The 144179-nt window shown below is 50.8% G+C and overlaps 2 protein-coding genes and 1 non-coding gene across 3 annotated transcripts; all 3 read right to left on the bottom strand.

The window, feature by feature from the left end:
• Positions 1-5871: 5871 nt before the first annotated feature.
• On the bottom strand, positions 5872-55156 carry lrp3 (low density lipoprotein receptor-related protein 3). The gene is made up of 7 exons (XM_072517755.1): positions 54897-55156; positions 44383-44424; positions 38094-38232; positions 15748-15956; positions 13160-14243; positions 7798-7930; positions 5872-7071 (listed from the first exon to the last, which is right to left on the bottom strand). Exons 1-7 carry the CDS (start codon positions 54958-54960, stop codon positions 6211-6213), a joined length of 2532 nt encoding a protein of 843 aa, XP_072373856.1. The 5' UTR covers positions 54961-55156; the 3' UTR covers positions 5872-6210.
• A 4074-nt stretch (positions 55157-59230) lies between these two features.
• On the bottom strand, positions 59231-59304 carry trnat-agu (transfer RNA threonine (anticodon AGU)). Its single transcript has one exon. It is a non-coding gene; the product is annotated as a tRNA-Thr (tRNA).
• Positions 59305-75251: 15947 nt separating this feature from the next.
• LOC140430315 (WD repeat-containing protein 88-like) lies at positions 75252-142110 on the bottom strand. The gene is made up of 11 exons (XM_072517754.1): positions 141920-142110; positions 139861-139971; positions 126839-126924; positions 123015-123078; positions 113986-114124; positions 109024-109153; positions 98701-98882; positions 98165-98247; positions 86496-86564; positions 78322-78414; positions 75252-76110 (listed from the first exon to the last, which is right to left on the bottom strand). The coding sequence occupies exons 1-11, from the start codon at positions 142070-142072 to the stop codon at positions 75898-75900; spliced, it is 1323 nt and encodes a 440-aa protein (XP_072373855.1). The 5' UTR covers positions 142073-142110; the 3' UTR covers positions 75252-75897.
• Between the last annotated feature and the right edge of the window lie 2069 nt (positions 142111-144179).

Raw genomic sequence — 144179 nt, 5'->3', positions numbered from 1 at the left:
CTGTCAGAGGGTCAGTACTGAGGGAGTGCCGCACTGTCAGAGGGTCAGTACTGAGGGAGTGCCGCACTGTCAGAGGGTCAGTACTGAGGGAGTGCAGCACTGTCAGAGGGTCAGTACTGAGGGAGTGCCGCACTGTCAGGGGGTCAGTACTGAGGGAGTGCTGCACTGTCAGAGGGTCAGTACTGAGGGAGTGCCACACTGTCAGAGGGTCAGTGCTGAGGGAGTGCGGCACTGTCAGAGGGTCAGTACTGAGGGAGTGCTGCACTGTCAGAGGGTCAGTACTGAGGGAGTGCCACACTGTCAGAGGGTCTGTACTGAGGGAGAGCCGCACTGTCAGAGGGTCAGTACTGAGGGAGTGCCGCACTGTCAGAGGGTCTGTACTGAGGGAGAGCCGCACTGTCAGAGGGTCAGTACTGAGGGAGTGCCGCACTGTCAGAGGGTCTGTACTGAGGGAGAGCCGCACTGTCAGAGGGTCAGTACTGAGGGAGTGCCGCACTGTCAGAGGGTCAGTGCTGAGGGAGTGCGGCACTGTCAGAGGGTCAGTACTGAGGGAGTGCTGCACTGTCAGAGGGTCAGTACTGAGGGAGTGCCACACTGTCAGAGGGTCTGTACTGAGGGAGAGCCGCACTGTCAGAGGGTCAGTACTGAGGGAGTGCCGCACTGTCAGAGGGTCAGTACTGAGGGAGTGTCGCACTGTCAGAGGGTCAGTACTGAGGGAGTGCCGCACTGTCAGAGGGTCAGTACTGAGGGAGTGTCGCACTGTCAGAGGGTCAGTACTGAGGGAGTGCCGCACTGTCAGAGGGTCAGTACTGAGGGAGTGCCGCACTGTCAGAGGGTCAGTACTGAGGCAGTGCTGAACTGTCAGAGGGTCAGTACTGAGGGAGTGCCACACTGTCAGAGGGTCAGTACTGAGGGAGTGCTGCACTGTCAGAGGGTCAGTACTGAGGGAGTGCCGCACTGTCAGAGGGTCAGTACTGAGGGAGTGCCACACTGTCAGAGGGTCTGTACTGAGGGAGAGCCGCACTGTCAGAGGGTCAGTACTGAGGGAGTGCCGCACTGTCAGAGGGTCAGTACTGAGGGAGTGTCGCACTGTCAGAGGGTCAGTACTGAGGGAGTGCCGCACTGTCAGAAGGTCAGTACTGAGGGAGTGCCGCACTGTCAGAGGGTCAGTACTGAGGCAGTGCTGAACTGTCAGAGGGTCAGTACTGAGGGAGTGCCACACTGTCAGAGGGTCAGTACTGAGGGAGTGCTGCACTGTCAGAGGGTCAGTACTGAGGGAGTGCCGCACTGTCAGAGGGTCAGTACTGAGGGAGTGCCGCACTGTCAGAGGGTCAGTACTGAGGGAGTGCAGCACTGTCAGAGGGTCAGTACTGAGGGAGTGCTGCACTGTCAGGGGGTCAGTACTGAGGGAGTGCTGCACTGTCAGAGGGTCAGTACTGAGGGAGTGCTGAACTGTCAGAGGGTCAGTACTGAGGGAGTGCCGCTCTGTCAGAGGGTCAGTACTGAGGGAGTGCCGCACTGTCAGACGGGTCAGTACTGATAGTGTAGCACAGTACCACTGTTCTCACTAGGGATGTTTGTTGCACCGATTGCAATAGATATGGAGATATACACCGAAACCAATTAAACATATTCAGCTGGGACATTTTATTTTGCTTCCTCATGTTGGTTCCACCCCACAGCAAGAGACCAGTCCCTACCAGTACTGTACCCCAGTGTTATACAGTGACAGACCCGTCCCCACCAGTACTGTACCCCAGTGTTATACAGTGACAGACCCGTCCCCACCAGTACTGTATCCCAGTGTTATACAGTGACAGACCCGTCCCCATCAGTACTGTATCCCAGTGTTATACAATGACAGACCCGTCACCACCAGTACTGTACCCCAGTGTTATACAGTGACAGACCCGTCCCCACCAGTACTGCACCCCAGTGTTATACAGTGACAGACCCGTCCCCATCAGTACTGTACCCCAGTGTTATACAGTGACAGACCCGGCACACCAGTACTGTACCCCAGTGTTATACAGTGACAGACCCGTCCCCACCAGTACTGTATCCCAGTGTTATACAGTGACAGACCCGTCCCCACCAGTACTGAAAGGTTATACAGTGACAGACCCGTCCCCACCAGTACTGTACCCCAGTGTTATACAGTGACAGACCCGTCCCCACCAGTACTGCACCCCAGTCTTATAGTGACAGACCCATCCCCACCAGTCCAATACCCCAGTGTTATACAGCGACAGACCCGTCCCCACCAGTACTGTACCCCAGTGTTATACAGTGACAGACCCGTCCCCACCAGTACTGTATCCCAGTGTTATACAGTGAGAGACCCATCCCCACCAGTACTATACCCCAGTGTTATAGTGACAGACCCATCCCCACCAGTACTGTACCCCAGTGTTATACAGTGAGACCCGTCCCCACCAGTACTGTATCCCAGTGTCATACAGTGACAGACCCATCCCCACCAGTACTGTACCCCAGTGTTATAGTGACAGACCTGTCCCCACCTGTACTGTACCCCAGTGTTATACAGTGACAGGCCCATCCCCGCCAGTACTGCACCCCAGTGTTATACAGTGACAGACCAGTCCCCACCAGTACTGTACCCCAGTGTTATACAGTGACAGGCCCATCCCCGCCAGTACTGCACCCCAGTGTTATACAGTGACAGACCCATCCCCACCAGTACTGTACCCCAGTGTTATACAGGGAGACCCGTCCCCACCAGTACTGTATCCCAGTGTTATACAGTGACAGACCCATCCCCACCAGTACTGTACCCCAGTGTTATAGTGACAGACCTGTCCCCACCTGTACTGTACCCCAGTGTTATACAGTGACAGGCCCATCCCCGCCAGTACTGCACCCCAGTGTTATACAGTGACAGACCCATCCCCACCAGTACTGTACCCCAGTGTTATACAGTGACAGACCCGTCCCCACCAGTACTGTATCCCAGTGTTATACAGTGAGAGACCCATCCCCACCAGTACTGTACCCCAGTGTTATAGTGACAGACCCGTCCCCACCAGTACTGTACCCCAGTGTTATACAGTGACAGGCCCATCCCCGCCAGTACTGCACCCCAGTGTTATACAGTGACAGACCCATCCCCACCAGTACTGTACCCCAGTGTTATAGTGACAGACCCATCCCCATCAGTACTGTACCCCAGTGTTATAGTGACAGACCTGAATTTTCACTTTATGTGTTGCACTTAATTGAAATCACAGTGACAAGAATTACCACAGGGTACACTTCTAATGGAAGCTCAGATGCAGCTTTGAATGACTAGAGAATATTTAATGTGAAGTTATGTGCCTGCACGGTACTCTGTCTTCTTGGTAGAAATGTACATTGGACAATTATGTCAATTTTACCATCAAAAAGGAAAAAAACTTGAATCACAGCACGACACATTGGGAACCCAATAACAGGACAGAGTTTCAGTACATACCCCACCCACACCACCAATTCCACAGACAACACAATCCTGAATTCACATCAGCAACACTGTGAGGGAGAAGGGTTTCCTGAAAGGTGTTTTGTTTCCTGGTATCGTAATAACACATTTCAATCTGTGTATCAGTCTGATACTAACCTCCACAAAATGGCATCTCAATTTTGAAACGTTGCTAGAGGTATCGATTTATCAGCTGTACTCCCAAAGATTCTATCGAGGCAGAGGACAAGGAGAGGGAAAAGAGACAGCCCAGAGAGTCCAAACACTGGGCAGGCAGAGAGAGACAAAATGAGAGACAAGAGACAGAGAGAGACACAGAGAAAGAGAGAGAGACACAGAGAAAGAGAGAGAGAGACAGTGAGAGAGACAGAGAGAGAAACAAAGGGAGAGCGACAGAGGGAGAGAGACAGAGGGAGAGAGAGACACACACACACACAGAGGGAGAGAGACAGACAGAGAGAAAGACAGAGAGGGAGAAAAACAGGGAAAGAAAGATAGAGAGACACAGACAGAGAGAGAGAGAAAGAGGGAGAAAAACACAAAGAAAGACAGAGACAGAGAAAGAGAGAGAAAGACAGAGAGAGAGAAAGACAGAGGGGGGAGAAAGACAGAGAGAGATAAAGACAGAGACAGAGAGGGATGAGAGAGAGGGGGAGAGAGAGGGGAAAAGAGAGGAAGAGAGGCAGAGAGAGAAAGAGGCAGTGAGAGAGAGAAAGAATGAGAATCAATCATTAATGTATATTGTGAACAGCTGGGGTCCCAGCACTGAATCCTGCAGTACCCCACTAGTCACTGCCTGCCACTCTGAAAAGGACCCCTTTATTCCTGCTCTCTCTCCTTCCTGTCTGCCAACCAGTTCTCTATCCACGTCAATACATTACCCCAATACCACTAATCTCTTGTGTGGAACCTTGTCAAAAGCCTTTTGGGCAGCACGGTAGCACTGTGGTTAGTACTGTGGCTCACAGCGCCAGGGACCCAGGTTCGATTACCGGCTAGGTCACTGTCTGTGCGGAGTCTGCACATCCTCCCCGTGTGTGCGTGGGTTTCCTCCGGGTGCTCCGGTTTCCTCCCACATTCCAAAGACATGCAGGTTAGGTGGATTGGCCGTGATAAATTGCCCTTAGTGACCAAAAAGGTTAGGAGGGGTCACTGGGTTACGGGGATAGGGTGGAAGTGAGGGCTCAAGTGGGTTGGTGCAGACTCGATGGGCCGAATGGCCTCCTTCTGCACTGTATGTTCTATGTTCTAAAGTCCAGATCCACAACATCCACTGGTTCACCCTTGTCCACTCTACTTGTCACATTCTCAAAAAAGTCCTAAAGATTTGTCAAGCATGATTTCCCTTTCATGAATCCATGCTGACTTGGACCGATCCTGTCCCCACTTTACAAATGCTCAGTTATTTCATCTTTAATAATTGACACCAGCATTTTCCCCACCACCGATGTCAGACTAACCGGTCTACAATTCCCCATCTTCTCTCCCTCCTTTTTTAAAAAGTGGGGTTACATTAGCTACCCTCCTATCCATTGGAACTCTTCCAGAGTCTATAGAATGCTGGAAAATCATCACCAATGTGTCCACTATTTCTGGGGCCACGTCCTTAAGTACTCTGGGATGCAGAGCATCAGGCCCTGGCCACTTTGGGTTTTAATCCCATCAATTTCCCAACACAACTTCGTGACTAATAAAGATTTCCTTCAGTTTCTCCTTCATGCTAGACCCTCTGTTCCCTAGTATTTCCAGAAGGTTATCTGTGTCTTCCTCAGTGAAGACAGATAGACAGAAAGAGAGACAGAGAGAGACAGACATACAAAGAGAAACAGACAAAGAGAGACAGACAACACAGAGAGACAGAGATAGAGAGAGAGAGACCGACAGTGACAGTGAGAGGTCAAGAGAAAATTGGAGCAGAAACACCAGACAAAGAAAAAGGGAGGCAGGAGAGAAAGAGGTAGCTGCACAGTGAGGGAAACTGCAGAGCCAGAAAGGAAGGATAGAGAGGCACAAAGCAACAGATAGGTGGATAGGGGGGGGAAATATACACCAAAGACAGAGGAGAACAGAAAATGAAGAACAGATAGAATACTCTGTCCCACTGCAGACAGAATCTGGCTCCAAACCTAACTGTTCAAAGAGACAAAAATATCTTGTTTCAGTGGGAAGTCACCTGGACATTTGCAATCCTAGAATAACCGCCCAGATATTTTGTTAAAATCCTCCAAATATTTTTGAGGGGGTCAGGAATGAGAGAGCTGGAACCAAAATGCCATCTGCAGTGGTGAGCAAGTTAAGATTCATCCTGCTGTGTTTCCGCACCAACTCCCAGGGTTCCGTGACACTCTTCAGGAATAACATGTTAGGCTGCATAAATAGAACATCTCAAAGTCTACATTTGGTGCCATGTATTAAGCCAGACAATGGCTAAATGTCTTAAATAACAATGTGGACACAACAAAAGTCAGGTGATTGTAAATGCAACTGGTCTTCGATTAGGGACCCTGCTGAATCCAGCACACGCCTCAGATAATGCCCGACATTCACAAGCAGCTTCAATGATATGTGCTTTCCACCTTTTTTGGTTGTTTGGTGAAAGAAACAACAGTTTTTAAAAATACTGTAGCAATAAAAATACGGTGGAGGGTTCACCATTTAAAATGTCTGTGTGGAGATGAAGGAATTTCTCAGCAGGTGAGCAGAGGATGGTCATCACTCCTGTAGTCTGGCTGTCAGAAGGGAGTCTGGAAGGAAGGATCTGGCGATGGGGTCTCTGCACAGAAGTGTTTGTGAGGAGGCACCGGCAAGGAGCATGGTCTTTCACTCACAGATTCTGGGCAACTGGAGCATTGACTCCTGCACGCAGGAGCAGCTGAGGTCGAACTCTGCTGTCTTGGATCTCGGTGGTGATCGGGATCTCGGTGGTGATCGGGCTCTGATGTGAAGTTTGAATTGAGCACGGTTATACGCACTGTCACAGACCCCTGGCCCCTGGTGCCACGAGCCCTTATGGGCAGGAGACGAGAGCCGAGGCGAAGACGCTGTCGACGGCGTCTGAAACTCCACTCTGGGCTGCCAGACAGTGGGTCATGGTTGGTACAGTTGTCTCCCGATGGCTGTCTGAAAGGGAAGTCAAAGTCAGTGTTGCAGGTCTCCTCAGAGCTTGAAGAGTGCAGAAAGGACGGCATCTGAAGCTCTGTCTGACTGTCTGTGCTGGGGGATGAGGACGCTTTTGGCATCGTGTTTTGAAAGGTCACCACTGACCAGCCAACTGTGGTTGCCCGCGGAGTGTCGCCAACCTGCCGATCGGTCTCTGTGTCAGTGTCTGAGTCAGGGTCCTCTTGAGGCTGCACGTATCTCCGACCGTTCTCTTCCTGCTCGCAATTCCGCACTATCTCGCTCCGGCCCAGATGGGTGGATGAAGCGGTCGAGGCAGAGGTCGGGGTGAGCAAGGGGATAAGCCCCCAGCCCCGGGGTCTCTGGAAGAACCTGCTCCAAATCCTACTGAGGCGTCCACGGGAAGAAATCCTGCGAGTGGCATGGCGACGAATTTGGCGTCTCATAGCTGTGCGAATGTTCTGCAGGACGGAGGCCTGGGAACAGAGAACAAGTATTTACAATCTTTTCAAAGACATCATTAACAGGCGCTGAAAGCCTGCAGATTCCAGAATGCAGAACAGGATAGGCCCCGGTCTGCCCTCAAACAGTGAGCCGCAGGGGAGACAGACACACAGGTCGCAAAATTACACCCCAACCTCAACTGAGCAACCAGGCTCCACACACAAACTCAAGTCTTGTGGTTGAAATGTTAAATTTCTTGAGTCCCACTGCACTATTTAATCAAGGAGGGAGAGGTGGGAGATAGTTTTACAGGCACCTTTGCCAATATTTGTCCCTCAACCAACTTCACTAAATTAGATTTGCTGTCACGATGTGTGTGATCTGAAAGGACACGGCGGGGAACCGGTTTATCCATCCACTGCTGGGCCACTTCTAACACTCCCATCTGCTAAAAAATGCTCACTATTCCAAGGTCCTCCTGGGATGCAAAGACCCCGAGCTTCTTTTCTCAACTGCAGACCGAGTTTTTAAATCCCTCCCCCTCCAACGATAAGTGCACTACTTTAGAAATCAGGGATTTAATTCTTGCAAAAACCAAGAGTGAAAAGAGTAATGAAAGTCCCCAAAGAGCCATCCATTACAGGGGGCAGCCACCTGGCCCACCATGTCTGCACCAGCCCCTCATCACTATCAGTCAAATTAGATCTGACCGGAAAGGACACTGGACAGAAGGTCTGACAACATTTGAGCAGGACTACCTGAGCGGGGCTGTAGACAGGGAAGTCATCGACAGGTGGGATGAGGCCCTGGGCAATCAACTGACCGTAAGATGGGGGAGCCTCACGTTGCACAAAATCCGCCTCCAGCCGTGTCATTGGGGTGTCAAAAGCTCTAAAACAAAAAAGGAAAGCTGAACTGTAAAAGAAGTGGTGGCCAGGACAATACCAGTTTTATAAAAAATCTGTCTCAGATCCATATAATCCAGACTGACTCTCCAGCAGAGTACTGAGGGAGTGCTGCACTGTCAGAAGGTCAGTACTGAGGGTGAGCTGCACTGTCAGAGGGTCAGTACTGAGGGTGTGCTGCACTGTCAGAGGGCCAGTACTGAGGGAGTGCTGCACTGTCAGAGGGTCAGTACTGAGGGAGTGCTGCACTGCCAGAGGGTCAGTGCTGAGGGAGTGCCGCACTGTCAGAGGGTCAGTACTGAGGGAGTGCTGCACTGTCAAAGGGTCAGTACTGAGGGAGTGCTGCACTGTCAGTGGGTAAGTACTGAGGGAGTGCTGCACTGTCAGAGGGTCAATACAGCGGGAGTGCTGCACTGTCAGAGGGTCAATACAGAGGGAGTGCTGCACTGTCAGAGGGTAAGTACTGAGGGAATGCTGCACTGTCAGAGGGTCAGTACTGAGGGAGTGCTGCACTGTCAGATGGTCAGTACTGAGGGAGTGCTGCACTGTCAGAGGGTCAGTACTGAGGGAGTGCTGCACTGTCAGAGGGTCAGTGCTGAGGGAATGCTGCACTGTCAGAGGGTCAGTGCTGAGGGAGTGCCGCACTGTCAGAGGGTCAGTACTGAGGGAGTGCTGCACTGTCAAAGGGTCAGTACTGAGGGAGTGCTGCACTGTCAGTGGGTAAGTACTGAGGGAGTGCTGCACTGTCAGAGGGTAAGTACTGAGGGAATGCTGCACTGTCAGAGGGTCAGTACTGAGGGAGTGCTGCACTGTCAGATGGTCAGTACTGAGGGAGTGCTGCACTGTCAGAGGGTCAGTACTGAGGGTGTGCCGCACTGTCAGAGGGTCAGTACTGAGTGAGTGCTGCACTGTCAGAGGGTCAGTACTGTGGGAGTTCTGCACTGTCAGGGGGTCAGTATTGAGAGGGTGCTGCACTGTCAGAGGGACAGTACTGAGGGAGTGCCGCACTGTCAGAGGGTCAGTACTGAGGGAGTGCTGCACTGTCAGAGGGTCAGGACTGAGGGAGTGCTGCACTGTCAGAGGGTCAGTACTGAGGGACTGCCGCACTGTCAGAGGCTCAGTACTGACGAAGTGCTGCACTGTCAGAGGGTCAGTACTGAGGGAGTGCTGCACTATCAGAGGGTCAGTACTGAGGGAGTGCTGCCCTGTCAGAGGGTCAGTACTGAGGGAGTGCCGCACTGTCAGAGGGTCAGTACTGAGAGGGTGCTGCACTGTCAGAGGGTCAATACAGAGAGAGTGCTGAACTGTCAGAGGGTCAGTATAGAGGGAGTGCTGCACTGTCAGAGGGTCAGTACTGAGGGAGTGCTGCACTGTCAGAGGGTCAGTACTGAGGGAGTGCTGCACTGTCAGAGGGTCAGTACTGAGGGAGTGCTGCACTGTCAAAGGGTCAGTACTGAGGGAGTGCTGCACTGTCAGTGGGTAAGTACTGAGGGAGTGCTGCACTGTCAGAGGGTCAATACAGAGAGAGTGCTGAACTGTCAGAGGGTCAGTACTGAGGGAGTGCTGAACTGCCAGAGGGTCAGTATAGAGGGAGTGCTGCACTGTCGGATGATCAGTACTGAGGGAGTGCTGCACTGTCAGAGGGTCAGTACTGATGGAGTGCTGCACTGTCAGAGGGTCGGTACTGAGGGAACGACCCACTTAGGGAGGCACTGCACTGAGGGAGTGGCGCACTGAGGCAGCGGCGCACTGAGGGAGCGGCGCACTGAGGGAGCGGCGCACTGAGGGAGCGGCGCACTGAGGGAGCGGCACACTGAGGGAGCTACTGTACCGTGGGAGCTGGGCACAGACGGAGGCACTGTATTGTGGGAGCTGGGCACTGACAGAGGCACTGTACCGTGGGAGCTGGGCACAGACGGAGGCACTGTACTGTGGGAGCTGGGCACTGACGGAGGCACTGTATTGTGGGAGCTGAGCTCTGACGGAGGCACTGTATTGTGGGAGCTGGGCACTGACAGAGGCACTGTATTGTGGGAGCTGGGCACTGACGGAGGCACTGTATTGTGGGAGCTGGGCACTGACGGAGGCACTGTATTGTGGGAGCTGGGCACTGACGGAGGCACTGTATTGTGGGAGCTGGGCACTGACGGAGGCACTGTATTCAGGGAGCTGGGCACTGACGGAGGCACTGTATTGTGGGAGCTGGGCACTGACAGAGGCACTGTATTGTGGGAGCTGGGAACAGAGGGAGCTACTGTACTGTGGGAGCTGGGCACTGACAGAGGCACTGTATTGTGGGAGCTGGGAACAGAGGGAGCTACTGTACTGTGGGAGCTGGGCACTGACGGAGGCACTGTATTGTGGGAGCTGGGCACTGACGGAGGCACTGTATTGTGGGAGCTGGGCACTGACGGAGGCACTGTATTGTGGGAGCTGGGCACTGGCCGAGGCACTGTATTGTGGGAGCTGGGCACTGACGGAGGCACTGTATTGTGGGAGCTGGGCTCTGACGGAGGCACTGTATTGTGGGAGCTGGGCACTGACAGAGGCACTGTATTGTGGGAGCTGGGAACAGAGGGAGCTACTGTACTGTGGGAGTTGGGCACTGACGGAGGCACTGTATTGTGGGAGCTGGGAACAGAGGGAGCTACTGTACTGTGGGAGTTGGGCACTGACGGAGGCACTGTATTGTGGGAGCTGGGCACTGACGGAGGCACTGTATTGTGGGAGCTGGGCACTGACGGAGGCACTGTATTGTGGGAGCTGGGCACTGGCGGAGGCACTGTATTGTGGGAGCTGGGCACTGACGGAGGCACTGTATTGTGGGAGCTGGGCTCTGACGGAGGCACTGTATTGTGGGAGCTGGGCACTGACAGAGGCACTGTATTGTGGGAGCTGGGAACAGAGGGAGCTACTGTACTGTGGGAGCTGGGCACTGACGGAGGCACTGTATTGTGGGAGCTGGGCACAGACAGAGGCACTGTATTGTGGGAGCTGGGCACTGACGGAGGCACTGTATTGTGGGAGCTGGGCACTGACGGAGGCACTGTACTGTGGGAGCTGGGCACTGACAGAGGCACTGTATTGTGGGAGCTGGGCACTGACGGAGGCACTGTATTGTGGGAGCTGGGCACTGACGGAGGCACTGTACTGTGGGAGCTGGGCACTGACAGAGGCACTGTATTGTGGGAGCTGGGCACTGACGGAGGCACTGTACTGTGGGAGCTGGGCACTGACGGAGGCACTGTACTGTGGGAGCTGGGCACTGACGGAGGCACTGTATTGTGGGAGCTGGGCACTGACGGAGGCACTGTATTGTGGGAGCTGGGCACTGACAGAGGCACTGTATTGTGGGAGCTGGGCACTGACGGAGGCACTGTATTGTGGGAGCTGGGCACTGAGGGAGGCACTGTATTGTGGGAGCTGGGCACTGACGGAGGCACTGCACTGTGGGAGCTGGGCACTGAGGGAGGCACTGTATTGTGGGAGCTGGGCACTGACGGAGACACTGTATTGTGGGAGCTGGGCACTGACGGAGGCACTGTATTGTGGGAGCTGGGCACTGACGGAGGCACTGTATTGTGGGAGCTGGGCACTGACGGAGGCACTGCACTGTGGGAGCTGGGCACTGAGGGAGGCACTGTATTGTGGGAGCTGGGCACTGACGGAGACACTGTATTGTGGGAGCTGGGCACTGACGGAGGCACTGTATTGTGGGAGCTGGGCACTGACGGAGGCACTGTATTGTGGGAGCTGGGCACTGACGGAGGCACAGTATTGTGGGAGCTGGGCACTGACGGAGGCACTGTATTGTGGGAGCTGGGCACTGACGGAGGCACTGTATTGTGGGAGCTGGGCACTGACGGAGGCACAGTATTGTGGGAGCTGGACACTGACGGAGGCACTGTATTGTGGGAGCTGGGCACTGACGGAGGCACTGTATTGTGGGAGCTGGGCACTGACGGAGGCACTGTATTGTGGGAGCTGGGCACTGACGGAGGCACTGTATTGTGGGAGCTGGGCACTGACGGAGACACTGTATTGTGGGAGCTGGGCACTGACGGAGGCACTGTATTGTGGGAGCTGGGCACTGACGGAGGCACAGTATTGTGGGAGCTGGGCACTGACGGAGGCACAGTATTGTGGGAGCTGGACACTGACTGAGGCACTGTATTGTGGGAGCTGGGCACTGACGGAGGCACAGTATTGTGGGAGCTGGACACTGACAGAGGCACTGTATTGTGGGAGCTGGGCACTGACGGAGGCACTGCACTGTGGGAGCTGGGCACTGACGGAGGCACTGTATTGTGGGAGCTGGGCACTGACGGAGGCACTGCACTGTGGGAGCTGGGCACTGAGGGAGGCACTGTATTGTGGGAGCTGGGCACTGACAGAGGCACTGTATTGTGGGAGCTGGGCACTGACGGAGACACTGTATTGTGGGAGCTGGGCACTGACGGAGACACTGTACTGTGGGAGCTGGGCACTGACAGAGGCACAGTATTGTGGGAGCTGGACACTGACTGAGGCACTGTATTGTGGGAGCTGGGCACTGACGGAGGCACTGTATTGTGGGAGCTGGGCACTGACGGAGGCACTGTATTGTGGGAGCTGGACACTGACGGAGGCACTGTATTGTGGGAGCTGGGCACTGACAGAGGCACAGTATTGTGGGAGCTGGACACTGACTGAGGCACTGTATTGTGGGAGCTGGGCACTGACGGAGGCACTGTATTGTGGGAGCTGGGCACTGACGGAGGCACAGTATTGTGGGAGCTGGGCACTGACAGAGGCACTGTATTGTGGGAGCTGGGCACTGACAGAGGCACTGTATTGTGGGAGCTGGGCACTGACGGAGGCACTGTATTGTGGGAGCTGGGCACTGACGGAGGCACAGTATTGTGGGAGCTGGGCACTGACGGAGGCACAGTATTGTGGGAGCTGGGCACCGAGCGGGCAGCGCACTAGCGGAGTGTCAGTAGCCAGCAAGCTCTGCACTGTTGGAGGGTCAGTTGAGAGGGAGTGTCTCACGGACTGAGTGTCAGTACATTGAATGAGACGATACACTGCGGTCCCTCAGTCACCCCATTGAAAGCCCCCTTGTTCTGAGCTGCGTTCTCTCCTGTAGATTGATATCTTGAATATTCTTCTTACAAAACCTTACGATTTTGATGTTTAATTAAACCCAACAGCAAAGCCGCTCGGGTTACGGTACCTGTATTCGCGGGTTCGGAGGGAGTACAGTTTGAACGCACAGCCCAAGGCAATGACAAGCAGAAGGCCACAAATCAGGCTGCCAATGAGGGCGGCTGTGATCACCTTCCTCGGCACCACCACCAGGCAGTTCTGCTCGTCACTGCCATCCTGACAATCCTCCTGGCCATCACAACGCCACTGCTCGAAGATGCAGATCTTGGTGCCGCAGTGGAAGTTCCCCGGCTGGCAGGAGAAGCAGTTTTTTTCATCCGAGCCGTCGGGGCAGTTCTTCTGGTTGTTGCAGCGGTCGCCCAGTGGGTAGCACATGCCACTTGTGCCCCCGCATGGGTACTCGTCCTTTTGGCAGGCAGCGCAGTTCTCCTCATCCTTCCCACTCGGGCAGTGCCACCAGCCATCGCAGCGCTCAGTGTCGGCAAAGCAGCCGCCGTCGTGCCCACACGGGCGCTCCTGTGGAAGGCAGTAACCTTTTACTTGGTAGGTGGCGTTGAACCCGTGACCCAAGCTGCCGAGGTCAGTGTGGTAAGTGACGGTGATCTGACCTCGGGAGGATTCGATGGTGACGGTGTGCCGGTTGTTCCGGAAGGAGAGTGTCTGCAGCAGCCTGATCCCCCCACTTCCCCCATCGTACACGCGCACCTCATCGTTGTAACCCAGCTGCAGGCTGAGCTGCAGCACAATGTGCCTACTGTCCTCGGTGTCCACCACCCACATACAGTTCAGCTCAGCCCGGTCTTGCTCAGAGCGGAAGTAGTCAGGAGAAGCAAAGGAGCCGTAGAAGTTGTCCAGTCTCTTTCCGCAGCTTATATCAGGACAGTTTTCCTCGTCAGTCCCCTTGTCACAGTCCATGCTGCCGTCGCACTGAACTTCCATCGGGAGGCACTGGGGGGCATCCTCCACCAGGCAATGGAATGTTCTAGCTGGACAAAGGCTTGTAGGGGGCATGGTCGGAGGGGCGTGGCACTCCTGCTCATCAGAGTTATCCCCACATTCATCCATCTTGTTACACTTCCAGGCACGCATGATGCATTTCCCATTGCCGCACAGGAACTCATCCGACTTACAGCTGCTCTGGGCCAGCTTCCCTGTGTGAATAGAATAAAGAATCAGAACTTCAGGCTCTGTGGGCAGACTCAGGGCATTCAGTATGAGCTGTTTACCTCGTGCATTTACTGAGCTTCCACCAAAATACACCAACATCATTCACCTCAATCTGCCCTTCCATACTCTAACCACCCTCTCTGGGGAACGGGCTTTCTGTTATTATTAATGAACATCTATTTGTGGGTCCCGGTTTTGGTCTTGTCCACGAGCAGGAACTTCTTTGCTTCATCTACCCCATCTAGCTTAGGGGTGTGAGACGGGGAAGGGGTCTGAGAGGGGAGGGGATGTGAGAGGGGAGGGGGTGGGAGGGGGGAGGGGGTGTGAGAGGGGAGGGAGTGCGAGGGGGGAGGGGTTGCGAGAGGGGAGGGGGTGTGAGAGGGGAGGGGGTGCGAGAGGGGAGGGGGTGTGAGAGGGGAGGGGGTGTGAGGGGGGAGGGGGTGTGAGGGGGAGGGGATGTACGGGGGGGGGTGTTAGGGTTCGAACGTTATTAAGGAAAGGGACGTCAGTTATATGTGAGAGAATGTAGGAACTGAGATTGATCTTACAGCTAAATGGGTTAACGGGAAATTTCATAGAGATTTTCAAAATAATAAACGTCTTTGCTGGAGTAAACAGGATAAACTGTGGCAGAAGGATCAATGTCCAGAGGATCAACGTCCAGAGGATCAACGTCCAGAGGATCAATATCCAGAGGGTCAATAACCAGAGGGTCAATGTCCAGAGGATCAATGTCCAGAGGATCAATGTCCAGAGGATCAATGTCCAGAGGATCAATAACCAGAGGATCAATAACCAGAGGATCAATGTCCAGAGGGTCAATGTCCAGAGGGTCAATGTCCAGAGGGTCACTATCCAGAGGATCAATGTCCGGAGGATCAATAACCGGAGGATCAATAACCAGAGGATCAATGTCCAGAGGGTCAATAACCAGAGGGTCAATATCCAGAGGATCAATAACCAGAGGGTCAATAACCAGAGGGTCAATAACCAGAGGATCAACGTCCAGAGGATCAACAACCAGAGGATCAATATCCAGAGGATGCAGATTTAAGATAAAAGAAGCCGAGGCAAGATGAGGAAATGGGTTTTTACGCTGATTTTTGGGGATCTGCGATGCTCTGCCTGAAAGTCTGGTAGATTCAATAGTAACTTTCAAAAGGAACGTGCATAAATATTTGAAGGGAAAGATCAGCTGGGTTGTGCGGAAAGGGCAGTGAACAGTGAATGAACTGACAGCTCTTTCTGAGCTGCATTGCTGTATGATTGTGAAATCTTCAACAGGCAACCTGAGGTCACTAGGATAAGGACTTGGATGAGGTTTCTACGGCAGGTTCATACCCGTGAAGCAAGGCAAAGGAGGGGAAGCTGTTCTTCAGGAAAGGGAGAATACTAGGAGGGGGATAAAATGCTACGTATTTCTGCAGTCACCCTCCCTACCACCCTCCACCTACAGGGTACAAACAACAGTGGGGTAATTAGATACACCTCGGATATAGGACAATCGGAATCCACGAGAGCGCCCGGAGCTGGAGCGGTCGGAATGGAAGAAGATCCAGGCATGATCCCGGGTGGAGATGAAGGATTGGGGGATGGACGAGCCACACATTCTGTACTCCTCTCGCTTTGGGGCTGGTCCAATCATCAGCCAGTCCACCGTACACTTGTGGGAATTCTCCAGGTCAAAATTCTGAAAGCTGGAAAATAAGAGAGGAAAGTCACCCTCATTTGGATAAACACTTGATCGAAGAGCTCTCACTCTTCACCAGACATTCCCCACTGCTGATAATTTATTCCCAAAATGTGGACATCACTGGCAAGGCTTGAGCGTGCTTCCCATCCATACTGTTGCCCCAGCAGTGATGTGCCCTCTCCAGAATCACTGCAGTCTGTCTGGTCATTCTTGCTATGCTTTGTTGCTGTTTTGCTACAACTGAGTTTCACTGGATCCTTTCAGAGCGCAGCTATGAGTCACCACATTTCTGCACATCAGGGGCGGGATTCTCCGACCCCTCCCGCTGGGTCGGAGAATCGCCGGGGGGCAGCGTGAATCCCGCCCCTGCCGGCTGCAGAATTCTCCGGCGCCGGGGGCGGGAATCGCGCCGCGCAGGTCGGTGGCAACGCCCCCCCCCCCCCCCGGCGATTCTCCGGCCCGCAATGGGCCGAGTGGCCGCCCGCTTTTTGCCGGTCCCGCCGGCATAAATTAGAGTAGGTCCTTACCGGTGGGGCCTGGCGGCGCGGGCGGCCCCCGGGGTCCTCGGGGGGGAGGGGGGGGGGGGGGGGAACTGGCCCTGGGAGGTGCCCCCCGGTGGCCTAGCCCACGATCGGGGCCCACCGATCCACGGGCGGGCCTGTGCCGTGGGGGCACCCTATTCCTCCGCATCAGCTGCTGTGGTTCTTCACGATGGCCGACACGGAGAAGATCCCCCCCTGCGCATGCGCTGGGATGACGCCAGCACACGCTGGCGCTCCCGCGCATCCGCCAACTCGCGCCGGCCGGCGGAGGCCCTTCGGCTCCGGTTGGCGTGGCGCCAAGCCCCTTCCCCGCCAGCCGACGAAGCGCAAACCACTCCGGCGCCAGCCGAGCTCCTGAAGGTGCGGAGGATTCCGCTCCTTTGGGGCGGCCCGACGCCGGAGTGGTTCACGCCACTCCGTTCCACCGGGACCGCCCGACCCGCCGGGTAGGGGAGAATCCCGCTCCTAGTGTCACACATTGGCCAGCTGGGGAAAGTCAGCACATTCGGTTTCCTAAAAGATGTGAGGGCCCCAGTTGGGTTTTTACAACAATCTCACAGCTTTACTGTCAGTTCTGAAGTCCCAAATGAAATGAAAATCGCTTATTGTCGCAAGTGGGCTTCAAATGAAGTTACTGTGAAAAGTCCCTAATCGCCACATTCCGGCGCCTGTTCGGGGAGGCTGTTACGGGAATCGAACCGTGCTGCTGGCCTGCCTTGGTCTGCTTTCAAAGCCAGCGATTTAGCCCTGTGCTAAACATCATTCATTGTCTCCCCTTCCTGCACCCTCCGAGACAGCGAGTTTCAGGTCTTTACCACTCACTGTGTAAAAAGGTTCTTCCTTCAACCAGCCCCCCAGCCAATGGAAACGGCATTTCTTTATCTACCTTATCTAAACCTGTCATGTCCACCTCCATCAAATATCCATATAATCTCCTTTACTCCGCGGACAACTCCAGCTTCTCCAAACTAAAATCCCTCATCCCTCTCCATCCCCTCAATGTCCCTCACACCCTTCCTGAAGTGTGATGACCAGAACTGGACACAATACTCTAGAGCTGTGGCCTGACCAGAGTTTTATAAAGGTTCAGCATAACGTTCCTGCTTTTGTGTTCAATGTCTCTATTTATAAACCCAAGACCCCATTTGCTTTGTTAATCATTCAAAATGTGCTGCCACTGTCAATGATCGATGCACATGTACCTCCAGGTCTTGCTGCCTCCAAACTTCCTTTAGAATGGTTCCATTAAGTCTATTTTGCCTCCTCCTGTCCTTCCTGACAAAATTCACCACCTCACACTTCTCTTAAATAAATTCCACCCACCAATTGTCTGCCCATTCTGGTAATCATCTGTCTTGTTGCAGACAATTGGTATCATCCTAACTGTTTGCCACACTCTGTTTGTATTGTAGCCACGCAAAATGGCTGCGTCCCGATTAATCTGGCCAAAACCCAATTTGAAATGGCTAACCAGAAAGGCTGCTGGGAAAAGCAGGTAACAAGATGCAAACGGACAGCTGCAGGCAGAATAGCATATTCGGCTGTGGGGAAGTTGGCCCAGATCGATACTCAGGGCTATTAACAGCCCATCAACCCAGACATCTGCAGTTTAATCGGCTATCCCCGGGAACAATTGCAACATATTAGCAATTGAATACCGGGCCAGACCTGTCGGCGCCTGCAGTGGCCGAGACAAAGACAGGTGAACGACCACCCCCCGATCGGGGAATCGCCTCGCAATTGGACGTATCGAACCCAGTGATTGGGAACAGGTCCAATCACTTGGGACTCAGGGTCAAGGGCCGCCCCGGGAGGCGGGAAGCTCCTGGGCCCTATAAAGTGAGGAGCCAAGTTCAGATCGCTCTCTCTCTCTCTTCTTCGCCTGCTCGAGACCTTCGCAAGAACAGCAACCGGCAACTGTAAGTGTGAATCCAGCGATCGCTATCCGATAGAGACTCCTAGCCATCGACCTGTAGCAGCCTTTTGAATCCCGCGGGCCAGATCTGATTGGACAAGCCATTCTTTTCCCTGACCTGGTGGGCTCTTCCTAAGTTAAGTATTGGCCAGTAGTGATAGGTTTATTATATAGATAGTAGGATTATTATGTAAACATTACTTGTTGTATATAATAAATGACCGTTGATTTCAATCTTACTAAGTGGTGTGCTGCCTTATTAATCATAACTTGAACTTGAACCACGTGGCGGTATCAGAAAGATACCTGGTGACTCGTGAACAAAGGTGACATAATCAGAGCTAATAAACTAAGGCTAAAAAGAGCAACATAATTGGCGACTCCGCCGGGACCCGGCAGAGAAGTGGAAAACCACTCCGGGAGAACCCCAACAATTTGAATTAGAATCCAATCGGAAACAAAAAAAAAAAAACACAAGTGTTCAAGCGGTTCTGGTTAATAATTCACAATTCGGATGTGTGTGTATGCATGCGTAACTAACAGGGTTATAAGGCAAAACTGATAGATTTTGTTGCGTCAAAACTGTCGGCAGTCAGTATTTTCGGACACCACCTTAGCCCCCTGTTCCAAATTTGAACGTAACGAGCAGATAAGAGAGATAGCCATGCAGGCAATGCTGGCAATGCTGCGCCTCATGAACCCCGAAGAATTTGCGGTCGCACCGATCAGTAGCGTTAGAGTGGGAGAGTGTCCCATTTGGGAAGTGGAAATTCGCAAATTTCTGCAGGGCAAAGGATGGCCCATGTGGAAGGATTTCTGCAATAACGATGATTCAGGTCCCGGAAGCATAGGGCATACTTGGTGGGAGAACCTGAGTGAGATCCATAAAAAGAGTTTAGCAAAAGCGCGCAAGCCGATGGCAATTGTGTCCTGTCTGGCACAACTGCGAGGCACATAGGAGGTCGTCAGGACGCTCCGCAAAGAAATAGAAGGCATACATCGGATGAGTAAAATCGATGTATGCGAGGTTGAGAAAGAGAACTTGGAATTAAAAAGGAAATTAGCAGCAAAGGACGAAGAGGTGGCTGATGCCAAACGAGGTCACCAGTCTTGTCTGGCGCACTTGAGTAGTTTCCAGTCCCAGTATGAAAAGGCTTATCAGGACATGCAGCGTGCAGTCCTGGTAAAGAAAGAAACAGAAAAGCAGGTAGGGACGCTCCAGAAACAATGCAGTGATCTCAAGGCAGCCTTGAGAGCGTTCCACGCTGCAACTATGGAACAAAGGCAGAGTACCTTGGACCATGCAAAGTGCAGAAAGCAGATTGCAGACCTGCAAAAGGGATTCCAAGACACCTTTGGGGAAGGTTTAGACCAGGAAGACGGCCCTGATTGGGAAGAACTGCAAGAGACAGCGCAGAGATATGTTCAGGGAGCATGTGCGCAGGGAAAACCCCAAAGGAGGAGAGCACCCCCACCCCCCACACAGCAGATAATACAGGCTCCCATGAACCCTGTAACAACCCACCGCACCGCCACATCAGACGAGGCGGAAGTCTTATATTCCACCCCCCTCACAGTGACCCAATTACGGGACGCGTGTGCTAAAATCACACCGTTCCTCCCCGCTTCAGACCCACACCATTTCTTTGCCACCGTCAAACATCAGGCGGCCATGTACGGCCTGGATGAGAAAGAGCAGGTAAAGCTCATGGTCCTAAGCTTAGACCCATCGGTCGCAGCAGCCCTTCCCGACCCACAGAATGTAGGAGGAGGCACCCTTGCAGAAATGCATACCGCGATCCTGGATGCGATCGGGTATAACCGGGGCGACCCCGTAGACGGTCTGAGTAAATGCAGGCAGAAAAAGTCTGAACACCCACAGCGTTCGCAGGACGCTTGTGGATTCACTTTGAAGCCGTTTTCGGCAACGTAGATCATGCCCATTTGTCCGCAGACAATATGGCCAAATGGACCCGCACCCTTATCTCCCATGCCACAGAGGCAGGACAAAAAGCCTGTACGAATTATGACCCCTCAGAGGAAGCCCACAATGAGAAATGGGTTTTTAAAAGATTGTCCCGCGCCTGGGAGCAGTCTGTACAAAACAAACCCGCAGTTACAAATCCCGAAGAACAGCAGGTAGAGACAACTAGCCACCGACTTGTAGCAGCTTTTTGAATCCCGCGGGCCAGATCTGATTGGATAAGCCATTCGTTTCCCTGACCTGGTGGGCTCTTCCTAAAGTTAAGTATTGGCCAGTAGTGATAGGTTTATTATATAGATAGTAGGATTATTGTGTAAACATTACTTGTATATAATAAATGACCGTTGATTTCGATCTTACTAAGCGGTGTGCTGCCTTATTAATCATAACTTGAACTTGAACCACGTGGCGGTATCAGAAAGATACCTGGTGACTCGTGAGCAAAGGTGACGTAATCAGAGCTAATAAACTAAGGCTAAAAGGAGCAACAGTATCATCAGCAAATATTGGCATTTACTCTGTATTCCAAACTCTTTGGCAGCTGCCTGCCTTGTGAGACGTTGGTTTGTGCTGTGATGGTCAACTCTGCATTAAGCCTCCCCCAGTGAGACTCAACAGCACCACTCGGACATGGGCCCCCGCTCGGACATGGCCCCGGTGCGGACATGGGCCCCCGCTCGGACATGGCCCCGGTGCGGACATGGGCCCCCGCTCGGACATGGGCCCCCGCTCGGACATGGGCCCCCGCTCGGACATGGGCCCCCGCTCGGACATGGGCCCCCGCTCGGACATGGGCCCCCGCTCGGACATGGACCCCCGCTCTGACATGGACCCCCGCTCTGACATGGACCCCCGCTCTGACATGGACCCCCGCTCTGACACGGACCCCCGCTCTGACACGGACCCCCGCTCTGACACGGACCCCACTCTGACATGGACCCCCACTCTGACACGGACCCCACTCTGACACGGACCCCACTCTGACATGGACCCCACTCTGACACGGACCCCACTCTGACATGGACCCCTCTCTGACATGGACCCCACTCTGACATGGACCCCTCTCTGACATGGACCCCTCTCTGACACGGACCCCACTCTGACACGGACCCCACTCTGACATGGAACCCACTCTGACATGGAACCCACTCTGACACGGACCCCACTCTGACATGGAACCCACTCTGACATGGACCCCTCTCTGACATGCCCGTCTCTGACATGCCACTCTTGGCGGCATTTTCCGCGGAGGAACCCAGTGGACTGAGAAGCTGCACGATTCGCTGGCCTCTTGTTTGCTCTGTACCCTCTACTCAGCCAGCTGAGCTTTCGGTTACTCTCACCTCTCCCAATGCCCTTCCAAACAGTCAGCCTGAAGAGCTCCTGGCCAGGTGTCAGTGTCCATGCCCGCTATCTTTTATAATAATAATATTCATTATTATTATCATTTATAATTATCATTATAATATAGTTAAGGGCTGATTTAGCTCAGTGGGCTAGACAGCTGGTTTGCGATGCAGAACAAGGTCAGCAGCGCGGGTTCAATTCCCGTACCAGCTGAGATTTCTGAATTCTCCCTCAGTGTACCCAAACAGGTGCCGGAAAGTGGCGACGACTAGGGGGCTTTTCACAGTAACTTCATACTTGTGACTATAAATGGTTATTATTATTATTTATAATCTTTATTAGTGTCACAAGTAGGCTTACATTAACGCTGCGATGAAGTTACTGTGAAAATCCCCTAATCGCCACACTCCGGCGCCTGTTCGGGTACACAGAGGGAGAATTCAGAATGTCCAATTCACCCAACAGGAATCGAACCTGGGACCCTGGCGCTGTGAAGCAACAGTGATAACCACTGTGGTACCATGCTGCCCAGTTTCAGAAAGCAGTTTTATCAGAAAAGACAGTTTATCAGCAATGGCAGATGTTTATGAAGATAGTTCATGACTCACAACAAATATCTATCCCAGTGAGGAAGGAGGATTCTAGGAAGCGGATTAATCAACCATGGGGTTAACCAAGTTAGAAGTCTTACAACACCAGGTTAAAGTCCAACAGGTTTGTTTTGAATCTCCAGCTTGTGGAGCACTGCTCCTTCCTCAGGTGAGTGAAGAGGTAGGTTCCAGAAATATCTTGGTATATATGTAAACATATATATGTTTCTGGAACCTACCTCTTCATTCACCTGAGGAAGGAGCAGCGCTCCGAAAGCTAGTGACATTGAAACAAACCTGTTGGACTTTAACCTGTTGTTGTAAGACTTCTTACTGTGCTCACCCCAGTCCAACGCCGGCATCTCCACATCTTGGTTAACCAAAGAGGTGAAGGATAGTATTAAACACAGAAAAAACAGACAATGTGGCAAAGATTAGTGGTATGTCAGAGGATTGGGAAAGTTTTTAAAAAACAAGAAAAAATGACCAAAAAAATGAAGAGGGAGAAGATAAACTATGAGGATAAACTAGAAGTAATATAAACACGGACAATAAGAGTTGATTGGCCTCTCTCATTCTTTTTATATATTTTCAAAGTGAACATAGGCCCCTCAGAGAACAAGAAATCTGCATCCCAGGAAACGAAAAGAAATAACTGCAGAGATAGTGGATGTGCTGGGAATAATCTTCCAAGAATCCTCATAAAAAGTTCCAGGGGATTTGAAAACTGCCAATGTAACACCTTTATTCAAATAGGGAGGGAGACAAAAAACAGGTAACTATCGGCCAGTTAGTTTAACCTCTGCCATTGGGAAAATTATAGAGTCCATTATAAAGAAAGGCATTTAGAAATACATAATATATAGGGGGAGAGATAGAGGCGGGTCTGTGGGTGGATGCTTTGAGCAGAGTTAACACATCCTCATCATGTGCCAGGCTCAGCCTGATATAATTCAAGGTGGTTCACCGGGCACACACGACAGTGGCCCGGATGCGCAGGTTTTTTGGGGTAGAGGACAGGTGTGCGTGGTGTGCGGGGGGGCCAGCAAATCATGTCCATGTGTTTTGGGCATGCCCGAAGCTTAGGGGATTCTGGCAGGATTTTGCAGATGTCATGTCCATGGTACTAAAAACACAGGTGGTGCTGAAATCAGAGGTGGCGATTTTTGAAGTGTCGGAAGATCCAGGAGTCCAGGGGGCGAGAGAGGCTGGCGTCTTGGCCTTTGCCTCCCTGGAAGCCCGGAGACGGATATTGTTAGCGTGGAGGGACTTGAAGCCCCCGAAGTCAAGAGACCTCGGTTAGCGACATGGCTGGGTTTCTCAGACTGGAGAAAATCAAGTTCACCCTGAGAGGGTCAATGCTAGGGTTCATCCAGAGGTGACAGCTGTTTGTCGACTTCTTCGGGGAAAATTAACTGTCAGCAGAGGCAAGGGGGCCCGGGGGGGGGGGGGGGGGGGGGGGGGGGGGGGGGGGGGGGGGGGGGGGGGGGGGGGGGGGGAGGCTATTTCCTGTTAAGGGTAGGAGGGATTTGTTAGGGATGGAAATGCTGTATGTACTACATTTATATTTGAATTCACTTTCTTTTCTGTTGTTGTTATTGTTATTATTATAAAATTACAAATACCTTAATAAAATGTTTTTTTTTTTTAAAGTAATACATAATATAATCCAGCAGTCAGCATGGCTTCATGAAGGGGAAATCATGCCTGACAAATTTATTAGAATTCTTTGAGGTGGTAACGAGCAGGGTAGATAAAGGGGAACCAATAAATGTAACATACTTGGACTTCCAAAAATCATTTCATAAGGTACCACACAATAGGATAATTTTTTTTTTTTTTTTAATATATTTTATTAAAGTTTTCAAACACAATTTTTTCCCTTACAAATCAAAAAAAAGGTAACATGATAACTGCAATATAAAATTGTTTAACTAACATGGTAAACTAACCAAATAACATGAAGTAATACTCCCCCCCGCCCCCTCTCCCCCTCCAAAAACCCAAACAATTTACCCCCCCCCCTGGGTTGCTGCTGCTGGCGATCTATCTTCCCTCTAACGTTCCGCTAGGTAGTCGAGAACGGTTGCCATCGTCTGGTGAACCCTTGAGCCGATCCTCTCAGCGCAAACTTGATCCGCTCCAGTTTTAAGAACCCCGCCATATCGTTTATCCAGGCCTCCAGTCCGGGGGGTTTCGCTACCTTCCACATGAGTAAAATCCTACGCCGGGCTACTAGGGACGCAAAGGCCACGACATCGGCCTCTTTCGCCTCCTGCACTCCCGGCTCATCCGCTACTCCAAATATAGCTAACCCCCAGCCTGGCTTGACCCGGACCTTCACCGCCTTCGAGATCACTCCCGTCACTCCCCTCCAGCGCCGGACACGACCAAAACATATGTGTGTGGTTCGCCGGGCTTCCCCCGCACCTCCCACACTTGTCCTCCACTCCGAAGAACCCGCTCAACCTTGCTCCCATTATGTGTGCTCTATGCAACACCTTAAATTGGATCAGGCTAAGCCTGGCACACGAGGAAGAGGAATTTACCCTACTTAGGGTATCAGCCCACAAATCCTCCTCAATCTCCTCCCCGAGCTCTTCTTCCCATTTTCCCTTCAGTTCGCCCACCAGCTCCTCCCCCTCTTCTCTCATCTCCCGGTATATCTCGGACACTTTGCCCTCCCGACCCACACCCCCGAAAGTACCCTGTCCTGGATCCCTTGTGTCGGGAGCAGCGGAAATTCCCTCACCAGTTGTTTTGTGAACGCTCTCACCTGCATATATCTAAAGGAATTTCCCCGGGGCAGCTCATACTTTTCGTCAAGCGCTCCCAAGCTCGCAAACGTCCCATCTATAAATAAGTCTCCCACTCTCCTGATTCCTGCCCGGTGCCAGCTCTGGAATCCTCCGTCTAGCCTCCCTGGGGCAAACCTATGGTTGTTCCTGATCGGGGACCACACCTGATCGGGGACCACACCGATCCCAGCACACCCCTCTGTCGCCTCCATTGCCCCCAGATACTTAATGTTGCCGCCACCACTGGGTTTGTGGTAAAAATTTTTGGGGAGAGCGGTAGTGGCGCCGTCACCAGCGCTTTTAAACTCGTCCCTTTGCAGGACTTCATCTCCAACCTTTTCCACTCCGCTCCCTCTCCCTCTATCATCCATTTACGAATCATCGCCACGTTGGCGGCCCAGTAGTAGTCGCCCAAATTCGGCAACGCCAGTCCCCCTCTGTCTCTAATAAGTTGTAGGAACCCCCTCCTTACCCTCGGGGCCTTCCCTGCCCACACGAAGCTCGTGATGCTCCTATCTATTTTTTTAAAGAAGGCCTTAGTGATCAGTATAGGGAGACATTGGAACACAAATAGGAACCTCGGGAGGACCATCATCTTAATTGCCTGCACTCTGCCCGCCAGTGACAGCGGCTGCATGTCCCACCTTTTGAAATCCTCTTCCATTTGTTCCACCAGCCGTGTCAGATTGAGCCTGTGTAAGGTTCCCCAGCTCCTGGCTATCTGAATCCCCAGGTATCGGAAGTTTCTTTCCACTCTCCTTAGAGGTAGGCCATCTATCCCTCTACTCTGGTCCCCAGGGTGTATCACAAAAAGCTCACTCTTTCCCATGTTAAGCCTATATCCCGAGAAATCTCCAAACTCCCTCAATATCTGCATGACCTCTGTCATCCCCCCCACTGGATCCGTCACATACAGCAGTAGGTCATCCGCGTAGAGTGACACTCGGTGTTCCTATCCCCCTCTAATCACCCCTCTCCATTTTCTGGAGTCTCTAAGCGCTATGGCCAGTGGTTCAATTGCCAACGCGAACAGTAATGGGGACAACGGGCATCCCCGTCTTGTTCCCCTGTGTAGTCGAAAATACTCCGACCTTTGCCGACCTATGACCACACTTGCCGTTGGGGCCCCATAGAGGAGTTTAACCCAGCTGACAAACCCGTCCCCGAACCCAAACCTCCTCAGCACCTCCCATAGATACTCCCACTCCACCCTATCAAATGCCTTCTCTGCATCCATTGCCGCCACTATCTCTGCCTCCCCCTCTGCTGGGGGCATCATTATCACCCCTAATAGCCGTCGCACGTTGACATTTAGTTGTCTCCCCTTTACGAACCCTGTCTGGTCTTCGTGCGCCACCCCCGGGACACAATCCTCTATCCTCGTTGCCAGCACCTTTGCTAGCAACTTGGCGTCCACATTTAGCAGTGAGATAGGCCTATAGGACCCGCACTGCAGCGGATCTTTATCCCGCTTCAAGATTAGCGATATCGTCGCCTCCAACATTGTCGGGGGTAGGGTCCCCCCTTCTCTGGCCTCGTTAAAGGTCCTTACCAGCAGCGGGGCCAACAAGTCCACATATTTTCTATAGAATTCCACCGGGAACCCATCTGGTCCCGGGGCCTTCCCTGCCTGCATGTTCCCCAGCCCCTTGGTAACCTCGTCCACCCCAATCGGCGACCCCAGGCCTTCCACCTCCTGCTCCTCCACCCTCGGGAACCTTAATTGGTCCAAAAACTGCCGCATCTCCTCTTTTCCCTCCGGGGGGTTGGGACCTATATAGTCTCTCGTAAAAGGTCTTAAACACCTCATTTATCATCCCTGCTCTCCGCACCGTAGCTCCCATTTCATCCCTCATTTCCCCTATCTCCCTCGCCGCTGTCCTCTTTCGCAACTGATGAGCCAACAGGCGACTTGCCTTTCCCCCATATTCATATCTCATCCCCTGTGCCTTCCTCCACTGTGCCTCCGCCCTCCCTGTGGTCAACAGGTCGAACTCCGCCTGGAGTCGTCGCCTCTCCCTGTATAGTCCTTCATCCGGGGCCTCCGCATATACTTTATCTACCCTCAAAATCTCCCCCAGTAGTCTTTCCCTTTCCTTGGCCTCTATTTTCCCCTTGTGGGCCCTGATGGAGATCAACTCTCCTCTGACCACCTCCTTTAGTGCTTCCCATACTACTCCCACTCGGACCTCCCCGTCGTCATTGGCCTCCAGGTACCTTTCGATACATCCCCGCACCCTTCCGCAGACTCCCTCATCCGCCAGTAATCCCACATCTAGTCGCCAGAGTGAACGCTGCTCCCTCTCCTCTCCTAGTTCCAGGTCCACCCAGTGTGGGGCATGGTCTGAAACAGCTATGGCTGAGTACTCAGTTCCTTCCACCCTCGAGATCAGTGACCTTCCCAAAACAAAGAAATCTATCCGGGAGTACACCTTGTGAACATGGGAGAAGAAGGAGAACTCTTTGGCCATCGGCCTAACAAATCTCCACGGATCCACTCCCCCCATTTGGTCCATAAACCCCCTAAGCACCTTGGCCGCTGCCGGCCTTCTTCCGGTCCTAGATCTAGATCTATCTAACCCTGGGTCCAACACGGTGTTGAAGTCCCCCCCCCCCCCATTATCAGGTTTCCTACCTCCAGGTCCGGGATACGTCCCAGCATCCGCTTCATAAATCCCGCACCGTCCTAATTCGGGGCATATACATTAACCAACACAACCTCCATTCCCTGCAGTCTGCCACTCACCATCACATATCTGCCTCCGCTGTCTGCTACAATGTTCCTAGCTTCGAATGACACCCGTTTCCCCACCAGTATGGCCACCCCTCTGTTCTTTGCATCCAGCCCTGAGTGGAACACCTGTCCCACCCATCCTTTCCTTAACCTAACTTGGTCCGCCACCTTCAGGTGCGCCTCCTGAAGCACGGCCACGTCTGCCCTCAGTCCTTTCAAGTGCGCAAACACTCGGGCCCTTTTAATCGGCCCATTTAGGCCTCTCACGTTCCACATGATCAGCCGAACTGGGGGGCTGCCTGCCCCCCTCCCCTGTCGACTAGCCATCACCCTCTCTAGGCCAGTCCCACGTCCCGGTTCCGCGCACCCACCCGTTCCCCAGGCGGTGCATTCCCGCCCCGACCACCTTTTCTTTTACCAGTTCCTCTTCGATCCCCCCCCCCCGCTAGATCCCCATCTAGCATGATTACTCCCCCCACATTGCTTCCGAAAGTCAGCTGACTTCAACCACAATAGGATAATTAATATGATGAAAACCCATTGCTTTGGGGGTAATATATCAGCATGGATAGAGGATTGCTTTGGGGGTAATATATCAGCATGGATAGAGGATTGCTTTGGGGGTAATATATCAGCATGGATAGAGGATTGCTTTGGGGGTAATATATCAGCATGGATAGAGGATTGGCTAACTGAGAGAGGACAGAGTTGTGATAAGAGGGGCAATTTCAGGATGGCGACCTGTAACTAGTGGAGTGCCACAGGGATCAGTCCTGGGGCCACAATTATTCACAATATATATTAATCATCGAATCCTTGCAGTGTAGAAGGAGGCCATTCGATCCTATGAAAGAGTACCCTACATAGGCCCACACCTCCACCCTATCCCTGTAACCCAACCTAATCTTTTGGTTAGGTTTAGCGTCGCAATTTAGCAGGGCCAATCCACCTAACCTGCACATCTTTTGACTGTGGGAGCAAACCGGAGCACCCGGAAGAAACCCACGGAGACACGGGAGAAAGTGCAGACTCCGCACAGTCACCCAAAGCCAGAATTGAACCAGGGTCCCTGGCGCTATGAGGCATTGTGCCATTGTGCCACATGTGTGTGCAGGCCCCCTCGTGCAGCACCTATCCCCCACTACCTCAAAAAATTACTCATCCTAGCCCTAGTGAGGTGCGCTTGAAACACCACCTTTAGCTGGATCTGGCTCAGTCTCATACACAACGACGTGGTGTTCACCCTCCGCAGCGCATCACTCCATACCTCCTCTTCCTCCAGTATTGGCCCCAACTCCTCCACCCATTTAGCCTTCACCCTTCCACCAAACTCAACTCTTCCCCTGCGATCCGTTCACAAATGCCGGACGTGCTGCCCTCCTACGGTCCCGAACAGGAGAGGACCTTCGCCAATTGGGGTGGTGACGCCAGCGGGAAATCTGAAAACTCGGAACAAAGCTCCGCATCTGGAGGTCCCTCAACATGTCCGAACCTAACAGCCCAAAGTCCTCCTGCAGCTGCTCCAGGCCGGCAAACCACTCCTCCAGGAATAAATCACCCACTCTCTCCAGTCCTGTCTCTCTCCATGCACCAAATGTGGTATCTAACCTTGCCGTCCCAAACCAAACAGGTGGTTAGCAAAAATGGGAAGCAACCTTGAAGCTGCCCCCAACTCAAAACGCTGGTGGGGCTGCCAGGGAAGGAAAAACTACAAGAAGTATAATGGTTAATGGGGACCAAAACAGGTCAGCATGGGAGGTAGAGGTTAATAGGATGAACAGGCAGGGCCAGTCTAACCACTACGGAGGGGAAAGGAAACCTAAAAAAATCAAAATGTAAGGTGACTGGGAGTGAAAGTTGGGGATAAGGCTGAATGTTATCAGAGATTAATAAAGGAGGTCAGAATGTGTGAAAAGCAATAAAATCCTGCAAGGCAAAGACAAATCTGTCGGATGTATTTAAAAACCTTGCACCTAAATGCACACGGTATCCAGAATAAGGTCAATGAGCTGACAGCACAAATAGAGACAAGTGAAATGAAAATCGCTTATTGTCATGAGTAGGCTTCAATGAAGTTACTGTGAAAAGCCCCTAGTCACCACATTCCGGCACCTGTTCGGGGAGGCTGGTACAGGAATTGAACCGTGCTGCTGGCCTGCCTTGGTCTGCTTTCAAAGCCAGCGATTTAGCCCAGTGTGCTAAACCAGCCCCTGGGTATGATTTGGTGGGGATTACTGAAACATGGGTGCAGGAGGACTGGGACTGGGAGTTGAATGTCCAAGGGTACTCGGTATTCCAAAAGGATAGACCGAATGGAACAGGAGGGGGAGTTGCTCTATTGGTTAAAGATGACATCAAGGCTGTATTAAGAAATTATATTGGCACCAAGGGCCGAATGTTTAAAAAACAAGAGGAAAAAAATCCTTGGTAGGAGTAATTTACAGGCTCCCGAGCAATATTTCCAAAGTGGGGCATGGTATAAACCAAGAAATAAACACTAAAATTGGCCCTTAATTGTAAAAAAAAAAACATTTTTTTAAATAAAAAATAAAATTAAAATAAAGTTATTGCAGTCACACCCTCCTGTCCCTGACCATTACTGTTCTGCCTAACCTGGGAGTGACTGCCTCCTGGGACAAAGTGTCCGGGTAACTCTCCTCCACCCTGATGCCCCACAATGTCCACAACCCAGACCCCAGCTCAGTAACTCTGAGCCCAAGTTGTCTAAGTTGCAGACAGTTTCTGCAGACATGGTTGTCCAGGATTGCAGTGCATTCCACCAATTTCCACACCCTGCAGGCAGGGCATACAATCAGCCCTGCCATTTCTGACCAATCTGATTTATTTGAGTAGCCAACTAGTTAATAATTTGCACAGCTAAAGTACCAGAAAGTTGCCCCTCCTATGTTGGAGACGAAGGAATAAAACTCACCAGTAGAGGCAATTGGAGACTGGGAAAGAAACACCTCTTCTCTTCAACCACACTCAGTCTATGACTCGTCCAGGCGTAATCTCCTTTCCATTCATCCCCTTATCCCACACAGTTTGAAAAGCCAGTTTGCTGATGTACAGCCTCTGATGAACAGCCTCTGATGAATCACTATCTAGTTTAGCTTCCTGCTACAATAATTGATACCTATTGAACCAACTACTTTGAGCTGAATGACAAGTAACTGCCCCTGCCAGGCAGCACCCTGCCTAATAGACTTTTTAACTCACTTGAAAGTTCTATGTCAGGGCCTGACTCTTAATCTAAATTTACCACCAAAACTTTCCACCTGAAACAAATTCCCAAATATTCACTAATGTAAAAGCAAAATATTGCAGGTGCTGGAAATCTGAAATAAAAACAGACAATGCTGGATAAACTGAGCCGGTGAGGCTGCAGCTGAATAGAGAAACAGAGTTAACGTTCTTCGGAACCAACGACACTCTGCCTACATACCACTCCGGCGTAATCTCCTTTCCATGCATCCTCTTACTCCATTGGTTTAGTAATGAGTGTATGCTGATGAAATGTGCACGCTCCAGGACCTCGAAGTTGGTGACCTTTTCATGCCACGGATAGATAGGCCCGCAACAGCAAAGGTGGAAACTGTTCAGATTTTGTTCCTGCCTGACATATGTTGCCCAGGTCTCGGCCCTGCAGAGGAGTGCACTGAGGGCACGGTCCTGGCAGACTCAGAATTTGGTGTTATAAGTCAGCTTGCTGTTCCACACTCGCTGACCCACCTTGATAGAACTGCCATAGCTTTTATTTTATTTTTAAAAAATATTTTATTGAAAATTTTTGGCCAACCATCACAGTACATTGTGTATCCTTTACACAGTAATATAACAATATAAATAACAATGGCCAGTTTTATAAACAAGAAATAAATAATATATAAACAAAAACAAAACTAAATGGCAACTGCCTTGTCCCAGATAAATATTCTCCAAAAATATGTTTTAACAGTCCAATATACAATTATCTATAACAACAATCTATACATATTATACTTATATATTAACATCCCTGAGAATCCCTCTGGTGCCCCCCCCCCCCCCCCACCGCCCCGGGCTGCTGCTGCTGTCTTCTTCTTTTCCATTCCCTCTATCTTTCTGTGAGGTATTCGACGAACGGTTGCCACCGCCTGGTGAACCCTTGAGCCGATCCCCTTAGGACGAATTTAATCCGTTCCAGCTTTATAAACCCTGCCATGTCATTTATCCAGGTCTCCACACCCGGGGGCTTGGCGTCCTTCCACATCAACAGTATCCTGCGCCGGGCTACTAGGGACGCCAAAACATCAGCCTCTCTCGCCTCCTGCACTCCCGGCTCTTCTGCAACCCCAAATATAGCCAACCCCCAGCTTGGTTCGACCTGGACCCCCACTACCTTCGAAAGCACCTTTGCCACCCCCACCCAAAACCCCTGTAGTGCCGGACATGACCAGAACATGTGGGTGTGATTCGCTGGGCTTTTCGAGCACACCTATCCTCTACTCCAAAAAAATTTGCTAAGCCGTGTTCCAGTCATATGCGCCCTGTGTAACACCTTAAATTGTATCAGGCTTAGTCTGGCACACGAGGACGATGAGTTTACCCTACTTAGGGCATCAGCCCACAGCCCCTCCTCAATCTCCTCCCCCAGCTCTTCTTCCCATTTCCCTTTCAGCTCGTCTACCATAATCTCCCCCTCGTCCCTCATCTCCCTATACATGTCTGACACCTTACCGTCCCCCAACCATGTCTTTGAGATCACTCTGTCCTGCACCTCCTGCGTCGGGAGCTGCGGGAATTCCCTCACCTGTTGCCTCGTAAAAGCCCTCAGTTGCATATACCGGAATGCATTCCCTTGGGGCAACCCATATTTTTCGGTCAGCGCTCCCAGACTCGCAAACGTCCCATCTACAAACAGATCTCTCAATTGTGTTACTCCTGCTCTTTGCCATGTTCCAAATCCCCCATCCATTCTCCCCGGAGCAAACCTATGATTATTTCTTATCGGGGACCACACCGAGGCTCCCGTCTTTCCCCTATGCCGTCTCCATTGCCCCCAAATTTTCAGAGTAGCCACCACCACCGGGCTTGTGGTGTATTTCTTCGGTGAGAACGGCAACGGTGCCGTCACCATGGCTTGTAGGCAAGTCCCCCTACAGGACGCCTTCTCCAATCTCTTCCACGCCGCTCCCTCCTCTTCTCCCATCCACTTACATACCATTGAGATGTTGGCGGCCCAGTAGTACTCACTCAGGCTCGGTAGCGCCAGCCCCCCCCTATCCCTACTACGCTGCAAAAATCCCTTCCTCACTCTCGGGGTCTTCCTGGCCCACTCAAAACTCATGATACTCTTCTCAATCCTTTTGAAAAAAGCCTTCGTGATCACCACCGGGAGGCACTGAAACACAAAGAGGAATCTCGGGAGGACCACCATTTTAACCGCCTGCACCCTCCCTGCCAGTGACAGGGATACCATGTCCCATCTCTTGAAGTCCTCCTCCATCTGTTCCACCAACCGCGTTAAATTTAACCTATGCAATGTGCCCCAATTCTTGGCTATCTGGATCCCCAAGTAGCGAAAGTCCCTTGTTACCTTCCTCAGCGGTAAGTCCTCTATTTCTCTGCTCTGCTCCCCTGGATGCACCACAAACAACTCACTTTTCCCCATGTTCAGTTTTATCCTGAAAATTCTCCAAACTCCCCAAGTATCCGCATTATCTCTGGCATCCCCTCCGCCGGGTCCGCCACATACACCAATAAATCGTCCGCGTAAAGAGATACCCGGTGTTCCTCTCCTCCCCTGAGTACTCCCCTCCACTTCCTGGAACCCCTCAATGCTATTTCCAGGGGCTCAATCGCCAGTGCAAACAATAATGGGGACAGAGGACATCCCTGCCTCGTCCCTCTATGGAGCCGAAAATACGCAGACCATTCGTGACCACGCTCGCCATCGGGGCCCTATACAGCAGCTGTACCCATCTAATATACTCATCTCCAAAGCCAAATCTCCTCAACACCTCCCACAGATAATCCCACTCCACTCTATCAAATGCTTTCTCGGCATCCATCGCCACCACTATCTCCGCTTCCCCCTCTGGTGGGGGCATCATCATTACCCCTAGCAGCCTCCGTATATTCGTATTCAGCTGTCTCCCCTTCACAAACCCAGTTTGGTCCTCATGGACTACCCCCGGGACACAATCCTCTATCCTCATTGCTATTACCTTGGCCAGAATCTTAGCGTCTACATTTAGGAGGGAAATAGGTCTATAGGACCCGCATTGCAGCGGGTCTTTTTCCTTCTTTAGGAGAAGCGATATCGTTGCCTCCGACATAGTCGGGGGCAGCTGTCTCCTTTCCTTCGCCTCATTAAAGGTTCTCATCAGTATCGGGGCAAGCAAGTCCACATATTTCCTATAAAATTCGACTGGAAATCCATCCGGTCCCGGAGCCTTCCCCGCCTGCATACTCCTAATTCCTTTCACTACTTCCTCTATCTCGATCTGTGCTCCCAGTCCCACCCTCTCCTGCTCCTCCACCTTAGGAAATTCCAGCCGGTCCAGGAAGCACATCATTCTCTCCTTCCCATCCGGGGGCCGAGCTTCGTATAATCTTTTATAGAATGCCTTGAACACTCCATTCACTCTCTCCGCTCCCCGCTCTATCTCTCCTTCCTCATCCCTCACTCCCCCTATTTCCCTCGCTGCTCCCCTTTTCCTCAATTGATGGGCCAGCAACCTGCTCGCCTTCTCCCCATACTCATACTGTACACCCTGTGCCTTCCTCCACTGTGCTTCTGCAGTACCCGTTGTCAGCAAGTCAAATTCTACGTGTAACCTTTGCCTTTCCCTGTACAGTCCCTCCTCCGGTGCCTCCGCATATTGCCTGTCCACCCTCAGAAGTTCTTGCAGCAACCGCTCCCGTTCCCTACTATCCTGCTTTCCTTTATGTGCCCTTATTGATATCAGCTCCCCTCTAACCACTGCCTTCAGCGCCTCCCAGACCACTCCCACCTGGACCTCCCCGTTATCATTGAGTTCCAAGTATTTTTCAATGCACCCCCTCACCCTTAGACACACCCCTTCATCTGCCATTAGTCCCATGTCCATTCTCCAGGGTGGACGCCCTTCTGTTTCCTCCCCTATCTCCAAGTCTACCCAATGTGGAGCGTGATCCGAAATGGCTATAGCCGTATACTCCGTCCCCCTCACCTTCGGGATCAACGCCCTTCCCAAAACAAAAAAGTCTATTCGCGAATAAACTTTGTGGACATAGGAGAAAAACGAAAACTCCTTACTCCTAGGTCTGCTAAATCTCCACGGGTCTACTCCTCCCATCTGCTCCATAAAATCTTTAAGCACCTTGGCTGCAGCCGGCCTCCTTCCAGTCCTGGATCTCGACCTGTCCAGCCCTGGCTCCAGCACCGTATTAAAATCTCTCCCCATTACCAACTTTCCCACCTCTAGGTCCGGGATGCGTCCTAGCATGCGCCTCATAAAATTGGCATCATCCCAGTTTGGGGCATATACGTTTACCAAGACCACCGCCTCCCCCTGTAGTTTGCCACTCACCATCACGTATCTGCCCCCGCTATCCGCCACTATGGTCTTTGCTTCAAACATAACCCGCTTCCCCACTAGTATAGCCACCCTCCTGTTTTTCGCATCTAGCCCCGAATGAAACACCTGCCCCACCCATCCTTTGCGTAGTCTAACCTGGTCTATAAGTTTCAAGTGCGTCTCTTGTAACATAGCCACGTCTGCCTTAAGTTTCTTAAGGTGTGCGAGTACCCGTGCCCTCTTTATCGGCCCGTTCAGCCCTCTCACATTCCACGTGATCAACCGGGTTGGGGGGCTTTTTACCCCCCCCCCCCTTGTCGATTAGCCATCCCCTTTTTCCAGATCCTCACCCGGTTCCCACGCAGCTGTGTCCCCCCCAGGCGGTGCCCTCCCGCCCACCCCACCCCATTCCGGCTCCCCCCTCTCCCCAGCAGCAGCAACCCAGTAACTCCCCCCTCCCACCCCCCCCGCTAGATCCCCCACTAGCGTAGTTACACCCCCCATGTTGCTCCCAGAAGTCAGCAAACTCTGGCCGACCTCGGCTTCCCCCTTTGACCTCGGCTCGCACCGTGCGACGCCCCCTCCTTCCTGCTTCCCTATTCCCGCCATGATTATCATAGCGCGGGAACAAAGCCCGCGCTTCCCTTTTGGCCCCGCCCCCATGGCCAACGCCCCATCTCCTCCACCTACCTTCCTCCCTCCACCACCACCTGTGGAAGAGAGAAAAGTTACCGCATCGCAGGATTAATAACATAAAACTCATCCTTCCCCCCCTTTTTCCCCCCTCTTCGCCCACCATACTCGCCCCACCACTTTGTTCAAACGTTCTTTTTTAATAACCCGCTTATTCCAGTTTTTCTTCCACAATAAAAGTCCACGCCTCATCCGCCGTCTCAAAGTAGTGGTGCCTCCCTTGATATGTGACCCACAGTCTTGCCGGTTGCAGCATTCCAAATTTTATCTTCTTTTTGTGAAGCACCGCCTTGGCCCGATTAAAGCTCGCCCTCCTTCTCGCCACCTCCGCACTCCAGTCTTGATATACGCGGATCACCGCGTTCTCCCATTTACTGCTCCGAGTTTTCTTTGCCCATCTAAGGACCATCTCTTTGTCCTTAAAACGGAGGAATCTCACCACTATGGCTCTGGGAATTTCTCCTGCTCTCGGTCCTCGCGCCATCACTCGGTATGCTCCCTCCACCTCCAACGGACCCGCCGGGGCCTCCGCTCCCATTAACGAGTGCAGCATCGTGCTCACATATGCCCCGACGTCTGCTCCTTCTGCACCTTCAGGAAGACCAAGAATCCTTAAATTATTCCTCCTCGCGTTATTCTCCAGCACCTCCAGTCTTTCCACACATCGTTTATGTTGTGCCTCGTGCATCTCCGTCTTCACCACCAGGCCCTGTATATCGTCCTCGTTCTCGGCAGCCTTTGCCTTCACGACCCGAAGCTCCCGCTCCTGGGTCTTTTGCTCCTCCTTTAGCCCTTCGGTCGCCTGTAATATCGGGGCCAACAGCTCCTTCTTCATCTCCTTTTTAAGTTCTTCCACGCAACATTTCAAAAACTCTTGTTGTTCAGGGCCCCATGTTAAACTGCCACCTTCTGACGCCATCTTGGTTCTTGCTTGCCTTCCTTGCCGCTGCTCCAAAGGATCCACTGCAATCTGGCCACTTCCCTCTCCTTTTTCCATCCGTTTCCAGGGGGGATTCCCTTCTGGTTTACCGCACAGTGCTTCTAGCCGTTAAAATTGCCGTTGGGGCTCTTATGAAGAGCCCAAAAGTCCGTTCCACCGGGAGCTGCCGAAACGTGCGACTTAGCTGGTCATCGCCGCACCCGGAAGTTCTGCCATAGCTTTTATGATGCATGCATCCATTTCCAATATTCAAGTTACTTATATATCAAAAAGTGGTTCCCTTAGGAAGCAAAACCGACTAGTCTATGAAAAATAATCATTTATCACAACCCACTGTTTCCTGCTTTAAGCCATATTTTAATCAAATTTGACACTATTTTATTAACTTGCCACTTATGTAGTATGTTGCCAAACAATTCTTTAAAAATAGACAATGCCCATTGCATTCACTTCGACCTTCTTTGTTCATCAAAACGTTCAACTAGATTAATGAAGGACAATTTGTCTTTTGTAAATCCTCTTTTTCCCGGAAATAAAAGCAAAATACTGCAGAAGCTGGAAATCTGGAGAGTCACAGAGACTTGAAATATTAATGATGGTTCTCTCTCCACAGGTCTTCCCAGGCCAAGGCATTTACAGTATTTTCTGTTTCCCCTGAATATTGTTTCTAAAACCATACCCACCGTGAATACTGCACACAATACTCGGCAGTGTTGATGAACACTGCACTGAAGGGCAACCAGGGATGGGCAATAAATGCTGCCCTAACCGGCGACGTCCGCATCCCAGCAATGAATTTTTAAAAAACAAAGCACATTCCATCAGTTAGTCGCTGCATGGAGGTCATGAGCAGCAAAAAGTAGCTTCCTTAGAGCTGCACTCTGACCAACCACAGCATGGCCCGCGATAGGTCCTCACTCCGTGCCAGACTAGGAGGTGCATCCACCAAGTAAGTGGAGAGAACACAATGCCCTGATCACAAACCCGTGTACAGTACAGGAAAACATGTCACTATGAAACATTCTGACAACTTGAAAGGTCACAAAGTCAGCACCTTATGGTTATGAGGTCGTTATAGTCCCCCTGGATGTACCAGCTGCAGTTCATGGATGGGGGGTAGTTTATGGGCCAGGAGGGGCTGTAGATGATGCCACGTTGCGCTTTGTGAGGTTCCAACCTCCCATGACAAGCAGCTGAAAAAACAGGAAAAGAAAATGCACACTTTGAGATTAAATATTGCAAAGTGTAGGAATTTAATTATTTTCAGTTGCCTCCCCACTCACCATACCTGACAGTAACTGGCCTCAGTCAAACCTCCGCCATTATTGGATCCAACCTGCACAGCGCAACACCCACGTCATTGCTCACCAGGGCAACCAACACACCTCATTTTGCTTACAAACCAATTGCCAACAGTGGGTGGGTTGGGAGACACAATGTTCTTGAGATCCACAGACTGTGGCTGAATGGGGCAGGAAGTAAAAACTGGACAGGGTTTCTTCTTTTTATTGTTCAGACTCAGGATCTGTGTCCCACCAGCAAGGATTTACTGACCGTTTGCACTAAATCCTGGTAGACCTTCTTTTTGGCCATGTTTTGGCACTCCAGCCATTCCATGATTCATATCATTCTGCTACAAAGAATGACAAGGCAGAGTTTCACTGGGCCAGTAAAAAGTCAAGCATGTTAGTGAGGACTGCAGCATTTTATAGGTCAATCTGGGTAAGGAGGGCAGGTTTCCTTCACTGAAGGACATTCATGAAGGGATTTTGCAAGTCAACAGCTCCCTGGTCACTTTTGCTGACACATGTATATATTTCCAGAGTAACCGCTTCACAACAGACTTTAAATCAGAAATCCGACTTGGGCAATGCCACCAGCTTCAGAGAAATGGGCAAAGCAGATTTCTTTGTGAAGTGTGATGCCTGTGTAAAGCACTCACAACGGTCATTGCCAGCCATCCTCTATGAATCCAGAACTTTATCACATGTAGCTGCTCACTAAGTCGGTGCTACTGCAGGTTTTTGATTTTTGCATTGGGGATAAAGTTCTGTATTTAACTAACTTCTCCCCACCTACCCTGTCAGCTGCCTCGGAATCTTGTATGTTTCAACGAGACAACCTCTCTTTCTTCTAAACTCTCGCGAATGTACACCCAGATTTTCTTATTTTTTGCTGAAGTTGTTTTTCTCCCTCAAGGCAGTTCAGTGAGTTGGGCAGAATGGGTTTATACTGACAGTTAATCCAGGGAGCAGCCAGATATAACCTGGCTCAGCCCAGCCTGAACGGGCAGAGCTCCCTTCACGTGTGCTTGGCACAGCGTGAAGTCTGCACAATTCCCAGATCCCAACGGGAGCAGCTTTTCTTTGCCTATCTTGTCGAAATCTGTCATAACCTTGTGAACTATAAATGTACACCATACACGATAAATTCTCCAACGCTCAAGAAGATCGGCACCATCCAGGACAAAGCAGCCCGCTTGATTGGCACCCCGACCACAACAATCACTCCCTCCACCACCAACGAACAGTTTCCCTCCCGAACAGCACAGTGGGTGTACCAACACCACATGGACTCCAGCAGTTCAATAAGGCAGCTCACCACCACCTTCTCAAGGGCAATTAGGGATAGAACATAGAACATAGAAAAATACAGCACAGAAGAGGCCTTTGGGCCCACGATGTTGTGCCGAACCTTTGTCCTAGATTAATCATAGATTATCATTGAATTTACAGTGCAGAAGGAGGCCATTCGGCCCATCAAGTCTGCACCGGCTCTTGGAAAGAGCACCCTACCCAAGCCCACACCTCCACCCTATCCCCATAGCCCAGTAACCCCACCCAACACTAAGGGCAATTTTGGACACGAAGGGCAATTTATCATGGCCAATCCACCTAACCTGCACATCTTTGGACTGTGGGAGGAAACCGGAGCACCCGGAGGAAACCCACGCACACACGGGGAGAATGTGCAGCCTCCGCACAGACAGTGACCCAAGCCGGAATCAGACCTGGGACCCTGGAACTGTGAAGCAATTGTGCTATCCACAATGCTACCGTGCTGCCCTTAAGAATAAATTAATCTACACTATGTCATTCTACCATAATCCATGTGCCTATCCAATAGCCGCTTGAAGGTCCCTAATATTTCCGACTCAAATACTTCCACAGGCAGTGCATTCCATGCTCCCACTACTCTCTGGGTAAAGAACCTACCTCTTTCATCCCCCCTATATCTTCCACCATTCACCTTAAATTTATGTCCCCTTGTAATGCTTTGTTCCACCGGGGAAAAAGTCTCTGACTGTCTAATCTATCTATTCCCCTGATCATCTTATAAACCTCTATCAAGTCGCCCCTCACCCTTCTCCGTTCTAATGAGAAAAGGCCTAGCACCCTCAACCTTTCCTCGTAAGACCTACTCTCCATTCCAGGCAACATCCTGGTAAATTACCTTTGCACCTTTTCCAAAGCTTCCACATCCTTCCTAAAATGAGGCGACCAGAACTGCATACAGTACTCCAAATGTGGCCTTACCAAGGTTTTGTACAGCTGCATCATCACCTCACGGCTCTTAAATTCAATCCCTCTGTTAATGAACGCTAGCACACCATAGGCCTTCTTCACAGCTCTATCCACACGAGTGACAACTTTCAAAGATCTATGAACATAGACCCCAAGATCTCTCTGCTCCTCCACATTGCCAAGAACTCTACCGTTCTAATAAATGCTGGCCTAGCCAGCGACACCCACAAATTTGGGTTGGCAGGATGTTACGAGCGGAGTACCAAAGGTCCTCAACTAGTCACAAACTACGACTTAGATGAAGAGACCAAGTGTATGGGTGTGAAATTTGCTGATGGCTATGATAGCTGGGAGAGTAAGTTGTGAAGAGGACATAAGGGGTTTGCAAAGGGATATAGTTAGGTTAACTGAGTGGACAAAAATATGACAATGGCAGAGCAGACCCGAAAGGTCAATGGCCACCTCCACCTCTCACGTTCCTACTTTCCCACTTTAGGAAGGAACATGCAAACTTGTCCACTTTGGCAGAAATAATAGAAAGGAAGTATTTTAATTAAATGGAGAGAGGTTGTAGTGCTCTGAGATACAGAGAGATCTGGATGTCCTGGGACATCAATCACAGAATGTTAGTCTGCAGGCACAGCAAGTGATTAGGAAGGCAAATGGAATGTTGTTGTTTATTGCAAGAGGAATGGAATCTAAAAATAGGGAGGTTTTGTTACAGTTGTACAGGGTGTTTGTGAGACCACATCTGGAATACCGTGTACAGTTTTGGTCCCCTTAAGAAATTACATTATTGCATTTGAGGCATTTCAGCGAACATTCATTCAACTGATTCACTGGATGAAGAAGTCATCTTACGAAGAAAGCTGGGTTCCTCTGAGTTTAGAAGATTGAGAGGTGATCTTGTTGAAACATGTAAGATTTTGAGGGGATTAGACAGCGTGGATGCTGAAATCTTGCCGATGTGAGAATAGAACCAGGAGACAAGGTTAAAAATAAGGGGTCTCCCATTTAAGACAGAGATGAGGATAATTTTTTCTTTCAGAGGGCGATGAGTCTGTGGAATTCTCTTCCTCAGAGTAGTGGAGACAGGGTCATTTCATTTTTTTCAGAAGAGTTAGATAGATTCTTGACTGACAAGGGAGTCAAAGGGTGTATGTGTGGTGGTGGTCGGCAGGAAGGTGGAGTTAAGGCCACAGTCGGATGAGCCATGATTTATTAGATGTTGCAGTAGTCTCAAGAGGCTTTATCCTGTTCCTTGTATATTTGCACCTCTATCAAATCCTCCCTTAGCCTCCACTGTTCCCAGCTTCTCCAACCTAAAATCCATCATCGCTGGAACAATTCTGGCAAATCTCCTCTACATCCTCTCATATCCTTCCTAAAGCATGGTGATCACAACTGGACACAATGCTGTAGTTGTGGCCTAACCAGTGCTTTATAAATATTGAAACTTCTCTGCTTTTGTGTTCAACGACTCTATGAAGCCCAAGATCACAGATGCCTTGCTAACCACTCTCTCAATATGTCCTACCACCAGTTATGAAATGCAAACTTACCTGTCTCTGGGGTATTTTCCAGGTGAAAGCAGAGGATGACGAATCCCGGCATGCTCTGGGGATTTCATTGCATGCATGGACAGGACAGGCCGCGCGTGTTCAGCCGAGTACTTCAGGGTGCCTGTATGGCACACAAATAGCAATCACGGGTCCCAATATGGCATCATTAACAGGAGGAGACCCAGAGGGAGAGACCACTGTATACAGAAACCAGTGAGAGGAGAGCATAAAAAGGAGCTCCGGGCATCAAAAGAGATGCGATGTGCTGGCTTCGTACAGGTAGGGCTCAGAGAAGCCCTGAGAAGCTGCGAAAGCAGAGGAAAGTTATTGACTCTATGTTGCAGGTTGTTGGGACAAAGGTAACTGTTATAACCTGCCTACTTACCATTGGCTGGGGACTAATGAAAATCCCACAATCCTGTGGGAGTATGAGCTTCCCCAATGAGGGGGGCAAACCATTAGTGAACTCCAAGTATAAATAAAGCTGGCCAGTTTGGAAACATCAGGAAGGAGTGTGCAGCAAGGGAAGCTGCTGCTGTATATATACGTTCTTGTAAATAAATGTTATTACTTTGTATCCTTAAAACTCGTGCTGGATTCTTCGTGGCCCTCACAAAAGTAACCCATTGGAACAGTGATGCCCTGCTCGGCATGGCTGAAGAGCCAATTGTGCCCGTTAATCAGTGTTGGAGGGCAGCCTCGCAAAGCCAGTGGAATGCAGTCTCAGGAGAGATGGGTAAAGTTAAGAAACACCAAGGGGGAAAAAAAAACATTCATGGTGGTGGTATAATAATAATAATAATCTTTATTAGTGTCACAAATAGGTAAAGATTAACACTGCAACTGCAGTGGTAATGTTGGGAATAGCATTAGACAGGAAATCAGAGATGCACGTGTCAAAGGAACTTTCTCCCCATGTCTGCGTGGGTTTCCTCCGGGTGCTCCAGTTTCCTCCCACAAGTCCCAAAAGACGTGCTTGTTGGGTGAATTGGACATTCTGAATTCTCCCTCTGTGCACCCGAACAGGTGCCGGAATGTGGTGACTAGGGGATTTTCACACTAACTTCACTGCAGTGTTAATGTAAGCCTACTTGTGACACTAATAAAGATTATTATTATTACTCTTTAGAACCATGCCATTAAGTTGATATTGCCTCATCCTGTCCCTTCTGCAAAGATGTATCACCCCATAATTCTCTGCATTAAATTCCACCTGCAACTTGTCCACCCATTTTGTTAGTGTCTGGTCTGATATCATCTTCACCGCCTGCCATACCAAATTTGGTATCACAGGCAAATTTTGAAATGTTACTCTGTATTCTAACATCCAAGTTATTTATATGTATCAAAGAAGCGGTTGCCTTAGCACAGAAGCTTGGGAAACACTACTGTAATATGTAAAGTCCAGTTAGCTTAATCAGGGGCTCGAGTCTGCAAGTTTAATTGAAGAAATTCCTCTTGCTCCACCCTTGGTTCCAGGGCCCTAAGCTCTTGAATATCTTCCCCAAACGTCTGCATCTCTCTGCTCCTTGAAGATACACATGAAAACCTTCCTCTTCGACAAGCCTTTGATCACCTGTCTCAATATCACCTCACGTGGCACGATGTCAAACTTTGTTTGATAACGCTTTGGAATGTTTTAGTAAATTAAAGGCACTATATAAATGCACATTGTTGCTGCTGTCTGATCAGAAAACAGAAGATTGGAAGAAACTTGGATTTTTGACCGTCAGTGGCTGCCATTTGTTTTACTTTTTAAAAGATGGCTTTGCATCTGTAACAAAGTGCAACAGGTTTGAGTCTGACAAACACACGATGGACAAATTTGTGTTATGGCTGAAATCGTTCTTCTTTGATTTACAAAAGTCTGAGAACACGCACTAACAGATTCAGAGTCAGCTTCGTCCCCACTGTTACCAGACTCCTGAATGACCCTCTTATGGACTGAACTGATCTCCCCACACATCTTCTCTACTGAGTAGCTCTACACTCTGTATGCTTCACCCGATGCCTGTGAATATGTATTTACATTGTGTATCTTGTTTTTTCATGTAGGGAATGATCTGTCTGGACTGTACACAGAACAACACTTTTCACTGTACCTCGGTACACGGGACAATAAATCTAAGTCCAGTTTGAGATTGAGGAGGCCTCATATTTTCCCCCTTATGTTCTTCATGATCAGGATCCAAGAAAGGTTATAAAAATTCACACTTAGAAAGTGAATACTTTTAACAAGGAAGATAATTAGTCTCACCCATTCCGGAACATTCTGCTCCTCCGAGAAAGAATGAACAAGCTGCAGAGAAAGAAAGAAAACCGTCAGCAAATTTCACCCCGTTTCTTTAAAAGAAGCTCATTTATTTTTATGGTTAGAGGATGAGATAGAAAGTCCCTCCCTGGGCAGAGGTGGTCTCTTTTGCAGGAAACACCAACAATTTGAGATACAAAAAGGAATGTGGACAAAGACAGAAATCATCGATCAAATCCCAGACCCTCCAGTCACTGGGAATGCCCAGACCCCGTAACAAGCCTCCCCGTCAAACTGCATAACCAGGACGGAGACACTGGAAATGAGAAAATAAAACCCACACAGAAATAAACAACAACTGGTCTTTGTTTATTTACTAAGAATAAGTCAGTGCAAATCTACCGTTTTAGTCATGTTATGAGGGATAAATATTGACTAGGACACAGGCGAGAATTCACCGATTCGTCTAAAGAAGTGTTGTTGGGATTGTTTCTGTTCAGGGTGTCGGTTCAATGGGTTGTCAATGAAACAGATTTCATTTCTTCATCTCGAGGTTGCACTGTCACAGGTTAGCTGAGGCAGAGGCAATACTGGAATTCACAACAGGTAATCGATTAAAAACACATTCTGCTCTTCACTTTGTCCTCACTCTTCTCCTTGAAGATTCTGCTCAGGAATTTCAAACCTACACCAATGACAAGGTTTTGGATCGTCTGTCCGAACACCTCCACTTTCACTCGCTCCACATTGTGAAGGACCTTGCTGGAGAAACAGTATCAAAAACAAGCAGCCAATCTGAGCCTGACTACAGGCAGGGCAATAGGAACCAATCAAAGTATTTTTGATTCATGAAACGACCTCCAGGAGCACAAAGACGAGTGTTTTGACGTTACAGTTTTATAAACTTCTAGAACCCTGGAGAGAACAAAAGAACAGAGTGTTGCTGAAATGGAGAAACCGCAGAAAGCTGCAACACAAAGCACAGAAAGCTAGCACACGGGGAGGCGGTGGATAGTGGTATTGTCACTGGACTGGCAATCTAGATACTCAGGGCAAGATATAGGGACCTGGGTTCAAATCCCCCCACTGCAGATGGTGAAATTTGAATTCAATAAAAATCTGGAATTAAAAGACGGATTATGACCATGAAACCATTTAACAATTGTCATAAAAACCCATCTGGTTCACTGTCACTTGAGGGAAAGAGATTTGTCATCCTTACCTGGTAGGGCCTACATGTGACTCCAGACCGACAGCAATGTGGCTGAATTTTAACTGTCCTCTCAAGGGCAATTAGGGATGACAATAAATGCTGGCACAGCCTGCAAAGCCCACATCCCATGAACACATTTTTAAAAAGATGCAGCAGGTAATCAGGAAGGCTAATGGAATGTGGACCCTCGTTTCAAGGGGGTTGCAGTAGGAGAGTGGGGAAGTCTTGCTGCAGCTGTACAAGGTACTGGTGAGACCACATCTAGAGCACTGGAAGCAGTTTTGCTCCCCTTATTTAAGGAAAGATATTATTTTATTGGAGGTGATTCAGAGACGGTTCACTGGGATGATCCCCGAATGGAGGGATTGTCTTATGAGCAAAGGTTAAACAGGCTGAGACTCGACCCAATGGAATTTAGAAGAATGAGAGGTGATCTCATTGAAACATGTCGGATTCTGAAGGGGCTGACAGGGTAAATGCTGAGAGGATGTTTCCCCTCGTGGGAGAGTCTCAGAATAAAGAGGTGCCCATTTAAAACTTAAATGAGGAGGAATTTCTTCTCTCAAAAGGAGTGCGAGTCTTTGGAACTCGTTTCCACAGAGAGCTGAGGGAGCAGAGTCCTTGTGTATATTTAAGGCTGAGGTACATTCTTGATCAGTCAGGGAATCCAGGGTTACAGGGAAAGGGCAGGAAAGTAGACACGAGGAATGTGGGATCAGCCATGATCCAATTGAATGGCGGAGCAGGCTCAAGGGGCCAAACGGCTGAGTGAAACAGCTGGTTTGTGATGCAGAATAAGGTTCAATTCCCGGACCAGCTGAGAATTCTGAATTCTCTCTCAGTGTACCCGAACAGGCGCCGGAATGTGGTGACCAGGGGCCTTTCACAGTAACTTCATTGCAGTGTTAATGTCAGTCTTCAGCCAATTCGATACACAACAGGGGATATCAAACAGCTGCAGGCAGTGGATACTCCAGAGGTTCTGGGCACTGACAATCGGGCAGCACGGTAGCACAGTGGTTAGAACTGTTGCTTCACAGCTCCAGGGGTTCGATTCCCGGCTTGGGACACTGTCTGTGCGGAGTCTGCACGTTCTCCCCATGTCTGCGTGAGTTTCCTCCGGGTGCTCCGGTTTCCTCCCACAAGTCCCGAAAGACGTGCTGTTAGGTGAATTGGACATTCTGAATTCTCCCTCTGTGTACCCGAACAGGCGCCGGAGTTTGGCGACTAGGGGGCTTTTCACAGTAACTTCATTGCAGTGTTAATGTAAGCCTACTTGTGACACTAATAAAGATTAATATTCCAGCAATACTACTGAAGTCTTGTGCTCCAGAACTTGCCGCACCCCGAGCCAAGCTGTTCCAGTACAGCTACCCGGCAATGTGGAAAATTGAACAAATCCAACCCAGCCAATCGCCATCCTATCAGTCTACTCTCCAACATCAGCAAAGTGATGGAAGGAATCATCAACAGAGCTATCAAACTGCACTTACTCGGCAATAACCTGCTCACGGACGCTCAGTTTGGGTTCTGCCAGAGTCACTCAGCTCCTGACCTCATTACAGCCTTGGTTCAAACATGGACAAAAGAGCTGAATGCCAGAGGTGAGGTGAGGTGAGAGTGACTGCCCTCGACATCAAGGCAGCATTTGATCGAGTGTGGCATCAAGGAGCTCGAGCTAAACTGGAGTCAATGGGAATCAGGGGGAAACTCTCCGCTGTTAAGAGTAATATCTGGCACAAAGGAAGATGGTTGTGATTGTTGGAGGTCAATCATCTCAGTCCCGGGGCATCATGGTTGCTCAGGGTAGTGTTTTAGGTCCAACTTATTTCATCAATGACCATCCTTCTGCACTGTAAATTCAATGATAATCTATGATTAATCTAGGACAAAGGTTCGGCACAACATCGTGGGCTGAAGGGCCTGTTCTGTGCTGTATTTTGCTATGTTCTATGAGGTCAGATGTGGGATGGTCGCAGATGACTGTCAGAATGAAGTCGGGCGATTCTGGGATACACTGCTTCCCACAGAGGATTGTGGAAATCTGGAAGTGTCTTACCCCTGTTGAGGCTGGGAATCAATTAAAAAATGTCAAGATTCAGAAAAACTTGTTTTCGGGAAGAGTACTCAAACCAAGCTAACAGAGGTTTAGATAGAGACGAGGAAGGATCTAACTGAATGGAAGGATAGATTTGAAGGGTTTCTTACATCCCTGTTATGTGACAGTGCAATACAGAATAATATTTCAATGGTGATAAAGTTGAGGCATCTGCTGTTGTGAAAATGCTCCAATAGGAGAATGGGAGATTAGACATGTATTTAAAACATAGTGAATTCTGATGGTTACAGCGTGCCTCCTTCAAGGGGCTGGAAGCAGATCGAATAACAACTTTCAAAAAGGAATAGGGAGGGGAGGGGAGTCATGTGATGTGAGCGCGGGAGCAGCTGTGTTTTCCCGAGCTCTGGCGATGCTCATCTTTTAATCCTTATCCGAATGCACAACCCATAATTATTTGTTCCTGGAAGATCCTGGCTAGATTTCTGGGGTGAGGAGCAGAGTGGAAAATCCCTGGTTTGATTGGGGGGGGGGGGCTCGGAGGTTGCCGAGGTGGGGTCCAGCTTGCAGCGGTGGTTTTACTGGCGAGCGGGCCTACGCTTCAGAAATGCGCTTGATGTCGAGATGATGGCCGTCATTGTGAATGAAAAACGTTCTGGATGACGATCCCAGCTCCTTGCACGAGTTGTTGGTGCTCACATTGATGAACTGCGAGATATGCTTAATAGAATGGATGAAGAGAAGAAAAGAATCCCATGAGTCGATAGGGCCGTCTGCTTGGTGGGGCCCACCTTCATCCTTCAAAATCCTGTTATATGGTATGTCGAACGTCCAGGTTGGCTCGGGGAGATGGGGCCAGACCGAGAGTGTTTGTGTGGTCGGTCTTCTGAGGGTTGCTGGGGGCTTTTCCAACCCAATTTGAGAACTGGCTGCTATGCTTTAACGATCTCAACCTGAAGATTGGGCGTTTCGAGTTCGACAGAGCACATTGTATCCGGTCTTCAGGGCCTGGGGTCGGTCAGAGACCCGACCACTGGTCTTGCGGTGTCTTGCTCGGTGTTACTTGGGAAGGGCTGGAGGCAGCCAGATACCGAGGCTGGGCTTCTGGACATGGCGGAGGTGTGGCTGCTTCACAATGAAACTCCGGGGGGATCCAGATTGTGACTCAATGAGGATGATCCTGTCATGGCTTTTTCAAACTCTGTGGATGGTGATATTATCCTGCAGTTCATCAATAATTCTGGTCTTTATTCCTGTGTGATTAATTCGCCTATTTTATATTATGGCCTTTTATTCTGACACGGGTGTATGATATATGCCGACGGTCATCCTGAGTTGGTAGTGTGACGAGGGTTGTGTAGTACTTACCGAGTGTGGTTTTTTTATTTGCTGTAATCCTTGCTTCCACATTTTTGGTATCCTCCACTTAGTTTCTGGAGAAACTGAGCAGAGCCAGAGCAGGGTGGTGGGTAGGTGGGTTCGAATGGAGGTGTTGGTGTGGTCTTATTAGTCCTCACTGTGATGAGGAAAGACCCAGTTAAAACCTTCAGTCTTGTGTTTTACTTTTGTATTTTTGTTATGTTGGGACTATGGAATCCTTGTCTCCTATGAAGGAGAGAACAGATCGTGTATCCGCAAGAAAACTGGGTTCCTTTAGATTCCTCTTTGTTGTTGGGCATCTCTGGTGTGCTTGGGGAAATGTGGAATGACGCACGCCTGGGTGTGTTTGATTATCCTTGATTGGCTAGGCTTTCTTGGGTTGGTCCTCGATGTTTACTTGGCTGTGTGTAGATTTCACTTGATTGAGTAGTTTGGGACAGCAGGGACTGTGTTTAGCTGGGTCGGGTGCAGGGTATGATGGGTGGTGGAATAGGTTATCCTTCCCCTGGTTGTCCCCTTTTGGGGGTCCTGGTCTGCTGCTCTTCTCGAGATAGGGTTCCACTGGAGAGGTAGTTATTTGCTGACTATAAGGCCTGAGGGCAAGTCTGAGGATTGTGGAGTGGAGTGAGGTCTATTGTGTAGCGAGTCTTGGCATGGTGTGTATCCATTGTTTCCTCGCTCCTGTATACGAGTGTGTACAGTGCCGGGCCACGTCTTGTGCTGTGAGCGGGGGTATCCTGCTGTCCCCCTTTGTTTGGGATGTTCCTTCTTGGCCTGGTCATCTTGGGAGGCTGAGCTAGGTGTTGTAAGTGCAGCTTTTTCTTTTTTTTGTGTTGTGGAGGGGGAACACCATGTGCTGCTTATGGCTATGTCCTGGTGCCTTGTCATCCCATCCTCTGCTGCTCTCAGTAGTATCTTTTTATCCTGTCATTGTAGGTGAGAGGGAGACACCGACCGTAATGATTTCAATCTGAACCAATTGGCTAAATATTTGCTGGTCTTCACTGTGTAAATATGTGGAATAATGATCGCTCTGTACCTTGCTGATTTGGGGGGAATTTGTTCCACCTTGTGGTCATGTGTAAAATATCCTCTTAGAACTAACGTCTTTGCGGATTTATTCTGTATTCCTTTTTGTTATTTTGGGGTTAAAGAATTGTTGGCGTCTATCGAGAAAAAGACGCTATAATGTGCTCTTGCTGCCTCTGCTGCAATTGGAGTCAGGGGAGGTGTGTCCTAGTATGCATCCAAACCGTGCCCAAAATTCTTATCCTACATCTTCTTTGGCTGAGTGTTCATTACATTTGAAGGTGTGCATCAGATCACCATGTTTTCATAGCTTTATCCTCCTTCCCTACATTGCCTGGTTTATTGTTTCTCCTGGTGTAGACGAGGCACCAGGTTTGATTATTGGCCGGAACCAACTGTGATGTTGTTTTCCTGTCTTTTCTACATTTGTGTATGTTGAGGCATTTATGCTGTGCTGTTTTATTTGTATAAGTGGGAAAACTCTAATAAAAAGAAACATTAAAAACTGAATTGGATAAATACTTGAAGGGAGAAAGTTGTGCAGAACTATGGAGAGGTAGGACTCATTAAATAACTCTTTCAATGAGCTAGCACAGATATGATGGGCTGAATGGCCTCCTTCTGTGCTGTATGATTCTATTGATGATTCTATAAAGGCGCAGTTTACTTGATTTTTGTAATAATTAACCAGGGGTCCCACTGAAAAACAGAACTCCATCCGAAAGGTCAGTGGGCAGATTTCAGCCAAGGGTTGTTGGCACCGTAACCTTCCGAGGTCCAAAACTTAACCACTGAATGACTCCCAGCATCAAATCAACAAACACACTGTAACCTGAGTCATGTAAAAAGCATTGACAAAGGTATTTAAATTCCATGGGGCGTATTCGTGTCACAATACAGCAGGCAACACTAGCTCAGTCAACAAGTAGTTTTTATCCCTCAGCTCCATATTTGTGGATTGTTTAGAATTCTCATACAGGCAATCTGAAAATCTCACACAGCCGCCAATCAGGAGTAATATTTAGTAGTACCAGCACCGGAGACATTCACATATGAATTAGGAGTAGATCACCCTTCGAGCCTTCTCCCCCATTCAATACGATCATGGCTGATCTGATTGTAACCTCAACACCACATTGCCTACTCCTGATAAGCAAGTAGGTGAAAGGTTCTCAAGAATCTAGCGAGCTAGGACGGCACGGTGGCGCAGTGGTTTGCACTGCTTCCTCACGGTGCTGAGGACCTGGGTTCCATCCATTCCCTGGGTCACCCTCCGTGTGGAGTTTCCGCATTCTCCCCCTGTCTGCGTGGGTCTCACCCCCACAACCCAAAAAGATGTGCAGGGTAAGTGGATTGGCCCTTCATTGGGAACAAAAAAGAATTGGGTACTCTTAAATTTATTTAAAAAAAAGAATCTACCCAGCTCTGCCTTAAAAATATTCAAAGACTCTGCTTCCCCTGCCTTTTCAGGAAGTTCCAGTAACTCACGGCAACGAGGGGAACATTCTCCTCATCTCGCGTCTTAAACCCTTATTTTTAAACAGTGACCCCAAGTTCTAGATTCTCCCAGGAGAGGAAAAATACCCTCCAGATCCACCCTGCCAATACACCTCAGCATCTTAAAGGTTTCGATCAAGTCTCCTCAAGATCTTCTCAAATTGAGTGGATACAAGTCTCACCTGTCCAAACTTTCCTCATAAGACAACCCGCCCATTCCAGGTAATATTGTAGCGAACCTTCTCTGAACTGCTTCCAACACATTAACATCCTTCCTTAAATAAGGAGACCAGTACCGTACACAATCCTCCAAATGTGGTCTCACCCATACCTCCTGTCTAACTCCCTACTTTCGATTCCCCTCACAATAAACAATGACATGCCACACCATTCACAATTTTGTTTGTTGTAGGTATGCAAGGTAAGCTACACAAACAACTAGACGCCCCCTCTGAAGGTCGGGGGATGAGAGCGAGGTTTGTGTTTGCTCCTGTTGGCTCAGGTCACAGATTCTCACGCGAAAGGTCGATGAGGCTCAAAAAAACGGTGGTGTTCAGTTTTCAGCTTTACGGATAAGGAATTCTCAACTTGTACTAGCTTCCTAATTACTTGCTGTACCTGTTTACGAACCTTTTGTGATCCATGCACTAGGACACCCAGATCCCTCTGCAGCTCAGGGTTTTGCAATCTCCCACCATTTAGATATTAAGCTTTGTTTTAATATTCCTGCCAAAATGGACTATTTCACATTTTCCCACGTTCTGTATCATTGTCCAGATCTTTGCCCACTCATTTAGCCTCATGTTCACTTCATAACTTACTTTTCTACCTTTGTGTCATCAGCAAATTTAGCAGCCATACCTTCAGCCCCTACATCCAAGTCATTTATGTTTTTTTTTTATTGGGGCTCCAGCACTGGTCCCTGTGGCACTACCCACTCGTCACATTGTGCCAACCAGGAAAAGACCCATTCATGTCTGCCAATCCATGGCATTCATTCAGAATTCCACTTTTTGCACCTTTACTTTGCACTTTTGAATCAATTGAACATTTTAGTACGGTTTCAATATATCTACAGATCAAAACAGTTTCTGCCTGACACATCCTGTCCTAGGCTCCCCAACCATCTGCTCCCCTTAATATCAACCTTTAATCGTCTAAACTTCAGCGAATACAACCCTAGTTTGTGCGATCTCTCCTTGTCCAGGTTTCATTCAAGTAAATTTCCAATCTTGTAGACGACATGAAACTTGGGAGCATTGTGAACTCTGGGGATTGCATTAAACTTCACAAGGACAGAGACAGGTTTGTGGAATGAACTGACAAGCGGAAATGACATTTAATGCAAAGTGAACCTGGAGAGACAACACAAAATAAAGGATACGATTCTAATGGGGGCAGAGGAGGAGAGGGAGCTGGTTGCATATCTGCACAAACCATGGAAGGTGACAGACTGAGAGCAGTTAATAAAGTGTACAGCATCCTGGGCTTTATTAACAGAGGCATAGAATACAAGAGTAATTATGTTAAATATGTACAAAATACTAAAATAAAAGCAAAATACACCTGGAAATCTGAAATGAAAACAGAGAATGTTGGATAAACTAAGCGGGTTTGGAGAATGTGTGGAGAAACAGAGTAAACGATTTGAGTCCATATGACCTGAATCTTCTTTGGAAGGGTCATATGGACTTGAAATATTAACAGTGTTTCTCTCTCCACAGATCCTGTCAGACCTGCTGAGTTCATTAAATCCCTACAGTACAGAAGGAGGCCATTTGGTCCATCAAGTCCACATCGACCCTTCGAAAGGACACCCTTACCTAGGCCCAAACCCCATAACCCCACCTAACCTTTCGGATACTGAAGGGCAATTTAGCATGCCCAATCCACCTAACCTGCACAACTTTGGACTGTGGGAGGAAACCAGAGCACCCGGGGGAAACCCATGCAGAGACGGGGAGAACGTACAAACTCCACACAGGCAGTCACCTGAGGTCGGAATCGAACCTGGGTCCCTGGCGCTGCGAGGCAGCAGTGCTAACCACTGTGCCACCATTTTCTCTTTATAAAACACTAGTTCAGCCTCAACTAGAATATTGAGTCCAGTTCTGGATGCCACACTTTAGGAAGGATGTGAAGGCATGGTTCCAGAGATTAGGGACTTCAGTTGCTGATAAATTGAAGCAGTTGGAACTGTTCTCCTCAGACAAGATGGAGAGGAAGTTTGATAAAGGTATTCAAACTCATGAAGGGTCAGAGAGGGAAAGGTTGTTGTCATTAGAGACAGGCTAGAGAACAGATTCAAGGAGATTGGCAAAAAAACCAATGGCGATATGACACAACGATAGATAGGAAAGTAAGTGGTATGGGGACAATAGGAGGTTACGAAAAGGTACAAGTAGGTTTAGTGAGTGAGCAAATATGAAATTGTCCATTTTGTCAGGAAGAATAAGAAAGCTTATTATCGAAATGGTGAGAAATTGCAGAGCACCGAGATGCAGGGGGATCTGGGCGCCCCAGTGCATAAATCACAAAAGGCTAGTACACAAGTGAAACAAGTAATTGAGAAAGCTAATAGAATGTTATAATTTAAGGGTGGTGCAGTGGTTAGCACCGCTGCCTCACGGCACCGAGGACCCGGATTCGGTCCCAGCCCCAGGTCACTGTATATGTGGAGTGTACACACTCCCGCTCTCGCTGCCCAGGGGTGAGATTCCCGCTCTCGCTGCCCAGGGGCGGTATTCCCGCTCTCTCTCTGCCCAGGGGCGAGATTCCCGCTCTCTCTCTGCCCAGGGGCAGGATTCCCGCTCTCTCTCGCTCTGCCCAGGGACGGGATTCCCGCTCTCTCTCTGCACAGGGGCGGGTTTCCTGCTCTCTCTCTGCCCAGGGGCAGGATTCCTGCTCTCTCTCTCTCTCTGCCCAGGGATGGGATTCCCACTCTCTCTCGCTCTGCCCAGGGGCGGGATTCCCGCTCTCTCGCTGCCCAGGGGCGGGGTTCTCGCTGCCCAGGGGCGGGGTTCTCGCTGCCCAGGGGCGGGGTTCTCGCTGCCCAGGGGCGGGGTTCCCGCTGCCCAGGGGCGGGGTTCTCGCTGCCCAGGGGCGGGGTTCCCGCTGCCCAGGGGCGGGGTTCCCGCTGCCCAGGGGCGGGGTTCCCGCTGCCCAGGGGCGGGGTTCCCGCTGCCCAGGGGCGGGGTTCCCGCTGCCCAGGGGCGGGGTTCTCGCTGCCCAGGGGCGGGGTTCCCGCTGCCCAGGGGCGGGGTTCTCGCTGCCCAGGGGCGGGGTTCCCGTTGCCCAGGGGCGGGGTTCCCGCTGCCCAGGGGCGGGGTTCCCGCTCTCTCTCACCGCTGCCCAGCACCAGGCCTCCCACGAGTCGGGCCTCCCGCCGCCGCCGCTCCGTCTCCGCCATCTTCACCGGCTCCGTCCCCTCACATCGCTGCTGCTGCCCGTTGCCTCTGGGCGCTGGGCCTCTGTCCACCTCATGGCCACCGAGGTTGTGGATCTGCGGCCGCCGCTCCAGTTTAAAACCCGTCCCGAATCCCGGAGTCTCCGCCGCGGAATCGCCGCTCTGACAGCAACATGGCGGCACGCATGCGCACCACCGTCCGCCGGTCCATGCACCAACTGAGCCTGCGCACAACCGCCGGCTCCCTGTTCCAACTGAGCCTGCGCACAACCGTCCGCCGGCTGCCTGCACCAATCGAGCCTGCGCACCACCGTCCGCCGGCTGCCTGCACCAATCGAGCCTGCGCACCACCGTCCGCCGGCTGCCTGCACCAATCGAGCCTGCGTACAACTGTGAGATCCACTCCCTGAGGAATGACAGCGCTGCCATCTTTGATATTGGCATTTCTTGCAGGTTACCTGAATGCCTTACAGAGCATGCGCAATACAGACCATAATAAAAACAGAAAATGCAGCATCTTAGTAGAAAAACAGAATTAATGTTTCAGATCTAATTGAGCCTTCTGCAAAAACAGACTATTCTGCCCAAGCCATGGTCTAGTGGAGCCTCCGCCACCTCTATCCTTCCATCTCCGAAACCTCCATCACTCTTCTCATTGCCTTATCCAGCTTCAATATAACAAAATTAAGGAACAATGTCTTGCAATTATTTTTACCACCTTTGGAACCTCAACCTTTTACAATTTACATCTGTAAATCCTGACAGAGTGACTCCAATAAAATGATGATGGAGGCAAAACAAAAGGTTTAATTAACACAACCTGACTATGATAATAATTATAATAATCTTTATTGTCACAAGTCGGCTGACATTAACCCTGCAATGAAGTTACTGTGAAAATCCCCTAGTCGCCACATTCCGGCGCCTGTTCAGGTACACAGAGGGAGAATTCAGAATGTCCAATTCACCTAACAGCGCGTCTTTCAGGACTTGTGGGAGGAAACCGGAGCACCCGGAGTAAACCCACACAGACACGGGGAGAACGTGCAGACTCCGCACAGACAGTGACCCAAGCCGGGAAACGAACCCGGGTCCCTGGAGCTGTGAACAACAGTGCCAACCACTGTGCTACCGTGATGCCCAACTACAACTCCACTCCCCGAAGACTCTCCCGCCCGACCCACACCCGGGTCGGGGTTTTCATGTCCGCTGGGCTCCTCTTGTTAAGGGGAAGCCTCGTCCCCTTACCGGGGAAGCTCATCCCAGGTCATGCAGATGACACAGAGATAGAGAGGAAAGTAAAAGGTAAATCACCATAGTCCCAGATGACCATAGGCTGCTTTGCTGTCTGAGGAGGGAGAGCTGACTGGTGGTGATTTAACCTGAGGGTCACCACACCTCAGGCAAGGGACAGAAGGCAGAGCCTTCATGAATAACCTGTCGGTACAGGAATTGAACCCCCGCTGCTGGCCTTGCTCTGAATCACGAATCAGCCAAGTGAAATAACTGGCTCGGGATAGGAAAGGTGATTGTGAAGAGGACAGAAGTTTACAGATGGATATTGCTCGACTGAGTGGGGAAAAGTCTGACAGATGGAGTATAATATAGGAAAATGTGAAATTGTTCAGTGTGGCAGGAAGAATAAAAAAGCAGAGTATTACTGAAACGGAGAGCAACTGCCGAATCCTGAGGTGCAGAAGGATCTAGATGTCAAAGAACAACAAAGAACAAAGAAATGTACAGCACAGGAACAGGCCCTTCTGCCCTCCAAGCCCGTGCCGACCATGCTGCCCGACTAAACTACAATCTTCTACACTTCCTGGGTCCGTATCCCTCTATTCCCATCCTATTCATGTATTTGTCAAGATGCCCCTTAAATGTCACTATCGTCCCTGCTTCCACCATCTCCTCCGGTAGCGAGTTCCAGGCACCCACTACCCTCTGCGTAAAAAACTTGCCTCGTACATCTACTCTAAACCTTGCCCCTCTCACCTTAAACCTATGCCCCCTAGTAATTGACCCCTCTACCCTGGGGAAAAGCCTCTGACTATCCACTCTGTCAATGCCCCTCATAATTTTGTATACCTCTATCAGGTCTCCCCTCAACCTCCTTCCTAGTGCATGAGCTAGTTTTCAGGTGCAGCATGTAACCAAGACGGCTGAGTTGCATTGGAGGCAGTTCAGAGGAGCTTCATTAGATTGAATCCAGAGATGAGAGATTGAGCAGTTTAGACCTATACTCTCTTGAGTTTAGAAGAATGAGAGGAGTCTGATTGAGGTATATAAAATGATAAAAGGTATTGATAAAGTAGACGTGGAGTGGATGCTTCCTCTTGTGGACATTCTAGAACGAGAGGTCATAGTCTCAGGATGAGGGGTGGCAGATTTAAAACCGAGATGATGAGAAATTACTTCTCTCAAAGGGTCGTCAGTCTGTGGCATTCACTTCCCCAAAGTGTGGTGGGTGCCAGGGGCTGGTTTAGCACAGGGCTGGCTTTTAAAGCAGGCCAGCAGCACGGTTCAATTCCCGAGCAGGCACCGGAATGTGGCGACTAGGGGCTTTTCACAGTAACTTCATTTGAAGCCTACTTGTGACAATAAGCGATAATCATTGTTCGCATTGAGTGTATTTAAGGAGGAGATGGACAGATTTTTAATTAGTAATGGGGGTTGAAGGGTTATGGAGAACGGGCTGGAGAGACAATCAGGTGATCGTATTGAATGGCGGAGCGGACTCGGGGGCTGAATGGCCTACTCCTGTTCTTAGGATATATTTTCATGTCAGGATGGTGTGTGACTTCAGGATAGTGGTGTTCCAACAAAGAACAAAGAAATGTACAGCACAGGAACAGGCCCTTCGGCCCTCCAAGCCCGTGCCGACCATACTGCCCGACTAAACTACAATCTTCTACACTTCCTGGGTCCGTATCCTTCTATTCCCATCCTATTCATATATTTGTCAAGATGCCCCTTAAATGTCCCTATCGTCCCTGCTTCCACTACCTCCTCCGGTAGCGAGTTCCAGGCACCCACTACCCTCTGCTTCCCATGTTCCTTCTGCCCTTGTCCTTCTAGATGAAGGCACAGTTGGCTGGAGTGGACTGGGAAAGGAGTTATCAGAAAAGACAGTTTATCAGCAATGGCAGATGTTTATCATAGAAGTTACAGTGCAGAAGGAGGCCATTCGGCCCATCGAGTCTGCACCGGCTCTTTGAAAGAGCACCCTACCCAAGCCCACAACTTCACTCTATCCCCATAACCCAGTAACCCCATCCAACACTAAGGGCAATTTATCATGGCCAGTCCACCTAACCTGCACATCTTTGGACTGTGGGAGGAAACCGGAGCACCCGGAGGAAACCCACGCACACACGGGGAGGATGTGCAAACTCCGCACAGACAGTGACCCAAGCCAGAATCGAACCTGGGACCCTGGAGCTGTGAAGCCACAGTGCTAACCACTATGCTACCGTGCTATCCAAAGTCTGCTTCAGAGGAAGTTTGACAAACAGATGGGGTAGGAAGGAGTGGAAAGTTATTTCAATTGTATTGTATTGGATTTGTTTATTGTCACGTGTACCGAGGTACAGTGAAAAGTATTTTTCTGCGAGCAGCTCAACAGATCATTAAGTACATGAGAAGAAAAGGGAATAAAAGAAAATACATAATAGGGCAACACAACATATACAATGTAATACAGGGTGAAATGTAGTAGGGTGGGGGGGGGGGGGGGGATTATGTGGAGCAGAAATACTGGTACAGATCTGATGGACAGAGTGGCCTGTTTCTGTGGTGTAAAGACAATGGAGGAAAACTGTTTTCTTTGTATAGTGTTATGGGGGAGGGGCAATGGGGCAATGGAGAACTCTTCACTCGGCTCACTGGGAGGGAAGGGGAGGGACACTGGGAGGGGAGTGGGAGGGAGTGGGGGGAGGGGAGTGAGTGGGGGGGGAGGGGAGTGAGGAGGGACTGGGGGAGGGGAGGGAGTGGGGGAGGGGAGTGAGGAGGGAGTGGGGGAGGGGAGGGAGTGGGGGAGGGGAGTGGGGGGGGGGAGGGAGTGGGGGGAGGGGAGTGAGGAGGGAGTGGGGGAGGGGAGTGGGGGGGAGGGGAGGGGGAGTGGGGGGAGGGGGGAGTGACTGTAACAGGAGTGACTGTGAGGGAGTGAGGGCAGTGACTCCTCACACTGCTCGCTGGGAGGGAGTGGGAGGGGGGGAGGGAGTGTAAAAGGAGTGACTCTGAGTGAGGAGTGCAGGGTCGGCACCCCCGGGCCAAAAGGCACCGCTGGGATTCGAACCCAGGGTCTCCTGTTTACTAGACAGGCGCTTTAACCAACTAAGCCACGGCGCCGCCGACTCGTCCACCGGAATAGGCGCTTCTAGACTCGGTGCGCCTGCGCACTCCTGCACTCCAATCCCACGGCCGGCACCGCGCGCCTGCGCATTCTCGCACTCCACGCCCACAGCCGACACCACGCGCCTGCGCACTCTCGCACTCCACGCCCACAGCCGACACCACGCGCCTGCGCACTCTCGCACTCCACGCCCACAGCCGACACCACGCGCCTGCGCATTCCACTCCCACAGCCGGCACTGCGCACTGACCCTGACCGCAACAGGGGATAATGCGGGAGGAGCAATGGGGATAATGGGGGAGGGGCAATTGGGAGGGGGAGGGGCAGTGGGGAGGAGGAGGGGCAATGGGCATAATGGGGAGGGGCAATGAGGAGGGGATAATGGTGGAGGGGCAATGGGGATAATGGGGGGGGGGGCAATGAGGAGGAGGAGGGGCAGTGGGGATAATGGGGGTGGGGCCATTGGGAGGGGGAGGGGCAATGGGGAGGAGGAGGGGCAATGAGGAGGGGATAATGGTGGAGGGGCAATGGGGATAATGGGGGGGGCAAGGAGGAGGAGGGGCAGTGGGGATAATGGGGGAGGGGCCATTGGGAGGGGCAATGGGGAGGAGGAGGGGCAATGAGGAGGGGATAATGGGGAGGGGATAATGGGGGAGGGGCAATGGGGATAATGGGGGAGGGGCAATGAGGAGGAGGAGGGGATAATGGGGGAGGGGGAATGAGGAGGAGGAGGGGATAATGGGGGTGGGGCAATGAGGAGGAGGAGGGGTTAATGGGGAGGGGCAATGAGGAGGAGGGGATAATGGGGAGGGGCAATGAGGAGGAGGAGGGGATAATGGGGGAGGGGGAATGAGGAGGGGGAGGGATAATGGGGTTGGGGCAATGGGGAGGGGGAGGGGCCTTTATCAAATGTAAAACGGCCGGACCCACCATGGGGCCAGTTTGGGAAAGGCTGGTTGTTGAAACCCCCCCGTGTCTTCCACAGAATATGAACGTCCCCGGTAAGGGGCGGGGTTTCCTCTTTAACAGGGGAGCCCTCACTGAATAAAAACGGGAACAGTACATTGAATGTATAAGATACTTTTTCCGGATAAAGGCGATTATAGGGACAAAAGGCAGACAGTGTTTTGCTCACGGTTTGTGACGGACTTACCTATAGCAAAATGAAGAGCTTGAGCCATCCAGATGTGCCCAACACCAGGTCTTCTGACACTTTGGTGGCCCTCGTGGGGAATAATTTCCACCCAAAACCCCCGCTCAGCATTCGCCGTTTTCGTTTCCATACCGCCACCCAGGCCGAATCGAGCTGGGATTTTGTGGCCAGGTTAAGGACACTGGCTGAAACCTGTGAGTTTGGCAGCGTGTTGAACGAGACTGTGCAAGACCGTTTTGTCTGCGGTGTTCGGGATCCAGCAACGCAAAGCTTTGGCTGAGAGCCACCTGGATCTGCAACGAGCGGTGAGATCGCAGAGCAGGGCATCCAGGAACTCCAGGGCATCATTGTCCTAAATTGAGGCCATGACCGGAGGAGACGGCCCTCCGACGATGGGGCAAACTCTGCAGAGAAGCTGCAGAGACACCAAAACCCACCATACGTTTTCCCCCGAGAATGAGGGCCTGGCTGTCGACCACGTGCCGGCACCAACCAGCCATCGAGACTGGACAGATTGACAGGCCCACAAAGGCCCATTCCCCCCTGCCGCCCTGCTGGGCGTGATCGCCACCCACGTGACCGGGCCAACTATCTAGAGGAGGAAGACGCCCCCTACTAGCAGCTGCACTGCGCGATGGCCCCATGGGTCGTCCCCGTCCAGGTGACCTTGCACGTGAAAGGATACTCCATTCAGATGGAGCTGGACACGAGACCAGTGGTTTCTGTGGTCAGCCGCCGCACTTTTGACAAGATTCGATCGGGCCTCCAGACATTGGCATTGTGGGATACCGGTGCCAGGTTGCCGATGTGTACGGCGGAGTTGTTGAAGATTGAGGCAAATCGGCGGTTCCCCATCATAAACGGAGAGCAGTCGGCAAGCCGAGCTCTGGTGGTGTATGGCACCGGATCGAGTTTGACAGCCGCGACCGGTTGCACCTGCAATATGATTGGCAGCAGGTTTGCTGTATGTACCCGAATGTTCAGGTCTTGCCGATGTTCCCCGGTGTGTTCCAGGGAGACTCTTCGGGGAGAGGACGTTTGTGCACAGTGAATATATTCTGCATCCTTCTTATTCTCTCGGTGTGGATACCACACTGATCGATATCAACAACATAGCCTGTAAATAGCAGACGCCCCAGCACTGTGGGGGCATGTCACCAGTTACAGCCTGCCAGCTGGAAAATGTCCCGTTGATATTTATTGGTCAATAGACCAGCAATCCAGAGGCGAATGCTCTGGGGATACAGGTTCAAATCCCATCACGGCAGCTGGTGGAATTTAAATTCAATTAGTTAGTCTGTGATTGGGGGACCTCCCAGTGGCGACGTGTTTGTGGAGGTCACACATTGGGTAGCTCCTGATAGAGTTTGAGCGGCTGTTCCCCAATCACTTCGACAGGCATCGAATGGAGATGGTGACCTCACTCAAGGAGTGGCTGGCTGAGGCTCTTGCCCCGATGAAGGAGGCTTTGGTAAAGACGACAACGGAGGACCTGGAATACACCGGGGAACATTGCCAAGACCCGAACATTCGGGTACATACGGCAAACCCGCTGCCAGTCCAGGAGCAAGGAGAGGTGTTGAAGGAGGTGGAGGAGGCATTGTCACAGCACAGCGACCAGTTCACCTTGATGGGTGAGGAGCTGCGGAGGCGGGTAGAGAGTAACAAAGGACTGAGAGCCAAGGTGGACAGAACAGGTCACAAAGGCAGAATCTAAGGATCATGGGACTGCCTGAGGGGGTGGAAGCTGATGGGGTGGCAGCACTTCAGAGGGGCTGGCAGTTGGGGGGAGGCTGGGCTTTCTGAACATGTGGTATTATTGCTGGGCAACAAGCGTGGAGAATGTGCCGGACAGGAGTAGGGAAAAGGAGGCTTTATGGGTGAGGATGGAGGAGGATTCTTGAAGGGGGTCGGGGCTGCGGGCGTTGGCAATGGCACCGCTTCCAGGGAAATATTCGGGGAGTCCTGTGGTGTTTGCTACACTGAAGATTTGGAAGCAATTTCTGCAGCACTTTAGTTGGGATCGGGGTCGAGGCTGATCCGATCCGGGGAATCATGGATTGGAGCTGGAGAGGTTCAGGTGCGAGGTTTCGGGGATGGGAAGAGAGAGGGGTGAAGGAGTTGAAGGATTTGTTTTTAGAGGGGCGGATCACAAGCTTGGAGGAGTTGAGGGGGGAGTTTGGGTTTCCACGTGAGGAGGGGTTTCGGTATATGCAGGTGTGGGTCTTTGCTAGATAGCGTTGCCTCCTTGTCGGAGGAAGTGCTGTCGGTGATGTGGTTGCAGGGAGGGGTTGTCTTAGCGATTTATGGGAGGATTTTGGAGGAGGATAAGGTGTCTATCGAGGGGGTTAAGGCCAAGTGGGAGGAGGAGCTGGGGATGGTGCTGGAGGAGGGAGTGTGGTGTGAGGTGCTGCGGAGGGTGAATACCTCAACCTCATGCGTGAGGCTGGGGTTGATACAGTTGAAGGTGGTGCACAGGGAGCACCTATGAAGTAGAGGATGAGCTGGCTGTTTGAGGGGGGAGAGAATAATTGTGAACTGTGTGGGAGGGCCCACGTTCACTTGTTCTGGTCCTGCTCGAAGTTGGAGAAAAGTTGGGGGTTTTCCAGCACCAGGTGGGCGATTCTGCATGTGGACTTGGAGCCAGGCTCCCTGGGGACCATATTCAGGGTGTTGGACCTGCTGGAGTTGCAGGCGGGAGGGGGGTAGATGTTTTAGTCTTTGCCTTGTTGATCGCTTGCAGGTTGGTTCTGTTGGGGTGGAGGCCAGCTTCTCCACCCTGTGCCTCTGTGAGGCTGGGGACAGGTTATTGTATTTGGGGGTGTAATCTTTTTGTTTGGCAAAATGTTAAATTCTAAAAATATTAATAAAAATACTTTTTAAAATGTCTGGAATTGAAAACTAGTCTCAATAATGATGACCATGAAACTCTCGTCGATTTCTGTAAAAATACCCATGGTTCATTAATGTCCTTTGGGGAAAGAAATCTGCTGGTCTGGTGTAACAGCATAGAGGATGTACATACTCCCCAGGGACTGCAGCGGTTCAAGAAGGCAGCTCACCACCTCCTGCTCAAGGGATGGGCAACAAATTCTGGTCTATCCAGTGTCACCTACATCCTGGGAAATAATTTTGAAGAAATTCCTGAATCCTTGGGTGGGATTCTCTGTTGGCCGATGCCAGAATCATGATTGGGCGGAGAATCGGTTTTGACGCTGAAATCATGGCGGGCGCCAGTTTCACGCCAAATCGCAATTCTCCGGTGCCTCGATAGCAGTGCCAATGCGTTCCACTCCACACGTACAGTAAACACTATTTGTGTATCATTAGCGGGCCTGACCTGGTATTCTCCGGAGGCTCCGCGATTCTCTGTCTCCACAGTGGGGAATTCTCAAAGGCAGTCCCCCTCCAGTCTTCTCCTGCTCCCGTCGGTTATGGGTGGCCTTCTCCTGGGGGCGGGGGAACAGAAAATGCACAGTGCTAGACAGTCCGAATCATGCAGCGCGGATAGCTGGAGGCTTCAGTGGCCAGGGCACCCGACCATGGCGGCCGGTATGGGTGCTGGCATGTGGGGCAGGGTGGGGGATTGCACTGCCCTCCGATTTGGTGGGGGTTACGGGTGTGTGGGATGGGGGTTGGTGCCAGGGTCACAGTGCTGCCCACTCAGTCTGGCATCCCTGAGGAGTTTCTTCCGGCACTGCTGGCCGGTCGGGGCGGTGTTGCTGGTGGTGCTGACACCTGTGCCCAGGCACAGTGAATGGCAGCGGCTGGCAGCTCCTTCCCAGGGTAGATGGTCGTCCATCTCCCATCCACTGCGTCCAGGAGGGTCTGGAGCTCAGCGTCTGTGAAACGGGGTGATGCTCTCCTCGCTGCCATCTTGTTGGCTGGGATGAGTGTGTGTGTGGAATGTAGTGTGTATGTATGGCTGCAGCTTGTCAGCCTCCCGAGTGTCAATCACGAATCCTGTGAATCCGGAACTGGGGCGGGATTCTCCGACCCCCCGCCGGGTTGGGGAATCGCTGGGGGCTGGCGTGAATCCCGCCCCCACCGGTTGCCGAGTTCTCCGGCACCGGATATTCGGCGGGGGTGAGAATCGCGCCGCGCCGGGTGGCCTGGCCCGCGATCGGGGCCCACCGATCCGCGGGCGGGCCTGTGCCGTGGGGGCTCGCTTTTCCTTCCACCTTCGCCATGGTCTCCACTATGACGGAGGCGGAAGAGACCCCCTTCACTGCGCATGTGCGGGGATGCCGTGAGCGGCCGCTGACGCTCCCGCGCATGCGCCGCACGGCAAAGTCATTTCCGTGCCAGCTGGCGGGGCACCAAAGGCCTTTCCCGCCAGCTGGCGGGGCGGAAATTAGTCCGGCGAGGGCCTAGCCCCTCAAGGTGAGGGCTCGGCCCCTGAAGATGCAGAGAATTCCGCACCTTTGGGGCGGCGCGATGCCGGACTGATTCACGCCGTTTTGCCGCCGCTCGGCGGACATCGTGCCGATTACAGAGAATCCCGTCCCCTGTGTTTCTAATTAGAATCGATTGCGTTCCATGTGCTGCCGGTGCTCACCCCTTAACGGTACTGGAATCGGTCTGGGTGCAGCGCCAGTTTTGCTGTCGTGGAAGGCCACGAATCCTGCCCTGGCGGCAACACTCAATCACAGGAATAGAGAATTCTGCCTCTTATCTTTTGTGCTAAACTTATTAAATGCCTTTTGAAAATCCAAACATAGAAACATAAAAAATAGAAGCAGGAGGAGGCCATTCGGCCCCTCAAGCCCACTCCACCATTCATTATGATCATGGCTGATCATCCAACTCAATAGCCTAATCCTGCTTACCCCCCCCATATCCTTTGATCCCCTTCGCCTGAAGTACTATATCTGACTTCTTGAAAACATACAATTGTTTTGACCTCATTGATCGTCCAGTGATTCCCCTGGGGTCTGCCGTCTGGTAGCTAAAAGATGCCGAGCGTATACCTGATTCACAGTGCGGACGTAGTGCTCTTTTAACAAAGTCATTGCGTCTTCAAAACCGTCCGCGTCTTCGATAAGCATGTAGATTTCTGGGCTCACCCTTGAGTGGAGGACTCCGTGGGGGTAGTCGGGGCCGTCCTGATGTACCCGTTGAAACATGCCAGCCAATGTTTAAAAGTTGCTGCTGCATTTGCCGCGTGGGGGTTGATTTTAGACACTCTGGCTTGATGCGGAGAGCAGCCATTCTTCAATTTTGTTCATTAAATTGATGCACGATCAATCACTACTGAAGCGAGATTGTAGTCCAATTGAAGGCTTTAATGAACAAGTAGTTACCCCAGCAGCTCCGGTACAGAATGACTGCTGTGAGTGAAACACAGACTCTTATGCTCCGCCTGCTGGGCGGAACCAGCAGGCAGGTTCCACCACTCATACTACAGTATAAGGTACATCCCACCTAGGTACCGCAATACCCCTAATATAGCCTACCATACTCAACTGTTTTCTGTGGTAAAGAATTCCACTCGCTGGGTGAAGGATTTTCGCTTCATCTCTGTCCTAAATGGTCTCCCCTGTATCCTCAGACTGTGACCCCTGGTTCTGGACACACCCACTATTAGAAACCCTGCCTAGTTCTGTTAGAATCTTAGAGAAGCAGGTTCTGCCTTCTGGATCTATTCCCCTGCTCCTCTACCTTTGCCCTTAGCAACTTGCAAAGGTCCCTCAGGAGCCCCACCTCCGCCTCCAATGCCACCACCCGATCACTGTGGTCCGACATCCCTGTGCCTCCAAGCACTTCTCGACTCGCTCCATCGAGTCTTTCAGGGATCCAACCGTTCCTTCGATGGCCTTCGTCGGTCTTCTTGCATCTCCTTTCATTCCTGGCGGATCCTCCTCTCTCATAAACGCCATCAACTGCTCCATTTGGGGTTTTCCAGCATGTGACAACCCTCCCCCTCCGCCATCTTCCCAATTGTTGCTGTGCCACAGGTCTCCTCCAATTCCTTGGCCAGGTCTTTAACCTTCTTCTCCTGGGTCTGATAATCAGCAGACATGCTACTCCTGGGGGGAACTTCTCCTCCACATTTTCAGCTACACTTTCCCGTCACAATTCCTCCATTTTCGGCGAATAAATGCTCAAATCAATGCCTTGGAGCCAGAGCTGCCTCGTATGTGACCACTCACTCCATGGCCCCACCAGAAATCTTCATTATAGTTCTTGTTATAAATAAACAGTAATTGTGTTTAAACTTACAAACATGGTGACTGTAATTGTTTGACAGCCAAGGGCCAAAGACTTTGGATAGTTTTCTAAGGATTATTAGTTAATTCACTTGTGTTGCAACTTCGGGTCAAGTGGGGCTGGAATTGACCGCACCCTAGCCCAGGGTGTGGTGACACTACCAAAGTGGATAACCTGAAATTTATGTACATTATACCACATCTGCTATTCATTTGCCCACTCACTCAGCCTGTCCAAATCACACTGAAGCATCTCTGCATCCTCCTCACAGCTCACCCTCCCACCCAGCTTTGTGTCATTTGCAAATTTGGGGATATTACATTTAGTTCCCTCATCTAAATCATTGATATATATTGTGAATAGCTGAGGTCCCAGCACCGATCCCCGAGATACCCCACTAGTCACTGCCTGCCATTTGGAAAAAGACCTGTTTATTCTAACTCTTTGTTTCCTGTCCGTCAACCAGTTTTTTATCCATCTCAATACACTACCACTTATCCCATGTGCTTTAATTTTACACGCTAATCTCTTATATGGGACTGTCAAAAATCTTCTGAAAATCCAAATAAACCACATCCACTGGCTCCCCCTCATCAACTCTACTAGTTACATCTTCAAAGAATTCCAGTAGATTTGGCAAACGATTTCCCTTTCGTAAATCCATGCTGACTCTGTCCGATCCTGCCACTTTTTTCCAAGCGCTCTATAAAATCCTTTATAATGGACTCTAGTGGGCGGCACGGGTTCGATCCTGGCCCCAGGTCACTGTGTGTGGAGTTTGCACATTCTCCCCGTGTCTGCGTGGGTCTGACCCCCACAACCCAAAGATGTGCAGGGTAGGTGGATTGGCCACGCTAAATTGCTACTTAATTGGAAAAAAAATAATGGACTCTTGCATTTTTCCTACTACCAATATCAGGCTGACTGGTCTATAATTCCCTGTTTTTTCTCTACCTTCCTTTTTAAAGTAAGAAGTCTTACAACACCAGGTTAAAGTCCAACAGGTTTGTTTCGAATCACTAGCTTTCGGAGCGCTGCTCCTTCCTCAGGTGAATTGAAGAGGTGGGTTCCAGAAACATATATATAGACAAAGTCAAAGATGCAAGACAATGCTTTGAATGTGAGCATTTGCAGATAATTAAGTCTTTACAGATCCAGAGATAGGGGTAACCCCAGGTTAAAGAGGTGTGAATTGTCTCAAGCCAGGACAGTTGTTAGGATTTCGCAAGCCCAGGCCAGATGGTGGGGGATGAATGTAATGCGACATGAATCCAAGGTCCTGGTTGAGGCCGTACTCATTTGTGCGGAACTTGACTACAAGTTTCCGCTCGGCGATTTTGCGTTGTTACGCGTCCTGAAGGCCGTCTTGGAGAACGCTTACCTGGAGATCAAAGGTTGAATTCTCTTGACTGCTGAAGTGCTCCCCAACTGGAAGGGAACATTCCTGCCTGGCGATTGTCGTGCGATGTCCGTTCATCTGTTGTCGCAGCGTCTGCATGGTCTCGCCAATGTACCACACTTCGGGACATCCTTTCCTGCAGCGTATGAGGTCGACAACATTGGCTGAGTCGCACGAGTATGTACCGCGTACCTGGTGGGTGGTGTTCTCACGTGTAATAGTGGTATCCATGTCAGTGATCTGGCACGTCTTGCAGAGATTGCCATGGCAGGGTTGTGTGGTGTCGTGGGTTCTGAAGGCTGGGTAGTTTGCTGCAAACAATGGTTTGTTTGAGGTTGCGCGGTTGTTTGAAGGCAAGTAGTGGGGGTGTGGGGATGGCCTTGGCAAGATGTTCATCTTCATCGATGACGTGTTGAAGGCTGCGAAGAAGATGTCGTAGTTTCTCCGCTCCGGGGAAGTACTGGACGACGAAGGGTATTCTGTCGGTTTTTCGCTGTGGCGCGTTGGAACTGTCGATCGATGAGTCGAGCGCCATATCCCGTTCGTACGAGGGCATCTTTCAGCGTCTGTAGATATCTGTTACGCTCCTCCTCGTCTGAGCAGATCCTGTGTATACGGAGAGCTTGTCCATAGGGGATGGCTTCTTTAATGTGTTTAGGGTGGAAGCTGGAGAAGTGGAGCATCGTGAGGCTATCCGTGGGTTTGCGGTAAAGCAAAGTGCTGAGGTGACCGTCCTTGATGGAGATGAGTGTGTCCAAGAATGCAACCTATTTTGCAGAGTAGTCCATGGTGAGTCTGATGGTTGGATGGAACTTATTGATATCATCATGTAGTCGTTTCAGTGATTCTTCGCCGTGGGTCCAAAGGAAAAAAATGTCATCGATGTATCTGGTGTATAACGTCGGTTGAAGGTCCTGTGCGGTGAGTAGGTCCTGTTCAAACTTGTGCAGGAAGATGTTGGCGTATTGGGGTGCGAATTTGGTCCCCATGGCTGTTCCGTGAGTCTGGATGAACAGTTTGTTGTCGAAGGTGAAAACGTTGTGATCCAGAATGAAGCGGATGAGTTGCAGAATTGCGTCTGGAGATTGGCAGTTGTCGGTGTTGAGTACTGAGGCTGTTGCAGCAATGCCGTCGTCATGGGGGATGCTGGTGTAGAGTGCCGAGACGTCCATTGTGACGAGGAATGTTCCTGGTTCAACTGGTCCATGGGTGCAGAGTTTCTGTAGGAAGTCCGTCGTGTCGCGACAGAAGCTGGGCGTACCTTGTACGATGAGTTTCAAGATGCCCTCGATGTAGCCAGAGAGGTTCTCACACAGGGTCCTATTGCCTGATACGATAGGACGGCCTGGTGTGTTGGCCTTGTATATTTTCAGGAGGCAGTAGAGATCTCCAACACGGGGAGTACGTGGGATGAGAGCATGTAGGGTGCTCTGAAGATCTGGATCCAAGGTCTTGATCAGTCTGATGAGTTGGCGGGTGTGTTCCTTGGTTGGATCTGCGGGTAACTGTCTGTAGTGTTCCTGGTTGTTGAGTAGTCGGTACACTTCTTTGCAGCAGTCCGTTCTGTTCAGTATGACGGTGGCCCCTCGTTTGTCTGCGGGTTTGATGATGATGTTGCGGTTGGCTTCTGCAAATACTACTGGGCGGTGATAATAGCGATGATTAGGAAGTGGGTAATAAGAACATAAGAACATAAGAACTAGGAGCATGAGTAGGCCATCTGGCCCCTCGAGCCTGCTCCACCATTCAATGAGATCATGGCTGATCTTTTGTGGACTCAGCTCCACTTTCCGGCCCGAACACCATAACCCTTAATCCCTTTATTCTTCAAAAAACTATCTATTTTTATCTTAAAAACATTTAATGAAGGAGCCTCAACTGCTTCACTGGGCAAGGAATTCCATAGATTCACAACCCTTTGGGTGAAGAAATTCCTCCTAAGATCAGTCCTAAATCTACTTCCCCTTATTTTGAGGCTATGCCCCCTAGTTCTGCTTTCACCCGCCAGTGGAAACAACCTGCCCGCATCTATCCTATCTATTCCCTTCATAATCTTATATGTTTCTATAAGATCCCCCCTCATCCTTCTAAATTCCAACGAGTACAGTCCCAGTCTACTCAACCTCTCCTCGTAATCCAACCCCTTCAGCTTTGGGATTAACCTAGTGAATCTCCTCTGCACACCCTCCAGTGCCAGTACGTCCTTTCTCAAGTAAGGAGACCAAAACTGAACACAATACTCCAGGTGTGGCCTCACTAACACCGTATACAATTGCAACATAACCTCCCTAGTCTTAAACTCCATTCCTCTAGCAATGAAGGACAAAATTCCATTTGCCTTCTTAATCACCTGTTGCACCTGAAAACCAACTTTCTGCGACTCATGCACTAGCACACCCAGGTCTCTCTGCACAGCAGCATGTTTTAATATTTTATCATTTAAATAATAATCCCTTTTGCTGTTATTCCTACCAAAATGGATAACCTCACATTTGTCAACATTGTATTCCATCTGCCAGACCCTAGCCCATTCACTTAGCCGATCCAAATCCCTCTGCAGACTTCCAGTATCCTCTGCACTTTTTGCTTTACCACTTATCTTAGTGTCATCTGCAAACTTGGACACATTGCCCTTGGTCCCCAACTCCAAATCATCGATGTAAATTGTGAACAGTTGTGGGCCCAACACTGATCCCTGAGGGACACCACTAGCTACTGATTGCCAACCAGAGAAACACCCATTAATCCCCACACTTTGCTTTCTATTAATTAACCAATCCTCTATCCATGCTACTACTTTCCCCTTAATGCCATGCATCTTTATCTTATTAAACAACCTTTTGTGTGGCACCTTGTCAAAGGCTTTCTGGAAATCCAGATATACCACATCCATTGGCTCCCCGTTATCTACCGCACTGTTAATGTCCTCAAAACATTCCACTAAATTAGTTAGGCACGACCTGCCCTTTATGAACCCATGCTGCATCTGTCCAATGGGACAATTTCCATCCAGATGCCTCGCTATTTCTTCCTTGATGATAGATTCCAGCATCTTCCCTACTACCGAAGTTAAGCTCACTGGCCTATAATTGCCCACTTTCTGCCTACCTCCTTTTTTAAACAGTGGTGTCACGTTTGCTAATTTCCAATCCGCCGGGACCACCCCAGAGTCTAGGGAATTTTGGTAAATTATCACTAGTGCATTTGCAATTTCCCTAGCCATCTCTTTTAGCACTCTGGGATGCATTCCATCAGGGCCAGGAGACTTGTCTACCTTTAGCCCCATTAGCTTGCCCATCACTACCTCCTTGGTGATATCAATCCTCTCAAGGTCCTCACCTGTCATAGCCTCATTTCCATCAGTCACTGGCATGTTATTTGTGTCTTCCACTGTGAAGACCGACCCAAAAAACCTGTTCAGTTCCTCAGCCATTTCCTCATCTCCCATTATTAAATCTCCCTTCTCATCCTCTAAAGGACCAATATTTACCTTAGCCACTCTTTTTTGTTTTATGTATTTGTAGAAACTTTTACTATCTGTTTTTATATTCTGAGCAAGTTTACTCTCATAATCTATCTTACTCTTTATAGCTTTTTTAGTAGCTTTCTGTTGCCCCCTAAAGATTTCCCAGTCCTCTAGTCTCCCACTGATCTTTGCTACTTTGTATGTTTTTTCCTTCAATTTGATACTCTCCCTTATTTCCTTAGATATCCACGGTCGATTTTCCCTCTTTTTACCGTCCTTCCTTTTTGTTGGTATAAACCTTTGCTGGGCACTGTGAAAAATCACTTGGAAGGTTCTCCACTGTTCCTCAACTGTTTCACCATAAAGTCTTTGCTCCCAGTCTACCTTAGCTAGTTCTTCTCTCATCCCATTGTAATCTCCTTTGTTTAAGCACAAAACACTAGTGCTTGATTTTACCTTCTCACCCTCCATCTGTATTTTAAATTCCACCATATTGTGATCGCTCCTTCCGAGAGGATCCCTAACTATGAGATCCTGAATCAATCCTGTCTCATTACACAGGACCAGATCTAGGACCGCTTGTTCCCTCGTAGGTTCCATTACATACTGTTCGAGGAAACTATCGCGGATACATTCTAACTCCTCCTCAAGGCTGCCTTGACCGACCTGGTAATGGGGGAGGGGTAGGCATGGGAGCGGATGGAGGCGGCGTCATGCAAAGGCACCAGTTTGGGTGCACTGGTAACGGCACCTCTGCCGTTCTCGCCGGCCCGGTACTCCACTAGCCCGGTGGTGGTGGCGGCCTTGAGGATCTGGGGCAATGGAGGAGGTATAAGAAGGTGGAGGGTGCGTCGGTCTGGACCCCGATTTTCAATAACCACAGGTTCGCACCGGGCAGGATAGATGGTGGGTTCCGAAGTTGGCAGAGAGCAGGAATTAGACGGATGGGAGATCTATTCATAGACAGGAGTTTTCCCAGTCTGAAGGCGGTGGAGGACAAGTTCAAGCTGCCGCCGGGGAATGGTTTCAGATATTTACAAGTGCGGGACTTTCTGAGGAAACAGGTGTTGGCTTTCCCGCTGATCCCACCACGGAGGATACTGGACAGAGTAGTGTCCGGGAAAGTGTCGGATATCTGTCAGGAGCTGTTGGAGGCGGAGGAGACCCCGGTGGAGGAACTGAAGGGCAAGTGGGAGGAGGAGCTCGGTGGGGAGTTAGAGGCGGGTCTGTGGGCGGACGCCCTAAGCAGGGTTAATTCCTCCTCATCATGTGCCCGGCTCAGTCTGATACAGTTTAAGATGGTCCACCAGGCACACATGACGGCGGCGAGGATGAGCAAGTTTTTCGGGGTAGAAGATAGATGTGCGAGGTGTGCGGGAAGCCCAGCAAACCATGTCCACATATTCTGGGCATGCCCGAAGCTTGGAGGATTCTGGCAGGGGTTTGCCAAGGCAATGTCCAAAGTGCTAGGTACGCGGGTGGTGCCAAGTCCAGAGATGGCGATCTTCGGAATGTCGGAAGATCCGGGAGTTCAGGGAGTGAAAGAGGCCGATGTTCTGGCCTTTGCCTCCCTGGTAGCCCGGAGACGGATCCTTTTAATGTGGAGGGAATCGAAGCCCCCGAGTGTGGAGACTTGGGTCAGTGACATGGGTGGGTTTCTCAAGCTGGAGAAAATAAAGTTTGCCTTGAGGGGGTCAATGCTGGGGTTCTCTCGGAGTGGCAGCCGTTTGTCGACTCTCTCGGGGAAAATTAAAATGTCAGCGGAAGCAGCATTCTGAAGGGGGGGGCGAGTAGGTGCAATATGGTTAATGGATGTACAGAAGGGGTTGGGTGGGAAATGTCTAGTTTACCATGTTGATGTTTATGTTATTGTTTTGCTTGTTATTGCTATAAACATTTAGCAAATGCTTCAATAAAAATAATTTTTTTTTAAAAAAAGATGCTGTGGTTGGTCTTGAGAGCGCGGATGGCATTGCGTTGTGCTTGGGCGACGTTTGGGGCTGTCTTGTGAATGCGACTGATGAATCTGGCATTGACGCGACTCCTGACGGCTTGAGCATACATGTCGAGTCTAAGGCAGCGGCCTTCCGGAGGGGTCCAACTCAACTCTTTCCTCTTCGGTTGCTGCACCGCGGATCTCTCGGTCTGCTGTTCCGGTTCATTGGTTGACTCATTGGGTTCGCTGTCGGCCTCTTGGGGTCTGTGGAAGAACTCCCGGAGCCTCATTCGCCTGATGAATTCCTCCATGTCTGCCGCGAGACTGATGGGGTCCATTTTGGTGGTGGTGCAGAAATTGAGCCCTCTGCTGAGGACTTCGATTTCGTCTGGTTGATGGGTGTAGTCGGACAAGTTGACAATAGATTTCCCTGTATTGGTTTCTACTGTAGTACCGGGGGAGGCATGGTTGCTGCTGGTGGTGTTGCCGAGTTTCTCAAGCTTCCTGTTCTTGGTGTGCATATAGGTGGCATAGTATTGTTGCCTCATCTGTTTGGCGGTGTTCCGCAGCTGGTCTGCTGCATCCTGAGCGCAAGTTGAGAATATGGCCTCTATCTTGGTTTCCAGGTTGCGGCATCTGCTGTAGAGCTGGCGTACAAGGTGGTTGAGGAGTGTGAGAGAGGTGCGACGGCAGAGCCTCTCAGCGTAGTCTGTGTTGTAGGTCGACTTGAGTGGGTTTGTGATCTGTAGCCCTTTCGGGATCTTGTCTGCTTTCTTGCATCTTTGTAGAAACTTAATGTCAGTGTCTATATGCGCGATCTTCCTGGAGATCCTCTCCACTTTGAGCCGGCAGTTTGCGGTGTCGATGGTAGCCATGATGTGGGGATGCCGGCGTTGGACTGGGGTGAGCACAGTAAGAAGTCTTACAACACCTAACCCTAACCCGAACCTTTTTAAAAAGTGGGGTTACATTAGCCACCCTCAATTCTGTAGGAACTGTTCCAGAGTCCTTAGAATCCTGGAAGGTGACCACCAACGCATCCACTATTCCTAGAGTAATTTTTGTAAGTACTCTGTAGATTACCCAGACCCTGGAGATTTATCAGCCTTCAATCCCATCAATTTCCCCAACACCATTTCTCTACTAATATTGATCTCCTTCAGTTCCTCCCACTCACTAAACCCCAACATTTCTCGTATGTTACATGTGTCCTCATTTGTGAAGACAGAACCAAAGTATGTGTCTATTTGCTCAGCCATTTCTTTGTTCCCCATTATATATTCCTGTTTCTGACTGTAAGTCATGGTTTGGCCACCTTTCCTGTTTTACTTTTGTGCCAGACAAGAATAAACAATTGTTGCAGTTCCCCCATATGCTCCTTGAATAGTCGCCATTTCCTATCCAAAGATGTGCAGGTTAGGTGGATTGGCCATGATAAATTGACTCTTAGTGTCCAGGGATGTACAGGTTAGGTTATGGTGATTGGGTGGGATGGGAGGGGCAGTGAATGGCCTCCCTCATCCCTATCTATTTTGTGATGAGATCCTTGCCAAAGTCTGGCACCAGGAATGTTTCAGCCTCCTCATATTCCGCATTGATCTGTTGCACTGTGCTAGTTTAGCTCGCTCTGCTGGCGTGCCTGGTGCTGATCTGATTCCCCAGCGCTGAATAAAGTCCAGGTCTCGATAGGAAACTGAATTGGATTAAATCCAAGGCCCTCAATATCTGAAAATATTTGGGTGAGATTGGGTGTAAAGAAAGAGGTTACAACCCCAGAGAGTTTGTTATTTGTTTTATTGTGTGAACATTCTTCCGAATGGGCAATCAAACTGGATGAAATCACAAAGTGTCCACAAAGTGATTTAAATCTAGAAAACAAATCAGGATTGTCAACCCCAAGGTAATTGTTAGAAATAGGCAGAAATCTCTTCATTGGGTTTGTTATCCTGAAACATTTCTATTCTCCATAGAGGGGGAGGAGGGGGGTCCTTTGGCTGACCTTATATTAGACAGGGTTCAGGCAGACGAGCAGGGAATGAGGAAACACTGAGAACTGGTGTTTAGGACAACGAGACTGAGTTATAGACAAAGATTCAAGTAGGTGCTGAGCTGTGAGGACAGGCCAAGATTCCAGAGCAGCAAACGGAATGAAATGGATACATTTGTAGAAAGTTTGGGAATGAGATCCAGTTCCAGAGGTATCAGTGCAAACTTCCCAGCTTTGCTGAGAGGTAGAGGTTAGAAACGCTGTTCCCCAGAGGTCTGACCGGCACATTCAATATCTGTCAGGAAAGGTGGCTGATGGTCACAGAGAGTATGACATTTAATTCCTTCCATTGGTGGAATTTTTTATTCCTGAGCAAGGCAGGCTGAGGAGAGGGAAGGCATTCCATCATGGTGTGAAAATCATCACCAAATGCAGAAACTAATGGGCTGTGTGACCTTGCCTTGATCCATGGTGTGAAGCTGGAGGTGGAGGTGCGGGTCGGGGTGGGGCTGGTGCTGAGAGGCTTGGCAGAGTGGTCAAGGTGAGATGCGAGGTCCACGGTGATGCTGATAGACGACAGAACACGCAGAGAGTCACAAACTCCGAGTTGTCCTCGTGGCAGCAGGAGAACGGCTTTCCACAATGTGCACACTGAAGAGAAGAGGAAAGACATCATCGGGAGACAAGGCAATGAATGGCAAATACACTTACACATGCACGCGTACCCACACTTACACTCACACATACATACTCACACACACATGCGATACACATACACATGTGCACCCACACACATACACACACACATGCGACATACATATGCACGCGCACCCACACACATACACTCACACTCATATGTGACACTCACACACATACACACAGACATGCGGCACGCATACACACACATGCACATGCATGCACACATGTGCACATATACACACGCACACACACACATATGCATACACACAGGCTGCATGTATGCACACATGCCACACCCATCCGCATGCACAACACACAAGCCGCACACACTCATGCATGCGCACACAGGCCACATGCACCACACATGCCATACAGGCACCACATGCACACACAGACACCACACGCACACAGACACCACATGCAAACATGCATGCATATACGTGCCACATGTGCACATACATGCGCCGCAAGCACACACATGCTACACACACACAGACACCACAAGCACATACAGACACTACACATACACACAGACACTTGCACACACACCCAGGTACAACATCATCATTGTCAGTCCCTCCTTGAAACAAGGATGGCGTCCACTAGTCTTCATGATTTGTCATGATGTGGAGATGCATGCGTTGGACTGGGGTGAGCACAGTACCAAGTCTTACAACACCAGGTTAAAGTCCAACAGGTTTGTTTCGATGTCACTAGCTTTCGGAGCGCTGCTCCTTCCTCAGGTGAATCTTCCAACAAACCTGTTGGACTTTAACCTGGTGTTGTAAGACTTCGTACTGTTCATGATTTGTGTCCTCGGGTGGTGACGCATCAGGGCCAATGCTGGGCCCACAGGTCTTTGGGCAGAGTGGACAAGAGTTGCCCTGAGGAAGAGGGGTCTTTGAGCAGCTGGGGTTCTGCCCTCTCCCCTCCTGCTTGCCAAGTAGAACCTCCGTATTGGTATGTCCTTCGTATCTCAGGAAAGTAGAATGGTTGTGGATCAGTTCACATCTTGGCTTTCCACCAAGACCATCTCAGCTAAAACCTGCAAGAGGTCAGCCTGCTGCATGGCTCCGGGTGGATTAGGGGGAGTGAAACCCAATGAAAACACACATTTCAAGTCCTCAATGATGGATCAGGCAGATGAATGAGCCGCATGTGCACATCACAGGAATATTCCCACGCAATTTCTTACAGACAAGCACTCGTAGGCGTGCACCCACACATACTGCAGATGCACACACACACTCGGGTGCACACACACACAGGCGTGTACACACACACACACTTGCAGGCATGCACTCACAGGCGTGCACACCTTCCACACATCCCACAGGTTGGCACACCGTCCCACAGGTACTCACACACACACCATAGGTACGCACACCCCCCCCACAGGTACATACCCACCCTCCCACAGGTACACTCTCCCCCCCACAGGTACACATCTACCCCACAGCTGCATACATATACACAAGCACACAGACACAAATATATATTAACTAATATCATTTTGAAAGTTCCTAGTTGGACTGTGGGAGGAACCTGGAGCACCCGGAGGAAACCCACGCAGACATGGGGAGAAAGTGCAGACTCCGCACAGACAGTGAGCCGAGGCCGAACTCGGACCCATGTCCCTGTGAGGCAGCACTGCTAACCACTGTACCGCCCTTGCTGATCCCATTACGGTAAATCTCCTCCGCAGCCTCTTCCAGGCTTTGACATCCTTTCTGAAGGGTGGGGCCCAGAATTGGACACAATCCTCCAGCTGGGATCTAAGCAGCGATTTAGAAAGATTTATCATAACATCCACGATTTTGTATTCTATGCCTATAAGAATAAAGCGCAGGGTTATATTTGATGTTTTATCAGCTATCTCGATTTGCAATGATTAGCAGGAGCTTGGAGAATATTTTCCACCCCCTAATTCAAGTGAACTGAGGTGAATTAGAGGCTGTACCATCCAGCCCAGAGTACAGCACAGATCGGCGATGTGAAGTGAGAGAGTGCGGGGTCGGCCTGGCTCAGTGACAGTCTGCTGTGAAAACCTGAAAATTAACTGTAATTACAGACAGTCTGAAAATAAAGCTGCCATCACACAGGAAGAGAGGAAAGTCGCTCCCTGCCCCTGTGCTAAACAGAGAAGAGATCAAACCCCCAAACCTGCAGAACTTTCTCCCCGTGTGCCTTCCATTCAGCTTTGACGGCTGGAACCTGGTCTATGTTCTCAATGTCCCACAAGCGCACAGTAGAATCCTAGAAAATATAGAATAAGTGAGAAACCTAGAAACAGCAAATGAAGGTCTTAGAAACAGAGCTAGGTTCCGATAATTAAACAATTGCATTGAGAACAGAGACAGAAGGCGCGATTTCTGTCTCATTTTGGGTGTGATTGGCTGGGTGTTTCTCGGTGACCAGGTTGGTGAGATCACAACCCATATTTAATGGCACTCAGTGCCGGAAACGGGCCCCCACGGGCTTCTCGACATTACTGGCTCCCTCGCCGCCTGATTCACCAGACGCGCGCTTCAGCATCTTGCCGTTAACCAAACGGAGCTGCTTTTAAACGCTCCCTCCCCACTCACTCCCGGTCAGCACACAAGTACGGCAGCGTGCAGCCCTGCTCCTCACTTTAGGGATGCCGACCTGGCCAGGCCTCTCGACGCTGTGGGTGCGAGACCGGGCACCCTGTTCCTCCGAGGGGGTCGGAGGACAAGCAGCAGAGTCACCAATACCACCTGGGAGGCAGTGGCAGCGACTGTCAGTGCGGGCAGCATGACCAGGAGGGTCACTGTACAATGTCAGAAGAAGACCAACAACCTTCACCGAGCTGCCACCGTAAGTTACCACCTCTCTCCTGGCATCAGTACTGCCTGCCACCCCTCAAATTCCCCCCCCCCCCCCCCCCCCACCCCCCTCCCTGGCTGACACCTTGCACCCTCCGCACACCTGATCTTCATGCTGCTCCTCAGGACGCCCTGGCACCCACCAGCACAACTCCTTCATGTTTGGGTGCAATGCCCACACATGCCACCTGCTATACACTTCCCTAACCCATCAAGTGTGCAGTTCACAATGCCCTCTCTGTGTCCCCGCAGAAGATAGTCCATAATAAGTGGGAAAGGGATGGGACATCAGATGGGCGCAGGAATACCCATGGGAGTCAGAGTGGGAGGTCTGCTGGATCCCAGGATTCAGCTGAGTCCCAGTCAGATGCTGAGCCTCTGGACAAGGTTCTCCCGGAGCTGATACAGATGACAAGACACAGCCGTGAGACTCATTTTTTAAAATAAATTTAGAGTACCCAATTATTTTTTTTCCAATTAAGGGGCAATTGAGCATGGCCAATCCACCTACCCTGCACATCTTTGGGTTGTGGGGGAGGAACTCACACAGACACAGGGAGAATGTGCAAACTCCACACGGAGTGACCCTGAGCCGGGATCGAACCCGGGTCCTCAGCGCTGTGTGGCAGCAGGGCTAACCACTGTGCCACCTTGCTGCCCTTGTCTGCTGTGAGATTCATGAGGGGATATCAGCGACATTTCAGCGAGTGTATAGCTGATTGGAGTCGCAAAGGCTACGGGCACCGGAGATGATGCCGACAATGTGGGACATTTCCCAGACACAGGTAGACATTGCCATGGCACTGCAGGGCGAGGGAAATTGTAAACGCACTAGTGATAATTTATCAAAATTCACTAGACTCTGGGGTGGTCCCAGAGGATTGGAAAGTAGCAAACGTGACACCACTGTTTAAAAAAGGAGGTCAGCAGAAAGCGGGTAATTATAGGCCGGTAAGCTTAACTTCGGTTGTACGGAAAATGCTGGAATCTATCATTAAGGAGGAAATGATAGGGGCACCTGGAGGGAAATTGTCCCATTGGGCAGACGCAGCATGGGTTCACAAAGGGTAGGTCGTGTCTGACTAATTTGGTAGAATTTTCTGAGGACGTTACCAGTGCAGTAGATAACGGGGAGCCAATGGATGTGGTATATCTGGATTTCCAGAAAGCTTTTGACAAGGTGCTACACAAAAGGTTGCTGCATAAACTAAAGATGCATGGCATTGAGGGTAAAGTGGTAGCATGGGTAGAGGATTGGTTAACTAACAGAAAGCAGAGAGTGGGGATAAATGGGTGCTTCTCTGGTTGGCAACCTGTAACTAGTGGGGTCATTCAAGGATCAGTGTTGGGCCCGCAGTTGTTCACAATTTACATAGATGATTTGGAGTTGGGGACCAAGTGCAATGTGGCAAAGTTTGCAGACGACACTAAGATGAGTGGTAAAGCAAAAAGTGCAGAGGATACTGGAAGTCTGCAGAAGGATTTGGATAGGTTAGGTGAATGGGCTAGGGTCTGGCAGATGGAATTCAATGTTGCCAAGTGTGAGGCTATCCATTTTGGGAGGAATAACAGCAGAATGGATTATTATTTAAACGGTAAGATGTTAAAACATGCTGCTGTGCAGAGGGACCTGGGTGTGCTGGTGCACGAGTCGCAAAAAGTTGGTGTGCAGGTGCAACAGGTGATTAAGAAGGCTAATCGAGTTTTGTCTTTCATTGCTAGAGGGATGGAGTTCAAGACTAGGGAGCTTATGCTGCAATTGTATAGGGTGTTAGTGAGGCCACATCTGGAGTATTGTGTTCAGTTTTGGTCAGTTTTGGTTACCTGAGAAAGGACATATTGGCACTGGAGGGAGTGCAGAGGAGATTCACTAGGTTGATCCCAGAGTTGAGGGGATTAGATTATGACGAGAGGTTGAGTAGACTGGGACTGTACTCATTGGAGTTTAGAAGGATGCGGGGGGATCTTATTGAAACATATAAAATTATGAAGGGAATAGATAGGATAGATGCGGGCAGGTTGTTTCCACTGGTCGGGGAAAGCAGGGGGCATAGCCTCAAAATAAGGGGAAGTAGATTTAGGACCAAGTTTAGGAGGAACTTCTTCACCCAAAGGGTTGTGAATCGATGGAATTCCTTGCCCAATGAAGCAGTTGAGGCTCCTTCTTTAAACGTTTTTAAGAAAAAGATAGATACCTTTCTAAAGAATAAAGGGATTCGGGGATATGGCGTACGGGCCGGAGAGTGGAGCTGAGTCCACAAAGATCAGCCATGATCTCATTGAATGGCGGAGCAGGCTCGAGGGGCCAGATGGCCTACTCCTGTTCCTAGTTCTTATGTTCTCATGGCCCAGTCACTGAGGAACATCTTTGAGGGTGTTGACGCCATGGTCCAGACAATGGGAAGCCGCCAGGACTGGCAGAGCCAGATGCCGCAGAGGCCTCTGGAGCTCACTCCAGCTGCCCTCTGTCCCATGGAGACCCCCAGGGCCTGCATCAAGGAGACGATGGCAGTCACTAGTTCCTCCGAATCCTCCCGTCCTGACACTGGTGCATCTCAACGGCAGCGGGCAGAACAGGGTGGCACAGTGACACCAGTAAGTCGGCTGGGGCCCTCCGACTTCAGGCCCTCCAGAGGATGTCCGCTAAGGGCACCCAAGGTCACAGGCCGCAGAAAGCAGCAGGCTGCCTCCATCTCTGATGTGCATCCTGGGGACACATCGAGACATAGCCCTAGACCATGAAAGATCAAGAAGAGAAAGGATTACTAAGGGGACACTGGGTTGAGGGGGAAGCACTATCTGTAGTTGGGCGGAATGGAAATGTTAAATGTTCACATTTCAAACATGCTACACCTGATACATGTGAAGCCTCTGTCACATTAATCTTCATAGCGGGCAGCCTGCACCCCACTCCCTGTTGTCCTCCGCTCCTCCCACCCTCTGCCACCCCAGGCACCCCTGTTGTCCTCCGCTCCTCCCACCCTCTGCCACCCCAGGCACCCCTGTTGTCCTCCGCTCCTCCCACCCTCTGCCACCCCAGGCACCCCTGTTGTCCTCCGCCCTTCTCACCCTCCGCCTCCCGGGCACAGTGGGCCAAGATCAAACGCCCCCGATGCAGACCCCGTTCAGAGGATGGGTGTGAGGCGCTGTCAGCAGAAAGACAGGAGTCAGACTTTGGCATAAACTGAGGAGCACCAGAGCTTTCCTCACAGCGAGTAATCCTCACTCTCCTGTACAGTGACCCGCTGACAGTGCCCACACTGGCCCATCACCCTGGGGCGATGTTGTACAGACTCTTGGAGGGTGGATCAGGGTAATCAGAGAATCCCTACAGTGCAGAAGGAGGCAAATCGCCCCATCAGGTCTGCATCGACCCTCCGAAAGAGCACTCTACTCAGTCCCAATCCCCCGCCCTATCCCCATAACCCTACCTAACATTTGGGCATTAAGGGGCAATTTATCATGGCCACCTAACCTGCACATCTTTGGACTGTGGGAGGAAACCGGAGCACCCGGAGGAAACCCACGCAGACACGGGGAGAACGTACAAACTCCACACAGACACCTGAGACCAGAATTGAACCCGGGTCCCTGGTGCTGTGAGGCAGCAGTGTTAACCACTGTGCCACCGTGCCTATCCTGGCATGGTTGGGGTGGGGGTTGGGGGGTGGGGGGGGTGGAGTGGAGGGTCGGGGAATGGTACGGAAAGGTGCGAAGTGGGTGAGAAGGGATTGCGGGGGTGTGGATTGAGGGGAAAGGCGTGAACTGACGGATAAAGTCTCTTGCTATGAGAATAGGCCGAGGATGAGGGCCTGCCTGACCCTACGGGCATGCCAGATCCTCGCTGCCACCTATCCTCCATCCTCCAACACCTCCTGAGGCTCCTCCCCTGGCTTGTCCTCCAGCCTCTCCTGGTCTGGCTCCTCTCGTCCCTCTTCCTCAAATGAGGCCGCCCGTCCCTCCTCCACCTCCTCCAGCATGTCGTGCCGCTGCTGTGCCAGGTTGTGGAGGGCACCATCAGAGGGTCCAGGCATTGCAACCGCATTTTGAACAGTCTGGTGCGCCAGTCAATGACAGCATGGGTGGCAACAAGGACCTTGTTCTATCAGGCCTGCATCTCGGTCTCCGACTGCTGCACTGGCGTCATCAGCCAGGACCTCAGTGGATATTCCTTATCCCCCAAGAGCCAACCTGTCATCCTGGGGGGATCCTCGAAGACGTCGGGGATAGCCGAGTATCCCAGGATGGCGCTGTCTTGCACAGGCCCTGGAAGTGGCTCACATGTGCATGACCCAGAGATGGTGGTTGCAGACGAGTTGAACATTCAGGAAGTGGAACCCCTTCAGGTTAATGAAGGGCACTCCCCGATGCCGCGATGTGCGGAAGGCAACATGCGTGCCATCTATTGCCTCCTGGCCCTGGGGTATCCTGGCAATGGCAGAGAATCCTGCAAGGTTGATATAATTTGATGCCCGGGCAATCAGGGCATCCGTGACCTCACGGATGAACGTGTGGGCTGTAGCTTGAGAAATGCCCTGGAAATACAAGTCCCTGGAACAAACCAGTTTCATAGACGTTCAGAGCTGTGGTGACCTTCACGGCCACTAGGAGCAGCTGTCCTCCTCTTCCATGGGTGCCAAGACCTCAAGGACGTGGCACAGGTGTCGTGTTGTCTGTTTGTTGAGATGAAGTCTCTTGCGGCACAAGCTGTCCTCGAAAGTGGAGATGGTGGTGTAGTGGTATTGTCACTGGACTAGTAATACAAAGAACAAAGAAAAGTACAGCACAGGAACAGGCCCTTCGGCCCTCCAAGCCTGTGCCGACCATGCTGCCCGACTAAACTACAATCTTCTACACTTCCTGAGTCCGTATCCCTCTATTCCCATCCTATTCATGTATTTGTCAAGATGCCCCTTAAATGTCCCTATCGTCCCTGCTTCCACCACCTCCTCCGGTAGCGAGTTCCAGGTATCCACCACCCTCTGTGTAAAAAACTGGCCTCGTACATCTCCTCTAAACCTTGCCCCTCTCACCTTAAACCTATGCCCCCTAGTAATTGACCCCTCTACCCTGGGGGAAAGCCTCTGACTATCCACTCTGTCTATGCCATTCATAATTTTGTAGACCTTCCCCGTGTTTATCCCGAAGGCATTTTTCAGGCGGGTTAACAGGAGTATAATGGGGTTTGTGTGGGCGCGAGCGACTCCGAGGGTGAGAAGGGTGTTCCTGGAGCGGAGTAGAGATAGGGGGGGGCTGGCGCTGCCCAACCTCTGTGGGTGCTACTGGGCCGCCAATGCGACGATGGTGCGCAAGTGGGTGATGGAGGGGGAGGGGGCTGCATGGAAGAGGCTGGAGACGGCGTCCTGTGTGGGTACGAATCTGGGGGCGCTGGCAACGGCACCGCTGCCAGTCCCTCCAAGGAGGTATACCACGAGCCCGGTGGTGGTGGCGGCCCTCAAAATTTGGGGACAGTGGAGGCGGCATAGGAGGGAAGTTGGGGCCTCGGCGTGGACCCCATTACAGGGGAACCACCAGTTCGCCCCAGGAAGAACAGGTGGAGGGTTTTCGGGGTGGCACAGGGCAGGGATACGAAAGTTGGGGGACCTGTTTGTGGACGGGAAGTTCGCGAGCTTGGATGAGCTGGAGGAGAAGTACGGGCTCCCCCCCGGGGAACACCTTCAGGTACTTACAGGTAAGGGCGTTTGCCAGACAGCAGGTGGTGGAATTCCCGCGGCTACTGCCACACAGTACAGGACAGGGTGCTCTGGGGGGGGTGGGTGGGAGTGGGGAAGATCTCGGAAACTTACCAGGTGATGCAGGAGGAGGAGGAGGCCTCGGTGGTGGAGTTGAAAGGTAAGTGGGAGGAGGAGTTGGTAGGGGAGATCGAAGAGGGGATGTGGGCAGATGCCCTAGGGAGGGTGAATTCTTCCTCTTCGTTCGCGAGGCTCAGCCTCATACAGTTTAAGGTGCTGCACAGGGCACACATGACCGGGACAAGGATGAGCCGGTTCTTTGGGGGTGAGGACAGGTGTGTTAGGTGCTCAGGGAGCCCAGCAAATCACACCCATATGTTCTGGGCATGCCCAATGCTGGAGGAATTTTGGAAGGGCGTAGCGAGGACGGTGTCGAGGGTGATAGGATCCAGGGTCAAACCGGGTTTGGGGGCTCGCAATATTTGGGAGAGGAGCCGGGAGTGCAGGAGGTGAAAGAGGCCGGTATTCTGGCCTTTGCGTCCCTGGTAGCCCGGCGAAGGATTCTTCTTCAGTGGAAGGATGCAAGGCCCCCCAAGCATGGAAACCTGGATCAAAGATATGGCGTGGTTTATTAAATTGGAGAGGGTGAAAATTGCCTTAAGGGGATCGGTACAAGGGTTCTTCAGGCGGTGGCAACCGTTCTTGGACTTCCTGGCAGAACAGTAGACAATGGTCAGCAGCAGCAGCAACCCGGGGGGGGGTTCTATCTTTTATTTTTATTTATTTTTGTTTGTCTACACTGGGGGATCTGAGGGGGTGTATATATTTGCTATGTGTTTTATTATTTCTCATTGTGTTATTGATATTTTATGAAAACCTTTAATAAAAGTTATTTAAAAAAAATAATTTTGTAGACCTCTATCAGGTCGCCCCTCAACCTCCTTCGTTCCAGTGAGAACAAACCGAGTTTATTCAACCGCTCCTCATAGCTAATGCCCTCCATACCAGGCAACATTCTGGTAAATCTCTTCTGCACCCTCTCTAAAGCCTCCACATCCTTCTGGTAGTGTGGCGACCAGAATTGAACACTATACTCCAAGTGTGGCCTAACTAAGGTTCTATACAGCTGCAACATGACTTGCCAATTCTTATACTCAATGCCCCGGCCAATGAAGGCAAGCATGCCGTTTGCCTTCTTGACTACCTTCTCCACCCGTGTTGCCCCTTTCAGTGACCTGTGGACCTGTACTCCTAGATCTCTTTGACTTTCAATACTCTTGAGGGTTCTACCATTCACTGTATATTCCCTACCTGCATTAGACCTTCCAAAGTATCTACCTTAATATATTTTAAGACACCCAACACCTCGTCTTTTTGGATCTCAATGTGACCCAGGCTATCTACACACCCTTCTCCAGACTCAACATCTACCAATTTCTTCTCTTTGGTGAATACTGATGCAAAGTCTTCATTTAGTACCTCGCCCATTTCCTCTGGCTCCAGACATAGATTCCCTTGCCTATCCTTCAGTGGGCCAACCCTCTCCCTGGCTACCCTCTTGCTTTTTATGTACGTGTAAAAAGCCTTGGGATTTTCCTTAACCCTATTTGCCAATGACGTTTTGTGACCCCTTCTAGCCCTCCTGACTCCTTGCTTAAGTTATAGTCCTACGTCTTTGTGGTTTTATAATGCTCTTCTGAAGTTACAGAGGTCACAGGTTTGGAATATGCTGTTGTAGGAGCAAGTCTTGTAGAAAGTAGATGAAAATATTCTAAGTTATCACAAATAAAGTCACTACCTTACAGGCAGAGAGAATCCACTTGTTATTCGAGGAAATTGCAACATCCATTACCCAGTCCTTGTGATCCTGTTGAGAGGGAGACAGAGAGTGAGAGTAGAGAAACCTGGGTACATGGTAGCAGATTAATACCACATTGTTCCAGATTTCCTGTTTCATATCGTTCCAAAAATTCACCAGCCAGATGTCTCTCGAGTTATACAGCACAGAAACAATGCCCTTCAGCCCAGCTGGTCCATGCTGGTGGTTAGGCTCGTCCCACCCTCTATTTCATCTCAGCCCATCAGCTTATTCAGCTATTTCTTTTAAACACTTTTTATCCAACTTCCCTTAAATATATCCATACCATTTACCTCAATCACTCCCTGTAGCAGTGAGTTCCACATACTCACTATGACCTTTGTAAGGAAGTTTTTGCTGATTTTCGATTGGAGTTATTATTGTCTTGTTTTATGTCCAATTCTCTTTTGAATGTTCTCCCTTTGACTTTTTCGGCACCACATTTCAGATCACAACAACTCACTATGTAACTTCTTCATTGCTTCTTTTGTCAATTATTTTTCAACTAATTACCTCCAATTAGGCTTCCACCCCTTGCCAAAGTATTGAAACAGCTCTTGGCAAAGTCACCTCTCACATCCTGTGTGACTGTGACAAAGGTATACTTTCCCTCCTTGCCCTTCTCACCCTGTCTGCAGCGCCGGAGGAGAGAGCCGGGAGATTTAAAAAGCGCGGGAGGAGAGAGCCGGGACAGCGAAAACAGCGCGGGAGCAGAGAGAGCCGGGACAGCGAAAACAGCGCGGGAGCAGAGAGAGCCGGGACAGCGAAAACACCGCGGGAGGAGAGAGCCGGGAGATTTAAAAAGCGCGGGAGGAGAGAGCCGGGACAGCGAAAACAGCGCGGGAGCAGAGAGAGCCGGGACAGCGAAAACAGCGCCGGAGGAGAGAGCCGGGAGATTTAAAAAGCGCGGGAGGAGAGAGCCGGGACAGTGAAAACAGCGCGGGAGCAGAGAGAGCCGGGACAGCGAAAACAGCGCCGGAGGAGAGAGCCGGGAGATATAAAAAGCGCGGGAGGAGAGAGCCAGGACAGCGAAAACAGCGCGGGAGCAGAGCGAGCCGGGACAGCGAAAACAGCGCGGGAGCAGAGAGAGCCAGGACAGCGAAAACAGAGCCGGAGGAGAGAGCCGGGAGATTTAAAAAGCGCGGGAGGAGAGAGCCGGGACAGTGCTGGGAGAGGTGAGTGCACTTAAGGTGTGGCAGGAGTGCCTTTAGACACAGAGTGCTGATTGGAACAGAGTGCATCTGAGTTTAGGTGAGTGACTGAGTGCTGATTGGAACAGAGTGCATCTGAGTTTATGTGAGTGACTGAGTTCGGGTGAGTGGCGAGAGAGGGCTGTGTTTTTGTTGGTGTTCGGGTTTATCCTTGAGGTTCTATAAAGAATTTTTTTTTCAAAAATATTTAAATTAATTAACTAGTTGAATATGGCTGGACAGGTGATGTGCTGTTGCTGTATGATGATGGAACTGGTGGATCCCATTGAGACCGTCAGTGACCACATCTGCAGCAAGTGTTGGCTGCTCGAGGAACTTCGGCTCAGAATTGATGAGCTGGAGACCGAGCTGCACATACTGCGGCACATCAGGGAGGGGGAACATTACCTGGACACTTTGTTTCAGGAGGCAGTCACACCCGGTAGAATAAGTTCTGTTAATTCGGACAGTGGTCAGGGACAGAGTGGTGTGACTGCAAGGGAGGCAGGTAGGGGGATCCTGAGTTTAGGAGTTGAGGAGCCACAGCCATACATTCCTTGTCCAACAGGTATGAGGTACTTGCTCCCTGTGTCGATGAGGAAGAGGGCTGTAGGGAGGATGCGTTGACTGACCACTGCACCATGGTACAGGAAGCCATTCAAGAGGGGGGAGCAAAAAGACAAGTGGTAGTTGTAGGGGATTCTATAATTAGGGGGATTGATGGCATCCTTTGTAAGCCAGATCGAGAGTCCCGCATGGTATGTTGCCTGCCCGGTGCCAGGGTGAGGGACATCTCTGATCGGCTTGAAAGGATTTTGGAGAGGGAGGGGGAGGATCCAGTTGTTGTGGTCCACATTGGGACTAACAACATAGGTAAGACTAGGAAAGAGGACCTGTTTGGGGATTATCAAACACTAGGGACTAAATTAAAGAGCAGGTCCTCCAGGGTTATAATCTCTGGATTACTACCCGAGCCACGTGCCAATTGGCATAGGGTTGAGAAAATTAGAGAAGTTAACACGTGGCTAAAGGAGTGGTGCGGGAAAGAGGGATTCCATTTCATGGGGCATTGGCATCAGTACTGGGGCAGGAGGGACCTGTACCGTTGGGACGGTCTTCACCTGAACCATTCTGGGACCAGTGTTCTAGCGAATAGGATAAATAGGTTGGTCACAAGGACTTTAAACTAGCAAGTTGGGGGGAAGGGAAGTGTAAAGCTATGGACAGTATAATGGTTAATGGAGATCAGGGCAGCAGGTTACGTGACAGGTTATTATGTAGAGATATGGGTTCAAAGACAAGGAAAATTAGGAGAAAGGGTAAGAGGAAAAATAAATTGCGAAAAGTTACTGATAAAGGTGTTAGGATTCATAACAAAGACATAAAAAACAGCATAAGTGTACTTTACCTGAATGCTCGTAGTATACGAAATAAGGTAAATGAGTTGATGGCGCAAATCATCGTGAATGACTATGATTTAGTGGCCATTACTGAAACATGGTTAAAAGATGGTCACGACTGGGAGTTAAATATCCAAGGGTATCAGACTATACGAAAGGATAGAATGGGCGGTAAGGGCGGTGGTGTAGCTTTGTTGTTTAAGGATGGCATCCGGGCAATAGTAAGGGATGATATTGGTGCTATGGAGGACAAGGTTGAATCAATTTGGGTGGAAATCAGGAATAGTAAGGTGAAAAGGTCACTGATAGGAGTAGTCTATAGGCCACCAAATAGTAACAGGATGGTAGGGCAGGCAATAAGCAAAGAAATAACGGATGCATGTAGAAATGGTACAGCGGTTATCATGGGAGATTTTAATCTGCATATCGATTGGTTTAACCAGGTTGGTAAAGGCAGCCTTGAGGAGGAGTTTATAGAATGTGCCCGGGATAATTTCCTGGAACAGTATGTAATGGAACCTACAAGGGAACAAGCGGTCCTAGGTCTGGTCCTGTGTAATGAGGCAGGATTGATTAATGATCTCATAGTTCGGGATCCTCTTGGAAGGAGCGACCACAATATGGTGGAATTTAAAATACAGATGGAGGATGACAAGGTAAAATCAAACACTAGTGTTTTGTGCTTAAACAAAGGCGATTACAATGGGATGAGAGAAGAACTAGCTAAGGTAGACTGGGAGCAAAGACTTCATGGTGAAGCAGTTGAGGAACAGTGGAGAACCTTCCGAGTGATCTTTCACAGTGTTCAGAAAAGGTTCATACCGACAAAAAAGACGGTAGAAAGGGGAAAAATCGACCGTGGATGTCTAAGGAGGTGAGGGAGAGTATCAAATTGAAGGAAAAAACATACAAAGTGGCAAAAATTAGTGGGAGACTAGAGGACTGGGAAGTCTTTAGGGACAACAGAAAGCTACTAAAAAAGCCATAAAGAAGAGTAAGGTAGACTATGAAAGTAAACTGGCTCAGAACATAAAAGCAGATAGTAAAAGCTTCTACAAATATATAAGACAAAAAAGAGTGGCTAAGGTAAATATTGGTCCTTTGGAAGATGAGAAGGGAGATTTCATAATAGGAGACGGGGAAATGGCTGAGGAGCTGAACAGGATTTTTGGGTCAGTCTTCCCAGTGGAGGACACAAATAACATGACAGTGACTGATGGAAATAAGGATATGATAGGTGAGGACCTTGAGATGATTGTCATCACTAAAGAGGCAGTATTGGGCAAGCTAATGGGGCTAAAGGTAGACAAGTCTCCTGGCCCTGATGGGATGCATCCCAGTTGTTAAAAGAGATGGCTAGGGAAATTGTAAACGCACTAGTGATAATTTATCAAAATTCACTAGACTCTGGGGTGGTCCCAGAGGATTGGAAAGTAGCAAACGTGACACCACTGTTTAAAAAAGGAGGTCGGCAGAAAGCGGGTAATTATAGGCCGGTAAGCTTAACTTCGGTTGTACGGAAAATGCTGGAATCTATCATTAAGGAGGAAATAGCGGGGCACCTGGAGGGAAATTGTCCCATTGGGCAGACACAGCATGGGTTCACAAAGGGTAGGTCGTGTCTGACTAATTTGGTAGAATTTTTTGAGGACGTTACCAGTGCAGTAGATAACGGGGAGCCAATGGATGTGGTATATCTGGATTTCCAGAAAGCTTTTGACAAGGTGCCACACAAAAGGTTGCTGCATAAGATAAAGATGTGTGATGTGGAGATGTCGGCGTTGGACTGGGGTGAGCACAGTACGAAGTCTTACAACACCAGGTTAAAGTCCAACAGGTTTGTTTCGATGTCACTAGCTTTCGGAGCGCTGCTCCTTCCTCAGGTGAATGCAGAGGTCTGTTCCAGAAACACATATATAGACAAATTCAAAGATGCCAAACAATGCTTGGAATGCGAGCATTAGCAGGTGATTAAATCTTTACAGATCCAGAGATGGGGTAACCCCAGGTTAAAGAGGTGTGAATTGTCTCAAGCCAGGACAGTTGGTAGGATTTTGCAGGCCAGATGGTGGGGGATGAATGTAATGTGACATGAATCCCAGGTCCCGGTTGAGGCCGCACTCATGTGTGCGGAACTTGGCTATAAGTTTCTGCTCGGTGATTCTGCGTTGTCGCAGGTCCTGAAGGCCGCCTTGGAGAACGTTTACCCGGAGATCAGAGGCTGAATGTCTTGACTGCTGAAGTGTTCCCCGACTGGAAGGGAACATTCCTGCCTGGTGATTGTTGCGCGATGTCCGTTCATTCGTTGTCGCAGCGTCTGCATGGTCTCGCCAATGTACCACGCTTCGGGACATCCTTTCCTGCAGCGTATGAGGTAGACAACGTTGGCCGAGTCGCACGAGTATGTACCGCGTACCTGGTGGGTGGTGTTCTCACGTGTAATAGTGGTATCCATGTCAATGATCTGGCACGTCTTGCAGAGATTGCCATGACAGGGTTGTGTGGTGTCGTGGTCACTGTTCTGAAGACTGGGTAGTTTGCTGCAAACAATGGTTCGTTTGAGGTTGCGCGGTTGTTTGAAGGCAAGTAGTGGGGGTGTGGGGATGACCTTGGCAAGATGTTCATCGTCATCAATGACGTGTTGAAGGCTGTGAAGAAGATGACGTAGTTTCTCCGCTCCGGGGAAGTACTGGACGACGAAGGGTATTCTGTCGGTTGTGTCCCATGTTTGTCTTCTGAGGAGGTCGGTCCGGTTTTTCGCTGTGGCGTGTTGGAACTGTCGATCGATGAGTCGAGTGCCATATCCCGTTCATACGAGGGCATCTTTCAACGTCTGTAGATGTCTGTTACGCTCCTCCTCGTCTGAGCAGATCCTGTGTATACGGAGCGCTTGTCCATAGGGGATGGCTTCTTTAATGTGTTTATGGTGGAAGCTGGAGAAGTGGAGCATCATGAGGTTATCCGTGGGTTTGCGGTAAAGCGAAGTGCTGAGGTGACCGTCCTTGATGGAGACGAGTGTGTCCAAGAATGCAACTGATTTTGGAGAGTAGTCCATGGTGAGTCTGATGGTTGGATGGAACTTATTAATGTCATCGTGTAGTCGTTTCAGTGATTTTTCGCCGTGGGTCCAAAGGAAAAAAATGTCATCGATGTATCTGGTGTATAACATCGGTTGAAGGTCCTGTGCGGTGAGTAGGTCCTGTTCAAACTTGTGCATGAAGATGTTGGCGTATTGGGGTGCGAATTTGGTCCCCATGGCTGTTCCGTGCGTCTGGATGAAGAACTTGTTGTCGAAGGTGAAGACGTTGTGATCCAGAATGAAGCGGATGAGTTGCAGAATTGCGTCTGGAGATTGGCAGTTGTCGGTGTTGAGTACTGAGGCTGTTGCAGCAATGCCGTCGTCATGGGGGATGCTGGTGTAGAGTGCCGAGACGTCCATTGTGACGAGTAATGTTCCTGGTTCAACTGGTCCATGGGTGCTGAGTTTCTGTAGGAAGTCCGTCGTGTCGCGACAGAAGCTGGGTGTACCTTGTACGATGGGTTTCAAGATGCCCTCGATGTAGCCAGAGAGGTTCTCACACAGGGTCCCATTGCCTGAAACGATTGGGCGGCCTGGTGTGTGGGCCTTATGTATTTTTGGGAGGCAGTAGAGATCTCCAATGCGGGGAGTACGTGGGATGAGAGCACGTAGGGTGCTCTGAAGATCTGGATCCAAGGTCTTGATCAGTCTGTTAAGTTGGCGGATGTGTTCCTTGGTCGGATCTGCGGGTAACTGTCTGTAGTGTTCTTGGTTGTTCAGTTGTCGGTATACTTCTTTGCAGTAGTCCGTTCTGTTCAGTACGACAGTGGCCCCCCCTTTGTCTGCTGGTTTGATGACGATGCTGCGGTTGGTCTTGAGAGCGCGGATGGCATTGCGTTGTGCTTGGGTGACGTTCGGGGTTGTCTTGTGAATGTGACTGATGAATCTGGCATTGACGCGACTCCTGACGGCTTGAGCATACATGTCGAGTCTAAGGCAGCGGCCTTCCGGAGGGGTCCAATTCGACTCTTTCCTCTTCGGTTGCCGCACCGCAGATCTCTCGGTCTGCTGTTCCGGTTCATTGGTAGTCTGCTTGGGTTCGCTGTTGGCCTCTTGGGGTCTGTGGAAGAATTCCCGGAGCCTCATTCGCATGATGAATTCCTCCGTGTCTGCCGCGAGACTGATGGGGTCCATTTTGGTGGTGGTGCAGAAATTGAGCCCTCTGCTGAGGACTTCGATTTCGTCTGGTTGAAGGGTGTAGTCTGACAAGTTGACAATAGATTTCCCTGTATTGTTTTCTACTGTGACACCGGGGGTGGCTTGGTTGCTGCCGGTGGTGATGCCAAGTTTCTCAAGCTTTCTGTTCTTGGTATGCATATAGGTGGCATAGTATTGTTGTCTCATCTGTTTGGCGGTGTTCCGCAGCTGGTCTGCTGCGTCCTGAGCGCAAGTTGAGAATATGGCCTCTATCTTGGTTTCCAGGTTGCGTCGTCTGCTGTAGAGCTGGCGGACGAGGTGGTTGAGGAGTGTGAGAGAGGTGCGACGGCAGAGTCTCTCAGCAAAGTCTGTGTTGTTGGTCGACTTGAGTAGGTTTGTGATCTGTAGCCCTTTCGGGATCTTGTCTGCTTTCTTGCATCTTTGTAGAAACTTACTGTCAGTGTCTATATGCGCGATCTTCCTGGAGATCCTCTCCACTTTGAGCCGGCAGTTTGCGGTGTCGATGGTAGCCATGATGTGGAGATGCCGGCGTTGGACTGTGTTTCTGGTACAGACCTCTTCATTCACCTGAGGAAGGAGCAGCGCTCCGAAAGCTAGTGACATCGAAACAAACCTGTTGGACTTTAACCTGGTGTTGTAAGACTTCGTAAAGATGTATGGCATTGAGGGTAAAGTGGTAGCATGGGTAGAGGATTGGTTAACTAACAGAAAGCAGAGAGTGGGGATAAATGGGTGTTTCTCTGGTTGGCAACATGTAACTAGTGGGGTCCCTCAAGGATCAGTGTTGGGCCCGCAGTTGTTCACAATTTACATAGACGATTTGGAGTTGGGGACCAAGTGCAATGTGTCAAAGTTTGCAGACGACACTAAGGTGAGTGGTAAAGCAAAAAGGGCAGAGGATACCGGAAGTCTGCAGAAGGATTTGGATAGGTTAGGTGAATGGGCTAGGGTCTGGCAGATGGAATTCAATGTTGCCAAGTGTGAGGCTATCCATTTTGGGAGGAATAACAGCAGAATGGATTATTATTTAAACGGTAAGATGTTAAAACATGCTGCTGTGCAGAGGGACCTGGGTGTGCTGGTGCACGAGTCGCAAAAAGTTGGTGTGCAGGTGCAACAGGTGATTAAGAAGGCTAATCGAGTTTTGTCTTTCATTGCTAGAGGGATGGAGTTCAAGACTAGGGAGGTTATGCTGCAATTGTATAGGGTGTTGGTGAGGCCGCATCTGGAGTATTGTGTTCAGTTTTGGTCTCCTTACCTGAGAAAGGACATATTGGCACTGGAGGGAGTGCAGAGGAGATTCACTAGGTTGATCCCAGAGTTGAGGGGATTAGATTATGACGAGAGGTTGAGTAGACTGGGACTGTACTCATTGGAGTTTAGAAGGATGCGGGGAATCTTATTGAGACATATAAAATTATGAAGGGAACAGATAGGATAGGTGCGGGCAGGTTGTTCCACTGGTCGGGGAAAGCAGAACTAGGGGGCATAGCCTCAAAATAAGGGGAGGTAGATTTAGGACTGAGTTTAGGAGGAACTTCTTCACCCAAAGGGTTGTGAATCTATGGAATTCCTTGCCCAGTGAAGCAGTTGAGGCTCCTCCTTTAAACATTTTTAAGAAAAAGATAGATGCCTTTCTAAAGAATAAAGGGATTCGGGGATATGGTGTACGGGCCGGAGAGTGGAGCTGAGTCCACAAAGATCAGCCATGATCTCATTAAATGGCGGATCAGGCTCGAGGGGCCAGATGGCCGACTCCTGTTCCTAGTTCTTATGTTCTTTCACATGATTGATCACACAGTCCTCCTCCAACACCTCATCCCTGCCGCCCAGCTGGGTGGGACTGCACCCAACTGACACTGAGCTACTGAAGGAGATATTAGGGCAGATTAAATATAATGCTTCATCAAAGTGGTAAGTTTTAAGGAGTGTCCTAAAGGAAGGGAGGAGTAGGGAGGGAATTCCAGAGTTTGGAGTCCAGGTAACTGAAGGTATGGGCGGCACGATAACACAGTGGTTAGCACTGTTGCTTCACTGCTCCAAGATTCGATTCCCGGCTTGGGTCACTATCTGTGTGAAGTCTATACATTCTCCCTGTGTCTGCGTGGATTTCCACCGGGTGCTCCGGATTCCCCCCAAAAGTCCCGAAAGATGTGATGTTAGAAGAATTTGACATTCTGAATTCTCCCTCTGTGTATCCGAACAGGCGAAGGAGTGTGGCGACGAGGGATTTTCACAGCAACTTCCTTGCCGTGTTAATGTAAGCCTACTTGTGACGATAATAAAGATTATTATTATTAAAGATAGAGAGATTACAATCGGGGTTGCATAAAAAGCCAGGATTAGAGGAACACAAATCTCTGATTGTTGTGGGACTGGAGAAGGCTAAAGAAATAGAGAGGGGGTAAAGTCTTGGAGGGATCTGAAAATAAGGTGTAAAATTCTGTTTGATACACTGTCAATATGCTATTAATCACTGTGTATGGTAATTACCTTGTTAAGGGAATGGCTAGTTAAACATGTGACATTGATTATCCTTTAAATACAGACAATGGAAGGCTTTAGTGGAAGAGCTTCTTGTGAGTTAGTAGCTATGAGGAAGTGTCTTACAATAAACCAGCTTGAACCCAAACGACCAGACTGGACTGGATTGATTCTTCCACCATGGACTCTCTTTGTGAGTAACAAATGGGAGCAGAGGATGAGCTTTAATCTTGGTGACTGAGTGCTGTATATGAAGCCTTTTGTCTCAATCCTCTGAGGAAAACAAGTATACTTTGGCTGACAATTAAAGTTAAGTAATAGTGGAAGGATGGTTAAAAATTGCTCGTTTTGACTGTCCACCATTTTGTTCTGACTCTGAACCATATCAGCAATGGAAAGCTGAAGTTGAAATGTGGACCTGGGGTCCTTCCTTACCCTGAAAGAAGCAAGGTGTGGCATTAACAGGATTGTTACCATCCAAAAGTAAGATAAGGAGTGAGGTAATTCATAGTGTAAAGTCGATGATCTGGATCAAGAAGAGAGACTGGATCTTCTGTTACAATTTTTGGATAAGGTTTATGAAAAATGGTGAGTTATTATAAGTATATGAAGCCTGGGAAATCTTTGATAGGATTAGGAAATTGTGGGATCAGTCCATGGAAAAATATATCATGGATTTTGAGAAATGTTACAAAAAATGCCAGAGATTTGCACTTGGAATTCCGGAATATGTATTACTGGATTGAACCTGCAATTGCCATATTGATTGCCTTTTGGTATTAATTACTTGAGGTTCAATTCCAGGGAATGATCCTGGACTGTGGGTGGCATGGTGGCTCAGTGGTTAGCACTGCTGCCTCATGGCGACGAGGTCCCAGGTTCAATCCTGGCCCTGGGTCACTGTCTGTGTGCAGTTTGTACATTCTGTGTTTGCGTGGGTTTCACCCCCACAACCCAAAGATGTGCAGGGTAGGTGGATTGACCACTCTAAAATTGCCCCGTAATTGGAAGAAAAAAAATTAGGTACCCCAAATTTGTTTTTAAAAAATGATCCTGGACCAGACCCCAACAGTGACGGGGACACAGGACAGAAACCCCAATATTTTATTTTAATTTTGTAAGACTGAAAAAGGCTACCTCGCTCCAGGTGTGATTTCACCCAAAATAGGGAAATGGTTTATTGAAACAAACTTTATTATTAACACAATATTAAAATACCTTTAACATCACACCAGAAAGTAGTTTAAAATTACCCCTTAAACAATGCTAATCAATACAGTGACACAATAACCCTTAACTGCTATCTTTATTCCCACTCAAACAGCAAAACTATCTCTGATCCCAATCCATTTTTAAATACAGTTAGCACTCAGCAATACTTGCTGGGAAGAGAGATCTAGGACATTCGACTTTGAAAGAGAGATCTTTCGAGACTGCTTTAAAGAAGGAGCCCTGGCACCCTGTCTGAATAATGCAGAATCAAGGCTATATTTTTAAGAAACCTTCTCCGCTCCAAACTAAATTTGAAAATCTCAACACCTGACCTACTTCAGCCACTCCTCCTCCTTAACTTCACCATCTTACTAAGCTGACCACAATTCATCAATCACTCTGTGCCTGGTGTGGATCTGGCATGCTGAGTGAATCTCGTGATTGCCCCAAATGGGCTGATTAAAAGTCACCTGACTTGTTCCACCTGGCGCAATCTGGTTCTCGCCTTCTGGGATAACCTTGGCCAGAGGCTCGACATCTGACTGGGACTCAGCAGACCTCCGACTGCTGACTTCCTTGGATGTTCCTGCCTCCACCTGTGTGATGCTCACCAGATTGTGCCCCAGAAGCCTGGGAAATCTTTGATAGGATTAGGAAAGAAAGAGCCACTAATGTCACCCACAAGGTGTGTGTCGAGCCTCTTTTTCCCATTTTTCCTGAGTAACCAAACTCTGAATTTTCTTCCCTCTATGATATCCAGTGTTGCCCAACATGCTCCATTCCTCATCCTCTGTAAATTAGTTTGTATTGATCCAAGTGGTCAGTGTGAATTGGAGGTCATGGGATTCCTGAAGAGGTTCGCTCAGTGTTCTCTACCCCCAGCATTGCTCCAACATGCCCCCTCCAATTACCCAATTACCCCTGTCGTACCCCCTGGCCCCCACCAATCGCCCCCCCCCCACCGACACAGACTTTACCAGCAACCCTACAAATCTCTCCCTTCCGGAACAATCCTCAAGCGCTCCCCATTCAAATCAGAATCAGTTATATCCCAATGCTTTTACTGCAATATTAAGTTTAACAAACCTTTAAAACCAGTTTCAGGTACAGTCCAGCTGTGTCCCAGACAGAGATGGTTTGGTCGTAAGACCCAGCTACAATCAGAGCTGCTGTAGGATGATAAGAGTGAGACAGTCAGAGCAACATGTGAACTGAGGAACAGGAACAGTGTGATAAACCAGCACAACCAAGTGCCAGCCTGGCTCGGTGGGCAACACCGTCACAGCCTAAATGGGTCGTGATGAATTCAGACCCTGGTAAAGGGGGAGCGCTGCACTGTTGGACGCTCGGGAAATAGGGCGAACACCGCACTGCCCTGTGATCTGCATTCAAGATTGAGGAAATTGTCAAGACTCCTGCTCTTGGTCACCTATCCTGTGAGTCCTTCACAAGGAATTTACTTGGTAGGAGCAGGATTGGGCAAGACTGTGGTCTCCTGCTGTCAGTCACTCATGGCTGATTGGCATGTTTTAACATTAACTTGGAAGCACATGACCAGGACATGAGAACAGCAGTCCTGTCAGTTGCTCTGTTTATAGTTGGGTGTTGTAGTGAAAACTTACCATCACTGGACAAGGCACAGGAACTGATGCAGCCCTCATGGCCATGGGTGAGACTCTTAGGGCCCCGGGATCGGAATTCTCCTGTTGCAAGATCCCATACCATCATGGTCTTGTCCCAGGAGGCAGTGCAGAGTACATTTCCCATCTGGCTGAAGCAGCAGTCTGACACCACGTTTGTGTGCCTGGGAGGAAGAGAAAGGAGTTCCAACTTGTCCAGTCTTTCCTGATAGTTGCAATGATAATAGGAACATAAAAACATAGCAGCTGGAATATCCTATTCAGCCCATTGAACGGCGGAGCAGGCTCAACTAGATGATGACTGATCATCTGCCTCAACCCCGTTTCCCAACGTTGTCCCCATCAGTATCCACAAATTTTGCGATTTATGTCTTGAAAGTACTCCTAACGTGGGAAAAGGGCTTTGAAAAAGATGATCAGCCCTGCTCTAATTGAGCCCTCTGGGGTAGGGCATTCCAAATCATAGAATAGAATCCCAGAATCCCTACAGTGTAGAGGGAGGCCATTCGGCCCATCGAGGCTGCACAACACCTCTGAAAGAGCACCCTAACCTAGTCTCAATCCCTCATCTTGTAACCTCTTGTAGGGGCAATATAACATATCCAATCCACCTAACCTGCACATCTGTGGGAGGAAACCGGAACACCCAGAGGAAACCCACGCAGACTGTGGGAGAATGTGCAGAATCCACACCGACATGCACAGTCACCCGAGGCCGGAATCGAACCCCCCGGCCTAGGTGAGATCCGGATCTTGAGGCACTTTAAAATTCTTTTTCCCCACTTGAAAAGCACTGCGTCTGAGGTGCAAACTGTCTGATTCACCCACCCCAGGGGTAATCTGAGCACTTCAATCAAGGGGATGCTGCATTTAAATGGCTCCACAGCACTTGATCTCATTCAAGCCAGGAGGATGGCAGCTTGAAGACCAGCTTCCAGATTCTCGGAGGGGCCTTCACTCAATTGCTGGATGCCATGGAAGAGATGCTGGTCACAAGTTACCCAGGGGTTGGGTGGAGGCTCCCCAGCAAGTTCACCAATCCTGCCTGGGAGACAATGCCAGCACTGGTCCATGCCAGCCGTCTCGCTGAGAGGTTGGAGAATCAACGTAGGAACAAATGAATGGTTTGCTACAATCTGCAGGAGTTGTGTCCCCTGTATCCCCCTTGGCCTTCTGTCAACCCCCAGCATGTCACCTTGAACTCGCAAACTGCCACCTCGCAGGTTCCCAGGACCGAACCTCCCACCAGCATCTCTGTACCACCCAACCACCACTCCTCATCAGAACTCCTCCCTGCTTAAGTACAGTGCCTACACATGCCAAGTGTCATAGCCCTCTGACCTGCCAGGCATCCGGCTTATATTATCCCCTTTGTGACCCTGCTGCAGAAGATAGCCCACAACTGCAAAGAGAGAAGTCGGCGATGGTATGCCCGAACTAAAGATCTTGACTCCTTTCCAGGAGAGGGCCACGGTGCTCGCAGGTGGGGGGGGGGGGGGGGGGGGGCGGCTGGAGCAGGCCTCACAGATACCGAGCTAGGCCGGTGTTAGGGGGGGTGCCTGGAGCAGGCCTCACAGATACCGAGCTAGGCCGGTGTTAGGGGGGGTGCCTGGAGCAGGCCTCACAGATACCGAGCTAGGCCGGTGTTAGGATATCAGACCAGGCCACAACTTTTCTTGGGATACCAGACGAAAAACCCCAAACAATTTTTTTTCATTTGTAAAATTATTGAGGTCACCACTGGACTGGTGACTCCAACCAATCGGTATCTTTTATGTTAAAACCAACTTTAATTTAAACACAGAATTATCACATTAACATCAAAGAAATAGCTTTACAATTAACAGTTAAACTGTTAAAAATCCTGCCACTAATTACAATTAAGCAATCTAATACAGTTCAAATGCCATAATATTGTTATAAATAAAGTTAACAAAACCAGTTACTTGCTTATCTGTGTGGAGACTTTTGGAGAGAGTTCCTTTCAAGAGCACTTCTGTCCTGACAGACTTAAGAGAGTCGGCTGGATCTCTCTGGGGAGAGTCGGCTGGATCTCTCTGGGGAGAGTCGGCTGGATCTCTCTGGGGAGAGTCGGCTGGATCTCGTCTCCTTGCTTCCAGAATTAAAACTGAAAACAAAGTCAAACCTTGGGACTCTAAAAAGCAGCCCAGTGGAATAGGATCCAATCACCACCAGTTACAGGGGAAAGCACACCCTTTTGAGCCAATCAATCAAACAGAGTCCCAAGCCATCTCTCTGGCATCTGATGCCGGCCAGTCTACAGCTTCTGTTTAAATCAGCACAGCCTTCCGGATTCTATCTGCTTGAATTGAAGATACAGGCTTCTTGCAAAGTCCATTAATCATCAATGGATCAAAAATGTAATGACAAAAATAAACGAAAGGGGAAATTAGTGAATAAGCGGGAGGACACTTACACCATGCAAACACCTTTCTTTCAGATGCATCTAACTGGAGTTTTACCCTTTCCTATGCAGAAACACTGGTTTAGCACAGTGGGCTAAACAGCTGGCTTGTAATGCAGAACAAGGCAGCAGTGCAGGTTCAATTCCCGTACGGCCTCCCCGAACAGGCGCTGGAATGTGGCGACTAGGGGCTTTTCACAGTAACTTAATTGTAGCCTACTCGTGACAATAAGCGATTATTATTATAAATTAAATCCACTTAAATCTATACCTTATTTCTAACATCCAGTAATGCAAATATAGATCACTTAAAACTACCAGCAGAGGTGGTGGTGTCAGAGTCATTAGGGACATTTAAGTGACATATGGACAGCAGTAAATTGAAGGGGTGTAGGTTAGGTTGCTCTTAGGTTAGGATAAATGGTCAGCGCAACATCGTGGGCCGAAGGGCCTGTACTGTGCTGCTATGCTCTATGTTCTGTATACCTCTGCTTCCTGACAATTCCCACTCATTTTGGTGTCATCAGCAAATTTGGAAACATTACTTTTGTCCCCACATCCAAGTCATTTTTCTCAATTGTGAATAGCTGTGGATCGAGCACTGATCCCTGTTGTACACCACGCGTAATGGCCAACCGTCCTGAGAATGAGTGGTTTATTCTTACCCTCTGCTTTCTGCCTATATACCAATTCTCAATTCATAATAGTATATTCGCCCTCGCTCCCCCAATCCTGTGCACTCTAATTCTATTTTACTAACCTCCTGTGTGGGGTCTTCTGAAAATTATTATAGACCAAATCCAACGCTTCCTCTTTCTCTATCATTCATGTTATATTATCAAAAAACTCCAACAGATTTGTCAAATATGATTTCTCTTTCACAAATCCATGTGGACTCTTCCAATTTTACATTTCTTTTTAAAGGTCCAGTCATCACAGATATTTTCTCTACTACTGACATCAAACTAACAAGTTTATATTTCTTCATTCATCCTCTCCCTCCCTTCTTAAATAGTGAAGTCTGCTACTTTCCAGTCGACAGGAACCTTTCCAGAACCCATAGAAATGTGAAAGTTAACCACCATCCTTCTGCTATCTCCAGCCACCATTGATAAATCCCCTGGACCAGATGGGCATTGATGTGTTGGGTAGGCTGGGTCGATGTGGACTGCACTTGATGCAGTGTGGCGAGAGACAGACCTCCAACACTTGATAAGATGCAACACGATTTTATTTAACATCTAAACTATTATACATGTTCAACTGTGGGTTGACACTATGCTGACTTGACTGGAGACCTGATACTAGCCTAACCAGACTTACTAGTTACCACATGGTGTTTGCACTGGCCAGCTCACTAACTCTGACTGTCTCAGAGGCTGGGTCCCGAGAGAGCGGGAAAACTGGTGCCCTCTGGCTTTATAGTGATCGTGTCCTGTCTGGTGATTGGCTGCTCTGTTCTATGTGCTTACTGGTCATCCTGTGTCAATCACTGCCTGTCTTCAACCCATTGTATACATAGATGTATATTATGACAACTTCCCCCCCCCCCCTTTTTTTGTTTTCTTCTTTTTTGTGTGTGTGTGTTGAGATAATAAATATTAAATGTGCGTGTGGATGTGTATATATGCGTGACTATATACAGAATGTGCTAAAATGAACTTATGTACATAGGAAGGTGTTGCTAGTGCTGATATAGGGCAGATGAAACGGTAAAAACGATATTTACAGAGGTCAAAACGATAAAGTGACACAGTTGTGCAAACGTGCAGTCTATAAGTTTAGTCTCTGCGGAGGGCGACGAATTCTGGTTGACCGCCTCAAGGGTGGATCAGGGGCCGCCTGCACTTGGATAGGCGAGACTGCCGCCAATGCGGTGGTCACAGAGGTCGGCAGGATTGCTGGTAGATCGGTGGCCTCGTGGTAGGGCACGTCCGGGGGAAGCATTGTGTGAGGCGGGACATCATGGTTAGGTGGCGGGCGTGGAGCTCTGCGCAGCGCCCGTCTGTTGTGTCGAAGGAAGGAGCCATCAGCCATGCGGACGAGGAATGATCTCAGGGCCACTTGCTTGACCACCACAGCTGTGGCGGACCAGCCTCCGTCAGGCAACTGCACACGAACACGATCAGTTGGGACCAGCTCGGGGAGATCCGTGGCATGAGTGTCGTCTGCTGATTTCTGTTGGGCCCGAGACTGCTGCATCTTTTGTATGACCGTGTGGTGGTCACGGTCTGGAACATGGATGGCTGGAACCGTGGTTCGCAGAGTGCGATTCATGAGCATCTGCGCGGGAGACAACCCAGTGGACAGCGGGGATGCTCTGTATGCCAGCAGCGCCAGGTTGAAGTCGGAGCCTGAGTCTGCAGCCTTGCTTAGTAATCTCTTGACGATATGGACCCCTTTTTCGGCCTTCCCGTTTGACTGTGGGTAGTGGGGGCTGGAGGTTACGTAACAAGTTGTATAGGTGGGCAAAATCAGACCGTTCCTGGCTGTAAAAACAGGGACCGTTGTCACTCATCACAGTGAGCGGTATCCCATGCCTGGCAAACGTTTCTCTGCATGCTTTAATCACTGCCTTCAACGTGAGGTCGGACAGTTTCACCACTTCTGGGTAATTGGAGAAGTAGTCGACCAGGAGGACATAGTCACGGCCCTTGGCGTGGAAAAGGTCGCCACCGACTTTGGACCATGGGCAGGTCACTATCTCACGTTGCTGTAGAGTTTATTTGGGTTGAGTTGGCTGAAATTTCTGATGTGGGGCAGTTGAGGACTATGTTGGCAATGTCCTGGCTGATGCCCGGCCAATAGACTGCCTCTCGAGTTCTGCGTCAACGTTTCTCGATCCCCAGGTGATCCTCATGGAATTGGCTGAGCACCATAGTTCGCATGCTCTGCGGAATCACAATCCTATCGAGCTTCATGAGGATGCCATCCACCACGTCAGGTCGTCCTTGATGTTGTAAAACTGGGGACATTGTCCCTTCTGCCAGCCATTCGTGAGGTGCTACATTACACGCTGTAGCAGAGGATCCTTGGCCGTTTCCTCACAAATTTAGATGACCCTCTCATCAGTGGCCGGAAGGTTGGAGGCACACAATTGCACCTGCGTATCGATTTGGCAGACACAGTCAGTTTGTTCACACGGTTTGGTGATAGATCTGGAAAGGGCATCTGCAACAATGAGTTCTTTGCCTGGCGTGTAGACAAGTTCAAAGTCATAGCGGCGTAGCTTTAGAAGGATTTGTTGTAACCGAGGCGTCATGTCATTCAAATCCTTCTGGATTATGTGGACTAATGGCCTGTGGTCCGTCTCAACCGTGAATTCTGGGAGGCCATACACATAGTCGTGAAATTTGTCGATTCCCGTTAGGAGGCCCAGACACTCCTTCTCAATCTGAGCATACCGTTGCTCAGTGGGCATCATGGCTCTGGAGGCACACGCAACTGGGGCCCATGAGGAGGAGTCATCCTGTTGGAGGAGCACCGCCCCAATACTGTCCTGGCTCGCGTCAGTTGATATTTTGGTAGGGTCGAAGAACGTCAGAACCGGGGCTGTGGTGAGTTTTGCCCTCGGCTCACGCCATTCGTTCTCATGAGCGGGCAGCCACTGGAATTCTGTCGACTTTTTGACGAGATAGCGGAGGGCTGTGGTGTGTGCCGCCATGTTGGGAATGAACTTCCCGAGGAAGCTGACCATCCCTAGAAAGCGGAGGACCGCATTCTTGTCCTCTGGGGTCTTCATGGCGTTGATCGCCGAGACCTTGTCAGCATCTAGCCGCACGCCTTGCTGCGAGATGTGGTCACCAAGGAATTTGATTTCTGATTGACCGAACGAGCACTTGGCTCTGTTGAGTCGGAGGCCATGCTCATGGATTCTGTGGAATACCCACTTGAGGCGATCGATGTGTTCGTGAGGAGTTGTGGACCAAATTATGACATCGTCAACATGCACGCGCACCCCATCGATACCCTCCATCATCTGTTCCATGATGCGGTGAAATACCTCTGAGGCAGAGATGATGCCAAAAGGCATCCGGTTGTAGCAGTAGCGACTGAACGGGGTATTGAATGTGCACAGCTTGCGACTGAATGCATCCAGCTGTATTTGCCAGAACCCCTTGGAGGCGTCCAGCTTCGTAAAGAGTTTGGCATGAGCCATCTCACTGGTCAACTCTTCTCGTTTCGGTATCGGGTAATGTTCCCTCATGATGCTGCGGTTTAAATCCTTGGGGTGTTTGCAGATTCGAAGCTCCCCTGACGGCTTCTTGATGCAGACCATGGAGCTGACCCAGTCCGTAGATTCTGTGACCTTTGATATGATGCCCTGGTCCTGGAGGTCCTGTAACTGCTGCTTGAGGCAGTCCTTGAGGGGTGCAGGCACCCAACGTGGTGCGTGGATCACAGGGGTGGCGTTTGGTTTGAGCAGGATTTTGTATCGGTATGGGAGTGTGCCCATTCCGTCGAACACTCTGTGGTACTGCGTGATGATGTCATCAATTTCAGCCTGGAAGTTCTCATCAGGTGAGGCCGTCGCCTGTGGGGATGACATGGTGTGGACTCGCTGAACCAAGTTCAGGAGTTTGCAGGCCCGAGCAGCGAGCAGGGATGCTCTGTCAGGTCCCACGATCTCAAATCGCAGTGTTGCTTTAAATGACTTATTGGAAACTCCGAGTTGGCATGAGCCACTGGCAGCTATGGCATTGCCATTGTAGTCAAGGAGCTGGCAGGCCGGTGGAAAAATGCTTGGTCTGACGCAGATGGTGTCGAGATCGGATTTGGAGAGGAGGTTCGCCGGTGTCCAATTTGAACCGGATGCGAGCCTTGTTGACTGAGGACAGCACACCACTCGTCATCAGGATCCACGCTGAGGATCGGGAGGTGCGTCGCTGTCTTGGAAAAAGGCAGCACATGCTTCGTAATGATGCCCACCCGGTATGAAGATTTGAGGCACGCAGCATCAGGTTCTGTTGGGCTGTCGAGTCGGAGTCTGTCATGGCCTGCTGTATTGAATGGACATTTCTGCGCCGCAGCTGGGATCGCTGGATGCTGGGCAGTGGAGCAGATCTGCAAAGGGCTGCGTAGTGGCCAAGCTTGCCACACTGTAGACACCGTCGTGATTTTGCCGGACATTGCCGCTTTAAATGGGCGGAGCCACAATTCGGACACGTCATGACGCCGACGTCAGCGCGTTCCGTGCGCCATCGTACATGCGCAGTGCGGTCAAACGACGTACGCACCTGCGCAGTCTGGTCGTCGGTCTCGCCGTCCCCTTGGTCGTGGCGTGCATGCGCAGGGGCCCGGGAAAAGCGCGCGGAATGGCCACTCTCGTCGGTACTTAGGCCCTGCATTTGTGCGATGGCCTGCACCCGTTCCGCCTCGTGGGAGGTTAGCTTTGCCGTTTCTGCTGCCCTGATGTGGGAGTACCGATTGTTAGCAAGTTCGTGGAAAACGCACGTTTCGATGGTGAGGGTGAGCTGCGTGACTTTCAAGGGCTGCTGGCGAAGGGAATCGGAGTGGACCCCGAAAACGATCTGATCCCGGATCATGGAATCAGTGGTCGAGTCATAGTTACATGCCTGCGCGAGGATGCGGAGATGGGTCAGAAAGGATTGAAAAGGTTCATCCTTACCCTGAAGCCTCTGCTGGAAAACGTACCGTTCAAAGCTCTCATTCACCTCAATGCCGCACTGGCTGTCGAACTTCAGTCGGACTGTTTTAAATTTCGTCTTGTCTTCGCCTTCAGCGAATGTGAGGGAGTTGTAGATATGGATGGCGTGGCCCCCGGCTGTGGAGGGGAATAGTGAGTCTTCCTGGCGTCCGATGCGGCCTCGGTCGGTGGCTTCTAGATAGAGTTGGAACTTTTGTTTGAAGATCTTCCAAATTGCACCGAGGTTGCCGGCGATGCGGAGCTGCGGAGGAGGGCGGACGTTTTCCATGTCACCGGATGGCTGTTTGCTGGTCAACGCTGATTCACTCAAGGTAGGTCTGTCAATTTTCAGCATCTCACACTGGTACCATGATGTGTTGGATAGGCTGGGTCGATGTGGACTGCACTCGATGCAGTGTAGCGAGAGACAGACCTCCAACACTTGATAAGATGCAACACGATTTTATTTAACATCTAAACTATTATACATGTTCAACTGTGGGTTGACACTATGCTGACTTGACTGGAGACCTGATACTAGCCTAACCAGACTTACTAGTTACCACATGGTGTTTGCACTGGCCAGCTCACTAACTCTGACTGTCTCAGAGGCTGGGTCCCGAGAGAGTGGGAAAACTGGTGCCCTCTGGCTTTATAGTGGTCGTGTCCTGTCTGGTGATTGGCTGCTCTGTTCTGTGTGCTTACTGGTCATCCTGTGTGTCAATCACTGCCTGTCTGCACTCCATTTTATACATAGATGTATATTATGACAGGCATCATCCCAGTTTAGTTTTCAAGTGCTACCTCTTTAATAATACTAATTCCTTTTCATTCCTCCATTTCGCATCCCCTTGGTCACCTAGTCAGCCAGTATTTCTGGGACATGTTTTGTCCGTAAAGACAGACACAAAGCAACTGTTTAGTTTCTCCGCCATTTCCCTGTTCTGTCATTTCTCCTGTCTCCATCTGTAATGGGCAACATTTGTCCTCGCTAATCTTTTCCTTTTCACATATCTAAAGAAGCTTTTACCCTCCGCCTTTATGTTCCTCACTAGTTTGCATTCATATTTTCTTTTTTCTTGAATCAGATTCTTGGTCGTCCTCTTCTGCTGGGTTCTCCCAATCCCCGGTTAGCACTTTTACTGGCACCTTTATAAGCCACTTCCTTTGATCCAATGCCATCTTTAACTTCTTTTGTTAAGACGGTTGATTTATCTTTCCCTTTGTGTGTCTGTGTCTTTTAGAGTAATGTATATCTGTTGTCACCATGTAATATTTCATTGAATATTAGTGCCATTGTCTCTCTCCTGTCAAATCCTTTAGTGTATTTTCCCAATCCATCACAGCTAACCTGTCCCTCACATCTTCTTTTCCTTTCTTCAGATTTATTACATTAGTTACAGAATGAACTATATCGTATTCAAACCAAAGGGTGGCACGGTGGCCATGTGGTTAGCACTGCTGCCTCAGTGTCAGGGACCCGGGTTCAATTCCGGCCCCAGGTGACTGTGCGGAGTTTGCACTTTCTCTCCGTGTCTGCGTGTGTTTCCTCCCACAGTCCTAAGATATGCAGGTTAGGTGGATTGGCCATCCAAAAACTGCCCCCCGTCCCAAAGATGTTCAGGTTAGGTTACGTGGGGTTACGCCGATAGGGTGGGGGTGAGGGAGTGGGACTGGCCAGGATGCTCTTTCAGAGTGTCGGTCGAGATTTAATGGGCCAAATGACTTTCTTCTGTACTGTAGGCATTCTATGGTTCTAACGCAAAGTTATATCATATTGTGGTCACTATTTCCCAAAGGGGCTCCTTACCACAAGGTTATTAATTAGCCCTTTATCATTACACAACACTAAATTCAGAATAGCCTGATCCCCAATTGGTTCATCACGCACTGCTCCAGAAACCCATCTCCTACATGTTCCAGGAATCCTCTGCCACAGTGTTAGTGCCGATTTGCTTAATTGATTGATAACTATTAACAAAATTTGACATTGAACAGTGAAAGAATTTCTGGGAATCATCCTTTTAAATCTTTTCTGCACCTTCTCCAGAGTGTCTATTTCCTTTGTATAATTTGGAGACCAGAGTTGCATGTAGTATTCAAAATGAGATTATCCAAGATTCAATGCAGGTTTTACATCATTTCTTTACATTTCAATTGTATCGCTCGAGTGGTTTTGCTGTTTGTGTCCCCTTCCCAAATTCAAAGCTGTTATTAAAAGATACCCTCATACTTCTTTAATGTCATGGTTGTCCTGTGCGCTGACACGTCCCAGATTCGGGCAGTCCTGTCGCAAGATCCGGAGGCCACACGTTGTCCATCTGGACTAAAACGACAGCTTGTGACGGTGCTGCGGTGCTGGTCTGGGGTAACCATGGAGGAAACAATTAGAAACTACTGCACTCTGAAGCTTGAGAGGTTGCGGGGGAGAAAGAGAGATGGACAGTCACTGAGTGAAGGAATGGGAGGGAAGGGCAAGGGAGGCAGTGAAGAGGAATAGAGAAGGTAGGTGCAACAGAGGCGAAGAGTGCAGGAGGGGGAAACTGGGAGCTATAGGGACCATTGGAGGGCCTAGGGGCTTGATTTCAGAGGAGCAGACAATGGAGAGTAGACTGGAAGATGTGTGGGATAGACAGATAATTCCAGAATGACTACAGGACAAGTCTTTCACTCTACGCTCTAGTCATCTGTTGTTAACAGAATCAAACAGTCAGTAACCCTTGTGGTCTCTCCACAGTCACCCTGGGCAATGTCAGCACAATGTAGGAGGTGTATGCACAACTCCTGTAAGCAAAGGGATAAGTTACCTTCCCTTGTCAGTCCCACGCCTCAGCTCCCCACCCCTTGCCAGTCCTACTAGACGCTCACTCCCTCCCCTCTCCTCCCTACATCCATCTCCTCCCCCTTTGTTTTCTTTGATTGTGGGTGTCGCTGGCCAGACCAGCATTTATTGTCCATCCCTAATTGCCCTTTGAAGGTGGTGGTGAGCTGCCTTCTTGAATCGCTGCAGTCCATATGGTGCAGATACACCCACTGCTGTTAGGGAGGGAGTTCCAGGATTTTGACTCCGCGACAGTGAAGGAACGGCAATATATTTCCCAGTCAGGATGGTGTGTGATGGGGAACTTGCAGATGGTGACGTTCCCATTGTAAAGGCCCTTCCTATTGATTCCTTTAGTTCCTATTTCTTTTATTTTGCCTTTATTGTTTTTGCCTTTATCGCACACTGGCCCAGGATGTTGTAACACCAGGTATCTGCTGCTCTTGTCCTTCTAGGTGGGAGAGGTCATGTGTTTGGAAAGTGCTGTCTTCTCTTCCCTTACCTTCTTCTATTTGACTCCTTCCCCCTTGCGCTGCCCTCCCTGTGGTGATGTGCATCACTGTAGGTACACGGGAGGTTAATGTAAATACATGTAGACTAGCTAGACACTAGAGGGAGCAGCAGAGACATGACACGCACACTCTACCAATAGATCAGTTAGATAGGACACGACCAATGGACATTCACGATACACACAAGAGGTGACACGGCCACAGGGGGGCATTACACCAACCCATATATAAAGGACACAACGCACATGATCTGCCTCTTTCCAGTGGAGACAGTCAGTGAGTACAGACACAGGGTTGATTCAATATTACACCCACCACGTGGATTGCAGCAACTGGTTAATCAGTCTGGGTAGCTATAGTAGGATTAGTAGTGTCGAGCCCGAGTAATAGAAGTGTAAATAGTTTAATAAATGTGTTGAAGTTATCTCCACGTCTGAACCTTCCTTTGTCAAGTGCACCACAAGGAAGCCGCTTATGTTACACCTACAACATAACAAATCATGGTACCAGGACTGAACTGTTTCAATCCAGATAGCCATACCTCAGCGTACAGTGACAACCAACAACGATACCCAGGCAAGATGTTCGAGTTCCGGGTTCCGCAGCAGCTCCAGTGCCACTGCAATCTCCGCGAAAACTGGCGGGCATTCCGGCAAAGGTTTGAACTATTCCTGGTAGCAGCCGAACTAGAAGACGTGGCCGATGCTGAAAAGACAGAGCTTCTGCTCCCCATCGCCGGTGCCAGAGCAGAAAAAATCTTTTAAAAATTCAAATTCTCCAAAGGAGAAACGGGAGCGACTTCCAGGCAGTCCTGGACAAATTCGGCAAATACTGTGAGGAAAATACACTCCAACCAGCAAGGAAAGGTAAGAGAAGCACCAGTACTCACCACGAGGCCGAGATTCCGGAGCTGAGAACAATTTTGATCGGTGGCCATCTTTCTAAAGGGACTGCACTTGCGCAGTTGCGCGAGAAGCGCACAGAACGGGAAGGTCCGTTTGCGCATGTGCGAGATGCCGCGCATGCGCAATCACTAAAACGGCACCCGGTACAGGAACAGCGACTTGCGCATTCGCAAACGCTTCCTACGTATGATGTCACATGCGTCATGATATCAGAGGCCCCGGACCACGCCCATTTAAAGGGGAAACGTCCCAAATCAAAGAAAAAATCTTTTAAAGCCGTAAAACAACCTTCTTTCACCTGGAATGACAGCACAATGCCTCAAATTGAACCAGGAAATGAAATTAATCTCCGAAGAACCCTGCAACAAGCAGTTACCTATGCCCAAACCAATGATTCCGACCTTGAATACTTCGAAACCGACCTTTACATTTTCTCTGGACCTCGCAAGCCCAATGCCAGCTCCGACACAAACAGTGATGATTGTTCCTAGAAGACTACGACTCGGACAAAGGTTTTTTCATTAGAAATGGCGAACCCCGTACTGAATCCGACGCAGACGCGGATTCATTCTTCGCATTTGAGGATCTTCAGCCCAGCATCTACGACATCCCGACTCGTGAGTGCAGGATTATGCTGCGGCCTGAAACCAAGAGACTGAGCGGCACAAGCCCACAGAGAGCGGCCTACTGCCACAGAGCGTGGTCCACGCACCGCTCGGGGTTCCCGGCTCTACGAAAGAAGACACGCAAGACTCCACCCCGCAGTCCTTGCATGAACAAGACGTGACTCCAGTGTCATAAGCCTCCGCAGCGAGCTCGTGGACAGCCTCCATGATAGAAGCAACGCAAGACTCCGACGCGCAGTCCTTGCAGGAACAAGACCATGAGGGTCTAGCAACCTCCTCTGACCAACTAGCGGCAGACGATGCAAGTCTGCCATGCTCACGTAAACAGCAAGAAGACTATGACCGTCTACCATGCTCCAGTGCACAGCAGGACGACCTTGACGGTCTATCATGCTACAGTGAAGAACAAAACGACAACAGCAAGACCATGACAGTCCACCCACATTGTTTGCACCACCAGATGAAGACTCCGACAATTTACCCAACCCAAGTGAACAAACAGCTACTGAGGCTCTACCCACGGTATATGAGACGAGTGACGACAGCATCCCACTTCCCATGCAAGATGTGCAAAGTGACAGACCTCAGCTAGTGTGTACAGAGGCACTCGACGATCACTGAGACCACTGGTGACTCCGGTGACACCATAATACGTCCACCCTCATTCGCTCGAACCTCTCCACAAGTCAATGCATTCCTGCATGTTCCGACTCCAGACTTCAAGAAATCTCAGCTGACTCCAGTGAACCTGCTAAGACTCCGGACGGGGAGCATCAACAAACCAACACTGACTCAGTTAAAACAGACCAGACTCCAGATGGGGAGCAACCAAACGCCGACTCTGATTCACGTAAGCCGGACTTTACTCCAGACAGGGAGTTCCGCAACCTCAGTGATGGCACGCTCAGGGTGACAGCAGATGCCACAACGACAGGAGATGGATCACGTGACAATCACACTGGGTCAGCAATAACAAGCAGCAGCGACAGTCCAAGAGGGATACACCAATTTTCACCACAGCTATGTCCACACATTTGTTCCACACCGACAGTGCGGCCAATGACAGCTCATGCTGGACAAACCCAGTATTCAGGCAGCCAGCAGTCTATGCAGCATATTCTCAAACAGGCCAGCACTACGGATTGCCCACTAATGGAATCAAGACCGAAGGAGGACTACCGCAAGCGCAATCTGCACTACAGACTGGATGCCTTAGTTACAGCCCAGGATTTGCTGCACCCCAGCCTGGCCAGACGGCATATTCCTATCAGATGCAAGGTTCTAGTTTCACACCATCACCAGGTATTTATATTTATGCGAGCAGCAATTCTGTTTCCAATTTGACAAGCTTCAACGGTTCTCAGCAGGATCACCCTTCCCGCACAGCATGTGGCCGGAACCAGTAAATACAGTTTTATCCAACTTCAACTAATGGCACATCCATGACCTCGAATGATACTGTTGATGGTACCTCTTCAACGTCAACACCTTATCAGCTACAAGATGCCATCCGACAGCACCACCACAAACATCGAAAAAGAAAAAGACTCCAAGTCAGACAGCAAAGTGATTTGACCACTTCTTGGTTCCTGTGGCACAGGGACGTTGATGGCGTTCGTAACCAAGAGAGACACTTGACCATGATGATTTGATGTTTTTTGGATGTCACACAAATGATTTGGACTTGTTGTTTAATCACTGTTCCCATGACTTGTATATACCTTAACTTATCTACCTGTTTTTTGTTCAAAAGTGTATAGAAAATATATTACATATTAAAAAGGGGGGGGATGTGGTGATGTGCATCACTGTGGGTACACAGGGGTTAATGTAAATACATGTAGGCTAGCTAGACACTAGAGGGAGCACCAGAGACATCTCACACACACACTCAACCAATAGATCAGTTAGATAGGACACGACCAATGGACATTCACGATACATAGGTGACACGACCACACGGGGGCATTTCACCAACCCATATATAAAGGACACCACACACATGATCTGCCTCTTTCCAGTGGAGACAGTCAGTGAGTACAGACACAGGGCTGATTCAATATTACACCCACCACGTGGATTGCAGCAACTGGTTAGTCAGTCTGGGTAGCTATAGTAGGATTAGCAGCAGTGTCGAGCCCGAGTACTAGAAGTGTAAATAGTTTAATAAATGTGTTGAAGTTATTCTCCACGTCTGAACCTTCCTTTGTCAAGTGCACCACAAGGAAGCTGCTTATGCTACACCTAGAGCATAACAAATCACTCCCTGCCCCCACACATCCCCACCCCCGCAGCTCTCTGACTGGGAATCAATGCTAGTCCGCTGCTTACCCTGCAGGTTTGCGATGGGTGCTCCACTTTCAGAATCTCTGATGTAAACACCATTTTCAATGTCAGTCCCAGTCACAACAAACTTGCCATCGAAGGAGACATCGCAGCAGGTCAGGGGTCGACTGTGAGCAACTGACCACTAAAACAGGAGAGAGGCAGAAACTAAGACAACACAAAAGGAAACCATTCAGCCCATCATGTGTGTACTGGCTCTTGGTGAAGCTGTCCAATTGGTCCCACGATTCCTTCTAAAATCCCCTTACGGAGAGGGCATGATCTACCCCACTTTTCTCCCTCCCCTCACCAGATAGCCACTCTTCTCCCCGAGATACTCCATGGTCACATGTGGGGAATGGGAGGGAGAGATCCCTGATGAGCAGCCTGCAGAAAGGAATGGGAGCAGGTGGCCACCCTGGCATTTGGATCCATGCAGCAGGCAGCAATGTTCCCTCTAAGTTATGTGCAGGTATATTAACCTCTGGCAACAAGCCTTAGGTCACCGCAGACCACAGACCCCCTTTTGGATATGGTGCATTCATGGCTGGGCTAAAAATGTAAAGGTTCCAACAACTGGAAGCGAGAGGGCTGCACACAACAAAAGAACAATTGTAAGGGACGGTGTCTGGCTGTGCTGCCGCATAAAATCTAACAACCTCGTGTACGGTCAAAGTGATTGCATCTTCACAGGACATCCCTTACCCACCATTTATCAACCCCTCACGCCCCCCCATCACCCCCTCCCCCCCACCCCCATCACTCCCCCAACTGGGACCTCAACTGTTTACAATTACAATTGGTATAAACGACTTGGATGAAGAGCAGGAAGAGATATTTGCCAATGACACAAAGAAAGTAAGTTGTGGAGAGGACGTGAGGTTAATGAGTGGTTAAAGATCTGGTAAATGTTTCGGAAAGTATGAAACTGTAAATTTTTTAAAATATTTTTATTTAACATTTTTGCACCAACAGTACCCAACGCACCCCCCGCCCCCCCCCCCCCCCCCCCTCTCACATCACCCACCCACCCTTTTGGCAGCAACCAGATCTCCAAAGTGCTAAATGAACAACCCCCATCTCTGGTGGAACCCCTCATCTCCCCCTCTCAAAGCACATTTCACCTTTGCCAAGGACCGAAACACCAACAGGTCCCTCCGCTACGCCGAGAAGCTGACCTCCACCCGAACAGGACATGCCTGCTAGCGATCAACGAGGAAAAGGCAAAACATTGGCACCCGCCTGCAACTCCGGCAGGTCTGATACCCCGAATATGGCCTCCAGGGGACCCGGCTCCAATTCCATTGGCAGAACCTCGGACATGGTGCTGAAAAGTGATCCCCAATATGTCTCCAACTTCGGGCAGGACCAGAACATATGGACATATGGCTGGGCACCTCCCACACCACTCACAGCTATCCTCCACCCCCCCCTTAAACAGCCGGCTCATCTTCACCTTCATTAAGTGCCTCCTATAAACCAATTTTAGCTGAATTAACCCCTGCCTCACAAGATTGAGGCATTAACCCTTCACAACATAAAAATCTGGATTTAAAAGTCTAATGATGACCATGAAGCCATTGTCGAAAAACCCCATCTGGTTCACTAATGTCCTTTAGGGAAGGAAATCTGCCGTCCTTACACGGTCTGGTCTACATGTGACTCCAGACCCACAGCAATGTGGTTGACTCTTAAATGCCCTTGGGGATGGGCAACAAATGTTTACCCAGCCAGTGACGCCCACATCCCATGAACGAATAAAAAAAAGAAATCCTCTTCCAGCACCATCCCCAGCTCTTCCTCCCACTTGGCCTTAATCCCTTCCATAGACTCCTTGTCCTCTTCCATAATCCTACTATAGATCACTGAAATGACTCCACTCCCCCACCGACAGCACCTCCTCCAACAAAGAGGGGGGCGGTGCCACTGGGAAACTCGGAAAGTGAACTTCCGCACCAACACATACCTAAAGCGGACTTCCGGGTGCGGCGATGACCAGCTAAGTCGCACGTTTCGGCAGCTCCCGGTGAAACGGACTTTTGGGCTCTTGATAGGAGCCCCAACGGCAATTTTGACGGCTAAAAACACTGTGCGGTAAACCAGAAGGGAATCCCCCCCTGGATGCGGATGGAAAAAGGAGGAGAAAGTGGCCGGATTGCAGTGGATCCTTTAGAACAGCGGCAAGGAAGGCAAGCAAAAACCAAGATGGCGTCGGAATGTGGCAGTTTCACATGGGGCCCTGAACAACAAAAGTTCTTGAAATGCTGTGTGGAAGAGCTCAAAAAGGAAATGAAGAAAGAGCTGTTGGCCCCGATACTACAGGCGATCGAAGGGCTAAAGGAGGAACAAAAGATCCAGGAGCGGGAGCTTCGGGTCGTGAAGGCAAAGGCAGCCGAGAATTAGGACGACATACAGGGCCTGGTGGTGAAGACGGAGACGCATGAGGCACATCAGAAACGATGTGTGGAAAGGTTGGAGGCACTGGAGAACAACGCAAGGAGGAACAACCTGAGGATTCTTGGTCTTCCTGAAGGTGTGGAGGGAGCGGACGTCGGGGCATATGTGAGCACGATGCTGCACTCGTTAATGGGAGCGGAGGCCCCGGCGGGTCCGTTGGAGGTGGAGGGAGCATACCGAGTGATGGCGCGAGGGCCGAGAGCAGGAGAAATTCCCAGAGCCATAGTGGTGAGATTCCTCCGTTTTAAGGATAGAGAAATGGTCCTTAGATGGGCAAAGAAAACTTGGAGCAGTAAATGGGAGAACGCGGTGATCCGCGTTTATCAAGACTGGAGTGCGGAGGTGGCGAGAAGGAGGGCGAGCTTTAATCGGGCCAAGGCGGTGCTTCATAAAAAGAAGATAAAATTTGGAATGCTGCAACCGGCAAGACTGTGGGTCACATTGAGGGAGGCACCACTACTTTGAGACGACGGATGAAGCGTGGACTTTTATTGTGGAAGAAAAACTGGAATGAGCGGGTTATTAAAAAGAACGTTTGAACAGAGTGGTGGGGCGAATGTGGGGGGCAAAGAGGGGGGTTAAAAAGGGGGGAAAGAGGAGTTTTATGTACTAATCCTGCGATGTGGTAACTTTTCTCTCTCCCACAGGTGATGGGGGGAGGTGGAGGAGATGGGGCGTTGGCCATTGGGGGCGGGGCCAAGGGAGAAGCGCGGGCTTGGTTCCCGCGCTATGATAATCATGGCGGGAATAGAGAAGCAGGAAGGAGGGGGCGTCGCACGGTGCGAGCCGAGGTCACGGGGGGAAGCCGAGGTCGGCCAGAGTTTGCTGACTTCTGGGAGCAACATGGGGGGAGTAATTACGCTAGCGGGGGATCTAGCGGGGGGGGGTGGGAGGGGGGAATTACTGGGTTGCTGCTGCTGGGGAGAGGGGGGAGCTGGTATGGGAGGGGATGGGCGGGGGGGCACCGCCTGGGGGAGATACAGCTGCGTGGGAACCGGGTGAGGAGCTGGAAAAAGGTGATGGCTAATCGACAAGGGGGGGGGGGGTAGGAAGCCCCCCAACCCGGCTGATCACGTGGAACGTGAGAGGGCTGAACGGGCCGATAAAGAGGGCACGGGTACTCGCACACCTTAAGAAACTTAAGGCAGATGTGGTTATGTTACAGGAAACGCACCTGAAACTGATAGACCAGGTTAGGCTACGCAAAGGATGGGTGGGGCAGGTGTTCCATTCGGGGCTAGATGCGAAAAACAGGGGGGTGGCTATATTAGTGGGGAAGCGGGTAATGTTCGAGGCAAAGACTATAGTGGCGGATAACGGGGGCAGATACGTGATGGTGAGTGGCAAACTACAGGGGGAGACGGTGGTTTTGGTAAACTTATATGCCCCGAACTGGGATGATGCCAATTTTATGAGGCGGATGCTAGGACGCATTCCGGACCTAGAGATGGGAAAGTTGATAATGGGGGGAGATTTTAATACGGTGTTGGAACCAGGGCTGGATAGGTCGAAGTCCAGGACTGGAAGGAGGCCGGCAGCGGCCAAGGTACTTAAAGATTTTATGGAGCAGATGGGAGGTGTAGACCTGTGGAGATTTAGCAGACCTAGGAGTAAGGAGTTCTCGTTTTTCTCCTATGTCCATAAAGTCTACTCGCGAATAGACTTTTTTGTGCTGGGAAGGGCGTTGATCCCGAAGGTGAGGGGAACGGAGTATACGGCTATAGCCATTTCGGAACACGCTCCACACTGGGTAGACTTGGAGATAGGGGAGGAAACAGGAGGGCGCCCACCCTGGAGAATGGACATGGGACTAATGGCAGATGAGGGTGTGTGTCTAAGGGTGAGGGGGTGCATTGAAAAGTACTTGGAACTCAATGATAATGGGGAGGTCCAGGTGGCAGTGGTCTGGGAGGCGTTGAAGGCGGTGGTTAGAGGGGAGCTGATATCAATAAGGGCACATAAAGGGAAGCAGGAGAGTAAGGAACGGGAGCGGTTGCTGCAAGAACTTTTGAGGGTGGACAGACAATATGCGGAAGCACCGGAGGAGGGACTGTACAGGGAAAGGCAAAGGCTACATGTAGAATTTGACTTGCTGACTACGGGCACTGCAGAGGCACAATGGAGGAAGTCACAGGGTGTACAGTACGAATATGGGGAGAAGGCGAGCAGGTTGCTGGCACACCAATTGAGGAAAAGGGGAGCAGCGAGGGAAATAGGGGGAGTGAGGAAGGAGAGATGGAGCGGGGAGCGGAGAGAGTGAATGGAGTGTTCAAGACATTTTATAAAAAATTATATGAAGCTCAACCCCCGGATGGGAGGGAGAGAATGATCGGCTGGAATTTCCCAAGGTGGAAGAGCAGGAAAGGGTGGGACTGGGAGCACAGATCGAGGTAGAAGAAGTGGTGAAAGGAATTAGGAGCATGCAGGCGGGAAAGGCCCCGGGACCGGATGGATTCCCAGTCGAATTCTATAGAAAATATGTGGACTTGCTCGCCCCGGTATTGGCGAGGACCTTTAATGAGGCAAAGGAAAGGGGACAACTGCCCCCGACTATGTCTGAAGCAACGATATCGCTTCTCTTAAAGAAGGAAAAGGACCCGCTACAATGCGGGTCCTATAGACCTATTTCCCTCCTAAATGTAGATGCCAAGATCCTGGCCAAGGTAATGGCAATGAGAATAGAGGAATGTGTCCCGGGGTGGTCCACGAGGACCAAACTGGGTTTGTGAAGGGGAGACAGCTGAACACGAATATACGGAGGCTGTTAGGGGTAATGATGATGGCCCCACCAGAGGGGGAAACGGAGATAGTAGTGGCGATGGATGCCGAGAAAGCATTTGATAGAGTGGAGTGGGATTATTTGTGGGAGGTGTTGAGGAGATTTGGTTTTGGAGAGGGGTATGTTAGATGGGTGCAGCTGTTGTATAGGGCCCCAATGGCGAGCGTGGTCACGAATGGACGGGGATCTGCATATTTTCGGCTCCATAGAGGGACAAGGCAGGGATGCCCTCTGTCCCCATTACTGTTTGCACTGGCGATTGAGCCCCTGGCGATGAAGTGGAGGGGAGTACTTAGAGGAGGAGAAGAACACCGGGTATCTTTGTATGCGGACGATTTGCTACTATACGTGGCAGACCCGGCGGAGGGGATGCCAGAAATAATGCGGATACTTGGGGAGTTTGGGGATTTTTCAGGGTATAAATTGAACATGGGGGAAAAGTGAGTTGTTTGTGGTGCATCCAGGGGAGCAGAGTAGAGAAATAGAGGACCTACCGTTGAGGAAGGTAACAAGGGACTTTCGTTACCTGGGGATCCAGATAGCCAAGAATTGGGGCACATTGCATAGATTAAATTTAACGCGGTTGGTGGAACAAATGGAGGAGGATTTCAAGAGATGGGATATGGTATCCCTGTCACTGGCAGGGAGGGTACAGGCGGTTAAGATGGTGGTCCTCCCGAGATTCCTCTTTGTGTTTCAGTGCCTCCCGGTGGTGATCACGAAGGCTTTTTTTAAAAGGATTGAAAAGAGCATCATGGGTTTTGTGTAGGCCGGGAAGACCCCGAGAGTGAGGAAGGGATTCTTACAGCGTAGCAGGGATAGGGGGGGGCTGGCACCACCGAGCCTAAGTGAGTATTATTGGGCGGCTAATATTTCAATGGTGAGTAAGTGGATGGGAGAGGAGGAGGGAGCGGCGTGGAAGAGATTAGAGGGCGTCCTGTAGGGGGACTAGCCTACAGGCTATGGTGACAGCTCCATTGCCGTTCTCACCGAGGAACTACACCACAAGCCCGGTGGTGGTGGCTACACTGAAGATTTGGGGACAGTGGAGACGGCATAGGGGAAAGACTGGAGCCTTGGGGGGGGTCCCCGATAAGAAACAACCATAGGTTTGCCCTGGGGGGAATGGATGGGGGATATGGAATGTGGCAAAGAGCAGGAATAACGCAACTGAAAGATCTGTTTGTGGATGGGAAGTTCGCGAGTCTGGGAGCGCTGACCGAGAAATATGGGTTGCCCCAAGGGAATGCATTCAGGTATATGCAACTGAGGGCTTTTGCGAGGCAACAGGTGAGGGAATTCCCGCAGCTCCCGACGCAGGAGGTCCAGGACAGAGTGATCTCAAAGACATGGGTGGGGGATGGTAAGGTGTCAGATATATAGGGAAATGAGGGACGAAGGGGAGACTATGGTAGATGAACTAAAAGGGAAATGGGAAGAAGAGCTGGGGGAGGAGATCGAGGAGGGGCTGTGGGCAGATGCCCTGAGCAGGGTAAACTCGTCGTCCTCGTGTGCCAGGCTAAGCCTGATTCAGTTTAAGGTATTACACAGGGCGCATATGACTGGAGCACGGCTCAGTAAATTTTTTGGGGTGGAGGATAGGTGTGCGAGGTGCTCGAGAAGCCCAGCGAATCATACCCATATGTTTTGGTCATGCCCGACACTACAGGGGTTTTGGATGGGGGTGACAAACGTGCTTTCAAAAGTAGTAGGGGTCCGGGTCGAACCAAGCGGGGGGTTGGCTATATTTGGGGTTGCACAAGAGCCGGGAGTGCAGGAGGCAAGAGAGGCCGATGTTTTGGCCTTTGCGTCCCTGGTAGCCCGCGCAGGATATTGTTAATGTGGAAAGAAGCTAAGCCCCCGGGGGTGGAGACCTGGATAAATGACATGGCGGGGTTTATAAAGCTAGAGCGGATTAAGTTCGTCCTAAGGGGGTCGGCTGAAGGGTTCACCAGGCGGTGGCAACCGTTCGTCGAATACCTCGCAGAAAGATAGATGGAATGGAAAAAAGAAGGTAGCAGCAGCAGCCCAGGATCGGGGGGGGGGGGGGGGGGGAACCAGAAGGACTCTCAGGGTTGTTAATATATACTGTATAATATGTATAGGTCGTTGCTACAGATAATTATATATTGGACTGTTAAATTATATTTTTGGAGAGTGTTACTTGTGATAAGGCAGTTGCCAATTAGGGTTAGTTTTCATTTTTGTTATTTATTATTGATTCATTCATTTTTTGTTTATAAAATAGGTCATTGTTATTTGTGTTGTTATAATATTGTGTAAAGGATGCACAATGTACTGTGTTGGTTGACCAAAAATTTTCAATAAAATATTTTTTTTTTAAAAACACATACCTAAAGCCCTGCTCATACTGCAGCCCATACTTCACTCCCAGCTCCTCCAAACTTGCGAATCTCCCCATCAGAAACAGATCCTCCATCTCTTTCACCCCTCTCTCCTCTCATCCCAGGAACCTCGCATCCATCCTCCCCGGCTCAAACCCATGATTCCCTCTTATCGACATCACCCTCACCCTGCCCTCAACTTGAAGTGCTACCGGGTTCCCGGAATACTTTCCCAGGGCGAGCGGCAGCGGCGCCATTGCCAACGGAAACTGTTCATTTTGGCAGGAAGAATAAAAATTCATATTATCAAAGTCGGGAGAGATTGCAGAGCTCTGAGGCTCAGAGGCCTTTGGGTGTCCTAGTCCATGAATCACAAAAGGCTAGTATGCAGGTAATTAGGATAGCTAATAAAATGTTATTGTGTGTTGTGTGGGGAATTGAATAATAATCTTTATTATTGTCACAAGTAGGCTTACATTAACACTGCAATGAAGTTATTGCGAAAAGCCCCTAGTCGCCACATTCCGGCGCCTGTTCGGGTACACAGAGGGAGAGTTCAGAATGTCCAATTCACCTAACAGCGCGTCTTTCAGGACTTGTGGGAGGAAACCGGAGCACTCTGAGGAAACCCACAGGGAGAACGTGCAGACTCCGCACAGACAGTGACCCAAGCCGGGAATCGAACCTGGGACCCTGGTGCTGTGAAGCAACAGTGCTAACCAGTGTTACGACAAAAGTAGGGAGCTTATGCTTCAGATATAGAGAGCATTAGTGAGACCACAGCTGGAGTATTGTGAACAGTATCGGTCTTCTTATTTAAGGAAGTATGTAAATGTGTTGTAAGCAGTTCAGAGAAGGTTTACTAGGCTAATACCTGGAATGGGTGGGTTGTTTTGTGAGGAAAGGGTGGACAGGCTCATCTTGTATCTGGTGGAGTTTAGAAGAGTAAGAGACGACTTGATTGAAACATGTAAGATCCTGATGGGTATTGACAGGGTGGATGCGAAGAGGATGTTTCCTCTTGTGGGAGAATGTAGAACTCGGGTTCACTGTTTAAAAATAAGGGGTCGCCCATTCAAAACTGAGAAGAGACCCAATTTTTCTCGTGGATCGTGAATCTTTGGAACTCTTCCTGAAAAGACGATGAAAGCAGAGTCTTTTTTTAAGGCAGAGGTGGATAGATTCCAGGTAAGGAAGTGTGTGATAGGTTATCTGGGCAGGTGGGATGCAAATTTGAGATTATTATCAGATCAACCATGATCTTATTAAATGGTAGAGCAGACTCGAGGGGCTGGTTGGCCGTCACCTATGCCTTGTTCGTATAAATGTTAGTATTTATTTACAACACACACAGACACACACACAAACACCCTCACACACACACATCCTCTCACATACACACACACACACTCTGACAGGGACATCCTGGAGATGAATTCTGAATAAATACCTACAAGAACTTTTCCAGTTTCAACGTCCCACGCTTTCAATGATTTGTCCCATGAGGAGGTGAAGAGTCTGCAGTTTCAAACATAAAAACAGAGTGAGGCTGAATTACAGGCTGATTAACCCAACTCCTGTCCAAATCCAATAATAACACCGTGTTTGTGAAGAACATATCACAGTACCATTCCCTGCCTCCTGCATAATACCGAGATTTGGTTGTAATTTACCCTCACCCACCCACAGTACAATCCTCAGACACACTCAAACTCTTCCTCAAGCACGCCCCACACTCATTCAAACCCATTCATTTACTCCCAGACTCTCTCACACATTCAAACTCACCCACACATGTACATACAAACTCACTCAGATCCTCTCACACTCCAGTCTTTTGTCCCTGGTACCATTCTAATAAATCTCCTCCGCACCATCTTGAAGACCTTTGATCAGTGGGCACCCAGAATTGAACACTGTACTCCGGCTGGGGACTAATCAGACATTTATGGCAATGTAGCGTAACTGAAGAGAATGTTGAGGAGGTGTGAGAGGAATAGGGTTAATGCTGATTCTCTATTTAAGTTGCTGTGCTGGACAGGAATGGGGTGAGGGGGGTTGGGCGGACGGTGTTGGTAGTGGTGTAGCAGTAGTATCACTGGACTAGCAATCCAGGAGTGCAGAGGCCCAGGCTAATGCCCTGGGACAATCCAACCCTGGAAGTTGGTGGAATTTACATTCAATTAATTAAAAAAGCCGTGTTTGAGAAAAGAAAGCTAGTCTCAATAATGGTGATCATGAAATTATCTTAAATCGTCGTAAAGACCAATTTCACCAATGCCCTATAGGGAAGGAAATCCACCACCCTTACCTAGTCTGGCCTACATGTTTCTCCAGACCCACAGCCCTTAACTGCCCTCTGAAATGGATACTCAATTATATCAAACTGCTACAGTAAAGTGTTTGAAAATGGGAATAGTTGAAGTAATTTATATTTGTATTAATGGAATTCTTACAATGCAGAAGGAGGCCTTTCTGCCCATCGAATCTGCACCGATTGGTTGGTGACTGTTCTTTTTCCTCTTGGCATTGTAGTTGTTGTTGTAAAGTTAACTTAAGGGTTAAGTCATAGCAGGGGATCCCAGACCCGTGTCATGCACCTCTTGTGCGATGTGGGAATTCAGGGACCCTTCCAGTGCCCCTGGCTCCTTCATGTGCAAGAAGTGTATCCAATTGCACCTCCTGTTAGACGGCTCTGGAGCTGCGGATGGACTCACTTTGGAGCATCCGCGATGCTGAGGAAGTCATGAAAAGCTCATTCAATGAGTTGGTCACATCGCAGATAAAGAGTATTGAGGGAGATAGGAAATGGGTGACCACCAGACAGAGGAAGAGTAGAACAGCAGTGCAGGGGTCCCCTGTGGTCATCTCTCTCAAACAGATATATCGTTATGGATACTGTTGGGGTAAGGTGGCAGTAGCCAGGTTCATGGCACCGTGGCTGGCTCTGATGCACAGGAGGGCAGGAAAAAAGGTGGCAGAGCTATAGTGATAGGGGACTCAATGGTAAGGGGAATAGACAGGTGTTTCTGCGGACGCAAACGAGACTCCAGAAAGGTATGTTGCCTCCCTGGTGCAGGGGTCAAGGATGTCTCGGAGCAGCTGCAGGACAGTCTTGATGGGGAGGGTGAACAGCCAGCTGTCGTGGTGCATATGGGTGCCAATGATTTAGGTAAAAAACATGATGAGGTCCTACAAGCTGAATTAAGGGAGTTAGGAGTTAAACTAAAAAGTAGGACCTCAAAGGTAGTAATCTCAGGATTGCTACCAGTGCCACATGTTAGTCAAAGTAGAATGTCAGGATAGATAGGATGAATATGTGGTTGAGAGATGGTGCAAGAGGGAGGGATTCAAATTCCTGGGACATTGGAACCGGTTCTGGGGGAGGTGGGACCAGTACAAACCGGACAGTCTGCACCTGGGCAGGACTGGAACCGATATCCTCGGGGGAATGTTTGCTAGAGCTGTTGGGGAGAGTTTAAACTAATGTGGCAGGAGGATGGGGACCAATGCAGGAAGCCGGACAGAAGTAAAGTGGAGACAGAAACAAAAGGCAGTAAGAGGGAAAGTGTAAGGCAGAGAAAACAAAGTCAAAAATCAAAAAGGGCCACAGTACAGAGTACAGAGACTGTGGAGAACTCCGTGAATGGGTCCAGTAAGACGAGATAAATAAAACACGGAGAGTGTACAAAACATGACTGGACTGATGGTCTGAGAAAGCAGGGCAGGGAGCAAGGGAAGTCTAGATTAAACTTTATTTATAATAATAATCTTTATTGTCACAAGTCGGCTTACATTAACACTGCAATGAAGTTCTGTGAAAAGCTCCGAGTTGCCACATTCCGGCTCCTGTTCAGGTACACAGAGGGAGAATTCACCTCACAGCACGTCTTTTGGGACTTGTGGGAGGAAATCAGAGCTCCTGGAGGAAACCCACGCAGACACTGGGAGAATGTGCACACACAGATACTGACCCAAGCGGGAATTGAACCTGGGACTCTGGAGCTGTGAAGCAACAGTGATAATCACTGTGCCACCGTGCTGTTAACCAGGGTTCAAGGTAAGGACATTCCTTTTGGAGTGAAGGGCAAGGCTGGTAGAAGTAGGGAACCTGGATGACTCGGGATATTGAGACCCTGGTCAAAAGGAAGGAGGCATATGATGTGCATCGGCAGCTGGATTCAAGTGGATCCCTTGAAGAGGATAGAGGTTGTCGGAATGGAGTTAAGAGAGAAATCAGGAGGACAAAAAGGGGACATGAGATCGCTTTGGCAGATAAGGCAAAGGAAAATCCAAAGAGCTTCTACAAATACATAAAGGGTAAAAGAGTAACTAGGGAGAGAGTAGGGCCTCTTAAGGATCTACAAGGTCATCTATGTGCGGATCCACAAGAGATTGGGGAGATCCTAAATGAATATTTCTCAACGGTATTTACTGTTGAGAAAGGCAAGGATGTTAGGAAACTTGGGGAAATAAATAGTGATGTCTTGAGGAGTGTACATATTACAGAGAAGGAGATGCTGGAATCTTAAAGATATTTAATAATCTTTATTATTGTCACAAGTAGGCTTACATTAACACAGCAATGATGTTACTGTGAAAAGCCCCTAGTTGCCACATTCTGGCACCTGTTCAGGTACACTGAGGAAGAATTCAGAATGTCCAAATTGCCTAACACTGAGTAGGTGTCTTTCGGGACTTGTGGGAAGAAACAGACAGTGACCCAAGCCGGGAATCGAACCTGGGACCCTGGCACTGTGAAACAATAATGCTACACACTGTGCTACCCTAGCGCATCAAAGCAGATAAATTCCCAGGACCTGATGAAATGTATCCCAGGACGTTGTGGGAGGCTAGGGAGGAAAGTGCGGGCCCCTAGGAGAGATATTTGAATTGTCGGCAGCCGCAGGTGAGGTGCCTGAAGATTGGAGAATAGCAAATGTTGTGCCTTTATTTAAGAAGGGCCGCAGGGAAATGCCAGGGAACTACCGACCATTACTACCGTCACTACCGTGAGCCTAACGTCTGTGGTGGGTAAGTTGTTCGAAGGTATTCTAAACAAAAGATAAGGTTATAATCAACCGGGCTGGAATCATAACAAGAGTCAAATAAGGAACAAACAGGAAGGATCACCCATCATTGTTCTATCCAAAGAAATTAAAATGACAAAACAGCTTGTTGACCCTGAAAATCCTCCTTACTAACATCTAGGGCTTGTGTAAAAATTGGGAGAGGTGGCCCACAGAGATTTTGAAATCAGAAAGAGTGGAAAGATTACCTTTGGTTATCAGGACTAATGCAGCACTCAGTGAGTGGGGTAGATTGGAGTCCAAACTCAGAGACAGTAGTTCCAGTCAAGAGATCCTGGGAGGAACAAACAAGCCAGACTTGGAGCAGTTTATACAATTCAAACAGAAAAAAGAAAAGCTTTCTTTCTTTGGTATGGAATCCAGAAATTCAAAATTTTCAGATGGAGTTGAAACTCATAAATTTAAGAAAACAGTGAGGTGGATCTCCATAGGATTACATTGCATATAGCACACAGAAACAGGCCATTCAGCCCACCCAGTCCATGTTGTTATTTATGTTCCACTTGAGTCTTCTCCCTCCTTTCCTCGTCTAAATCTAACATCGTAACCATCTATTTCCCATCTCCCTCATATACCTGTCTCCTAACCCTTAAAGACATCCACACTTTTCACTTAATTCCCCATCATAGTGAGTTCCATATTCTCACCACTGCCTTGATAAAATAAGTTTCTTACCAATTCCTGATGGGATTTCTGGGTGACTCTCTTGTATTGACAGCCTGTGCTTTTACTCTTCCCCACCAGAGGAAACATTCTCTCTGTATTGACTATCAAAACCTTTCAGAATTTGAATAATCTTTATTATTGTCACAAGTAGGCTTACATTAATACTGCAATGACGTTACTGTGAAAATCCCCTAGTCGGACTTCCGGGTGCGGCTATGCAGAGCTAGGTCGCATATTCGGCAGCTCCTGCTTGGAACGGACTTTTGGGCTCTTTTATAGGGCCCCCACGGCATTTGTTTGACATTTCCCGGTGTGGGAAGAAGGCTGCAATATTCCCCCGACAGTGTCCCCCAGGAAGGGTATGTCTCTTGGTTGCCAGACACACGCAGAAACAGTCAAAGATTTGGCTGCAACTGCAGGATAAACAGGGCCTCTTCCAGCATGTAGGCGGGGGAAGGGCAAGCTTAAAGCTGCAAGCTGACCTGAGGGCCTGTATCAAAAGTGAATTCTAGCAGCAGAGGGAACAACTGTAAAAAGACCTCATCAAGGCCACTGAAGGGACTTCCGGTTGCGGTGATGCCTAGCTAGCCGCACGCTTCGGCGGCTCCAGCTCCGACGGACCTTCGGGCTCTTTTAAGAGCCCCAACGGGGAATTTTTTGACGACGCAACCCGGTGTGGGGCGTGTGAGAAGGGAGTCCCCCCCCAAACGAAGGAGGAAAAAACCGGCGGCGGCGGCTGCAGCGCGAGGAATCGTCGACTAAAGGGTCAGAAAGAGAGAAGTACAAGATGGCGACGGAGAAAGCGCAGGCGACATGGGGGCCTGAGCATGAAATTGTGAGACGGTGCGTGGAGCTGCTGAAGAGGGAGGTGCTGACCCCGTTGCTACAGGCAATTGAGGGGCTCAAGGAGACATTAAAGACCCAGGAGACAGAGCTCCGTGTGGTGGAGCAGAAGGTGACAGATATTGAGGACGAGATCCTGGGCCTGGCGGTTAAGACACAGACGCACGAGGCACTTCATAAAAAGTGTACTGAAAGGATCGAAGCCCTAGAAAATGGAGCGCGAAGGAAGAACCTTCGGATACTGGGTCTCCCTGAGGGTGTGGAAGGAGTGGACTGTGGAGCATACGCAAGTACGATGCTGAGCTCACTGATGGGTGCTGAGGCCCCTACGGGCCCCTTGGAGGTGGAGTGGGCAAATCGGATTCCGGCGAGAAGACCAAAAGCGGGAGAACCACCCAGGGCGATAATCGTGCGATTTTACCGCCTTAAGGATAGAGAAGAGGTCCTGAGATGGGCTAAAAAGGTGCGGAGTAGCAGATGGGAGAATGCAGTGGTACGGGTATACCAGGATTGGAGTGCGGAGGTGGCGAGAAGGAGGGCGAGCTTCAACCGAGCCAAAGAGGTGTTGCATAAAAGGAAGGTGAAGTTCGGGATGCTGCAGCCGGCAAGACTATGGGTCACGTATCAGGAGAGACACCATTATTTCGAGACGGCGGAGGAAGCATGGACCTTCATCAAAGAAGAGAAATTGGATCGGAACTGAGGGACTGATGCTGCAGGAAATGTTATTGTTAATGTTACGGTGGAAGTTAATTGAGAAGTAAACAGGGAAGGGGGGAGACATTGGGGAAATGTGGGCGCCGGTGAGGGGGGAAAGACGGGACATAGTTGGAGAATGGGGAAGGGGAGGGGGAGGGGAAAGGGAGCTGCGCCATAAGAGGCGGGTCAGGTAAAGGGATGTTCCCGCACCAGAAAGAATAAGGCGGGAAGACAGGCGCAAGGCGGATGGGAGTTCCCCACATGGGGGGGGGTCGAGGAGTGAGCAGGAGTAGCCGGGGTCAGTTGAAGTCAGCTGACTTACGGAAGTAATATGGGGGGAGCAATCATGCTAGAAAGAGATCTAGCGGGGAGGGGGGGAGGGAGGGGGAGGGGGGGGGGGGAACAACTGGGTTGCTGCTGCGGAAATCCAAAAGGAAATGGCTAAAGAGTGGGTGGGCGGGGATGGTGTGCGACGCTGGGGGAGCGAGCGGGAGCGCGGAGGCGGGATATGGGACTGGCCTAGAGAAGGTAATGGCTAGTCGACACGGGAGGGGGGCAGGTAGCCCCCTAGTGAGGCTGATCACGTGGAACGTGAGAGGCCTGAACGGACCGATAAAAAGGGCCAGAGTGCTTGCGCATTTGAAAGGACTAAGGGCAGACGTGGTTATGCTCCAAGAGACGCACCTAAAGGTGGCGGACCAAGTTAGGCTAAGGAAAGGATGGGTGGGACAGGTGTTCCACTCAGGACTGGACACAAAGAATAGAGGGGTGGCCATTTTGGTGGGGAAACAGGTCGCATTTGAAGCAAAGAACATCGTAGCAGATAGCGGAGGTAGATATGTAATGGTGAGTGGCAGGCTGGAGGGAATGGAGGTCGTGTTGGTTAACGTGTATGCCCCAAACTGGGACGATGCGGGATTTATGAGACGGATGCTGGGGCGTATACCGGACCTGGAGGTAGGAAACTTGATTTTAGGAGGGGACTTTAATACGGTGCTGGACCCGGGGCTAGATAGATCCAGCTCAAGGACCGGAAGAAGGCCGGCAGCGGCCAAGGTACTTAAGGGGTTTATGGACCAAATGGGGGGAGTGGATCCATGGCGATTTCTTAGACCTAGGGCTAGGGAGTTTTCCTTCTTCTCCCATGTCCATAAAGTGTACTCCCGGATAGATTTTTTTGTTTTGGGAAGGTCGTTGATCTCTAGGGTGGAAGAAGCTGAGTACTCAGCCATAGCGGTTTCGGATCATGCCCCACATTGGGTGGACCTGGAATTAGGAGAGGAAAGGGAGCAGAGAACACTCTGGCGATTAGATGTGGGACTGATGGCGGATGAGGGAGTGTGTGCAAGAGTGCGGGGGTGTATTGAGAGATATCTGGAGGTCAATGACGACGGCGAGGTCCCTGTGGGAGTGGTATGGGAAGCACTAAAAGCGGTGGTCAGAGGAGAGCTGATCTCCATTGGGGCCTACAAAAGGAAAACAGAGGCCAAGGAAAGGGAAAGATTACTGGGGGAGATTTTAAGGGTGGATAGGGAATTTGCAGAGACCCCGGAGGAGGAATTGTACAGGGAGAGGAGACGACTCCAGACGGAATTTGACCTTCTGACCACCAGAAAGGCGGAGGTACTGTGGAGGAAGGCACAGGGGAGGAGGTATGAATATGGGGAAAAGGCGAGTCGCCTGTTGGCTCATCAATTGCGAAAGAGGGCAGCAGCGAGGGAGATAGGAGGAATTAGAGACGAAAGGGGAGACACGGTGCGAAGGGCAGGAAAGATAAATGAGGTGTTCAAGACCTTCTATGAGGAACTGTATAGGTCTCAACCCCCAGAGGGAGAGGAGGGGATGCGGCAGTTCCTGGACCAATTGAGGTTCCCGAAAGTGGAGGAGCGGGGGGTGGTAGGCCTGGGGGCACCGATTGGGGTGGACGAGGTTATTAAGGGACTGGGAAGCATGCAAGCAGGGAAGGCCCCAGGACCAGACGGGTTCCCGGTGGAGTATTACAGAAAATATGTGGACTTGTTGGCCCCGTTGATGGTGAGGACGTTCAATGAGGCCAGGAAAGGGGGGACTCTACCCCCGACGATGTCGGAGGCGACGATATCGTTAATTTTGAAGAGGGATAAAGATCCGTTGCAGTGCGGGTCCTATAGACCCATTTCATTGTTGAACGTGGACGCCAAATTGTTGGCAAAGGTACTGGCATCGAGGATAGAGGACTGTGTCCCAGGGGTGGTGCACGAAGACCAGACAGGGTTCGTAAAAGGGAGACAACTGAATGTTAACGTGCGACGACTATTAGGGGTGATAATGATGCCCCCAGTGGAGGGGGAGGCAGAGATAGTGGCGGCAATGGACGCAGAGAAGGCATTTGATAGGGTGGAGTGGGAGTATTTATGGGAAGTGTTAAGGAGGTTTGGGTTTGGGAACGGGTTTATTAGCTGGGTTAGACTTCTTTATGGGGCTCCAACGGCAAGCGTAGTTACAGGTCGACATAGATCGGAGTATTTCCGACTATATAGGGGAACAAGACAGGGATGCCCGCTGTCTCCATTGTTGTTCGCGTTGGCAATTGAACCTCTGGCCATGGCGTTGAGAGACTCCAGGAAATGGAGAGGGGTGATTAGAGGGGGAGAAGAACACCGAGTCTCGTTATATGCGGATGACCTATTGTTATACGTGTCGGACCCAGCGGGGGGAATGATAGAGGTTATGCGAATTTTGAGGGGGTTCGGGGATTTCTCGGGGTATAGGCTAAACATGGGGAAGAGTGAATTATTTGTGATACATCCAGGGGACCAGAGTAGAGAGATAGAAGGCTTGCCTCTAAGGAAAGTGGAAAGAAACTTCCAATACCTGGGGATTCAGATCGCTAGGAGCTGGGGAACCTTGCACAGACTTAATCTGACACGGTTGGTAGAACAAATGGAGGAGGACTTCAAGAGGTGGGACATGCAGCCTCTATCGCTGGCGGGCAGGGTGCAAGCAATTAAGATGATGGTCCTCTCGAGGTTCTTATTTGTATTTCAATGTCTCCCTATACTAATCACTAAGACCTTTTTTAATAAAATAGACAGGAGCATCACGAGCTTCATGTGGGCAGGGAAAGTTCCGAGAGTAAGGAGGGGGTTCCTTCAGCGTAGTAGGGACAGAGGAGGATTGGCACTACCGAACTTGGGCGATTACTATTGGGCCGCCAATGTGGCAATGATACGTAAATGGATGATGGAGGGTGAGGGAGCGGCATGGGAAAGACTGGAGAGAAAGTCCTGTAAAGGGACGAGTTTAGAGGCGCTGGTGACGGCGCCGCTACCGATCTCACCTAAAAAGTTTACCACGAACCCGGTGGTGGCGGCAACATTGAATATCTGGGGACAGTGGAGGCGACAGAGAGGGGTGCGGGGAGCCCTGGTGGGGTCCCCAATCAGGAACAACCATAGGTTCGCCCCAGGAAGAATGGATGGAGGATTTCAGAGCTGGTTCCAGTTGGGAATTAGGAGGGTGGGAGATTTATTTATAGATGGGACTTTTGCGAGCTTGGGAGCATTGGAGGAAAAGTATAAGTTGCCCCGGGGAAATTTCTTGAGATATATGCAGGTGAGGGCATTTACTAGACAACAGGTGAGGGAATTTCCGTTGCTCCCGACACAGGGGATACAGGACAGGGTGCTTTCAGGGGTGTGGGTCGGAGAGGGCAAGGTGTCAGAGATTTACCGAGAGATGAGGGAAGAGGGGGAGGAGTCGGTGGGCGAACTAAAAGGAAAGTGGGAAGAAGAACTAGGGGAGGAGATAGAGGAGGGTATGTGGGCTGATGCCCTAATGCAGGTAGGGCAGTAGATGTTGTCTATATGGACTTCAGTAAGGCCTTTGACAAGGTCCCTCATGGTAGACTAGTACAAAAGGTGAAGTCACACGGGATCAGGGGTGAACTGGCAAGGTGGATACAGAACTGGCTAGGCCATAGAAGGCAGAGGGTAGCAATGGAGGGATGCTTTTCTAATTGGAGGGCTGTGACCAGTGGTGTTCCACAGGGATCAGTGCTGGGACCTTTGCTCTTTGTAGTATATATAAATGATTTGGAGGAAAATGTAACTGGTCTGATTAGTAAGTTTGCAGACGACACAAAGGTTGGTGGAATTGCGGATAGCGATGAGGACTGTCTGAGGATACAGCAGGATTTAGATTGTCTGGAGACTTGGGCGGAGAGATGGCAGATGGAGTTTAACCTGGACAAATGTGAGGTAATGCATTTTGGAAGGGCTAATGCAGGTAGGGAATATACAGTGAATGGTAGAACCCTCAAGAGTATTGAAAGTCAAAGAGATCTAGGAGTACAGGTCCACAGATCGCTGAAAGGGGCTACACAGGTGGAGAAGGTAGTCAAGAAGGCATACGGCATGCTTGCCTTCATTGGCCGGGGCATTGAGTATAAGAATTGGCAAGTCATGTTGCAGCTGTATAGAACCTTAGTTAGGCCACACTTGGAGTATAGTGTTCAATTCTGGTCGCCACACTACCAGAAGGATGTGGAGGCTTTAGAGAGGGTGCAGAAGAGATTTACCAGAATGTTGCCTGGTATGGAGGGCATAAGCTATGAGGAGCGATTGAATAAACTCGGTTTGTTCTCACTGGAACGAAGGAGGTTGAGGGGCGACCTGATAGAGGTATACAAAATTATGAGGGGCATAGACAGAGTGGATAGTCAGAGGCTTTTCCCCAGGGTAGAGGGGTCAATTACTAGGGGGCATAGGTTTAAGGTGAGAGGGGCAAAGTTTAGAGTAGATGTACAAGGCAAGTTTTTTACGCAGAGGGTAGTGGGTGCCTGGAACTCACTATCGGAGGAGGTAGTGGAGGCAGGGACGATAGGGACATTTAAGGGGCATCTTGACAAATATATGAATAGGATGGGAATAGAAGGATACGGACCCAGGAAGTGTAGAAGATTGTAGTTTAGTCGGGCAGTATGGTCGGCACGGGCTTGGAGGGCCGAAGGGCCTGTTCCTGTGCTGTACATTTCTTTGTTCTTTGTTCTTTGTAAATTCCTCTTCCTCATGCGCCAGGCTTAGCCTGATTCAATTTAAGGTGCTACATAGAGCACACATAACGGGAGCAAGATTGAGCAGGTTCTTTGGAGTGGAGGACAAATGTGGGAGGTGTGGCGGGAGCCCGGCAAACCACGCACATATGTTTTGGGCATGCCCGGCACTGGAAGGGTATTGGAAGGGAGTGACGGGAGTGATTTCGCGGATGGTGAAGGCCTGGGTCAAACCAGGCTGGGGGTTAGCTCTATTTGGAGTTGCGGAAGAGCCGGGAGTGCAGGAGGCGAAAGAGGCCGACGTTGTGGCCTTTGTGTCCCTAGTAGCCCGGCGCAGGATCCTACTCATGTGGAAGGAGGCGAAACCCCCCGGACTGGAGGCCTGGGTAAATGATATGGCGGGGTTCATTAAACTGGAGCAGATAAAGTTTGCCCTGAGAGGATCGGCTCAAGGGTTCACCAGGCGGTGGCAGCCATTTCTCGACTACCTAGGGGAACGTTAGAGGGAAGACAGATGACCAGCAGCAGCAACCCAGGGGGAGGGGGACGGGGGGGGGGTTTAGTTTAGGTCAAAGATAAAGGGGTTTTGTTACTTGTGTATTGTTTAAAATTTCTGTATTGTTATCGTTGCGTTTGCTTTGTAAGAGGGGAAAAATTGTTGTTTGGGAAAAAAATTTCAATAAAACATTTATTAAAAAAAAAAGAAAATCCCCTAGTCGCCACAGTCTGCGCCTGTTCAGAGGGAGAATTCAGAATGTCCAATTCACCGAACAAGCACATCTTTCGGGACTTGTGGGAGGAAACCGGAGCACCCGGAGGAAACCCACGCAGACACTGGGAGAACGTGCAGACTCCGCACAGAGTGACCCAAGCCGGAATCAAACCTGGGACCCTGGAGCTGTGAAGCAATAGTGCTAACCACTGTGCTACCGTGCCGCCCACACAGCTTGCTTCTTCAAGAAAGAAACAATCCGGCCTGTCATTCCATTCCTGAGATGTAAACCACCCATTTCCGGTAACATCCTTGTCGGTTTTCGCTGCACCCTCTTCAGTGCCTCTATTTCCTTTCTATGATATGGTGACTGGGGTAACCATGTTGAGCACAGCTTCCCTACCTTTCCATTCCATTCCTTTAGAAATAAAGTTGAATGCCAGGTTTACTTTTTATGGTCTTACTATGGAGTAACCTTTAGTGACTGACATATGTGTATCCGAGACCTTTCTTCCTCCACCACTTCCAAGTAATGTGACTTCCCTATTCTTCCTCCAAAATGTACTACCTCACATTTATCTGGTTTGAACTTGAAATACCAATTATTTGCCCAATCTGCCAGATTATCAATGTCTCCTCCTGTAAAATATTCAGGGAGACCTAGACAGGCTGGTGCGACGGGCAGATGAAATTTAATGGATAGGGTTGTGAAGTGGTTTTCAGGGAAGAGTGAGGAGTGGCAATGTGGACACTGTTTGAAAGGGAATGCAGGATCAGAAAGAGGCAGGAAAAACAGAATGGGCGGGATTCTCCGTTTCAGAATCTAGGTGTTGACTCCGGGATTGGATTGGATTGGATTTGTTTATTGTCACGTGTACCGAGGTACAGTGAAAAGTATTTTTCTGCGAGCAGCTCAACAAATCATCGAGTACATGAAAAGAAAAGAAAATACATCATCGGGCAACGCAAGGTACACAATGTACCTACATAACACCGGCATCGGGTGAAGCATACACGGAGTAGTGTTAATGAGGTCAGTCCATAAGAGGGTCATTTAGGAGTCTGGTGACAGTGGGGAAGAAGCTGTTTTTGAGTCTGTTCGTGCGTGTTCTCAGACTTCTGTATCTCCTGCCCGATGGGAGAAGTTGGAAGAGTGAGTAAGCCGGGTGGGAGGGATCTTTGATTATGTTGCCCACTTTCCCCAGGCAAGAGAGGTGTAGATGGAGTCAATGGATGGGAGGCAGGTTTGTGTGATGGACTGGGTGGTGTTCACGACTCTCTGAAATTTCTTGCGGTCTTGGACCGAGCAGTTGCCATACCAGGCTGTGATGCAGCCCGATAGGATAACCCGAAAAGTTGGTTAGAGTTAATGTGGACATGCCAAATTTCCTTTGTTTCCTGAGGAAGTATAGGCAATGTTGTGCTTTCTTGGTGGTAGCATCGACGTGGGTGGACCAGGACAGATTGTTGGAGACTTGGAACAGCTAACCATCTCCACCTCGGCCCCGTTGATGCTGACAGGGGTGTGTACAGTACTTTGCTTCCTGAAGTCAATGACCAGCTCTTTAGTTTTGCTGGCACTGAGGGAGAGATTGTTGTCGCTGCACCACTCCACTAGGTTCTCAGTCTCCCTCCTGTATTCTGACTCGTCGTTATTCGAGATCCGGCCCATCATAGTCGTATCGTCAGCAACCTTGTAGATGGAGATGGAACCAAATTTTGCCACACAGTCGTATGTGTGTGTATAGGGAGTACAGTAGGGGGCTAAGTACGCAGCCTTGCGGGGCCCCGGTATTGAGGATTGAATCAGTGGGCTTGTACATCAACCAAATTGGTGCTGGTTCTGGAGAAATTCATGATCCGTTAATGGGCTAGAACCGGCGTGGAACACAATCCATTCCAATTAAAAACAGGGGGGCACGGTGGCGCAGTGATTAGCACTGCTGCCTCACAGCACCTGGGACCCAGGTTCGAATCCTGGCCCTGGGACACTGTCCGTGTGGAGTTTGCACATTCTCCCCGTGTCTGCGTGAGTTTCACCCCCACAAGCCAAAGATGTGCTGGTTAGGTAGATTGGCCACGTTAAATTGCCCCTTAATTGGAAAAATAATAAATAATTTAAAAACAACATCCGATCCGGCGGGGTCGAGATTGTCACTCGAGAGGCTGACAGGCTGCAGCCGTACATTAACACTCCACTGCCCACACACACTCATCCCATCCAACAAGATGGCAGGATAGGGAGCAGCAGCCTGGATTGTGGACGCCGGGTGTGAAGGAGGCCTCTGTACTCCAGGCCTGGGTGCAGGTGGCAGAGGCTGTGAGCACCTTGGGCCCCACCGCCAAGACCGGCCAGCAATGCCGAAAGAAGCTGCACGACCTCCGGGCAACCAGGGTGAGTAGGCAGCACTGTGCCCCTGGCACTAACCCTCGTCCCACCCCCCACCCGGAGGGCAACCAAACTCCACCCGACAGGGTGCGTGCTCCCCACCCTGCACCACATGCCAGCACCCATACTGGCTGCCATGGCCAGTGCCCTGGCCATGAAGGCCAGTGCTGCACGCGTCCGACTGTCTAACACCGTGCACGGTCGGAATGCGGCCCAACCCCAGGGACTAGTTGCAGTCCAGACTGGTCTTGGGCTGCTGGAAAGGGTGGTCCCATCGATAATGGAAATGCAGACACTGAGCCAGGGACTATATGAGGGGTTGTCAGCAACCAGTCAGCTCCTGCAGGTGCAGTTGGAGGAGTCCAACTGCCTGCAGGGGCAGGAGGCAGTGCCACCCAGACCAACGCCTCGCGTGTGGCATCCGCGGTAGAGGCCTTGGGGGCGAAGGTATCGGCCATGGGTCAGGCTGTCTAAGGCTTGGGGCACTCTGGGGGCACTCTGTGCGGACGGTGGCCAAGAACTCCAGGACTGGCGATGTCACCTGGACATTGCAACGGCGCTCCAGGGCTTGGCCCAATCACAACAGGTTATGGCTGAGGGTATCATTGGCATTGCCCAGGTGCTGGCTGACTGGCGCCAGTCCCGGAGGGAGGTGGTCCAATCCCTGTGATACATGGTCGCGAGCATGGAGACCCATGTCGGGATGAGAGCGGGCACCCAGGACTGGCAGCGCCAGGTAGCGAAGGAGTCCCAGGAGTTCGCTCCAGTTGCAGCCTCGTGCCAAGGGGTAGCCTGAAGCCATCGGGCACCCCGAGGGGGGAGGAGGAGGTGATGGGGCTCGTGCATGGGACCCCCCCCCCCCCCCGTCCTTGGCACATCCCAGGTCACAGGGCGGGATTCGCAGCAGGCCGCCTCCACTCCTGCAGATCCACATAGACGTAACGTGAGGGCCAGAAAGGCAAACACCAGTTAAGATGACACCGGTGCAGCACACAGGATAGCATTAGGGGCGAGGGCACAACCTGCCTCTGTGCTGTTTCACAAGGGTGTGAGGGATGGGCTGGGCTGGCTGCAGATGTGCGCTGGGTTGGAGATGAGTGGACAGTGGAGGCGGCCGTGGCCTGGGCTCCCAGATCGGACCTCGTCCCGGTACCCTGCCCCCCACCCCCTTTGCCCAACCCATGCACCCCGTCCCCACCTCTGCCTGTGATGGACTGGCCAGCTCGCATCCAGGTGGATGGTGGAAAGTGCGACCATGGGCAGGAGTCCGATGTTGTCAAACAATGCAGAGCACCAGAGCTCATCGCAGAGTGGGTTAGGGTTAGGTTTGGGGTTGGGGTTAGGGTTAGGGCTGGGGTTGGGTTTAGGGTTAGGGTTATGTGCGTTAGGGTTAGGGTTATGTGCGTTAGGGTTATGTGCGTTAGGGTTGGGGTTTAGGGTTAGGGTTAGGGCTGGGGTTATGTGCGTTAGGGTTGGGGTTGGGGGTTAGGGTTAGGGTTGGGGTTAGGGTTGTCATCATCCTCCATCCCAGGGCCCAGACCTGCTGTAACTGCCATCCCAGGGTCCACACCAGCAGTAGGTATGACGGAGGGGTTGCGGGGGTGGGGTGGGATGTCTCCGCCATTGGCCAGGCTCCCTAGTCGGTGAACCTGGAGGCGATCGGAGCGTCCTGTGCACGCCGGCCCAGGCGCAAGCTTTGTATGACCTCTTCCTATCGGGCACCCATGTCCAGCCCGTCCGCCCCCTCATCGGATGAGGCCTGCTGTTCATCCTCTTCCTCCTCCAGTACGTCACCCCTCTGTTGCGCAATGTTGTGGAGGATGCAGCCGGCCACCACCATGTGGGAGACTTTCCTAGCGAGAAACTGGATGGCCCCTCCACAGTAGCCCAGGCAACTGAAGCACACCTTCAGGATGCCGAAGCACCGCTCGATAAAGCCCCTGGTCGCTGCATGGGTATCGTTGTACCAGGTCTCCGTATCGGACTGTTGCCTCTGGATAGGTGTCATCAGCTGTGACCGCAGTGGGCAACCCCTGTCGCCCAAGAGCCAGCCCCTTGACGGTCACCGGGAGCGGGTGTCCTCCCCCATACCCCCGCGGTGCCAGGTGCACCATCATTTGGCAGTTATGTCTTTATGTCTCTGCTCAGCCAGACCCTTTGACGGCATGCCCGGTCCGGCAGGTCCTCGAGTGACGGGCGCTGCCAGTACACATGAAGCTTCAAGCGACGCCTCCTTCTCCCCTCTTCCCCGGCCTGTTGGGTGGCCGGCTCTCCATCCTCTCTGGCTGCCTCCTGTTCCTCTGAGGCAGGCTCTGCTGTTGCAGGTTCCTTCCCGGTCAGCTTCTGCTCGTACAGCCTCAGTGTATCGCCCAGGGCTGCGGCAGCCAGGATGAAGGTCACTATTCCTGGTTGGATTCCAAAGTCCATTGTCTGCAGGTGGTGGAAGGCAGACGTGTTAGCATGGTGTGTACCCCCATGCCCAACCAGGTCCACCGAGCTAGACGGTGGCCCTGGACTGCACTGCAGCCCCTGCATGTCCCTCTCCCCCACACCCTCCTCTCCCATTCCCGGCTGCTCACCCTGACAATCTGCCCTCTGCCCCACACCCTTGGCACCAGTCCCTGCCAACAGGGGTACTGGTGACTGGTGCTACCCATACCAGCAGTATGCTCTACGACCCCCGTCCAGCACCCTCTGTAGGGGCTACCATGGACGCTGCCTTTGTGTGGACAGCGTGATGCCCCGACTGCAGCTAGTGCCTGATTGCTGGTCTTCCAAGAGTCTGTCTTGTCTGTCAACAGTCAGATGGGGCTCAGGATTAAAATTAGATTCAAACGACAAACAAAATAACTAACATAAACAATCTTACCCAGAGAATGACACGTCCATCAAAAGAACAGGTGAGAAAACGGCAGTCGTTGAAACAGAATTTGCAGCAGCTAGCTCTGTCTGTGTGCGCTGTGACAACTCGAAATGGGATCTGAGCAGAGATACAAAGACATGGATTAATGTCCCATTCCCCCCACATGCCCACCCATCCCCCCCCACACACCGACCCATCGCCCGATCTGTACCTATGCCTGTCTCCATGGTGATGTAGGGTGAAGGGACACCTTGCGCGGGATTCTACGCCGATTGTCACCGGAGTCGGGAAAATGGATTATGCAGAGAATTGGTTTTAACGCCACAATTGTGCTGGTCGCTGGTTTCACGCCAAACCGCAATTCTCTGGTGCCTCGACAGTGGCGTCAATGTGTTCCACTCCATATGTACAGTAAACGCAGTTGGCATATCATTAGCGGGCTTGACCCAGTCACCGGGGCCTCCACGATGAATTCCCGATGGCCGGGTCACTTGTGGCGGCTGAGAGAGAAAGTGTCGAACATCACCATAGTTTGCTGACATCGTGCCGCTGGCCGGGGGACTTCTGCCAGGAGTAGCGGGGAGTGGCCAGGAGGTGGGCTGTGGGGGGGGTGAACGGACATGGAACACCATTGCCACAGCCGGCAAAACAGCCATGCAGCTGCGCACGCCGCTAACAGCCCACTGTGAACCTGGTGCCAGGGTCCGTACAGGTGTTTCCCCCCCACAAGCCACCTCCCCAGGTGCCCTCTGGCCCCATCAGCTGAATGGGCTCCAGCACACAACCAGTGCCATCTTGTGGGCTGGGATGAGTGTGTGTGGAGAGTAATGTGTATGTGCGGCTGCAGCTTGTCAGCCTCCCGTGTGTCAATCACGGACCCGGCGAATCCCGCATCCTTTCTCATTGGAATCGATTGTGTTCCACGCGGGGCCAGTGCTAGCCCCTGAGCGGTAGCGGAATCGGTCCAGGCTCACCCAGATTTGCTGCCATGCGGGTCCCCGAATCCTGTCGCGGCGTAAACACTTAGTCTCAGGAACGGAGAATCCCGCCACTTACCTGGCCCGTCCCCATGGGGCCCGTCTCCACGGCAACCGCTCACCTGGGTCCGTCTCCATGGTAACTCCTTTATGTGTGCCTGTCTCCATGGGGCCCGTCCCCATGGGGCCCGTCTCCACGGCAACCGCTCACCTGGGTCCGTCTCCAGTGTAAACGCTTACCTGGGCCCGTCTCCATGGTAACTCCTTTATGTGTGCCTGTCTCCATGGGGCCCGTCTCCATGGTAACCGCTTCCCTGGGCCCGTCTCCTTGGTAACCGCTTACCTCGGCCCGGCTCCACGGTAACCACTTACCTGGGCCCGTCTCCACGGTAACCGCTTACCTGGGCCCGTCTCCAGTGTAACCGCTTACCTGGGCCCGTCTCCATGGTAACTCCTTTATGTGTGCCTGTCTCCATGGGGCCCGTCTCCATGGTAACCGCTTCCCTGGGCCCGTCTCCATGGTAACTCCTTTATGTGTGCCTGTCTCCATGGGGCCCGTCTCCATGGTAACCGCTTCCCTGGGCCCGTCTCCACGGTAACCGTTTACCTGGGCACGTCTCCACGGTAACCACTTACCTGGGCCCGTCTCCACGGTAACCGCTTACCTGGTCCCGTCTCCATGGTAACCGCTTACCTGGGCCCGTCTCCACGGTAACCGCTCACCTGGGCCCGTCTCCATGGTAACTCCTTTATGTGTGCCTGTCTCCATGGGGCCCGTCTCCATGGTAACCGCTTCCCTGGGCCCGTCTCCTTGGTAACCGCTTACCTGGGCCCGTCTCCTTGGTAACCGCTTACCTGGGCCCGTCTCCAGGGTAACCACTTACCTGGGCCCGTCTCCAGGGTAACCGCTTACCTGGGCCCGTCTCCACGGTAACCGCTTACCTGGTCCCGTCTCCATGGTAACCACTTACCTGGGCACGTCTCCATGGCGACAGTCAGCATGGTAACTGCTTACGTGAGCCCGTCTCCATGGTAACCGCTTACCCGGGCCCGTCTCCATGGCGACAGTCGGCAGGGTAACCGCTTACCTGCGCCCCCTGCTGGTTCTCCCAGCCGCTCTCCTCCACGTTGACCCGCCCGAGGGTTTTGTGCGTCTCCAGCAGCAGCGGGTCCGAGTGGGGATCGGCCTCCGGCTGCCGCCCGCTGTCCGGTGCCGCGTCAGGCGGACATTCAGGCAGCATCGCGGCGGCTGCTCCAGCAGGGCTCCCCTCACCGTCTCCGTGACAACCGCAGCCACGCCCCGCGCAGGCGCCGCGGGGGCGGGGTCAGGGGGCAAGCGGGCGGGGTCAGTGCCCAGGGGCGGGGTCAGTGTCCGGGGGCGGGGTCAGTGCCCAGGGGCGGGGTCAGTGCCCAGGGGCGGGGTCAGTGTCCGGGGGCGGGGTCAGTGCCCAGGGGCGGGGTCAGTGCCCAGAGGCAGGGTCAGTGTCCGGGGGCGGGGTCAGTGCCCGGGGCAGGGTCAGTGCCCGGGGGCTGGGGTCAGTGCCCGGGGGCCAGTGCCCGGGGCCGGGGTCAGTGCCCGGGGCCGGGGTCAGTGCCCGGGGCCGGGGTCAGTGCCCGGGGCCGGGGTCAGTGCCCGGGGGCTGGGGTCAGTGCCCGGGGCCGGGGTCAGTGCCCGGGGGCTGGGGTCAGTGCCCGGGGGCCAGTGCCCGGGGCCGGGGTCAGTGCCCGGGGCCGGGGTCAGTGCCCGGGGCCGGCTGTCAGTGCCCGGGGGTGGGGTCAGTGCCCAGGGCCGGGGTCAGTGCCCAGGGCCGGGGTCAGTGCCCGGGGGTGGGGTCAGTGCCCGGGGGTGGGGTCAGTGTCCTGGGCGGGGGTCAGTGCCCGGGGGTGGGGTCAGTGCCCGGGGGCAGGGGTCAGTGCCCGGGGGTGGGGTCAGTGTCCTGGGCGGGGGTCAGTGCCCGGGGGTGGGGTCAGTGTCCTGGGCGGGGGTCAGTGCCCGGGGGTGGGGGCAGTGCCCGGGGGTGGGGGCAGTGCCCGGGGGCAGGGGGCAGTGCCCGGGGGCAGGGGGCAGTGCCCAGGGCCGGGGTCAGTGCCCAGGGTCAGTGCCCAGGGCTGGGGTCAGGGGCCGGGGTCAGTGCCCGGGGGTGGGGTCAGTGCCCGGGGGTGGGGTCAGTGCCCGGGGGCGGGGTCAGTGCCCGGGGGCAGGGGCAGTGCCCGGGGGCAGGGGTCAGTGCCCAGGGCCGGGGTCAGTGCCCGGGGGTGGGGTCAGTGCCCAGGGCCGGGGTCAGTGCCCGGGGGTGGGGTCAGTGCCCGGGGGTGGGGTCAGTGCCCGGGGGTGGGGTCAGTGCCCAGGGCCGGGGTCAGTGCCCGGGGGTGGGGTCAGTGCCCGGGGGCAGGGGGCAGTGCCCGGGGGTGGGGTCAGGGGCCGGGGTCAGTGCCCGGGGGCAGGGGTCATTGCCCGGGGGTGGAGTCAGTGCCCGGGGGCAGGGGTCATTGCCCGGGGGTGGAGTCAGTGCCCGGGGTTGGGGTCAGTGCCCGGGGTTGGGGTCAGTGCCCGGGGTTGGGGTCAGTGCCCGGGGGTGGGGTCAGTGCCCGGGGTGGGGTCAGTGCACGGGGGCGGGGTCAGTGTCCGGGGCGGGGCTCAGTGCCCGGGGGCCGGGGTCAGTGCCCGGGGGCCGGGGTCAGTGCCCGGGGGCCGGGGTCAGTGCCCGGGGGCCGGGGTCAGTGCCCGGGGGCCGGGGTCAGTGGTCAGTGCCCGAGGGAAGGGGCCAGTGCCCGGGGGCGGGGTCAGTGTCCTGGGGCGGGGTCAGTGTCCAGGGGTGGGGTCAGTGTCCAGGGGTGGGGTCAGTGCCCAGGGCCGGGGTCAGTGCCCAGGGCCGGGGTCAGTGCCCAGGGGTGGGGGTCAGTGCCTGGGGGTGGGGTCAGTGCCCAGGGGTGGGGTCAGTGCCCGGGGGCGGGGTCAGTGTCCTGGGGCGGGGTCAGTGCCCAGGGCCGGGGTCAGTGCCCGGGGGCTGGGGTCAGTGCCCAGGGATGGGGTCAGTGTCCAGGGGCGGGGTCAATGCCCGGGGGCAGGGGGCAGTGCCCAGGGGTGGGGTCAGTGCCCGGGGGCAGTGGCAGTGCCCGGGGGCGGGGTCAGTGTCCAGGGGTGGGGTCAGTGTCCTGGGGTGGGGTCAGTGTCCAGGGGCGGGGTCAGTGCCCAGGGGCAGAGTCACAGGGGGCCACAGTGGGAGATGTGCGGCAGTTTCTGGATTGTGGGTGTCGCTGGTCAGACCAGCATTTATTGCCCGTCCCTAATTTCCCCTCAGGAGGTGGGGGTGAGCTGTCTTCTTGAACCGCTGCAGCCCCAGAGGC

This window comes from Scyliorhinus torazame, chromosome 10 (genome assembly GCF_047496885.1).
Source record: "Scyliorhinus torazame isolate Kashiwa2021f chromosome 10, sScyTor2.1, whole genome shotgun sequence".
Lineage (NCBI taxonomy): Eukaryota > Metazoa > Chordata > Chondrichthyes > Carcharhiniformes > Scyliorhinidae > Scyliorhinus > Scyliorhinus torazame.
The sequence above is the reverse complement of the archived record's forward strand: the minus strand, read 5'-3'. Positions and strand labels throughout refer to the sequence as shown.

Bases quoted from the DNA above. Each gene is read 5' to 3' on its own strand.
- LOC140430315 (XM_072517754.1), bottom strand. From the start codon at position 142,072: ATGCTGCCTGAATGTCCGCCTGACGCGGCACCGGACAGCGGGCGGCAG. The intron at 114,125-123,014 runs GTAGGTATTTAT...CTCCTGTTTTAG, and splicing joins TTGAAACTGGAAAAGTTCTT to TGGTCAGTTGCTCACAGTCG. The intron at 98,248-98,700 runs GTAAGTTTTCAC...ATCATCCTACAG, and splicing joins CTGTGCCTTGTCCAGTGATG to CAGCTCTGATTGTAGCTGGG.
- lrp3 (XM_072517755.1), bottom strand. From the start codon at position 54,960: ATGGCGGAGACGGAGCGGCGGCGGCGGGAGGCCCGACTCGTGGGAGGC. The intron at 7,931-13,159 runs GTACCGTAACCC...TTTTTGTTTTAG, and splicing joins CTCCGAACCCGCGAATACAG to AGCTTTTGACACCCCAATGA. The intron at 7,072-7,797 runs GTAGTCCTGCTC...CTCTGTTCCCAG, and splicing joins CTGTCTACAGCCCCGCTCAG to GCCTCCGTCCTGCAGAACAT.